We start from the raw sequence: 124,727 nt of genomic DNA, 5'->3' as shown, positions 1-124,727 counted from the left end.
AATCAGCGCTGACGTCACTGTCCCCACCTTCGGACAAATCAAGCATCATGAGGCCGTCAGAGAACAGCCGCAGCCCTGGCTTCCTGTTCATGTTCAATATGTCCAAAGGAGCAGTGAAGCTGCCGCTGATTGGGTGCAGGGCTCGTGTGATGTGACAACATCACATAAGCCTCGGGACAGTGAGTCTCAAGACCACTGAAGTGGAGACGGCACGCCAGCGGAGTATGAGTGGTTTTATTTTAATGAGGCCAAACATGAGGAATGAGCTCACTGAGAAAAAAAAAATATATATACCGTATTTTTTGGACTATAAGACACACCTAGGTTTTACAGGAAATTAGGGAAAAAAAATTGAAGCAAAAAATGTGGCTAATTCTGTACTTAATATCCCCTATCCTGGTATATATGGTCCCCTCATCCCTATTCTGATACACATGGCTGTTGTGAGCTCATTTTCTCGTTCACCTTTGATGTCCGATGAACTCCCTCTGCTGGTGAAAGGAGGTGGTGAAACTGATTTGGATGGGAGAAACCTGTCACCTGAACAGGTGGATTGCGATTGGACATCCGGAATCTCTGAGTGGATATAAGCCAGCCGACGCCCTGTAGGGTGCTGGTGATTTCTCTGCTCTGAGCTCTGGCCTCCAGTTCAGTTCCTGTCTTCTAAAGCTAAGTTTTGCTCTGTTATTGTTCCATGAGATTTTGTCTGATTTGCTTAGTTTTGTGTTCTGCCAGCCCCGGCTGGGGCTCTGCTGAATTTCCATTTTTGTCCCTGATCCGTTAAATCTCTTTTGCTCTGTCTTCAGAATATATCGGAGTGCTGATATAGGGATTTTGAAGTCTAGTGACTTCAGGGCCGTTTTTCCTATCAGACATGTTGAGACATTTTTGGTAGCGTTTTTGCGGATTGCAGCCAGCATCTTTTCTGTCCTTTCCTATCTAGTTAGTTGGGCCCCATCATTTGCTCTGCCTGTCTTTCTGTCTGTGTTTTCATCTGTTTTCACTGACAATACATGTTGGGGGCTGTCTATTGCTTTGGGGTCTGCTCTGGGGCAGTTTAGATTTCCCCTTTCTTTCTTTAGGCTTATTTAGTTCTCCAGCTATGAAGAGGCGTCTAGGACCACCGTAGGAACGCTCCACAGCTACTGTTAGTTGTTGTGAATAGGCTCAGGGGTCTGCAATCCGCTAGCTACCAACCTCTCCGGTTTTCTGGACTTAGCTTGCAGTTTTGTTATTTCCTCCTCCGGTGACTCATTCATAACACATGGCCCCCTCATCCCTACCTTGGTATACATAGATCCCTCATCCCTATCCTAGTATGCATGGCCCCATCCTTATCCTGGTATGCAGAGCTCCCATTTTGTCATAGTATGCATGGTCCTCATCCTTATCCTGGTATGCAGGGCCCCCATCTTGTCCTAGTATGCAGGGTCCCATCCCTATTCTGGCATGATTGGCCCCATCCCGCTCCTGGTATGCAGTGCCCCATCTCATCGTAGTATGCATGGCCCCCATCCTTATCCTGGTATGCAGGGCACCATCACTATTCGGGTATGACTGGCCCCCCATTCCAGTCCTGGAATGCATAGCTCAATCCTTATAATTGGCCCCCATCCTGGTATCCATGGCCCCATCACAAAACATTAAAAAAAAGCATTACACTTACCTACCCGGCACTCCCTTGCTGATTCCTGCTCTGATACCAGCAACTGCTTTATGCTTGTAAGCAGCACATGGCAGGGACATAATGCGTGCTCACAAGCAGAGCACAGCTGCCAGAGTACTCGCCGTTAAAACTATATCAACATTATGAACATAAAAAAGGCTTCTCCCCTATGTGACGTCTCTAATGTTTATTAACAGTTGATTTCCAAGTAAAATATTTCCCACATTAAGAAAATGAAAAAGGCTTCTCCTCTGTGTGACTGCTCTGATGTCTAACAAGAAGCGCTTTCCGGTTAAGATATTTCCCACAATCTGAACAGGAAAAAGGCTTCTCCCCTGTGTGAGTTCTATGGTGAGTAACAAGCAGTGATTTATGTGCAAAACCTTTCCCACATTTAGAACAGGAAAAAGGCTTCTCTCCTGTGTGAGTTCTTTGGTGTTCATTAAGATTCCCTTTCCGGTTAAAACATTTCCCACATTCTGAACAGGAAAAAGGCTTCTCTCCTGTGTGAGTTCTTTGGTGTATATCAAGATTCCATTTCTGTTTAAAACATTTCCCACATTCTGAACAGGAAAAAGACTTCTTTGCTTTAGGAGCAGTTTGTTTTTTATTGCCTGTTTTGTGACTTGGATTTTCCTTAGTAGTCGGTAAAGAATCAGAAGATGGGACCTGTTTCATAGGATCAGATGACAGATCTTTGCTGTGAATAGATGATGGTATATCTGGAGTAATAGCAATCACTTCAGTTGTATCTTGTAGGATCTCAAGATCATCAGATTTAAAAGTTGAAGATGTCAGCTGTCCCTCTGATCTCCTGATGCAGTCATCTGCTAAGATAAAAAACAATTATTTTTAATAAAATATCCTTGAGTTTTATATCTTTGAACGTTTCTACTTAAACTGTCCATAAAAATGGCAAGCTATGTAAAAACCTTTAATTAATTACCAAGACAATGACAGTTCACAGTCTAATAGAAAACCTTGTTGGATGAGCCAGTAGTGTGCGGTGTTCAACTGTTTGTTCATTCTGCCTCCCAAATATCAAATAAAAAGAAAGCAATCAATGTTATGTAGGCGAAAATAATACCAATTCTCATCTCACAAAAAACAAGTCCCCACTCAGGTCCATCATCTGTCAGTGGAAAAACAGAGGTTCCCGCACTATTAGTGGCTCAAAGGCTGTTGAAAAGCAACAAGGTTTCCATAAACCAATCCGGCAAAATCCGCTCTCACTTCGGAGTCTTGCAGTGTGCGCAAACAACATTTAGCATCCCTGTATTTAGCAATATTATAGTGAGAACCCACTTAATTTGCGGTGTGTCCTGGAGCACAATCTGGGCACTATGTGCTGGGTAATAAAATGGCAAATGTGTAATTTTCACTCTCCAACATCCACTAAGTGTTAATTTCCAGAAAGTGTCTGTGGAGTCAAAATATTCACTCCTCCTACACACGTGGTCTAAATTGTTGGTACCCCTTGTTTAATGACAGAAAAACCCACAATGGTCACAGAAATAACTTTAATCTGACAAAAGTAGAAATAAATCAAAAATCTATGGAAATGAGCAAATGAAAGTCAGACATTGCTTTTCAGCCATGCTTCCACAGAATTTTTAAACAATTAAAACTCATGAAATAGGCCTTAACTTAATCGGTTCATGACCGCCAATGGTAGATAAACGCCGGCGCTAGCAGGGCTTTGTGCAGCGCAGTCGTTTGTCTATGGTCGGCAGTTTTGTGCTCATCGGGACCCCACGTACCTTATAACTAGGGGATTCCACCCCAAAATGCTTCCTGTGACCCCCTACTTCATTGAGACCTGATCGGTACAGGTCCTTATGACATCAGCATGACACCAGCCAATGAGACAAATCACTAGGAAAGTTTGTTGTAGCAGCGAACTTTCGCGGGTGATCTGTCTCATAAAACCGCTGCTTCTCCTCAGATCTCCTGTCAGTGAGATATTAGAGGAGAAACAGTGTTACAAGTGCTGCTGCCAACAGCTGTGTCAGTCAGCGATTGTGCTATAAAGTAAAAAAAAAATAAGGCAGGTTAGGGTTAGTGCTATAGTTAGGATTAGTGTTAGGTTAAAGTTAATGTTTATTCTTAAGTTAGGGTTAGGCTAAAGAATTAGGCTTTTCTCAATGGTCTCCCCGATAATTTGGTCACGTCAGACACGTAGTTTTCTATTTATGGGAAAAAATAAAAACGAATAAAATGGCCGGTCAGTATTCTAGTGCAGAGGAGGCTTATGCACTTTTATGTTCTGATAGCGAAGAAAGTGCAGTGTCAGATGATGATGTGGATTTCGAGGGCTTTAGTAGCAGCGACAGTGATAGCTCAGAAATGAGCAGTGATTCTGGTCCATCCTCACACACAAGGACCAGTACAACAAGAAGGACAAATAGCGCTTCTGGAGAAATGTCTCCAACTCAGGGAACAATGCCCAGTACTAGCGCTGTCCCTAGTGCTCGGTAATTGGCGCACACCAATGTCCAAGGGGCTTTGCCTCTTGCTGTAGCATTTCCCAGATGGGAGGCTTCGGATTCGGCTACTCCATTCATCCCTAATTTTAATGCCATTCCTGGTATAAATGTGGAGGTGGAAAATTTTGGACCAATTATTTTTTTTAATTTGCTTATGACAGATAGCTTGCTAGAGCATATTGTCCTACAGATTTATATGTGTCCCAATTCATCAGCCAGAATCCACGATCCTATTATGCTAGGTCACATTTATGGAACCAACTAATGTCCTAGAAATGAAAACATTTTTAGGACTTACATTCTCTATGGGGCTTGTTAAAAAACGAGCATTCGGTCCTATTTGTCCAACCGGCCTGTTCAAGCCACCCCTATGTTTTCTGCCGTTCTTCCTAGGACCCGTTATGAGATGCTCATGAGATTTTGGCATTTTAACGACAATAGTCAATGCCTGCCCAGAAATGCCCCAGAACATGACAGACTATTCAAAGTCAGACCCATCATCGAAGACTTGACAGAAAAGTTCTTAAAGCTCTATACCCCAACAGAAAACATTTCCATTGATGAGTCCCTTGTAAAATTCAAGGGAAGACTGCACCTCAAGCAATTTATTCCTTCTAAGAGGGCAAGGTTCGGAATAAAGCTCTATAAAATGTGTGAGAGTTCAACTGGAAACACATCAGCTTTTCACATTTATGAGGGGAAAGACAGCGAACTAAACCCACCAGGATGTGCTACTTATCTGGGGACATCTGGAAAATGGTTTTGAGCCTTTTTTTTACAAAACGGCTACAATCTGTATGTTGACAACTACTACACCAGCATACCTCTATTTAAAACTCTGGTTGAACATAACATAGGGGCTTGTGGGACCATTCACAAAAACCATCAGGGGTTTCCACAATCATTGGTCAAAGAAAATTTCCAAAAGGGGCAGTCAGGGGCTTTACACAATGGAGAGCTGCTTGCCCTTAAGTATAAGGATAAAAAAGATATTTTTATCCTGAGCTCGATCCACACAAGGGCCACTGCAGACCAACAGGGATCCACTACTCCAAAACCTGTGTCTGTCATTGACTACAGCAAATATATGGGGGTGTGGACCTTTCAGATCAGGTTCTGCAGCCATACCAGGTATCAAGAAAATCATAGATCTGGTATAACAAGTTAGTCATGTATTTGTTTCAGGTGGCCACATATAATTCTTTTGTGTTATACAAAAAAGCCGGAAATGCAGATACCGTATATACTCGAGTATAAGCCGACCCGAGTATAAGCCGACCCCCCTAATTTTGCCACAAAAAACTGGGAAAACTTATTGACTCGAGTATAAGCCTAGGGTGGGAAATGCTCCATAGATTATTCCCCCATATACTGCCCCCATTAGAAGCTCCATATTGTTCCCCCATATGCTGCCCCCATTAGAAGCTCCATATTGTTCCCCCATATACTGCCCCCATTAGAAGCTCCATATTGTTCCCCCATATGCTGCCCCCATTAGAAGCTCCATATTGTTCCCCCATATACTGCCCCCATTAGAAGCTCCATATTGTTCCCCCATATACTGCCCCCATTAGAAGCTCCATATTGTTCCCCCATATACTGCCCCCATTAGAAGCTCCATAGATTATTCCCCCATATGCTGCCCCCATTAGAAGCTCCTTAAGATTATTTCCCCATGTGCTGCCGCTGCTGCAGCATGTAATAATAAAAAAATGACATACTCACCTCTCCGTTGCTGGGTGTCAGATACTCCACCTGTCCTGCGTCCATGGCTGCTCACCACTATCTGCCACGTCATCAGTCAGTGACGTTCAGACTGCAGGGGGCGCGGCGCACACTAACCACGTCACCGTGCCCTCTGCTGTCTGAAGTCACTGACCGATGACAGACAGCAGCAAGCAGCCATGGACGCAGGACAAGTGAGTATCGCTATACTTACCCGTCCTGACGCTGTGTCTTGAGCCCCCAGCTTCTCCGCGCTCTTTCTTCCTGCCTTCAGCGGTCACGTGGTGCCGCTCATTAAAACTCATGATATGCGCATATTCATGAGTTTTAATGAGCGGCACCACGTGACCGCTGAAGGCAGGAAGAGAGAGCACGGGGAGAAGCTGGGGGCTCAAGACACAGCGTCAGGATGGGTAAGTATGACCTGACACCCCCGCCCTCCCCTCCCCCTCTGACCCCCCGGTGTATATGACTCGAATATAAGCCGAGAGGGGGACTTTCAGCCCAAAAAAACGGGCTGAAAATCTCGGCTTATATTCGAGTATATACGGTACTTTCCTTCATTATCAGGAAAAGGTCACTGAAAATCTTATTTTTGATAATTTTGTCCCCGCCAATCCTTTAGAATGTGAAGATGTCAGAAGACTCACTGAGCGACATTTTATTGCACTCATCCCAGTAACTGAGACAAGAAAGAACCCCCAGAGAAGATGTCGTGTATGTTCCTAGAGAGGAATGAGGCATGATCCCCGCTATTATTACCCACAATGCCCATCACTGCCAGCCTTATGCCTCCATGACGGCTTTACAATCTTCCACACAGAACCACGTTTTTGAACTGTTTTGACATTCAAGCATTTGGTTTATTTAGTGACAGACACATTTCAGTAGAGCTGACTTAACAATTTCCGGGGTTAGGTGGGGGGAGGTCTCCAGAGACACAAGCTGGGCACAATATATTGGGCACTACAATGACGTTTTTGCAATTTTTGCGCTGAAACTTCCACTACGTGTTTCTGGAAATCATCCATGTAGTGAAAATGGTCACTATATCCATATATGAATTCCCAGAGGGGTGTCATTTCCAAAATGGGGTCACTTCAGGGGGGATTCTGTTGTTCTGGCACTTAGTGGCTCTCCAAAGTGCCACAACAGCAGAATCCCCCCTGAAGTGACCCCATTTTGGAAATGACTCCCCTCTGTGAATTCATCTCTGGGTGTAGTGACCATTTACCTATCTACCTATTTCCAATGTAATATCTGGGGTTAAAACAACATTTTAGTGATAAAAATGTACCATATTTTTAGGACTATAAGACACACTTTTTTGCCAAAAATTTTTGTGGGGAAATGGGGATGCGTCTTATAGTAGGAATATACTTACAAATGTTGTGGAGCGGCGCTCTGTGCTGCGTGGAGGGCTCCACCAGAATTTTGTCAAAGTCCAGAGACCCACGCAGTTCCATTGCTGTGATGCGGTGGTCTCCAGAAAAATGGCCGCTGTGAACGGCACATGCTCAGATTCAGATCTCGCCCCGAGATCTCGTTGCCGAGATCTAAATCTGAGCATGTGCCGCCCCCAGCTGCCATTCTCCCGGAGGCCATCACATCAATGGAGCTGCAGGGGCCTAAGGTTTTGACAAAATGGCTGCAAAGCCCCCCACGCAGCACAGAGTGCCGCTGCCCCAGCACAGAGCGCTGCCGCCGCCACAGGTGCAGCGCTGCCGACCCAGCGCAGAGCACTTCCACCCAAGCACAGAGCACCGCTGCCACACCAGCCTGGAATGGGAGTTTCCGGAGGCCACCGCACCAGCCTGGACCACCGGTAAGCTGAATTTGGACTGTAAGACGGACCCCCATTTTGCACATTTTTCCGCCCCTATTTTCCTTTTGAAAATTTGGGGTGCGTCTTATAGTCCAAAAAATACAGTATTTTTTTTTTCTTCACTGCCCAATGGTATAATTTTCTATGGAACAGCGGTGGTGTCAGTATGCTCACTGCACCACTAGAAGAATTCATTCAGGGAATATTTGGTAAAATGCAGTCACTTTTGGGGCTTATGCTGTCCTGGCACCTCAGGGGCTCTGACAATGTGACATGTCACCCACAAACAATTCCAGCAGAATCTGCTCTCCAATACGGCGCTCCTTCCCTTCCAAGCTCTGCCATGCGCCCAAACAGTGGTTTACCCCCACATATGGGGTATCGGCGTGCTCAGGAGAAATTGCACAACAAACTGTATGGAGCAATTTCTCTCGTTCCCCTTATGAAAATGCAAAATATGGAGCTAAAAAGATTTGTGAAAAATCTTTTTTTTTTTTTTATTTGCATGGCGCCATGTTATAAACTTCTGTGAAGCACCTGTGGGTTCAAGGTGCTCAATACACATCTGCATAAGTTCCCTAAGGGGTCTAGTTTCCAAAATGGTGTCACTTGTTGGGGGTTTCCACTGTTTAGGCACATCAGGGGCTCTCCAAACGTGACATGGCAACCGCTAATTATTCCAGCATATTTTACATTCAAAAAGTCAAATGTCGCCCTTTCCCTTCCGAGCCCTGCCGTGCGCCCAAACAGTAGATTTCCCCCACATATGGGGTATCGGAACGCTCAGGAGAAATTGCAAAACAAAATGTATAGTCCATTTTCTCCTGTTACCCTGGCGAAAGTGAAAAAAAAAAATAGGTCTAATGGAAAATTTTTGTGAAAGAAAAGTAAATATTTATTTTTTCCTTCCATATTCCATTCATTCCTGTGAAGCACCTGAAGGGTTAATAATCTTCTTGAATGTGGTTTTGAGCCCCTTGAGGGGCGCAGTTGTTACAATGGGGTCACTTTTGGTTATTTTCGGTCATATTGACCCCACAAACTCACTTCAAATGTGAGGTGGTCCCTAAAAAAATGGTTTTGTAAATTTTGTTGTAAAAATGAGAAATCGCTGGTCAACTTTTAACCCTTAAACTTCCTAACAAAAAAAATTGGTATAGTTAATATAGATGCTACTGTGCAGGCGCCACCATCACCGGTGACATTTTGCTGGATGTAATTTCTTTCTAAGCCTCACAATAGCCACAATATTATAGGCATTATCAACAATAATATCAATGCTATTATATGCATTATGTAATAATGGGGGCAGGTCAGTGAGGGGTCAGCGACCTGTCATAAGCCAATACAGATGAATATGTAATCAGAGCACCACATAAAGCCCCGCCCACAGCCCCACCCACAGCCCCGCCCTAGAGCACGAGAATCTCATTAACTGAAAACTACAAATACAGATTCCACAACAGTAAACCAGAGTTGCCCTCACTTATGGTGGACCATTGGAGCTACTATGGATCCTGAGCAGAAGATCAGAGAAAATAATATTGCTCCCCATATCAGGAGAGATTGTGCAGTAATCTGAATTCCTTAGGATCAAAAACAATGTAATTGGTTGTAAGTTCTATAGAAAAGGGCTTTCACTGCCCAAAGTCATTGAACAGTTTTGGGTGGAGGAGAATGTTGTGATCTAGAGGAAAAATGGTGATCATGGTAATACGGCCGGACTACACCACCGATAAAGCAGCCACAGCCGGTGACTGAGAGGAATCTGTGACTTCTCTGCATTCAGTGGTTACTACTCACCTGGGTAGTCATATGTGGGAATCTCCTCTTTACACCACTCATCACCCCTCACATATGTCTCTGTAGTATTAATATGGGTCAGATCTTCACCCTGAAACAATTATTGAAAATGTCACAGACAGATGGAGAAGTCCCATCTATGATCAGCTCTAATCCTGCCATCTCCACCGTTCTCATTACACAAGTATAAAACACATAATACTGGTGGATAAAACAAGACTGAGCACAAGACCTTCACAGCCGTCTACACATCATAGGGGAGATCTCCTGACACCTTCTCTCATCTACCTGATGATCCTGAGGAGCACTGGGATCTTCTTGGTTACAGTCCTGTGGAAGAAGAGGACGGGGACATCTCTCTGGTGTTGTCCTCTTACTGGATAGATCTGGAGGAAACACACACAGGGACTGAATTCATTCTCTACATACAGATAATTATAGGCCGTGTGTATTTAGTCCTGTCTATTACCTGGAGATGTGAGGGGCTGGGGAACCTCCATTATGACGTTCTTGTACAGATCTCTGTGTCCTTCTAAATACTCCCACTCCTCCATGGAGAAATAGACAGCGACATCCTGACACCTTATAGGAACCTGACACATACAATGATACCGTCATCCCCCCGATCCCATCATAGTGTTACTGTATAATGTCCCAGCATTCCCAGCAGTGTCACCTCTCCAGTCAGCAGCTCAATCATCTTGTAGAGGAGTTCTAGGATCTTCTGGTCATTGATGTCCTCATGGGTCAGGGGGTGAGGTGGAGGCCCCGTGATTGGGCTCAGGGGTCTTCCCCATCCCTCAGACACAGGGTCCTGACAGTGATCACTAGAGGTCTTCTTCACCACTGTGTAATCCTGGTTATGGAGAGACACATTAATAAATCTCACTCCAGACATCTCCAGAGTCCTCACCTCTCCAGTTCTGTCCATCTGTTATTCCCATAGATAAGAATGATGTTATGTGACATCATCAGAATCTCTCACCTCTCCAGTGAGACGGAAGAGGATCTCTAGGGTGAGGTGTAACATCCTCTCCGCCATCTTGTCTCTGTCCATATCCATCCTTGATGGGTAAATCAGGAAAATTCTCTTCTGTAGAAGATCTTCACTGAGAGGATCCGATATTGTAGAGACCTGAATGAGAAGAAGATGATCCGATGTAACATCATAAGAATTCTGTGTAATAATACAATTACTGGAGATAATAAGGGAAACATATGAGGAGATTTATTATCTTACAGGGTTTAGTTTTCCTCCCTGACATCTACTAATAAAACCTATATATTTAGGCCACAGACAACAAGCAGTTTCCTCCTCGGAGTCGGCAGCTGAACACGTTCCTCATAGACTCATCTTCCATAACGCTAATTCTCGTCTCATTACCGACACTGGAATCGGCATTAGCAATACTGCAGGAGATATTCATTACACGCGACATGAGAAATAACTCCTTCATGATGAGGACGACATCTTCATCTTCTACTGCGGCTCTAGAGACAGATGTGGCCAGAGTCGGTCACTGCCTCCATCCCCACCGGCCGTCTATATGAAGGTTTCCCGTCTTCCCCGCACTGGAATCTTCTATCTATATGTAATATATGGGTACAACCCCAAGAACACAGTACCAACCGTGAAGCCTAGTGGGGGAAACATCATACTTTGGGGGGGCTTTTTTGTAAAGGGGACAGGACAACTGCAACGTATTGAAGGAAGGATGGATGGGGTCATGTATCGGGAGATTTTGGCCAACAACCTCCTTCTCTCACTAACAGCATTGAAGATGGGTGGAGGCTGGGTCTTCGAACAGAACAACGACCCGAAACACAGAGACAGGGAAACTAAAGAAAGAATAACACAGGGACCGAAAGGGTTAATAGGACTCACAGGAGGAACCGACCCAGAAAGCAGAAGATCCAGGAGGGTCTGCCACATATATGACTGCTCTGTGCACAGGACCTGTGATGAGGTCACAGGAGGGGAGGAGTCAGGGGTCACATGATCAGCGGCCTCAGTGTGTGCAGGACTCTGCTGTGCTGGTTGTCATGGTGCTGGATGAGGGGAAGTTTCTGTGTGGGGTCAGGAGGGGCTTACAGGGTAGATGTAGCAGAGCCGTGTGTGTACGAGGTGTACGGAGCGGGGCCGCGTGTGTACGAGGTGTACGGAGCGGAGCCGCGTGTGTACGAGGTGTACGGAGCGGAGTTGCGTGTGTACGAGGTGTACGGAGCGGAGCCAAATGTGTACGAGGTGTACGGAGCGGAGCCGTGTGTGTACAAGGTGTACGGACCGGAGCCGTGTGTCTGCGAGGTGTACGGAGCGGAGCCGCGTGTGTACGAGGTGTACGGAGCGGAGCCGCGTGTGTACGAGGTGTACGGAGCGGAGCCGCGTGTGTACGAGGTGTACGGAGCGGAGCCGTGTGTGTACGAGGTGTACGGAGCGGAGCCGTGTGTGTACGAGGTGTACGGAGCTTCGGTCTCAGACCCCTGTGTATACTGTATACACCTGTATACCCCCAGCTTTGGTCACAGACCCCCTGTGTACGCTGTATAGACTTGTATACCCCCAGCTTCGGGCATAGACCCCTCCGTGTATGCTGTATACACCTGTATACCCCCAGCTTCGGTCGCAGACCCCTGTGTACTCTGTATACACCCGTATACCCCCAGCTTCTGTCACAGACCCCCCTGTGTACGCTGTATACACCCGTATACCCACAGCTTCGGTCACAGACCCTGCATCTCTCACACTGTAGAACTGACGCCGGACACACACGGTAAAACTGCGGTCGTCGGTCTCTCATCTCTCGCACTTATACTGATAACATAAGATGGAGTCAGACGAACCCTCCTACAAAACGTGAGAACAAAGTCATTACTACAGGACTGTGTGAGAAAGGGATTTATTCTACAAGAAACACTGGGGCCACAAATGAGAATAACATAATGTCGTTCATCTTCTCTTTCACCATAGATATTGACAGTGAGGGCGACTTCCACTTTGCCGCAATGTGGATTTTAGTGGCCATACATAAGTAGTTTACTAGCTTCTGAAAGCTTTCTGGAAGCCGGGAAGGCCTGGTTCCCAGTAAAAGGGTAGAAGGTTCCAGATCAACCGATCCACCATTCATTTGTGCTATCAGATGCTTCACCTTCTCCCAAAGCCCAGAAACCACCGTACAAGACCACCAAATATGTCTCATGTCACCAGATATTCCACAGCCCCTAAAACAGTCTCCCGAGATTTTAGGAAAAATGCTGTGAATTTTTTCCGGTACATAATAGACTCTGTGCAATAGTTTTAAGGAGGTCTCCACAAGGGAAGTCTGGTGACTACCTCTTGATAGGGTGTCACAGCTACGATACCATTCATCAATTGACTGTTCAAACCCCCAGATCCTCCTCCCACTGTAACATATACTTCAATTTTTTATCATCTTGTGGGGAGTTTCTAGCACAGTAGATCAATGAGATCGTTCCCCTGCCCAAAGGGTCATTTAGACATTTATTTTCAAAACTCGTTGCCCTGAGAGTAGTACCGCTCGGGAGGATCTGCTTTGCAAAGTGGGAGATCTGGTTCAATCGCATTACCTCCCTAACTGGAGGGTCAAATATTTGAACAAATTCCTGTCTGTCAAGTAAGATATTAAATGAGGAACACAAATGTTTAAGTATATGAATACCTTTCAGCTTCCACCAAGAAAACATTTGTGGCTCAAGGCCTGGCGGGAACATGGGGTTTTGTAATATAGCTGTCAGGGGAGAAGGGCTTGATTGTAAGTTATATTTAAACCGGACTTTCCTCCAAAGAAGCAACGAGTGGACTGTAAAAGGAGCCACATTCATTAACCCCCGTGGAAGTCGGTCTGTGGTCCACATTAGGCCTGATAAAGAGAATGGTTTAGAGAGAAATGATTCCAGAATAACCCATCTCGGACTATTGGGATATGAACACGCACTTATTAATGGAGCAATCTGTGCCGACTTGTAATAAAGTGTAAAATTAGGGAGGGATAAACCCCCTTCTTTTCTGTGACGGAACATACGTTTTTGCACAATTCTGGGTTGTTTTCCTAGCCAGAGAAACTTAGACATCATAGAGTGTAAATGAGGGAACGTTCTGGCTGGTACCATAATTGGGAGGGACCTAAATAGATATAAGAAGTGAGGCAGTGACACCATTTTTAATACATGTATTCTGCCGAGCCAGGGTAACTTTGAGGAAGCCCATCTATCCAGGTCCCTCTGGAAGTTTTGGATCAGTGGAGTGTAATTCCACCTAAACAGAGGTGACCTGTTGGCTGTTAAGTTTATACCCAGATATGTTAGATAATGTTCTTTGTGTATAAACCCAAAATGGGAGGCTATATTAGTTTGCTCTTAGGAAAATTTACAAATAATGCTTCGGATTTATCAATGTTAATCTTCAACCCTGAGATCTTCTCAAATTTGTGAAGGAGGGAAAACAAGTGAGGGAGTGTAGTGTGGGGACTTATTAATGTTAGCAGGAGATCATCCGCAAAGAGGCTGACTTTATATTGGTCTCCCATATTCTCAGGGCCCAGGATATTCTGATCTCTCCTTATTGCTTCCACAATGGGTTCCATTGCAAGTGCAAAAAGATCCGGAGATAGAGGACAGCCCTGCCTGGTACCCTCTGAATATTAATTGGAGGGGGGTGTGGTGACGGGAGTTTTACATAAGCGATAGGGCTATCATATAACAATTGGAGGCACTTTATAAGTTTAGGGGAGAATCCGACTTCCGATAGAACCGTAAAGAGATATGTCCAGGACGCCGAATCGAAAGCCCTCTCAGTATCTAATGCAAGCAGGAGAAGTCGCTTTCGTTGTAGGTTAGTTGTATGAATAATATTTAATGCTCTCCTAATATTATCTGGGGCCTGTCGCGCTGGTATAAAACCAACCTGATCCCGATGGATGAGGTGAGGGAGGATTGATCCTGTTAGTCACAATGGATGTAAAGATTTTGAAGTCAATGTATAAGAGGGATATAGGTCTATAATTTGTTGTGAGATGATCTTTCTTAGGATTAGGGATTACGGTTACATGCGCCACGTAGAGCTCAGGGGGCAGCTGTGAGCCATTTAGTAGTGAATTACAGAGGTTTTTATATGTGGTGTCAGCACATCGCTGCATTTTTTATAATATATTGCTGTAAGACCATCCGGCCCCGGGGCCTTTCCTCTTTTTAGTTTTTGATTGTTGAAACTATTTCCTCCTCAGAGATGTGTAAATGGAGTTGTTGTGCCGCGGACTCAGTCAGGTTAGGTAGATGTAGTGTGTGAAGGAATGACTCCAGTAGTGAGGGGGGGGTGATTGTGGGGGCGAATACAAACTCTGGGGGTATTCATTATAAGTGCTATACATGACATCGGGGTGGGCTGAGGTCTGACCCTTAGGGTCTTTTATAGAGGAGATTATATGCAGTGACTCTCTCATTCTGAGCTTACGAGCGGCATCTTATTAGGCTTATTGGCATGGTGATAAAACGCGGCTTTACTCCAAGTTAGCGCCTCTCCGTTCTGGTGGTGAGAATGGCGTCTAATTGTCATTTCATATCTTGTATTTGTGTAGATAAGTATAGGGGTGAAGAGCGCTGATTGGCCAATTCTCACTCCTGCAGTTTCTCCTCCAGTCTGGGCTGTAATTCAGACCTTTCTTTTTCCTGTCGGCCGATAACTTAATCACAGAACCGGGAATAGATTTTCTGTGCGCGAGTCACATTGCTCCAAGTGAGGCCTCCTCCGCTGTGTGAGTTTAGGGGAAATTTGTTATATCTTCTCTTATAGCGGTTACATTAGAGATTTGGGCATTTTAGCTCCTGGTGTGGAGTCGATAGCACAATCATATGCCGCCATATAGTAGACGGCCGGTAACTGGTGAGAATTCCCTCATGTGTGGGGTCTATTTCCCTCCAGAGATATCACACGTTACATTCCACACATAACACTGTGTAGAGAAGGCGGCGCGGGGTAATTGTGCCAGTAGTGAGGGGCAAATAATGGCGGGAATGTCACTGACTGAGGAGAAGGCTCCATGGAGCGTCTTCACTCCGGAGATCATGTGACCCCTGACTCCTCCCCTCCTGTGACCTCATCACAGGTCCTGTGCACAGAGCAGCCATATATGTGGAGGGCGGCTCTGCAGGTTAGTGATGGGCAGTCCGGCTCTTCTGGCTCCTTTCCCCACTTTTCTCCCTCCTGTCCCTTCACTATAAAGCCTGGGCCTCATTATACAGCTGTACAGGGGTCTAGTGAAGGCTTTTTACCCTTTCCTCAGACTGTAGCTCCTGGGAACAGGCCCTCACTCCTGTCCCTTCACTATAAAGCCTGGGCCTCATTATACAGCTGTACAGGGGTCTAGTGAAGGCTTTTTAGCCCTTTCCTCAGTCTGTAGCTCCTGGGAACAGGCCCTCACTCCTGTCCCTTCACTATAAAGCCTGGGCCTCATTATACAGCTGTACAGGGGTCTAGTGAAGGCTTTTTAGCTCTTTCCTCAGACTGTAGCTCCTGGGAACAGGCCCTCACTCCTGTCCCTTCTCTATAAAGCCTGGGCCTCATTATACAGCTGTACAGGGGTCTAGTGAAGGCTTTTTAGCCCTTTCCTCAGTCTGTAGCTCCTGGGAACAGGCCCTCACTCCTGTCCCTTCACTATAAAGCCTGGGCCTCATTATACAGCTGTACAGGGGTCTAGTGAAGGCTTTTTAGCCCTTTCCTCAGACTGTAGCTCCTGGGATCAGGCTCTCACTCCTGTCCCTTCACTATAAAGCCTGGGCCTCATTATACAGCTGTACAGGGGTCTAGTGAAGGCTTTTTAGCTCTTTCCTCAGACTGTAGCTCCTGGGCACAGGCCCTCACTCCTGTCCCTTCACTATGAAGCCTGGGCCTCATTATACAGCTGTACAGGGGTCTAGTGAAGGCTTTTTAGCCCTTTCCTCAGACTGTAGCTCCTGGGAACAGGCCCTCACTCCTGTCCCTTCACTATAAAGCCTGGGCCTCATTATACAGCTGTACAGGGGTCTAGTGAAGGCTTTTTAGCCCTTTCCTCAGACTGTAGCTCCTGGGCACAGGCCCTCACTCCTGTCCCTTCTCTATAAAGCCTGGGCCTCATTATACAGCACAATTTGGGAATCAAAATTTTTTTTAGTTAGGAAATTATAAGGGTTAAAAGTTGACCAACGATTTCTCATTTTTACAACACCATTTTAATTTTACGGCCCACATCACATTTGAAGCCACTCTGAGGGGTCTATATGATAGAAAATACCCAAAAGTGACACCATTCTAAAAACTGCACCCCTCAAGGTGCTCAAAACCACATTCAAGAAGTTTATTAACCCTTCAGGTGCGTCACAGGAATTTATTGAATATTTAAAAAAAAAAAGAACATTTAACTTTTTTTCACAAAAAAAATACTTCAGGTCCATTTTTTTTATTTTACCAAAGGTAACAGGAGAAATTGGACTGCAAAAGTTATTGTGCAATTTGTCCTGAGTGCGCTGATACCTGATATGTGGGAAGGAACCAGTGTTTCGACGCATGGCAGAGCTCAGAAGGGAAGGAGCGCCATTTGACTTTTACAGTGCAAAATTGGCTGGAATTGAGATCGGACGTCATGTCACGTTTGGAGAGCCCCTGATGTACCTAAACAGAGGAAACCCCCCACAAGTGACCCCATTTTGGAAACTACACCCGCCAAGAAGCGTATCTATGTGGTGAGCACTTTGAACCCCCAAGGGCTTCACTGAAGTTTATAAAGTACAGCCGTACAATTAATCATATTTTTTCCACAAAAATGATCTTTTTACCCCAATTTTTATTTTCCCAAGAGCAACAGGACCCTAAAAGTTATTGTGCAATTTGTCTTGAGTACGCTGATACCCCATATGTGGGGGTAAACCACTATTTGGGCGCATGGCAGAGCTCGGAAGGGAAGCAGCGCCATTTGACCTTTTTGGCTAGAATTGAGATCGGACGCCATGTTGCATTTGGAGAGCACCTGATGTACCAAAACAGTGGAAACCCCCCTATTCTAACTCCAATCCTAACCCCAACACACCCCTAACCCTAATCTCAGCCCTAACCCTAGCCCTAATGGGAAAATGGAAATATTTTTCTTTTATTTTATTATTTTTCCCTTACTAAGGGGGTGATAACGGGGGGTTTGATTTACTATTTATGGCGGTTTTTATGTTTGGCGGCTGTCACACGCTTAAAGACGCTTTTTATTGTAGAAATTGTTTATGAATCACCACATATTGAGAGCTATAATTTTTCCATATTTTGACACACCGAGTCATGTGAGGTCTTATGTTTTGCGGGACAAGTTGACGTTTTTATTGGTACCATTTTCGGGCACGTGACATTTTTTGATCGCTTTTTATTCCGATTTTTGGGACACAGAATTAACAAAAACCAACGTTTCATGTATTTTTTTTGGGGGGTGCGTTTGCACCGTTCCGCGTGCTGTAAAATTGATAAAGCGGTTTTATTCTTCGGGTCAGTACGGTTACAGCGATACCTCATTTATCTCTTTTTTTATGTTTTGGCGCTTTTATGCACTGAAAACAATTTTATATAAAAAATAATTATTCTGTGAGCTATAACTTTTTAATTTTTTTGCGGATGATGCTGTATGGCAGCTCGTTTTTTGCGGGACAAGATGACGTTTTCAGCGGTACCATGGTTATTTATATCCGTCTTTTTGATCGCGCGTTATTGCACTTTTTGTTCGGCGGTATGATGATAAAGCATTATTTTTTGCTTCATTTGTTATTTTTATTTAAGAGGTTCAACAAAGAGGTTAATTAGTGGGACAGTTTTATAGGGCGGATCGTTACGGATGCAGCGTTACCAAATATGTGTACTTTTATTTTTTTTTTTTTCAAAAAATGAATTTATTAGGGAATATATGTATATATATTTTTTAAATTTATTTAGTGATTTTTTTATAAATTATTTTTAAACTTTTTTTTTTTTTTTTACTTTATTACTTTGTCCCAGGGGGGACATAAATGTCATGTGACAGATCGCTGATCTGTCACATCACAGATCGTTGTGAGAGATCAGCAATCTGTCACAGGCAGTGCTGCAGTCTTCCTCATGCTGGTGCTTTGCAGGCATGAGGAAGCCGCCTCCCTGCAGGCCCCCGAAGGTCCCCGCCGCCATTTTGGATTCGGGGACCTGCAGGGAAGGAGCCCCACGCAGCAGTGCTGCACATCGCGCTGCTGTGGGGGTCTCAGGGAAGCACGGAGGGAGCCTCCTCCCTGCCGATGCTTCCCTAAACCCCCGATAAACTGCGATCGTGTTTGATCGCAGTGTGCCCGGAGTTAACGTGTCGGGGCAGTTCGTGACCGCCCCTGACACATAGTGTTGGGTGTCAGCTGTGATAATCAGCTGACACCCGGCCTCGATCAGCTGCGTTCCCCCCGTGAGTGCAGCTGATCGCGCTAGACGTACTATCCCGTCCTTGGGACTTAGGTCCCAGGTCACATGGACGGAATAGTACGTCTAATGTAGGAAAGGTGTTAATATCGGCTTTTTCTGGAGTTTTTCTTGTAATATGGGAAAGCCTCAGGCCAGAAATAAACCCCATAAATCACTGTACATGGAGACTTTGGGATCAGATCATTACTGTCCGTTGTGTTTGTGGAAACTAAAATTTTTTTCTAAAAGCCTCAAACTTCTGTGTGTGACTCAGAGCTGAGATCTAACGTGAGAGAAGATTCCAGTGCGGGGAAGACGGGAAACCTTCATATAGACGGCCGGTGGGGATGGAGGCAGTGACCGACTCTGGTCAAATCTGTCTCTAGAGCCGCAGTAGTAGATGAAGATGTCGTCCTCATCATGAAGGAGTTATTTCTCATGTCGCGTGTAATGAATATCTCCTGCAGTATTGCTAATGCCGATTCCAGTGTCGGGAATGAGACGAGAATTAGCGTTATGGAAGATGAGTCTATGAGGAACGTGTTCAGCTGCCGACTCCGAGGAGGAAACTGCTTGTTGTCTGTGGCCTAAATATATAGGTTTTATTAGTAGATGTCAGGGGAGAAAACTAAACCCTGTAAGATAATAAATCTCCTCATATGTTTCCCTTATTATCTCCAGTAAGTGTATTATTACACAGGATTCTTATGGTGTTACATCGGATCATCTTCTCATTCAGGTCTCTACAATATCGGATCCTCTCAGTGAAGATCTTCTACAGAAGAGAATTTTCCTGATTTACCCATCAAGGATGGATATGGACAGAGACAAGATGGCGGAGAGGATGTTACATCTCACCCTAGAGATCCTCTTCCATCTCACTGGAGAGGTGAGAGATTCTGATGACGTCACATTACATCATTCTTATCTATGGGAATAATAGATGGACAGAACTGGAGAGGTGACGACTCTGGAAATGTCTGTAGTGAGATTTATTAATGTCTCTCCATAACCAGGATTACACAGTGGTGAAGAAGACCTCTAGTGATCGCTGTCAGGACCCTGTGTCTGAGGGATGTGGAAGACCCCTGAGCCCAATCACGGGGCCTCCACCTCACCCCCTGATCCATGAGGACATCAATGACCAGAAGATCCTAGAACTCATCTACAAGATGATTGAGCTGCTGACTGGAGAGGTGACACTGCTGGGAATGCTGGGACATTATACAGTAACACTATGAAGGGATCGGGGGATGACGGTATCATTGTATGTGTCAGGTTCCTATAAGGTGTCAGGATGTCGCTGTCTATTTCTCCATGGAGCAGTGGGAGTATTTAGAAGGACACAGAGATCTCTACAAGGACATCATAATGGAGGTTCCCCAGCCCCTCACATCACCAGGTAATAGACAGGACTAAATACACACGGCCTATAATTATCTGTATGTAGAGAATGAATTCAGTCCCTGTATGTGTTTCCTCCAGATCTATCCAGTAAGAGGACAACACCAGAGAGATGTCCCCGTCCTCTTCTTCCACAGGACTGTAACCAAGAAGATCCCAGTGCTCCTCAGGATCCTCAGGTAGATGGAGAGAAGGTGTCAGGAGATCTCCCCTATGATGTGTAGACGGCTGTGAAGGTCTTGTGCTCAGTCTTGTTTTATCCACCAGTATTATGTGTTTTATACTTGTGTAATGAGAACGGTGGAGATGGCAGGATTAGAGCTGATCATAGATGGGGCTTCTCCATCTGTCTGTGACTTTTACAATATTTGTTTCAGGGTGAAGATCTGACCCATATTAATACTACAGAGACATATGTGAGGGGTGATGAGTGGTGTAAAGAGGAGATTCCCACATATGACTACCCAGGTGAGTAGTAACCACTGAATGCAGAGAAGTCACAGATTCCTCTCAGTCACCGGCTGTGGCTGCTTTATCGGTGGTGTAGTCCGGCCATATTACCATGATCACCATTTTGCCTCTAGACCACAACATTCTCCTCCAACCAAAACTGTTCAAATGACTTTGGGCATTGAAAGCCCTTTTCTATAGAACTTACAGCCAATTACATTGTTTTTGATCCTAAGGAATTCAGATTACTGCACAGTCTCTCCTGAAATGGGGAGCAATATTATTTTCTCTAATCTTCTGGTCAGGATCCATAGTAGCTCCAATGGTCCACCATAAATGAGGGCAACTCTGGTTTACTGTTGTGTAATCTGTATTTGTAGTTTTCAGTTAATGAGATTCTCGTGCTCTGGGGCGGGGCTGTGGGTGGGGCTGTGGGTGGGGCTGCGGGTGGGGCTGTGGGTGGGGCTGTGGGTGGGGCTGTGGGCGGGGCTTTATGTGGTGCTCTGATTACATATTCCTCTGTATTGGCTTATGACAGGTCGCTGACCCCTCACTGACCTGCCCCCATTATTACATAATGCATATAATAGCATTGATATTATTGTTGATAATGCCTATAATATTGTGGCTATTGTGAGGCTTAGAAAAAAATTACATCCAGCACAATGTCACCGGTGATGGCGGCGCCTGCGCAGCAGCATCTATATCAACTATATCAAATTTTATTGTTAGGAAGTTATAAGGGTTAAAAGTTGACCAGCGATTTCTCATTTTTACAACAAAATTTACAAAACCATTTTTTAGGGACCACGTCACATTTGAAGTGAGTTTGGGGGTCAATATGACAGAAAATACACAAAAGTGACACCATTCTAAAGAGTGCACCCGTCAAGGAGCTCAAAACCACATTCAAGAAGTTTATTAACCCTTCAGGTGCTTCACAGGAATGAATGGAATGTGGAAGGAAAAAATAAACATTTACTTTTCTTTCACAAAAATTTTCACTTAGACCTAATTATTTTTTACTTTCGCCAGGGTAACAGGAGAAAATGGACGATACATTTTGTTTTGCAATTTCTCCTGAGCATGCCAATACCCCATATGTGGGGGAAATCTGTTGTTAGGGCACGGCAGGGCTCGGAAGGGAAGGAGCGCCATTTGACTTTTTGAATGTAAAATATGCTGGAATAATTAGCGCTTGCCATGTCGTGTTTGTCGAGCCCCTGATGTGCCTAAACAGTAGAAACTCCCAAAAAGGGACCCCATTTTTTAAACTAGACCCCTTAGGGAACTTATCCAGATGTATATTGAGCACCTTGAACCCACAGGTGCTTCACAGACGTTTATAACATGACGCCATGCAAATAAAAAAAAAAATAAGATTTTTCACAAATCTTTTTAGCTCCATATTTTGCATTTTCATAAGGGTAACAGGAGAAATTGCTCCATACAATTTGTTGTGCAATTTCTCCTAAGCTCGCCGATACCCCATATGTGGGAGAATACTACTGCTTGGGCGCATGGCAGAACTTGGAAGGGAAGGAGCGCCATATTGGAGAGCAGATTTTGCTGGAATTGTTTGTGGGTGACATGTCACGTTGTCAGAGCCCCTGAGGTGCCAGAACAGCATAAGCCCCAAAAGTGACCGCATTTTACCAAATACTTCCCTGAATGAATTCTTCTAGTTGTGTAGTGAGCATACTGACACCACAGCTGTTCCATAGACAATTATACCATTAGGCAGTGAAGAAGAAATAATTACATTTTTACAATTAAAATGTTGTTTTAACCCCAGATTTTACATTGGAAAATAGGTAGATAGGTAAATGGTCACTACACCCAGAGATGAATTCCCTCCTGAAGTGACCCCATTTTGGAAATGACACCCCTCTGGGAATTCATCTATGGATATAGTCACCATTTTCACTACATGGATGATTTCCAGAAACTCGTAGAAGTTTCAGAGAAAAAATTGCAAAAATGTCATTGTAGTGCCCAATATATCGTGCCCAGCTTGTGTCTGTGAGGCTGGAAGGACTCCAAGGGTGAACCCACAGGACCGCGACGACGAACCTACCCCCGGGTGAGCAGGCCAGGTGTACCACCCCCTATACAGGGAGCGTTTGGGGCAGGCCCGGAGGAGACTATTGCCGCGGAAGCTGATACCTTGGGGACAACTGGAGGAGTAGACCGTCAGTCACCGGGATGAAATGCAGACAGGACCGTCCGAAGGACACAGGAAGAACGGCTGCAGGGCTAAATAGAGAGGATGACCGGGGCACAGGAGCAGGCAGGGACAGACAGAAGAGGCACACACGGGAGGAGGCAGGAACGAACTGGACCGGCCGGCTCTGGAAGAAAATGCAAAGGCGGTGAGAGTTCAGCTAGTGAAGCAAGGCGATATGCTAAGGCAAGGCTGGGTGCTAGGCAGGATTTAGGTGGACCCGAGAGTCTGTCATGGAATACCATAGACGATCAGGCAGCGATCCAGAGGAGAGGCTGCCTTTTATAGGGACATGAGTTCCGGGTCGGATCAGCAGGGTCATGGGGGCGGAGAGAGAACCGGCTAGCCAGTGCTGAGACCCGGGGTGTGAGCTGCACGTGCGCCCCGGGCAGAGCAGTCAGGCTGACTGCGGCGCAAGAGGCTGGAGTGCCGGCGGGCGCGCGCCCGCTGCAGGGGCGTGCTGGAACGGCGGGCACGCCCGGAGGCCACGGGCAGCGTGGAGCCAGAGGAGGACGCGTCAGGAGCCGAGCGCGCGGTGGAGGCGGCGAGCGTGGGACCAGCGGGAGCGGGAGCGGTAAGCGTGACAGTACCCCCCTCTTACGCCCCCTCCTCTTAAGGTCGGAAAGGAACTTAGCTAAAATTTGAGGGGCTTGAATGTTCTCCCGGGGCTCCCAAGATCTTTCCTCTGGACCAAAACCCTTCCAGTCAATTAAGAAAAGGGTTTTACCTCTGGACCTTTTCATGGCAAGAATTTCCTTAACCTCAAAAATATCCTGAGCGGAGACGGGCGTGGGGGCACGGCCAGCAGAAGCATGGAACTGATTGAGTACGACCGGTTTCAAGAGGGACACATGGAACGAGTTAGGAATCCGTAGCGAAGCGGGGAGTCTTAACTTGTAGGCAACATCATTGATACGGGCTAAAATCTCAAAAGGACCGATGTACCGCGGGCCCAGTTTATAAGAGGGAATTTTGAGACGGACAAATTTTGAGGATAGCCAAACTTTATCCCCAGGATGGTACAACGGAGAATCTAGGCGTCTTTTGTCGGCATGTCTCTTGAATCTGTCACGTGCTCGTTCAAGTGCGGTTTTGGTCTCCTGCCAGACCCTGGAGAACTCCTCGGTCAGAAGATCGGCCGCCGGCACACCCGAGGCCGGGAGTACCGGCAGAGGTACACCAGGATGTTGCCCATAGACAATAAAGAAGGGTGATTTGGTGGAGGATTCGCTGGGATGGTTGTTGTAAGCGAACTCAGCCCAAGGGAGCAAGCTGGACCAATCGTTCTGGTGGGCGTTGGAAAAATGTCGGAGATACGTCACGAGAGTTTGGTTCGTACGCTCCGTTTGACCATTAGATTGAGGATGGTAAGCGGAGGAAAAGTCCAGCGTTACTTCCATCATCTTGCATAGGGCCCTCCAGAATCGCGAGGTAAACTGAACCCCTCTGTCCGAGACAATGTGCTTGGGGAAGCCATGGATCCGGAAGATATGAGATATGAAAATTCTCGCCAGTTCGAGAGCGGAAGGTAATCCTGGTAGAGGGGTGAAGTGGGCCATCTTAGAGAAGCGGTCCACGACCACAAAAATGACGGTGTGGCCCGAGGACTGAGGCAGATCCGTAATAAAATCCATCGCAATGTGTTGCCACGGGGCCGAGGGAACCGGAAGTGGGTGCAAGAGACCAGAGGGTCGCTGCCGGGGAACCTTGTTCTTGGCACAAGACAGGCAAGAGGCGATGAAACTTCGGACATCTTGAGGCAGGGAGGGCCACCAATAAAAGCGAGAGATGAGGGAGAGCATTTTCTTGAGACCGACGTGGCCGGCTAACTTGGTGGCATGACCCCAATGTAGAACTCGCCTCCTGTCGTTGTCTTGGACAAAAGTCTTGCCGGGAGGTAAGGAAGTCAGGTTAACAGGAGCGACTACGATAAGCTTGCTAGGCTCCACTATGTGTGAAGGCTCCTCCTCTTTATCAGAGACCAGAAAGGATCGGGATAAGGCATCCGCTTTGAGGTTCTTATCACCAGGACGAAAATGGAGCTCAAAATCGAACCGGGTAAAGAATAGCGCCCATCTGGCCTGCCGAGGGTTAAGCCTATGTGCAGACTGAATATATGCTAGATTCTTGTGGTCAGTGAAGATCTGGAGTGGGTGTACGGCTCCTTCCAGAAGATATCGCCACTCCTCCAAGGCTAGCTTAATGGCGAGCAGTTCTCTGTCTCCGATGGTATAGTTTCTCTCTGAAGGGGAGAACGTCTTTTAGAAAAAGCCGCAGGTGACCAACCGTCCGGAAGGAGATCTCTGAGAGAGAACCGCACCGGCTCTGGTGGCAGAGGCATCCACCTCGAGTGTGAATGGCTTGTTAGCCTCTGGACGGTGTAGCACGGGAGCTGTGGCAAAGGCTTGCCTCAAGGTTCGGAAGCCGTTCTCGGCTTCGGTAGACCAGTGGTGAGGATCGGCTCCCTTATGGATCAAAGCGGAGATTGGAGCGGTCAGAGCGGAAAAGTGTGGAATAAACTGCCGGTAATAGTTGGCAAATCCCAGGAACCGCTGGATTGCCTTGATTCCCTGGGGACGCGGCCAATTGAGTACGGCGGTCACTTTTCCAGGGTCCATGCACAAGCCAGAGTTGGAAATGATGTAACCCAAGAACAGCAGTGACGACTGTTCGAAGGCGCATTTTTCAAGCTTGGCATAGAGATGATGTTTTCTCAGACGAAGTAGGACTTGGCGTACATCTTTTCTGTGCGTAGACAGATCCGGGGAAAACACCAGGATGTCGTCAAAGTAAACCACCACGCAGACATAGAGAAGGTCTCGGAATATGTCATTAACAAATTCTTGGAACACTGCGGGGGCATTGCACAAGTCGAAGGGCATAACCAGGTACTCATAGTGGCCGTCTCGGGTGTTGAAGGCGGTCTTCCATTCATCGCCAGAGCGGATCCGGACCAGATTGTAGGCCCCCGAAGATCTAATTTCGTGAAGATCCTTGCACCCCGTAGACGGTCAAATAGCTCCGGAATAAGAGGAAGGGGGTATTTGTTCTTAATGGTGATATCATTGAGACATCTATAGTCTATACAGGGACGAAAGGACCCATCCTTCTTCTTGACAAAAAAGAATCCGGCTCCCGCGGGTGAGGGCGACTTGCGAATAAAGCCTTTGGCCAGATTTTCCTGGACGTATTCAGACATAGCCTGAGTCTCGGAAGGGGACAGCGGGTAGATTCGACCACGAGGCGGTGTGGAACCGGAGACAAGGTCGATGGGGCAGTCATATGGACGATGTTGAGGCAGGGTCTCTGCTTCCTTCTTGTCAAAGACGTCCAAAAAGGCCCAATAGGCGGAAGGTAGCTCGGTAGATGTCAACCTAGAACGTGAGGAATCTTGCGGCTGTACGGTGAGCAGACACTTATTTTGGCAAGGTTGGCCCCACCGCAGGATGTCTCCAGAATGCCAGTCCAGGATAGGTTTGTGTGTTCTTAGCCAGGGAAGGCCCAAAAGAATGGTATGGGATAAAGAAGGCAGCACGTAAAATACTATCTTCTCCCGGTGCAAGGCTCCGACCTGAAGTTCCACTTCTTCTTCAGTGACCTGAGTAACGGACTCCCAGAGGGGTTGGCCGTCGACCGACGCAATCTGCCGAGGGGTCTCCAGGGATCTGACAGGAATCCGAAGTCTCCTAACCGCCTCAAGTTGGATGAAGTTACCGGCTGCCCCAGAATCAATATAGGCCCATTCAGAAAAACGCTTAGTACCTAGATGCAAAAGGACAGAAAGAGTCAAGGGTAGAGAGGAGTCACAATTACCTAGGGAGGCCTCTCTTACCTGTCCTAGGTGGAGGCGTTTCCCAGACGAATGGGGCAAGAACGAAGAAAGTGAGACGCACTCCCACAATAGAAACAGAGCCTCTGTTCGACCCTTTCTCTCCGACGCTCCTCTACCGGTTTGAGGCGATCCACTTGCATGGGTTCCGGTACCGGGACCGAGGAAGCTGACATTGGGCGGGAACGGGGTGGACTATGGGCAGCCAGTGGAGCGCGAGAAGGCCTTCTCTCTCTGGCGAGCTCTCGAGATCGTTCCTGAAAGCGTAGGTCGATGCGGGTGGCCAAAGAGATCAGGTCCTCCAGAGAGGTGGGAGTATCACGACCCGCCAACTCATCCTTGATTCGACCTGAGAGACCCCACCAAAAGGCTCCCACCAAGGCCTCATTGTTCCAGCCCAACTCTGAGGACAGGGTGCGAAACTGAATGGCGTACTGACCTACCGAGAGCGCGCCCTGGTGCAGATTGAACAGAGATTCTGTGGAAGAGGCCAGGCGGCCCGGCTCATCAAACACCTTACGAAAGGTGTCCAGGAAAGAGGAGAGTTGAGCAACTAATGGGTCATCTCGTTCCCAGAGGGGGTTAACCCAAGCTAGGGCCTCTCCTTCTAAATGGGACACAATAAACGCCACCTTGGCTCGATCGGTGGGATACTGGTGTGGCAGCAATTCAAAGTGTAGCTGGCACTGATTTAAAAACCCTCTACACATTTTGGGGTCGCCACTGTATCGCGGGGGTTTAGCCAAACGAGGAGATGGGAGCGGAACCGCAGGCTGTGCCGGGGCTGCGGCCGCGGTCTGGAGGGCAAGCAGGCGGTTATCCACCGAGGCCATGTAATTCAGGATGTGAGCCTGAGTGTCACGCTGCTGGGAAAGCTCCTGTTGGAGACCGGCGATCTGGCTGGCACTCCCTGGATCCGAGGCCTGCAACGACGAGAGGCGGGACTCCATTGTCTTGAGGAAGGGCATGATCCTCCCGTAGGAACAAAAGTTCCTTCTGGGTCGGGGTACCAGCGGGGTCCATGGCCTGATCGTTCTGTGAGGCTGGAAGGACTCCAAGGGTGAACCCACAGGACCGCGACGACGAACCTACCCCCGGGCGAGCGGGCCAGGTGTACCACCCCCTATACAGGGAGCGTTTGGGGCAGGCCCGGAGGAGACTATCGCCGCGGAAGCTGATACCTTGGGGACAACTGGAGGAGTAGACCGTCAGTCACCGGGATGAAATGCAGACAGGACCGTCCGAAGGACACAGGAAGAACGGCTGCAGGGCTAAATGGAGAGGATGACCGGGGCACAGGAGCAGGCAGGGACAGACAGAAGAGGCACACACGGGAGGAGGCAGGAACGGACTGGACCAGCCGGCTCTGGAAGAAAATGCAAAGGCGGTGAGAGTTCAGCTAGTGAAGCAAGGCGGTATGCTAAAGCAAGGCTGGGTGCTAGGCAGGATTTAGGTGGACCCGAGAGTCTGTCATGGAATACCATAGACGATCAGGCAGCGATCCAGAGGAGAGGCTGCCTTTTATAGGGATATGAGTTCCGAGTCGGATCAGCAGGGTCATGGGGGCGGAGAGAGAACCGGCTAGCCAGTGCTGAGACCCGGGGTGTGAGCTGCGCATGCGCCCCGGGCAGAGCAGTCAGGCTGACTGCGGCGCAAGAGGCTGGAGTGCCGGTGGGTGCGCGCCCGCTGCAGGGGCGCGCTGGAACGGCGGGCGCGCTCGGAGGCCACGGGCAGCGTGGAGCCAGAGGAGGACGCGGCAGGAGCCGAGCGCGCGGTGGAGGCGGCGAGCGTGGGACCAGCGGGAGCGGGAGCGTAAGCGTGACAGTGTCTCTGGAGACCTCCCCCCACCTACCCCCGGAAATTGTTAAGTCAGCTCTACTCAAATGTGTCTGTCACTAAATAAACCAAATGCTTGAATGTCAAGACAGTTCAAAAACGTGGTTCTGTGTGGAAGATTGTAAAGCCGTCATGGAGGCATAAGGCTGGCAGTGATGGGCATTGTGGGTAATAATAGCGGGGATCATGCCTCATTCCTCTCTAGGAACATACACGACATCTTCTCTGGGGGTTCTTTCTTGGTTCAGTTACTGGGATGAGTGCAATAAAATGTCGCTCAGTGAGTCTTCTGACATCTTCAGATTCTAAAGGATTGGTGGGGACAAAATTTTCAAAAACAAGATTTTCAGTGACCTTTTCCTGATAATCAAGGAAAGTATCTGCATTTCCGGCTTTTTTGTATAACACAAAAGAATTATATGTGGCCACCTGAAACAAATACATGACTAAATTTTTATACCAGATATATGATTTTCTTGATACCTGGTATGGCTGTAGAATCTGATCTGCAAGGTCCACACCCCATATATTTGTTGTAGTCAATGTCAGACACAGGTTTTGGAGTAGTGGATCCCCGTTGGTCTGCAGTGGCCCTTGTGGCATCTGTGTGGATCGAGCGCAGGATAAACATATCTTTTTTATCCTTATACTTAAGGACAAGCAGCTCTCCATTGTGTAAAGCCCCTGACTGCACCTTTCAGAACTTTTTGCTGACCAATGATTGTGGAGACCTCTGACGGTTTTTGTGAATGGTCCCACAAGCCCCTATGTTATGTTCAACCAGACTTTTAAATAGAGGTATGCTGGTGTAGTAGTTGTCAACATACAGATTGTAGCCTTTTTGTAAAATTGGAGTTATCAGCTCCCAAACCATTTTTCCAGATGTCCCCAGATAAGTAGGGCCTCCTGGTGGGTTTAGTTGGCTGTCTTTCCCCTCATAAATGTGAAAAGCTGATGTGTATCCGATTGAACTCTCACACATTTTATAGAGCTTTATTCCGAACCTTGCCCTCTTAGAAGGAATAAATTGCTTGAGGTGCAGTCTTCCTTTCAATTTTACAAGGGACTCATCAATGGAAATGTTTTCTGTTGGGGTGTAGAGCTTTAAGAACAAGAACTTTTCTGTAAAGTCTTCGATGATCGGTCTGATTTTGAATAGTCTGTCATGTTCTGGGACATTTCTGGGCAGGCATTGACTATTGTCATTAAAATGCCAAAATCTCATAAGCATTTGATAACGGGTCCTAGGAAGAACGGCAGAAAACATAGCGGTTGCTTGAACAGGGCGGTTGGACCAATAGGACTGAATGCTCATTTTTTTAACAAGCCCCATAGCGACTGTAAGTCCTAAAAATTTTTTCAATTCTAGGACATTAGTTGGTGTCCATAAATTTGACCTAGCATAATAGGATCGTGGATTCTGGCTGATGAATTGGGACACATATAAATTTGTAGGACAATATGCTCTAGCAAGCTATCTGTCAGAAACAAATTAAAAAAAATAATTGGTCCCAAATTTTCCACCTCCACATTTATACCAGGAATGGCATTAAAATTAGGGATGAATGGAGTAGCCGAATCCGAAGCCTCCCATCTGGGAAATGCTACATCAAGAGGCAAAGCCCCTTGGACATTGGTGTGCGCCAATTCTCGAGCACTAGGGACAGCGCTAGTACTGGGCATTGTTCCCTGAGTTGGAGACATTTCTCCAGAAGCGCTATTTGTCCTTCTTGTTGTACTGGTCCTTGTGTGTGAGGATGGACCAGAATCACTGCTCATTTCTGAGCTATCACTGTCGCTGCTACTAAAGCCCTCGAAATCCACATCGCCATCTGACACTGCACTTTCTTCGCTGTCAGAACATAAAAGTGTATAAGCCTCCTCTGCACTATAGTACTGACGGGACATTTTATTCATTTTTATTTTTTTACCGGAAATTGAAAACTACGACGTGACCAAATAATTGGGGAAACATTTGAGAAAAGCCTAATTCTTTAGCCTAATCCTAACTTTAGGATAAACCCTAACTTTAGCCCCAACACTAACCCTATCTATAGCACTAACCCTAACCTGCCTTATCTGTTTTTTACTTTATACCACAATCGCTGACTGACACAGCTGTTCCCAGCAGCTCTTGTAACACTGTTTCTCCTCTAATCTCTCACTGACAGGAGATCTGAGGAGAAACAGCGTTTTTATGGGGCAGATCACCCGGGAAAGTTGATTGCTGCAGCAAACTTTCCTAGTGATTTGTTTCATTGGCTGGTGTGACGCTGATGTCATCAGGACCTGAACAAATCAGATCTCAATGAGGTCAAGGGTCACAGGAAGCGTTGTGCGGTTGAATCCCCTAGTTATAAGGTATGTGGGGTCCCGATGAGCACAAAACCGCCAACCGTAGACAAACGTCCGCGCTGCACAAAGCCCTGCTAGCGCCGACGTTTATCTAACGTTGGTGGTCACGAAGCGGTTAAGTTAAGGGTACAATCATTTCTATCCAGGCCTATTTCATGAGTTTTATTTTTTTTTTAATTCTGTGGAAACCTGGTTGAAAAGCAATGTCTGACTTTCATTTGCTCATTTTCATAGATTTTTTTATTTATTATTGCTTTTGTCAGATTCTTATTTCTGTGACCATTGTGGGTTTTTCTGTCATTAAACGAGGGGCACCAACAATTTTAACCACGTGTGTAGGAGGAATGAATATTTTGACGCCACGGCCACTTCCCGGAAATTAACACTTAGTGGATGTTGGAGAGTGAAAATTACACATTTGCCATTTTCTTACCCAGCACATAGTGCCCAGATTGTGCTCCAGGAGACACACACCACAAATTAAGTGGATTCTTCTCACTATAATATTGCTAAATACAGGGATCCTAGATGTTGTTTGCGCACACTGCAAGACTCCGAAGTGAGAGCGGATTTTGCTGGATTGATTTATAGAAACTCTGTTACTTTTCAGCAGCCTTTGAGCCACTAATAGTGTGGGAACCTCTGTTTTTCCACTGACAGATGATGGACCTGAGTGGGGACTTGTTTTTTGTGAGATGAGAATTGGTATTATTTTCACCTACATAACATTGATTGTTCATTCTGCCTCCCAAATATTGAATAAAAAGAAACCAAACAGTTGAACACCGCACACTACTCGTTCATCCAACAAGGTTTTCTATTAGACTGTGAACTGTCATTGTCTTGGTAAATAATTAAAGTTTTTTACATAGCTTGCCATTTTTATGGACAGTTTAAGTAGAAATGTTCAAAAATATAAAACTCAAGGATATTTTATTAAAAATAATTTTTTTTTTTTATCTTAGCAGATGAATGTACCAGGAGATCAGAGGGACAGCTGACATCTTCAAGTTTTAAATCTGATGATCTTGAGATCCTACAAGATACAACTGAAGTGATTGCTATTACTCCAGATATACCATCATCCATTCGCAGCAAAGATCTGTCATCTGATCCTATGAAACAGGTCCCATCTTCTGATTCATTACTGACTAATAAGGAAAATCAAAGTCACAAAAGAGGCATTACAAAACAAACTGCTCCTTTAGCAAAGAAGCTTTTTTCATGTTCAGAATGTGGGAAATGTTTTGCATGTAAATCATTGCTTGTTGCTCACCATAGAACTCACACAGGGGAGAAGCCTTTTTCCTGTTCAGAATGTGGGAAATGTTTTAATCAGAAATCGGTTCTTGATAGACACCAGAGAGCTCACACAGGAGAGAAGCCTTTTTCCTGTTCAGAATGTGGGAAATGTTTTAATCAGAAATCGGTTCTTGATAGACACCAGAGAATTCACACAGGAGAGAAGCCTTTTTCCTGTTCAGAATGTGGGAAATATTTTACACATAAATCAGATTTTGTTACACACCATAGAACGCACACAGGAGAGAAGCCTTTTTCCTGTTCAGAATGTGGGAAATGTTTTACACATAAATCAGATTTTGTTACACACCATAGAACGCACACAGGAGAGAAGCCTTTTTCATGTTCAGAATGTGGGAAATGTTTTCACAAAAAATCACTTTTTCTTATTCACCAAAGAACTCACACAGGAGAGAAGCCTTTTTCCTGTTCAGAATGTGGGAAATGTTTTAACCAGAAATGGCATCTTCTTAGTCACCAGAGAACTCACACGGGGGAGAAGCCATTTTCCTGTTCAAAATGTGGGAAATGTTTTAACCAGAAAGGGAATCTTGATATACACCAAAGAACTCACACAGGAGAGAAGCCTTTTTCCTGTTCAAAATGTGGGAAATGTTTTGCACATAAATCACTGCTTGTTACTCACCATAGAACTCACACAGGAGAGAAGCCTTTTTCCTGTTCAGATTGTGGGAAATATTTTATCCGGAAAGAGAATCTTGTTAGACATCAGAGCAGTCACACAGGGGAGAAGCCTTTTTCCTGTTCAGAATGTGGGAAATGTTTTGCACGTAAATCACTGCTTGTTACTCACCATAGAACTCACACAGGGGAGAAGCCTTTTTCCTGTTCAGATTGTGGGAAATATTTTAACCGGAAAGGGAATCTTGTTAGACATCAGAGCAGTCACACAGAGGAGAAGCCTTTTTCCTGTTCAGAATGTGGGAAATGTTTTGCACGTAAATCACTGCTTGTTACTCACCATAGAACTCACACAGGGGAGAAGCCTTTTTCCTGTTCAGATTGTGGGAAATATTTTAACCGGAAAGGGAATCTTGTTAGACATCAGAGCAGTCACACAGAGGAGAAGCCTTTTTCATTTTCTTAATGTGGGAAATATTTTACTTGGAAATCAACTGTTAATAAACATCAGAGATGTCACATAGGGGAGAAGCCTTTTTTATGTTCATAATGTTGATATAGTTTTAACGGCGAGTACTCCGGCAGCTGTGCTCTGCTTGTGAGCAATGCATTATGTCCCTGCCATGTGCTGCTTACAAGCATGAACCAGTTGCTGGTATCAGAGCAGGATTCAGCAAGGGAGCGCCGGGTAGGTAAGTGTAATGCTTTTTTTTTTTAATGTTTTGTGATGGGGCCATGGATACCAGGATGGGGGCCAATTATAAGGATTGGGCTATGCATACCAGGACTGGAATGGGGGGCCAGTCATACCCGAATAGTGATGGTGCCCTGCATACTAGGAAGAGATGGGGGCCCTGCATACCAGGATAAGGATGGGGGCCATGCATACTACGATGAGATGGGGCACTGCATACCAGGAGCGGGATGGGGCCAATCATGCCACAATAGGATGGGACCCTGCATACTAGGATAAGGATGGGGCCATGCATACTACGATGAGATGGGGCACGGCATACCATGAGTGGGATGGGGCCAATCATGCCACAATAGGATGGGACCCTGCATACTAGGATAAGGATGGGGCCATGCATACTATGATAGGGATGAGGGATCTATGTATACCAGGGTAGGGATGAGGGGGCCATGTGTATCAGAATAGGGATGAGGGGACCATATATACCAGGATAAGGGATATTAAGTACAGAATTAACCACATTTTTTGCTTCAAATTTTTTTTCCTAATTTCCTCTAAACCTAGGTGTGTCTTATAGTCCAAAAAACACGGTTTATATATATTTTTTTCTCAGTGAACTCATTCCTTATGTTTGGCCTCATTAAAATAAAAACACTCATAGTCCGCTGGCGTGCCGGCTCCAATTCAGTGGTGTTGAGACTCACTGTCCCGGGGCTTATGTGAGGTTCTCACATCACACGAGCCCTGCACCCAATCAGCGTCAGCTTCACTGCTCCTTCCTTCGGACATATTGAACATGAACAGGAGGCCAGGGCTGCGGCTGCTCTCTGACGGCTTCATGATGCTTGATTTGTCCGAAGGTGGGGACAGTGACGTCAGCGCTGATTGGGCACACTGCTCACATCACATAACAACCTCAAGACACCCAAGAAAGCAGGTACCGAAAACCTTTTTAAACATCAAAAATCCCACACAGGGAAAAGTCATTATTATACCTAGAGTGTGAGAAATGAATGACACGAAAATCGTATTTTGTTGACCTTCAAAAATAACTCAGACGAGGAGAACCTATATATATTATTCACAAATTGTACAAAAGCATGATGCACGTGGCGTGTGTTCAAGGATGGAATATTATATGGGAGTTTTATAAGATAAATTCAAGGTGAGAATATTATATGGGAGTTTTATAGGATAAATTCAAGGTGAGAATATTATATGGGAGTTTTATAGGATAAATTCAAGGTGAGAATATTATATGGGAGTTTTATAGGATAAATTCAAGGCGAGAATATTATATGGGAGTTTTATAGAATAAATTCAAGGTGAGAATATTATATGGGAGTTTTATAGAATAAACCATATACCAACAGAAAATAAACGACCCAAAACAAACATTTATCATTAAAAATAACTCCTCTTCATTAGGTAAAGTATGAAAGAATTGCTCCATATTCCGATACCCGTCGCATCTTCATTTTTCATGATCTTGGGTTGGGTGAAGGCTTATATTTTGTGGGCCGAGCTGACGTTTTTAATGATACCATTTTGGTGCAGATATGATCTTCTGATCGCCTGTTATTGTATTTTAATGCAATAGTGTGGCGACCAAAAAACTTAATTCTGGCATTGTTTTACGTTTTTTCTCATTACGCCGTTTAGTGATCGCGTTAATTCTTTTTTTATGTTGATAGATCGGGTGATTCTGAATGCAGCAATACCAAATATGTATTTTTTTATTGTTTTATTTTAAATGGGGCAAAAGGGGGAATTTGAACTTTTATATTTTTTTTAATTTTTTTAATATTTTTAAAAACTTTTTTTTTACTTTTGGCATTGTGAAGACATACAGCATTGTTCCTTAATTAACCAGACGACTATTTTTTAGCAAACGAAGAATAATAGAATGTTATCTGTATGTTGGCTTTAAATTTAAGTGTTGATTTCTAGTTGGTCAAGAAAACAGACTTTTGTTTGTGTAAGCCGGTAATATTGACTTTTATTGTGCGCTTATCCTTGATCACTAGTGATGTTTGCTGATATGCTAATTATGCGTTATGTTATGGAGCCAGTTTGTTGACTTCTAAAGCAGAGAGGGAAAAACTATGCAAATAGTTTAAATAATCAAGTAATGCTACTTGTTCTCATCTCCATTCTTACCCTTTATGTAAATACTGAATGAGGGACACTTGTTAAGTGTACAAATAGGTTACAGGCCTCTGTATAAAGAGACAGAGAGAGAAACAGCTAGAGAGATTCTGCCAAGACATCTATACATCCCAAAAGGACCAGAGACAGGACGGCAGCCATTTACATCATGGCTCCATCACGAAGGTCACGGATCTTTCATTCTATAGGAAACAACCTAGGGGTTTTCAGCCTTGGTTGGAAGAATACAGATCTGCTCCATTGACCATCGCTGAACCATGGATACGTTTGGGGAAGCCAGGTTGTGATTCTCGGATCAAGTGGCTTTGCACCTTGTATGGACTCAATGGACTGTCATCTTCCTACACTTGTTGTTACCCCATCTCTGTGTGCGTGCCACAGGTGGAGTAGTTGACAGCTGACATGTGCCGGAAAAGATGTGGGCTCAGTGATGGAGCCCACATCAAAGGAAGGGAGTCCGACATTGGAATACATTTATGCCAAATGTCGGAAAGGGATTAAAGGGGATTGTTTTTACAGAGACAGAAGTGGTAATCAATCATGTATACATACAGATAATTACAAAAATACACAGCTTCTAATGGTAAATAGTATAGAGTTAAGACAAAAAAATATAATTTGTGTAAACCATGTGTAGCTATAAAAATGCAGGCAAATGTCAAATGTTGTAACTCCACAAATAATTAAGAGTGGTGTAAGGTATGAAAGTGTGGTGTACTTAATTATTTGTACCAACTGGGGGTCTGTATGTGGGAGAGACATAGCAAAAACTTAGAACAAGGATGAATTCTCACAACTACACAATAAGAGAAAAAAGAATAGATCTACGTGTGGCAAAACATTTTTGTAGCCCTGATCACAGCACCATGGACATGAAATTACTTGTATTAAAAAGGTAACTTCAAATCTCAGAGAAACAGAAGGATCTGGGAATATAAACTCATGACAGCCTTTGACACTCTCAATGCAGGAATGAATGTGTCGCAGGGATTCATGTCTTTTTATATCAATTAAGGAATTTTCTCAGACCTAGTGGGGCATCACAACACAGAACCAGACCCCTATCAGGGGACAATAAAACTTTCACACTCCTAATCTATGAACTGTTCCAATATTTATGACCACCACTGTTTATCCCTCTCCCATAATGATAGTTCTACTTCACGTCATTTGTCTTACCTATTGCATTATGTCTGTGCTATGTGATTCTTCAGATTTTGTATTATTCTATGCCTGAAGAGACCTGAATTGTCTGGAAAGCTTGCAATGTGTTACCATCTTTTCAGTTAGCCATTAACCCCTTTACCCCAAGGGTGGTTTGCACGTTAATGCCCGGGCCAATTTTTACAATTCTGACCACTGTCCCTTTATGAGATAATAACTCTGGAACGCTTCCATGGATCCTGGTGATTCTGACATTGTTTTCTCATGACATATTTTACTTCATGTTAGTGGTAAAATTTCTTTGACATGACTTGCATTTATTTGTAAAAAAATGGAAATTTGGTGGAAAATTTTGCAATTTTCCAATTTTGAATTTTCATGCCCATTAATCACACAGATATGTCACACAAAAGACTTAATAACATTTCCCACATGTCTACTTTACATCAACACAATTTTGGAACCAAAATTTTTTTGTTAGGAAGTTATAAAAGTTAGAAGTTGACCAGCCATTTCTCATTTCTACAACACCATTTTTTTTTTTAGGGACCACATCAAATTTGAAGTCACTTTGAGGGGTCTATATGATAGAAAATACCCAAAAGTGATACCATTTTGAGAGCTGCATCCCTCAAGGTGCTCAAAACCACATGTCAGAAGTTTATTAACCCTTCTGGTGCTTCACAGGAATTTTTGGAATGTTTAAAAAAAAAAAAAATGAACATTTAACTTTTTTTTATAAAAACATTGCTTCAGATCCAATTATTTTTTTCCCCAAGGCTAACAGGAGATTTTGGACTGCAAAAGTTATTGTGCAATTTGTTCTGAGTACGCTGATATCTGATATGTGGGGGTAAACCACTGTTTGGGCGCATGGTAGAGCTTGGAAGGGAAGGAGCGCCGTTTGACTTTTTCAACACAAAATTGGCTGGAATTGAGATTGGACGCCATGTTGCGTTTGGATAGCCCCTGATGTGCATAAACAGTGGAAACCCCCACAAGTGACCCCTTTTTGGAAAATACACACCCCAAGGAACTTATCTAGATGTGTGATATGAACTTTGAACCCCCAGGTATTTCACTAAAGTTTATAGCGTCTGGGCGTAAAAATATGAAAATCATTTTTTCCACAAACATGATTTTTAGTCCCCAATATTTTATTTTCCCAAGGGTAACAGTAGAAATTGGACCTCAAAAGTTGTTGTCCAATTTGTCCTGAGTACACTGATGCACCATATGTGGCAGAAAACTACTGTATGGGTGCACATTGGGGCTCGGAAGGGAAGTAGTGACGTTTTAGAATGCAGACTTTGATGGAATGGTCTGCCGGTGTCATGTCGCATTTGGAGAGTCCCTGATGTGCCTAAACAGTGGAAACCTCCCACAAGTGACCCCATTTTGGAAACTAGACCCCCCCAGGGAACTTATCTAAATGTGTGGTGTGCACTTTGAACCTCAAGTGCTTCACAGAAGTTTATAACGTAGAGCCATAAAAGTAAAAAATATTTTTTTCCACAAAAATGATATTTTCTAAGCCAATTTTTTATTTTCTCAAGGGAAACAGAAGAAATTGGACCCCAAGAGTTATTGTGCTAATTGTCCTGAGTGCGCTGATACCCCATATGTTGGGGTAAGCCACTGTTTAGGTGCATGGCAGAGCTCAAAATGGAAGGAGCGCCACATTTTACTGTTATGGTTTGAAGGTGCCATGACACACTGGGAGAGCCCATGAAGTGCCAGAACAGTAGAACCCCCTATAAGTGACCCCATTTTATGAATTACACCTCTCAATGAATTCATCTAGGGTTTGCAGTGATCATATAGACATCATAGGTGTGTCACAGAATTTTATACCATTGGGCAGCCATGCGGAGAGACTCGGGAGGAACGGAGCACTATTTGCCTATTCAAGTGAATGGGTCTGTGCACATGTCAGTGTGTTTCCACGGACCGTTTGTCCATGAGCAAAACACGCTGATGTCGATTTTTAATGTCAGCGTGGGCCACAAAACAGCCAGCATACGTGCACACATAAAACACATGGATGTCATTCATGTGACACGCATCAGCACCGGGGAAGAAGCGTTACAGTAAGCGCTGTTCCCCAGCTCCAGGTGCTGAACACGACTCTCATCATTCTCCCCTGCTTGTGCCGATCGCCGCCACAGTACCAGTACCAGAAATATCAGGACACGTGAATGAGGTGTTATAGCGGGTTTTTACGCTTGGCAGCTGTCACACACTAAAAGATGCTTTTCATTGTAAAAATAGTTTTTGCATCACCACATTTTGAGAGCTATAATTTTTTTACATTTTTTGATCGCTTTGTATTCTGATTTTTGGACGCAGAATGAACAAAAACCATCAATTCATGAATTTCTTTTGGGGGGGCATTTATACCGTTCCAGGTGTGGTAACATTGATAAAGCAGTTTTATTCTTTGCGTCAGTACAATTACAGCAATACCTCATTTATATCATTTTTTTATGTTTATACAATAAAAACTATTTTATATAAAAAATTATTATTTTTTTATCGCTTTTTCTTAGAGCTATAACTTTTTTATTTTTCCACTGATGACACTGTATGGGGGCTTTTTTTTTGCGGGACAAGATGTTTTCAGCGGTACCATGTTTATTTATTGATCACGTGTTTTTCCACTTTTTGCTTGGCTGTATGATGACAAAGCGTTGTTTTTTGCCTTTGCTTTTATGGTGTTCACTAAAGGGGTTACCTAGTGGAACAGTTTTATAGGGCAGGTCGTTATGGACGTGGCAATACCAAATATGTGTACTTTTACTGTTTAGATTTTTTTAATTCAAATATTTAATGTTAATAAAAAAGTCAATATTTATTCTATTATTTTTTATTTTTTTTTTTTATATTTTTACAATTAGTTACATGTTTTTTTATTTCATTCTATCTTTTACACTTTGTCCCACTATGGGACAGTCATTTTTTGCAGGCTGATCGCTTTTATGGCAGGCAGATGAAGCAGCATCCCAATGTTATAGAACAGGGGTGGGGAATCTTCTTTCTTCCAATGGCCATTTGGATATTTATACCATCCTTCGGGGGCCGTACAAACTCCGCCCACAAAGTACATCCTGACTCTGGCACTGGTTTCATGACTCAATCTTTTATTGTATGCCCTTCAATGTTCAGTAGTGAACACTGCGTGTGTGTGCTAACAGAGCAAGAAGAAATTAATGAGCTTCTGGCAATCAAAATACAACTCCCTGCCCAAGAATGCAGTCCCTGAGAATCTGCTCGGGGGCCTGATAAAAGGTCATTGAGGGCCGTAAATGGCCCTGGAGCTTGAGGTTACCCACCCCTGCTATAGAAGCTGTCAGCGCTACACTTAGTGCCGTGACACTGAGAGACCGCCTGACTTGCACTGCGCAAGACCAGGAAGTTTCTTAGCCCCGGATCGTGACAACATCGGGTTACCATGGCAGTGATCACGACCTTGCGTCATGTTGTGGGGTCTCCGATCCAAAGGCAGAGGGACTGTCAGCCCTCTGCCTGCTCCTGGAATGCTGTGATCGTGTTCGATTGCAGTATTTCAGGGGTTAAAATGCCGGGAGCGGTCTGTGACTGCTCCTGGCACTTAGTGCTGGGTGTCAGCTGTGAGAATCAGCTGACACCTGGCCGCGATCGGCCGCACACCACTCGTGTGTGCGGGCGATCGCCGAGACATACTATTCCGTCAATGGTCAAATTGGCCCAGGTAACATGGACGGAATAGTACGTCTGATGTCAGAAAGGGCTTAAACACTATACCACCCTGTTTTGAATGGGTCACCGACGAGAAAAAAGCAAAACAAGGTAAGTCACAGAAAACCAGAGAGGTTGGTAACTATGCAGATTGCAGATCCCTGATCCTACCACACAACTAGCAGCAGCCGTGGAGTGTACCTACGATGTTCCTAGACGCCCGTCACGGCCGGAGGACTAAATAAGCCTGAAGCATGAAAAGGGGAAAACTAACTGCCCCAGAGCAGACCCCAAAGGAATAGATAGCCCCCACACATGTATTGATGGTGAAAAAAGATGAAGGCACAAACACAGGCAGGAAAATAGGTTGAGCAAACGATGGGACCCAAACTAACTAGAGAGGAAAGGAAAGACACTGTCTCAAACCTGCAAAAAACCCTACAAAAATAATGTCCAACACTTCTGATAGCAAAATTAACCCTGAAGTCACTAGACTTCTCCCACTATATCAGCACTCTGAAATATTCTGAGACAGAGCAAAAAGAGACCAAACTAGTAAGGGACAAAAAGCAAATTGGCAAAATACTGATAAATAAGAGTGGAAATTAAGCACAGCCCCCAGCAGGGGCTGGCTGACCACACAAAATAACTGAATAGACCAACAAAATCAAGTGTGAACATTAGCAGAAAAACAGCTTTAGATGACTGGAACAGAGCTGAAAACCAAGACCTGACAAGCCAGAAGGAATCACCAGCAACTGAATAGGGCATCAGCTGTCTTAAATCCAATCTGAGACTCCTGAGATCCAATCATCATCCTCATTCTCAGGTGGCAGATCACCAATCAAATCAGCCTCACTACCTCCTGTTACCACCAGAGGGAGTCTGGAAGGAGAACTCACAACTGGTGAACCAGAGAATGAACTCACAACAGTAGACCCCTTGAGGAGGGGTCACCGAAGCCTCATCCACGCCACCAGGCCGATCAGGATGGGCCCGGTGAAAAGCACGAACCAATCTATTGGCATGAATATCGGAGGCAGAGACCCAAGAATTATCCTCCTGACCATAACCCTTCCATTTGACCAAATACTGGAGTCTCCGTCTAACCAAACGAGAATCCCATATTTTCTCTACCTCATATTCCACATTGCCTTCAACCAACACAGGGTCAGGAGGTGCTGCCATAGGAACCACTGGCTCAACAAACCTCTTCAACAGAAATTTGTGAAATACGTTATGGATCTTGAACATAACTGGAAGAGCCAATCGAAACGAAACAGGATTAAGAATTTCCAAACTCTTATAAGGACCAATAAATCTTGGCTTAAATTTAGGAGATGCAACCTTCATAGGAATATTCTTAGACGAAAACCAAACCATATCACCCACTTTAAACTGGGGACCAATGGTCCTATGCCGGTTGGAAAATCGCTGGGCCTTTTCCTGAGAGAGTGACAACTTATCCACCACTTGGTCCCATATCTGATGCATTCTCTTAACCACAGTGTCCACACCTGGGCAGGACGAAGATTCCACTTGCCCTGAAGAGAATCGAGGATGAAACCCAAAATTACAGAAAAAGCGTGACATCAAAGTGGCAGAACTAGCTCTATTGTTCAGTGCGAATTCGGCCAAGGGCAAAAATTAGACCCAATCATCCTGATCAGCAGATATAAAGCATCTCAAATAAGACTCCAAGGTCTGGTTTGTTCTCTCAGTCTGTCCATTGGTCTGGGGATGAAATGCGGAGGATAAGGATAACTGAATTCTCAGATAGGAACAAAAGGCTTTCCAGAATCTGGAAACAAACTGGACTCCTCTGTCGGACACAAAGTTCTCAGGAATCCCATGTAACCGAACCACCTGTTGTAAAAACAAGGGCACCAACTCAGCGGAAGATGGCAACTTTGGGAGTGGTACAAGATGGACCATCTTCGAAAATCTATCACAAATCACCCAGATAACAGTCATTGTCTGAGAGACAGGAAGATCAGAAATACAACCCATTGAGATATGGGTCCATGGCCTCTTGGGCACCGGCAAGGGCATCAGCAACCCACTAGAATAAGAACAGGGTTTAGACCGAGAACAAGTCCCACAGGACTGTACAAAATTCCTGACGTCACGAGATAAGGCAGGCCACCAAAAGGACCGACTCACCAAATCTATGGTACCAAAAATACCTGGATGACCAGCCAATCCGGAGCAATGAATTTCAGACATCACTCTCTTTCTCCACTGGTCAGGAACATGCAATTTTCCCATAGGGCAACACTCAGGTTTATCCTCCTGAAATTCCTCCAGGGCACGTCTCAAATCGGGTGAAATGGCAGAAAGAACTACCCCCTCACCTAGGATGGTAACGGGCTTGGTCACATTAAGAGAATCAGCAAAGAAACTCCTAGAAAGGGCATCTGCCTTAACATTCTTAGTGCCCGGAAGAAAAGAGACCACAAAATTAAAACGCGTGAAAAACAAGGCCCATCTAGCCTGTCTAGGATTCAAGCTTTTGGCCGACTCCAGATAAATTAAAATCTTGTGATTGGTGAGGACCACAACTTGATGTCTAGCTCCATCCAACCAATGTCTCCACTCCTCAAATGCCCACTTCATGGCCAACAATTCCCGATTCCCCACGTCATAGTTGCGTTCAGATGGGGAGAACTTTCGAGAAAAGAAGGTACAGGGATTCATCTTAGAAGTCACAGGGTCTTTTTGGGACAAAACAGCTCCTGCACCAATCTCAGAAGCATCTACCTCCACCTGAAATGGAAGTGAGACATCAGGTTGTCGTAAAACTGGAGCTGAAGTAAATCTCTGCTTAAGCTCCTGAAATGCTGAGATAGCCTCAGGAGACCAATTCAGCACATCAGCTCCCTTCTTGGTCAGATCAGTCAGTGGTTTGACAAAACCAGAAAAATTACCTGTAAATTTACGATAGAAATTAGCAAAACCCAAAAACTTCTGGAGGGCCTTCAAAGAAGTAGGCTGAACCCAATCATAAATGGCCTGTACCTTGGCCGGGTCCATTACAATAGTCGATGGAGATAAGATAAATCCCAAAAATGAAATCCTCTGTACACCAAAGAGGCATTTCGATCCCTTAACAAACAGGGAATTCTCCCTCAAAATCCGGAACACAGTCCGGACGTGTGCCACATGAGAATCCCAATCACTAGAAAAGATCAAAATATCATCCAGATAGATGATCAAAAACTTATCCACAAAGTCACGGAAAATATCATTCATAAAGGACTGGAAGACAGAAGGGGCATTAGAGAGCCCAAAAGGCATCACCAGGTACTCAAAATGTCCCTCCGGAGTATTAAACGCCGTCTTCAAATCATCCCCGTGCATGATGTGAATAAGATTATATGCCCCCCTGAGGTCAAGCTTAGTAAACCAGCAGGCACTCTTAACTCTGGAGAATAAATCAGACATCAGAGGTAACGGGTACTGATATTTAACCATCATCTTGTTAAGGGAACGATAATCAATACACGGTCTTATTGAACCATCTTTCTTGGCCACAAAAAAAAAACCAGCACCTAAAGGTGACGAGGATGGTCTAATATCACCCTTCTCCAATGACTCCTTAATATAGGATCGCATAGCATCATGTTCGGGTACTGAGAAGTTGAAAAGCCGACCCTTGGGAAATTTACACCCAGGCATCAACTCAATTGCACAGTCATAACTCCTATGAGGAGGCAAAGACGCAGACTTACTCTCACTAAATACATCAGAAAAATCAGCCAGATAATCAGGAATATCATGAGACTGAGGAGAGGTGGAGAAAACAGGAGCGTCTCTAAGAACACACTGACAACCCCAACTCACCACAGACCCAGATTTCCAATCCAAAACTGGATTATGAGTTTGCAACCAAGGAAAACCCAGAACAATGGTATCATGCAAATTATGCAGCACCAAAAATTTACAATTTTCTTGGTGGTCTGGGGCAACTCGCATTGTCACCTGGGTCCAAAACTGAGGTTTATTCTCTGCCAAAGGAGTAGCATCAAAACCCCTCAAAGGAATTGGCGTCCGCAGAGGCGTCATGGAAAAACCACAACGTTTAGCAAAGTTCAAATCCATCAGATTCAATGCTGCTCCTGAATCCACAAAAGACTTCGTGGAAAACGTGGATAAGGAGCAGATCAGAGTAATTGCCAAAAGGAACTTAGGTTGTATACTGCCCACAGCAAATGTGTGTGCAAAACGTTTCTCTCGTTTTGGGCAGACAGAAATAATATGAGAGGCTTCTCCACAGAAAAAACACAGCTTATTACGCCTTCTAAACTCCTGACGTTGCGCCCTAGACAAAACCCCATCACATTGCATAGGTTCAGACGTTTGTTCAAAAGATGGCAGCGCCTCCCGTGTAGTTTTACGTTCACGTAAACGCTGATCAACTTGAATGGCTAATGACATAGAATCATCCAGACCAGGGGGAATAGGAAATCCCACCATAACATCTTTTACAGTCTCTGATAAACCCTTCTGAAAGAGAGCTGCCAATGCACCATCATTCCATGTAGTAAGGACCGCCCACTTTTGGAATTTTTGACAGTATAACTCTGCAGAATCCTGACCCTGGTTTAATGCCAACAGGGTTCTCTCAGCTTGATCAACAGCATTAGGTTCATCATACAACAACCCCAAGGCTTGAAAAAATGCATCCACATTAGTCAGAATAGGATTTTCAGGTGTCAGAGAAAAAGCCCAATCCTGGGGATCGCCGCGCAGCAAGGAGATGACAATTTTAACCTACTGCACAGAGCTCCCCGATGAGTTAGGCTTCAAGGCCAGAAATAATTTACAATTATTCTTAAAATTCAAAAATTTAGACCGATCCCCAGAAAACACATCAGGAGTAGGGATCTTAGGTTCAGCAGCATGTGACTGAATGAGGTAGATGGAAATTCCCTGCACTTCAGCAGCCAGCTGCTCCACACGATCAGACAATTGCTTAATCTCCATTAGGAAAAAGAAAAAAAAATCCTCCTACGGCCCCAGAGAAAAAAAAGGAAAAAATATTTAAAAAAAAATTCTGACACTTTTTTTTAACAACTTTTTCCTGCTTTTGAGTACCGTAGAATCTGCGGTATGGCTGGTGATTCTGTTATGAATGGGTCACCGAGGAGAAAAAAGCAAAACAAGCTAAGCCACAGAAAACCAGAAAGGTTGGTAACTATGCAGATTTCAGATCCCTGATCCTACCACACAACTAGCAGCAGCCGTGGAGCGTACCTACGATGTTCCTAGACGCCCGTCACGGCCGGAGGACTAAATAAGCCTGAAGCATGTAAAGGGGAAAACTAACTGCCCCAGAGCAGACCCCAAAGGAATAGATAGCCCCCACACATGTATTGACGGTGAAACAAGATGAAAGCACAAACACAGGCAGGAAAATAGGTTGAGCAAGCGATGGGGCCCAAACTAACTAGAGAGGAAAGGAAAGGAAAGACACTGCAAAAAACCCTACAAAAATAATGTCCAACACTTCTGATAGCAAAATTAACCCTGAAGTCACTAGACTTCTCCCACTATATCAGCACTCTCAAATATTCTGAGACAGAGCAAAAAGAGACCAAACTAGTACGGGACAAAAAGCAAATTGGCAAAATACTGATAAATAAGAGTGGAAATTCGGCACAGCCCTCAGCAGGGGCTGGCTGACCACACAAAAAACTGAATAAACCAACAAAATCAAGTGTGAACATTAGCAGAAAAACTTAGCTTAGATGACAGGAACAGAGCTGAAAACCAAGAGCTGACAAGCCAGAAGGAATCACCAGCAACTGAATAGGGCGTCGGCTGTATTAAATCCAATCTGAGACTCCTGAGATCCAATCGTCATCCTCATTCTCAGGTGGCAGATCTCCAGCGATCAAATCATCCTCACTACCTCCTGTTACCACCAGAGGGAGTCTGGAAGGAGAACTCACAACTGGTGAACCAGAGAATGAACTCACAACACCACCCCTCTTATTTATTGTATTACGCTGCCTTTGAAACTAAATAATTACGGCATGATGAAAATCAGCTTAAAGTTTCATGGAGCAATGTCTACCTTTCCCTCTTACCCCCCTTAGTTCGTATGATCCCTATTTTTTGTGCTTCAGTTTTCCTTGGTTTTTCCTTTTCTCTAGGAGCCAAGTCATATGTGATGCCCCTATCACCGACTCTATGGTCTCTGCGCTGACTGTAGGACTTATAGCTGTTTAACATTTAATAAAAATTCATTGGTTAAAATGAAGCTGTCCGGTTGAGTTATGAAACGAGCCGTGTCCTCCTGATTCTCTCCTTCTGAATTCAGGTCTGACAATGACAATTTTACTTGTCCCTTGTTTCTACGACATCTACAAGTTTTCCTTTTACCACTACATGTTATTGATACATAAAAGTTTCAGGACTCGGAAACATTATTTCTGCAAATATAAAGATGCGTGATATTTTGTTAGGCCAATTGTCTGATACTTAGAGGAAGCTTAGCAGCAATTCCAATATCTAAGGCTGGTTTCACATTTGCGTTTTTTAGCGCTGGAAAAAAACGCTAACCTGCGCATGCGTTTTTTCCCCTATATTTAACATGGGTGCGCATACCTGCGCGCTGCCATGCGCATGTATGCGATTTTCATGCGCTGCGTTTTTTTGGGGTATGCGTTGGTATTTTCCAGACGCAGCATGTTGCATTTTTTGGCCCTGCAAAAAAGCGCATGCGCACATATGCGCACGTTTTGCGCTAAAAATGGCCATTATAGCCTATGGGTGCGCATATGTGCGCATTGGCATGCTTATGTATGCGTTTTTTTGCACAAGCGTTTTTTTTTTTAAACCATGGAATTTAGGGGTTTGGGTTAGAGTTAGGGTTAGTTAAAGGGGTTTAGGGTTAGGGTTAGGGTCAGGGTCAGGGTTAGGGTTGGGGTTAGGGTCAGGGTTAGGGTTAAGTATGGTTTGGTTAAGGGTTAGGGTCAGGGTTAGGGTTAGGGTTAGGGTTAGGGTCAGGGTTATGGTTAAGTATGGTTTGGTTAAGGGTTAGGGTCAGGGTTAGGGTTAGGGTTAGGGTCAGGGTTAGGGTTAAGTATGGTTTGGTTAAGGGTTAGGGTCAGGGTTAGGGTTAGGGTCAGGGTTATGGTTAAGTATGGTTTGGTTAAGGGTTAGGGTCAGGGTTAGGGTCAGGGTTAGGGTTAGGGTTAGTTAGGGTTAGGGTTAGGGTCAGGGTTAGGGTTAGTTAGGGTTAGGGTTAGGGTTAGGGTCAGGGTTAGGGTTAGGGTTAGGGTTAGTTAGGGTTAGGGTTAGGGTCAGGGTTAGGGTTAGGGTTAGTTAGGGTTTAGGGTTTGGGTTAGGGTTAAGTATGGTTTGGTTAAGGGTTAGGGTCAGGGTTAGGGTTAGTTAGGGTTAGGGTTAGGGTTAGTTAGGGTTAGGGTTAGGGTTAGGGTTAGGGTCAGGGTCAGGGTTAGGGTTAGTAAAGTCTTGGTTTGGGTTAGTGTGAGGGGCCACCTAATGTTGGAAAAAAACGCAAACGCGGTAAAAACGCACTAAAAACGCTTACAAACGCATAAAAACGCTGCGTTTTTTTCATGCATGCTCATAAAAATGCTTGAAAAAAACGCAGCAGTTGTATGCTTTTGTATGCGTTTTTTTAATGCGTTTTTTTGCGGGAAAAACGCGCTGCAAAAAAAAGCAAGTGTGAAACTAGCCTTAGACATATCTAAACACTATTACGGATTACACACAGTCACAGAAATTGCATTATAAGCTGTGGCCCTCATTCAGTGACAGCTCTTTTTGCTTGTCTCTTGTACTCCTGCACCGGGTCATCTCCTACAATGGTCCAACGTTATCTACAAGCATTGATGGATTCCATTGTCCTTGATCTCTTTTTTCCATAGATGCAATATCTTGGTGAAATCTCTCACCGTGCTCATCGCTCACGACTTCACAGTTTGGTTGAAAAATGTCGATGCGAATGTAAGAAATGAATCTTTAAGGACATGTACAGCCAAGATCCTGACACAGTGCGGAAAATAAGTATTTGATACGCTGCCGGTTTGCAAGTTTTCCCTCCTACAAAGAATGGAGAAGTCTGTAATATTTATCACAGGTACACTTCAACGGTGACAGAAAATCTAAAAATAAAAAATAGAAAATCACATTGTATGATTTTAAAATAATGAAATTGCATGTTATTGCATGAAATAAGTGTATGATCACCGACCAACCACCAAGAATTCAGACTCTCACAGACCTGTTAGTTTTTCTTTAAAAAGCCCTTCTACTCTGCTGTTACCTGTATTAATTGCAACCGGTTTGAAATTGTTGCCTATATAAAAGACACCTTTCAAGATAATCAGTCACACGCCAACCTCTCCACCATGGCCAAGACCAAAGAGCTGTCTAAGGACACCAGGGACAAAATTGTAGACCTGCACAAGGCTGGGGTGGGCTGTAGCACAATAGGCAAGCAGCTTGGTGAAAAGGCAACAATTGTTGACAAAATTATTAGAAAATGGAAGAAAAACAAGTTGACTGTCAGTCTTCTTCGGTCTGGGGCTACATGCAAGATCTCGTCTCGTGGGGTAAGGAAGATTCTGAGAAAGGTCAGAAAGCCCAGAACTACATGGTAAGACTGGGTCAATGACCTGAAGAGAGCTGGGATCACAGGACTGGGCCTGCTCAGGAAGTGTGCATAGCTAATCAGCTACCTAGCGTTCACTGGTGGATACAGACTGACCTGCAGGTAGCTGCCAGGTACCACTCCTGGGCAGAACCCAATATTGCAGCTGCAGACCCCAGGGGTCAGGTTCGCTGACACTGAATAGGGATAGGTTTCTGTTCAGACTAGTAAGTTCTGGTACCTCTACAGAATGGTTACTGACACTGATTAGGGCAAGGTTAAGACACTCTGGTCGATGATACTGGAACAGGGTTTGGCCAAACAGACCAGATGACAATGTTCAGGCACTGGCCACTCATGGACAAGCTTCAAGCAATGGCCGCTCTGGGAATGAGGTTAAGGCCCTGGCCTTTCTGGATCCAGGTGACTACGGATACAGGACTTGCCACACCGGAATGAGTTTCAGACACTGGCTGCTCTGGGACCAGGGGATGACGGATTCAGGACTGGCCACACTGGGGCAAGGAATACAGGTTTAGGACACTGGCCAAACCAGGACCAGGGGACCTCATAACTCACTAGTAGTACACCTTACTGACTAATGATTCTACACGTCGCATGGCGAATCCCTAAGGGAGAGGGAGTCTTTTATATAGGATGACTCCCAGCAATTAGCTGGAAGCCATCTTCCAGGCGTAGTAATTATACTAAATATCTCTGAGCAACAAGCTAAGAGTATTTAGTATATACTTGCTCTGCCCCTTTAGTGCGCGCATGTGTGTACTAGGTGCACCGCTGGGAGCTGCGGGGCTCACACAACCAGGAAGCAGGAGAACGCTGGGGATTGTGCCGAGGGTCTGAGGCAGTGAGTAAGCTGGCGTCCCACCATGCAGGGGTGCCGGTAATAGAGCTACAAGCACACTATGCCATCATGGATTAACATCTTCCAGGGCACGCAAGGTCCTGCTACTCACACCAGCATATGTCAAGGCCCATTAGAAGTTTGCCAATGGCCATCTGGATGTTAGGAATCTGGTTTCTACCATGCCTATGCAGGAATCCAGATTCTCACATTTATCTCCAGAGGCTAAGTCCTTTGTGCCATCTTCTGAGCATGCTCACGAGACGAGCTCCCACTGGAGTTCAGGAGTCAGGTGCTCAGGTCCTGCTCCGGATCCTATTGGCTCCTTTTGGAGACCTGGAGATTTCTGGCAGGTTCCGTACGCTATAAAAAGTGCGCATGGCCGTTCCGCCATGCGCTAGTATTTTCATACGGCTGCTGTATGTATGGTGATGGATGCTTGGACTGGTGACTGACTTATTAAGAACCCCTTCCCTCTGATAATACGTCTGTGTGAGTGTTTGGGCATCAGTCAGTATTAGCGCCAGCACCAGCGCACTCCAGTTTCATCTTTGCCAGCAGCTAGCGTCCTGCATCGCGCTTGCAGCATAGCGGTGCTTTCTCTGCGGCTAAGTTCACGCCGCGCTGCGGTTGCAGCCTGTCGGGCGTTCGCAGTTGCGACGTTCCGCATCCTATTTTTACGGTAGGTCTAGAAGGAGTAGTCCTGGTGTTTAAGGATACTTCCGTGACCTTTAATACCGTATCTGCATCACTGGAAGTCTGTGACCCTGTACAGACTCAGCGTTATTTATGCTTTTGTTTGCAGCTCTGTGCATATAACAGTCTGCTTCAGTGCACTGGGTACCGTTAAAACCCAGTGCACATTACCGCCTTAGTGCTCTGCCTCTTTTAGCAGCGGTTATTCCATCCACCGCATGGTGGACCCTGAGTGACGAAGGCAATTTATTTATTTTTTATTTAGTGTCTTCCTTCACTCATAACAATGGATGATCCAGAGGAGGCAAGCGAGAATGTCACTTGGTCAGATAAGACCAAAATAGAACTTTTTGCTATCATCACCACCTGCCATGTTTGGAGGAAGAAGAAAGATGAGTGCAAATCCAAGAACACAATCCCAACCATGAAGCACGGTGGGCGGAAACATCATACTTTAGGGGTGTCTTTCTGCAAAACAGACAAGATGACTTCACCATATTTAAGGGAGGATGGATGGGTCAAGGATCGCGAGATTTTAGCCAAAAACCTCCTTCCCTCAGTTGGAACATAGAAAATGGGTCGTGGCTGGGTCCTCCAGCATGGCAATGACCCAAGACCCAAAACACACAGCAAGAGGAACTAAGAAGCATTTCAAGGTCCTGGAGTGGCCTAGCCAGTCTCAAAACCTGAACCCAATAGAATATCTTTGGAGGGAGCTTAAAATCAATGTTGCCCAGCGACAGCTCTGAAACCTGAAGGATTAGGACAAGATCTGTATGGAAGAATGGGCCAAAATCCCTGCTGTAGTGTGTGCAAACTTGGTCAAGAACTACAGGAAACGTCTGACCTCTGTAATTACAAACAAAGGTTTCTGTACCAAATATTAAAACAGTTATCCACTACCCTAATTCGTTTAATTTTGTATTCACTAATCTTACTATTATGTGCCAGTAATGCCTCCATACTCTTATTATAGTAATATATACCTTTATAAGGCAGATAGCCTCACTTGGTGTCTGCCAGATGCAGCTCTGATGTTTATCAATCACTTCTTGTCCCCCGGCGTACTGCGCTCTAATACTACAAGCTCCGCTATGCGTTGCAGTGGCCTGTGAGCCAGCACTTAGCACGCCTTCTCCATTTTCCACACAAACTCCTCCCTGCCTCCTCACCATCACCATATATATACACACACACTGTATATATGTATATTAGACATATGCACACACATTTCCTATTCTTTGGCATGTTTGTCACACATGTATCAGATCACCAAACAAATGTAAATATTAGCCAAAGATAACACAAAATGCAGTTTTTTAACGAAGATCTTTATTATATAAGGAAAAAGAAATCCAAACCTCCAGGGCCCTGTGTGAAAAAGTGATTGCCTCTAAATCTTATAACTGGTTGGGCGACTCTTAGCAGCAACAACTGCAATCAAGCGCTTGCAATAACTGGCAGTGAGTTTCTGGAGGAATTTTGACTACTCATCTTAGTAGAATTTCCGAGCATGGACCGCCTTTTTAAGGTAATGACACAACAGCGTCTCAATTGCATAGCTCCCAACCATCCCAGATTCAGCTGGACTGTCATGTCACATCTCAGCTGTTCTCCCAACCTCTACACTCACTGGCCACTTTATTAGGTACACCATGCTAGTAAGGGGTTGGATCCCCTTTTGCCTTCAGAACTGCCTCAATTCTTCGTGGCAGAGATTCTGGAAGCATTCCTCAGAGATTTTGGACCATATTGACATGATGGCATCACACAGTTGGCGCAGATTTGTCGGCTGCACATCCCTGATGCGAATCTCCCGTTCCACCACATCCCAAAGATGCTCTATTGGATTGAGATCTGGTGACTGAGGAGGCCATTTGAGTACAGTGAACTCATTGTCATGTTCAAGAAACCAATCTGAGATGATTCGAGCTTTATGACATGGCGCATTATCCTGCTGAAAGTAGCCATCAGATGTTGGGTACATTGTGGTCATAAAGGGATGGACATGGTCAGCAACAATACTCAGGTAGGCTGTGGCGTTGCAACGATGCTCAATTGGTACCAAGGGGCCCAAAGAGTGCCAAGAAAAAATTCCCCACACCATGACACCACCACCACCAGCCTGAACCGTTGATACAAGGCAGGATGGATCCATGCTTTCATGTTGTTTACGCCAAATTCTGACCCTACCATCCGAATGTCGCAGCAGAAATCGAGACTCATCAGACCAGGCAACGTTTTTCCAATCTTCTACTGTCCAATTTCGATGAGCTTGTGCAAATTGTAGCCTCAGTTTCCTGTTCTTAGCTGAGAGGAGTGGTACCCGGTGTGGTCTTCTGCTGCTGTAGCCCATCTGCCTCAAAGTTCGACGCACTGTGCGTTCAGAGATGCTCTTCTGCCTACCTTGGTTGTAACGGGTGGCAATTTGAGTCACTGTTGCCTTTCTATCAGCTCGAACCAGTCTGCCCATTCTCCTCTGACCTCTGGCATCAACATGGCATTTCCGGCCACAGAACTGCCGCTCACTGGATTTTTTTTCTTTTTCGGACCATTCTCTGTAAACCCTAGAGATGGTTGTGCGTGAAAATCCCAGTAGATCAGCAGTTTCTGAAATACTCAGACCAGCCCTTCTGGCACCAACAATCATGCCACGTTCAAAGGCACTCAAATCACCTTTCTTCCCCATACTGATGCTCGGTTTGAACTGCAGGAGATTGTCTTGACCATGTCTACATGCCTAAATGCACTGAGTTGCCGCCATGTGATTGGCTGATTAGAAATTAAGTCTTAACACACAGTTGGACAGGTGTACCTAATAAAGTGGCCAGTGAGTGTATATTCCACTCTCCAACGTTTTCAATGCTCCTGTAGCTCCTCCTGCTTGGAGGAAGGAGTCGCTTCTCTCTGCTAAGTGCATAAATTAAATTATATATTAACTTCCTCTCCCTTCAGTGATTGGTCTCCCCAGGACTATGAGCTTCCATCTCAGTCTCCACAGGCTGCTGCTTTACCAGTGAGCCACAGCTCACAATGCTGGAGATGGGAGAATTTGGTCATATTGACCTCTATATTGCCGGCAATGAACTCAGAAGCAGAGTATACATATCCATAGCAATACATTGTGTATAAGAATGCTTTTTTTATGGTGCCTGTATACTGAGGGGAAGAAAAATATATATTTTTGTTCCTATAAAAGTATTTAAAATAATAAGCAATTACAAAAATGTATTTTTTAATGTTAGACTCGCAGATCCTGAACCCACAGCCTCAACATTACCGACAGGCACTGTAAGCTGCTGAGCCACAAGCTCCAATGAAGTGGCTGCAGGATTGTGTGCACTTGATCCATATTCCAGGCTCTGACTACAGGCAGATTATTCAGATAGAAATACACTGCTGTGTACAATGGTTGTTTCTGAATTCTAGAAGAGAATAAGAGATTTTTTCATCCTATAAAATTACTAATAATAATGAAAAACACCTGATAATGAAAAAAATATCATTTTTAATGTGTTTTTTTTAAAATAATAAGCATCACAAATCAGTGAATAACCCGGACATAGTTGTGCCAATATAACTGTAATGACCCGCAGAACACAGCGATCAGATTATTTACAGGAATCGGTAAATTACGGGAGAAACAAAATGTGTAATGCGGAGGACGTGTTCACACGTAGCGTAAATGCTGCGTTCTTTCTTCTGTAAATGTCTGACCCAGATGACGTAGTGACAATCCTCCCTGATTATTGCGCATTTGCTGCATTTCTTTTTTGCATTTTTCTCCATATTTGATGTTTTTAGCAGATATGAAGCCGCATTTAACACTTTTTTATTAGTACAGAAAAGCTTTGATTCTGCGCTTATAAATGTGACGGCGGTTTTCTCTTCATACATATTTTATCTTAATACGTTTTTTTCAGAAGAAGCCTATAATGGGAAAACGCATCAAAACCCCAGAGGTCCGCAGGGTCTTCAGACCACAGAGAGCGCAGATTTCATGAGAACTGCGGCGCTATCAGACTCCAACACTCAGTATCTTCCATGATGTAACAGTCAGGATTCCTCTAGATTCTCGTCTCTCTGCCTGGTTACAGCTGTTCTTCCTTTCTCCCCTTTTCTATCCTCGCCTTTCCCATTCCTTCTCTTCCCTTCCCGCCTCTTAAATGTTTTATATATAAGGTATTACATGTGTCCCGTAACCCCTATCCCGGCCTATCCGGTGCAGACCAATCTTTTTCATTTTCTTTCTATCCCTTTAATTTTTCCCTTTTCCCCATTTTCCTTAACCCCTTCACGACTAGTACGGTGCAGGTAGCTTCTCTCCCTTTGATGTCGGCTCAAGTGGTGAGCCCGCATCTTTCCCAGGTTTTGACTTTCTGACTATTAATAAAATCTGTGTATACCAGTGTCTGTTCACATTGGACCAAAGTACCGATGAAACAGGGAGTAAAGGTTCTAATCTTTTGACTATATATAAAATCTATGTATACTAGTGCTTGCTCATATTGGTATAATAGGGTCTATAGGTTTTGACCTTTCAACTATATACAAAACCTGTGCATATTAGTGCCTGTTCACATTGGTCCATAATACCGATATAATAGGGTCCATAGGTTTTGACCGTTGATTAGATATAAAACCTGTGTATACCAGCGCCAGTTCACATTGGACCAAAATATCGGTATAATTTGAAATCTTGTGGATTAGATATATAAAATCTGGGTTCATGAGTGCCTGTTCACATTGGACCAAAACATCGGTACAATTTTATTGACATTGGCTATGCAATGTTTAACCTTTTTATGACATCTGGGTTTTGTGTGTTAGGCCGGGGTCACACTAACCGACGCAAAATACGGTCAGTATTTTACATGCGTAATACGGATGAATGACCCCTAAACAGTGCTCCGTATGTCATCCGTAAGCAAGGTGTGGTCGCGTATTTTGCGCATGTAAGCATCCGTATGTAATCCGTATGGCGAGATTTTCTCGCAGGCTTGCAAAATGGACATGTAATGGAGCCCTATGACAGGGTTTATAACATAAACCAAAGAATAGATATAGACACACAGAATGCATATACATGTATATATATATGTATTCTATGTGTCTATATCTATTCTTTTCTTTCTTTATTAAACCTGTCAGTGTGAGTTTACTGTATCGCGCACCGAATTGCCGGCTTTTCTAAAAGACACCGGGTGCGTATTTCTCGCAGGTCACATGTGTGGTCCGTGTGTAATCCGTATTTTTTGCGCACCCATAGACTTGCATTGGTGTACTACGGCCGTAGTACGCTGACAGTCCCAGCATGCTGCGATTGGCACGGAGCGTAGAATACGGATGAGAAATATACGGCTGGTGCGAGGGACCCCATAGAGAATCATTGGTCCGTGTCTAATGCGTGCTTTTAGCGCCTCTCACTCGCCCGTATTCCTCGCCAATGTGACCCCGGCCTTATCGTTCCACTATTTCAACACCGGTATATTGACACCTTTTTTTTTTTTCTTTGTGGTCATTAGATGTGTAGCTGTGTCGTAAATGCAGACGCAGCAGAGAGATCTCTAAGTCTCTGGAATGAGCTGTGAATAGCGGTTATCCTGCGTAAGCGCAATCAGTCAGACAGTCTTAGATCTTATACCGTGCCAGTCACTTTCGGGGTACGTACGCTGGCACCTGCGCTCTGGATGGAATTCAGCCCTGACAGGGGTTATACAATGCAATCATTGGCCGCCTATGTGTCCTACAGCCTCTTTGGTAGGTGTTAGCGCAGCTGCGCTCGATTACTAATCTAATTGATGTGTAAAAGACACAACTAACAGTCAGTACCCCTGATGAAGCCACAACTGGTGGCGGCACGCGGCGGGGCTCTGGACGCTCAGGCTCCACGCCACCTCTGACTCGTAATTTTTATATGATTAATTTAAAGCTGAGCTCAGTATTCTTTGCAGGCGGCTATTGTTAGCCTGTGCTATCTAATTTCAGCATGCCTGATGAATCGTGACAATTTGAGTTATCTTAGGGAAGTATGCATACCTCTTAGGATGTTGCTAATATCATTGTATTAGGGGGCTACTAAAGCCGGATAGTGTTTTTGGGCTTGTTAGCACGTTTTTTACAGGCGTATTATATTCTCTGCTACCTGGTTCAAATCAATTATCTGTATGCACAATACATGCTGTCTTACTGCTGTTTAACTCCTTTGTGACCACTTGTATTTATGGTATGTGCTTCATTCATTCTTATGAACTAGTCTTTGTACATAGCCTTTATATTGTGGTCTGCTGTCTATATACACACTTGGTTCTCTATTGAGTTACTGAATGTGGAGCCATGAGGGTCTGGCTCTATTTTGAGCCTAGATTTTCATGTCACACGTGTGACCAATTTTAATGTTTTTAATGATTGGGTGTTTTGGTTTGTGTGTCTAAATAAAGATTGTTACAATTTTTGCTAAATCCTATGTTGGGTGATCCCCAGTGTGTGGCCTGGGAGAGATCTGATCATCACCTGTATGTAGCAGAGCCGACCGAGTTATGGCCGCTTCTAGTCTCCCATGGAAACTAATGAAGCAGGCCAAAAGTTACAAAAAAAGTTTTTAAAAATATTAAAAAAATATAAAAGTTCAAATTCCCCCCCCCCCCCTTTCGCCCTATTCAAAATAGAACAATAGAAAAATCAAACATACTTAAATTTGGTATTGCCGAGTTCAGAATCGCCCGATCTATCAATAAAAAAAGGAATAACCCGATCAGTTGACGGCGTAGTGAGAAAAAGAGTCAAAATGCCAGAATTAAGGTTTTTTGGTCGCCGCGAAATTGAATTAAAATGCAATAACGGATGATCAAAAGATCGTATCTGCACCAACATGGGATCAATAAAAACATCAGCTGGGCGCACAAACAATAAGCCCTCACCCAACCCAAGATCATGAAAATGGCGCAATGTTTTTTCCCAAAAAATTTTGGATTTTTTTTCACCACTTAAATACAAAAGAACTGAGACCTGTTTGGTGTCTATGAACCTGTAATGACCTGGAGAATCATAATGGCAGGGCAGTCTTAGCATTTGGGGAATATGGTAGAAAGTAAATCCAAAAAAAGTTGTGGAGTTGCACTTTTTTTTGCAATGTCACCGCACTTGGAATTTTTTCCCCATTTTTGAGTACACGATATGGTGAAACCAATGATGTCGTTCCAAAGCACAACTTGTTCCGCAAAAAACAAGCCCTAACATGGCCATACTGACGGAAACATAAAAAAGTTATGGCTGTGGGAAGAAGGGGGGCGAAAAACAGAAACGCAAAAATGAAAAAGGGCAAGGTCTGTAAGGGGTTAAAAAAAAACCCTATTTTTCCTTCCCCATTCTCCCCTTTATTCTGCCTCTCTCTTTCATGACTTTACATTTCTCTTTTTTGCTGTTGTTTGGTTCTTGTCTGTATTACTGGGTATTTATAATCGGTCTCTCCCCTTTTTCTTTACCCCATTTATGTAAATAAATCCTTAATAAAAACTACTTTACCATAAAAGGCACCCGCTGTGCACCCAAGGCACGCGGCTGATCTGTGCCGATTTGGGGCTTTTCTCTCTCTAATAAAATCGCAGGTAAAAAACTGCAGAAACTTTATTAAGTGCAGAATCAAAGCTTTTCTGTCCTCTAAAAAGCGCAATAAAACCGCGGCTTCACATCTGCACCAAGAACGCATCAAATAAGGGGGAGAAGATCGTTATTGTAGATGGTGCGGATCCTGCAGAAAACAAAAAACACCGTATTTCTGCAATGTGTGAACACGGCCTTACAGACACAAATAAGCCGGGTGTCGTATAGTGACGCTACATAATGAGGAGAACGTTCTGGAGGCTCCGACTGTGAATGACGGCACAAAAAATAATCCCCAGGTCCCACGCACGCAGGACCAGAGACCCAGGAATCCACCTGCTCATCTCTAGTCCCAACTGTCCCGGATACAGCAGACAGTCCCGGATTTGGGTCTACGCCCTGCAGTCTCAGGCGTCTGCTGAATTTCCCTCACTACCAGTGTCCCTCTGACAACTCCTCCTGCCGGGGGAGAAAGCAGTGGTAAATGGCCGTGGATTAGGGTGAGGCCAAAATTTGCAGCAATGCGCGCTGCATGCTCTGTGCCTCTTTTTGTGTTTCAAAAGTTGTGAGGTGTGCACAGTTACTTGGTGTAACACTGGTGGATGTGGACCCACTGCACCATCAACCAGGCTCCGTACACCTCGTACACACCTGGCTCTGCTCCGTACACCTCGTACACACCCGGATCTGCTCCGTACACCTCGTACACACTCGGCTCTGCTCCGTACACCTCGTACTCAAAAGACTCCGCTCCGTACACCTCGTACTCAAAAGACTCCGCTCCGTACACCTCGTACACACCCGGCTCCGCTCCGTACACACGCGGCTCCGCTCCGTACACACGCGGCTCCGCTCCGTACACCTCATACACACGCGGCTCCGCTCCGTACACCTCGTACACACACGGCTCTGCTCCGTACACCTCGTACTCAAAAGACTCCGCTCCGTACACCTCGAACACACACGGCTCCGCTCCGTACACCTTGTACACACACGGCTCTGCTCCGTACACCTCGTACACACACGGCTCCGCTCCGTACACCTTGTACACACACGGCTCCGCTCCGTACACCTCGTACACACACGGCTCCGCTCCGTACACCTTGTACACACACGGCTCCGCTCCGCACACCTTGTACACACACTGCTCTGCTCCGTACACCTCGTACTCAAAAGACTCCGCTCCGTACACCTCGTACACACACGGCTCCGTACACCTCGTACACACACGGCTCCGCTCCGTACACCTTGTTCACACGGCTCCGCTCTGTACACCTCGTACATACACGGCTCCGCTCCGCACACCTTGTACACACACGGCTCTGCTCCGTACACCTCGTACTCAAAAGACTCCGCTCCGTACACCTCGTACACACACGGCTCCGCTCCGTACACCTCGTACACACGCGGCTCCGCTCCGTACACCTTGTACACACACAGCTCCGCTCCGTACACCTTGTACACACACAGCTCCGCTCCGTACACCTCGTACACACACGGCTCCGCTCCGTATACCTCATATACACACGGCTCCGCTCCGTACACCTCGTACACACACGGCTCCGCTCCGTACACCTTGTACACACACGGCTCCGCTCCGTACACCTCGTACACACACGGCACCGCTCCGTACACTTCGTACACACACGGCTCCGCTCCGTACACCTCGTACACACACGGCTCCGCTCCGTACACCTTGTACACACACGGCTCTGCTACATCCACCCTGTAAACCCCTCCTGACCCCACACAGAAACTTCCCCTCATCCAGCACCATGACAACCAGCACAGCAGAGTCCTGCACACTGAGGCCCCTGATCATGTGACTCCTCCCCTCCTGTGACCTCATCACAGGTCCTGTGTGCACAGAGTGGTCATATATGTGGCAGATGCTCCTGGACCTTCTGCTTTCTGGGCTGGTTCCTCCTGTGAGTCCTATTAACCCTTTCGCCCCCTGTCTTCTCCTTTCTGACAGGACAATCTCTGAATTCGGACAGTGTGACAGGAATTTCAACAATGTGGAAGGAAGAAATGACAATTTTAGTGTTTCCCTCACAGAAATGTGACTTTTCCCCCCAATGTATCATTGTCCTAAAGGTGACAGGAGCGCTGAGGCCGCACAGTGCGCCGTGTCTCCTGAGTGCCGATACCCCACAGGCTCGGGAGGGAAGGGACGCCATTGTGGCTGGGATAGACGGCGGACGCCGTGTGACGTGTGAAGAACTCTGACACCAGAACAGCAGAGACCCCACAAGTGGCCCCATGTTACCCCCTCCACCTCTGGGGGGCTCCTCTAGGGGGCAGGGAGGATTATTAACCCTCAGGGGGTCACAGAATTGTGTAACATTGAGCGGAGGAATGAAATGTTCCCACTAAAATGTCGCTCCGTCCCCAAGTCTGTAATTATCACACGGGAGAAGAGGAGAAAACAGAAACCACTTGTTCCACAATTTCCCCTGAGCGCCGATACCCCATAAGGGGCCAGACACTCCTCAGGAGGGAAGGAGCGCCGTCTGACAGGGCCGAGTCTGCTCTTATGGTGTTAGGGGGTCACATTATCAGAGCCCCCAATAAGAGGCGCCATGTTACACCCGCCACCTCTCAATTACTCATCTTTCTCTCAGAATTTTGCACCATTGGGCGATGAGGAAAAAATAATTACATTTTACCACAAAAATAGTTTTCTCCCCAGAGCAGCCATAGAAGCTGTCAGTGCTGAGAGAGAGACTGGATTGTTACAGCTGCCTGAAGAAGGAGCCGCTGTGCTCTGCAAGCTGCAAACATACTATTATCTGGTTATAAAGGCGTCACTCCTAGAATACTTATATCATCATTGGGCAGAAAAGTCTTCACATCCATCTTGTAATATAGGAAAGTCTAAGGCCAGAAATAAACCCCATAAATCACTGTACATGGAGACTTTGGGGTCAGATCATTTCTGTCCGTTGTGTTTGTGGAAACTAAAAATCTTTTCTAAAAGCCTCAAACTTCTGTGTGTGACTCAGAGCTGAGATCTAACGTGAGAGAAGATTCCAGTGCGGGAAGATGGGAAACCTTCATATAGACGGCCGGTGGGGATGGAGGCAGTGACCGACTCTGGCCAAATCTGTCTCTAGAGCCGCAGTAGAAGATGGAGATGTCGTCCTCATCATGAAGGAGTTATTTCTCATGTCGCGTGTAATGAATATCTCCTGCAGTATTGCTAATGCCGATTCCAGTGTCGGTAATGAGACGAGAATTAGCGTTATGGAAGATGAGTCTATGAGGAACGTGTTCAGCTGCCGACTCCGAGGAGGAAACTGCTTGTTGTCTGTGGCCTAAATATATAGGTCTTACATAAGTTCCCTTCATCCAGCACAGCAGAGTCCTGCACACAGGGAGGCCCCTGATCATGTGACCCCTGACTCCTCCCCTCCTGTCACCTCATCACATGTCCTGTGCACATAGCAGCCATATATGTGGAGTGCGGCTCTGCAGGTTAGTGATGGGCAGTCCGGCTCTTCTGGCTCCTTTCCCCATTTTTCTCACTCCTGTCCCTTCACTATAAAGCCTGGGCCTCATTATACAGCTGTACGGGGGTCTAGTGAAGGCTTTTTAGCCCTTTCCTCAGTCTAGCTCCTGGGAACAGGCCCTCACTCCTGTCCCTTCACTATAAAGCCTGGACCTCATTATACAGCTGTACAGGGGTCTAGTGAAGGCTTTTTAGCCCTTTCCTCAGTCTGTAGCTCCTGGGCACAGGCCCTCACTCCAGTCCCTTCACTATAAAGCCTGGGCCTCATTATACAGCTGTACAGGGGTCTAGTGAAGGCTTTTTAGCCCTTTCCTCAGACTGTAGCTCCTGGGAACAGGCCCTCACTCCTGTCCCTTCACTATAAAGCCTGGGCCTCATTATACAGCTGTACAGGGGTCTAGTGAAGGCTTTTTAGCCCTTTCCTCAGTCTGTAGCTCCTGGGCACAGGCCCTCACTCCTGTCCCTTCACTATAAAGCCTGGGCCTCATTATACAGCTGTACAGGGGTCTAGTGAAGGCTTTTTAGCCCTTTCCTCAGTCTGTAGCTCCTGGGCACAGGCCCTCACTCCTGTCCCTTCACTATAAAGCCTGGGCCTCATTATACAGCTGTACGGGGGTCTAGTGAAGGCTTTTTAGCCCTTTCCTCAGTCTGTAGCTCCTGGGAACAGGCCCTCACTCCTGTCCCTTCACTATAAAGCCTGGGCCTCATTATACAGCTGTACAGGGGTCTAGTGAAGGCTTTTTAGCCCTTTCCTCAGTCTGTAGCTCCTGGGAACAGGCCCTCACTCCTGTCCCTTCACTATAAAGCCTGGGCCTCATTATACAGCTGTACAGGGGTCTAGTGAAGGCTTTTTAGCCCTTTCCTCAGTCTGTAGCTCCTGGGCACAGGCCCTCACTCCTGTCCCTTCACTATAAAGCCTGGGCCTCATTATACAGCTGTACGGGGGTCTAGTGAAGGCTTTTTAGCCCTTTCCTCAGACTGTAGCTCCTGGGAACAGGCCCTCACTCCTGTCCCTTCACTATAAAGCCTGGGCCTCATTATACAGCTGTACGGGGGTCTAGTGAAGGCTTTTTAGCCCTTTCCTCAGTCTGTAGCTCCTGGGCACAGGCCCTCACTCCTGTCCCTTCACTATAAAGCCTGGGCCTCATTATACAGCTGTACAGGGGTCTAGTGAAGGCTTTTTAGCCCTTTCCTCAGTCTGTAGCTCCTGGGCACAGGCCCTCACTCCTGTCCCTTCACTATAAAGCCTGGGCCTCATTATACAGCTGTACGGGGGTCTAGTGAAGGCTTTTTAGCCCTTTCCTCAGTCTGTAGCTCCTGGGAACAGGCCCTCACTCCTGTCCCTTCACTATAAAGCCTGGGCCTCATTATACAGCTGTACGGGGGTCTAGTGAAGGCTTTTTAGCCCTTTCCTCAGTCTGTAGCTGCTGGGCACAGGCCCTCACTCCTGTCCCTTCACTATAAAGCCTGGGCCTCATTATACAGCTGTACAGGGGTCTAGTGAAGGCTTTTAAGCCCTTTCCTCAGTCTGTAGCTCCTGGGCACAGGCCCTCACTCCTGTCCCTTCACTATAAAGCCTGGGCCTCATTATACAGCTGTACGGGGGTCTAGTGAAGGCTTTTTATCCCTTTCCTCAGACTGTAGCTCCTGGGATCAGGCCCTCACTCCTGTCCCTTCACTATAAAGCCTGGGCCTCATTATACAGCTGCACAGGGGTCTAGTGAAGGCTTTTTAGCCCTTTCCTCAGACTGTAGCTCTTGGTAACAGACCCTCACTCCTGTCACTTCACTATAAAGCCTGGGCCTCATTATACAGCTGTACAGGGGTCTAGTGAAGGCTTTTTAGCCCTTTCCTCAGTCTCTAGCTCCTGGGCACAGGCCCTCACTCCTGTCCCTCCACTATAAAGCCTGGGCCTCATTATACAGCTTACAGGGTTCTAGTGAAGGCTTTTTAGCCCTTTCCTCAGTCTCTAGCTCCTGGGATCAGGCCCTCACTCCTGTCCCTTCACTATAAAGCCTGGGCCTCATTATACAGCCGTACAGGGGTCTAGTGAAGGCTTTTTAGCCCTTTCCTCAGACTAGCTCCTGGGCACAGGCCCTCACTCCTGTCCCTTCACTATAAAGCCTGGGCCTCATTATACGGCTGTACAGGGGTCTAGTGAAGGCTTTTTAGCCCTTTCCTCAGACTGTAGCTCCTGGAAACAGGCCCTCACTCCTGTCCCTTCACTATAAAGCCTGGGCCTCATTATACAGCTGTACAGGGGTCTAGTGAAGGCTTTTTAGCCCTTTCCTCAGACTGTAGCTCCTGGGAACAGGCCCTCACTCCTGTCCCTTCACTATAAAGCCTGGGCCTCATTATACGGCTGTACAGGGGTCTAGTGAAGGCTTTTTAGCCCTTTCCTCAGTCTCTAGCTCCTGGGCACAGGCCCTCACTCCTGTCCCTTCACTATAAAGCCTGGGTCTCATTATACAGCTGTACAGGGGTCTAGTGAAGGCTTTTTAGCCCTTTCCTCAGACTGTAGCTCCTGGGATCAGGCCTTCACTCCTGTCCCTTCACTATAAAGCCTTGGTCTCATTATACAGCTGTACAGGGGTCTAGTGAAGGCTTCATAGCCCTTTCCTCAGACTGTAGCTCCTGGGATCAGGCCTTCACTCCTGTCCCTTCACTATAAAGCCTTGGCCTCATTATACAGCTTCTACAGGGGTCTAGTGAAGGCTTTTTAGCCCTTTCCTCAGACTGTAGCTCCTGGGATCAGGCCTTCACTCCTGTCCCTTCACTATAAAGCCTTGGCCTCATTATACAGCTGTACAGGGGTCTAGTGAAGGCTTTTTAGCCCTTTCCTCAGACTGTAACTCCTGGGAACAGGCCCTCTCTCCCGTACCTTCACTATAAAGTGTGGGGTGCAGCACGCAAGCATCCCATAAGCAAAGCATCACAGAAGCTAAGCATCCAGCAAAACGGCAGTTATACATGGCAGTTAGTCAGGGCAGGAGTCAGGTAACCCACACTTTGCTCTCCCCTTTAACCATGTGCTTTATTTTTATCTTCCTGTGTTCCCTTGCCATCCACATTCATCACCCTATCCCCCCTCCATCATGACTCGTACACATCAGCCCCTCTATACTTCCCTTTCCCATGTACAGCTCACATGTGCTCCTCACCTTCCTGAGAAACCTCAGCCCATCTTGCCCAAACACATCGCAGAAAAAAACTACTTACAATTCCAACAACTATTTGCTCTTTATCTTCCTACTCCTACTGATTTCAGGGGACATCTCCCCCAACCCTGGTCCACCATCCCCCAACCTCAACCCCTACCACATATCGAAACCATAATAATCTTATTAACATTACTTGCACTCCCTCATCTCCATCTTTTAATTGTGCCCTCTGGAATCCACGGTCTGCTTGTAACAAGCTTCCTTTCCTACACAACTACTTTTTGAACAACTCTCTTAATCTGTTGGCCCTCACTGAAACCTGGATTCAGGATTCTGACACTGTCTCTCCTGCTGCCATTTCCTACGGTGGCTTACAATTCTCTCACTCCCCGAGACCCACAAACAGACATGGTGGTGGAGTCAGCATACTCCTGTCCCCACAATGCACTTTCCAGGTCATCCCCCCCGTTCCATCACTCATTCCCTTTTGAGGTCCACACCATCAGGCTCTTCCGTCCCCTCTCCCTCCGGGTAGCGGTCATATACCGGCCCCCAGGCTCACCCACCCACTTCCTTGACCACTTTTCAGCCGGGCTGCCGCACTTCATGTCCTCAGAACTTCCAACCCTCATCCTAGGAGACTTCAACATCCCCATTAACAGCCCTACTTCCACATCTGCATCCCAGCTTCTATCACTAACCACCTCTCTAGGCCTCTCGCAGCTTTCAACCTCTGAGACACACAAGGACAGTAACACCCTTGATCTGGTCTTTGTCCGGCTCTGCTCAATCTCCCACCTAAATAACTCACCGCTTCCACTCTCTGACCACAACATTCTCTCCTTCACACTCACAAATCCTCGCCCACCCCAGCTCACTCCTACCTCCCACACAGTCAGAAATCTACAAGCCATTAACCCTCAGACACTTTCAGATTCCCTACACTCATCACTGTCCCCTATCTCCTCTTTTTCCTGTCCTAATCTGGCTGTTCATCACTACAATGACACGCTTAGAAGCACCCTTGACCAAGTAGCTCCCCTCACCCTCAGAACCTCCAAACACTGAGTAAAACAGCCCTGGCTCACATCACAAACTCATCTTCTCCAGCGATGCTCTAGGAGTGCTGAACGCCTATGGAGAAAAACCCTCACACCAGAAGACTTCATCCACTTCAAATTTATGTTAAGAACCTATAACGCTGCCCTTCACCTCGCCAAACAGACCTACTTCACCACCCTGATCTCCTCACTAGTCAACAACCCCAAGAAACTTTTTGACACTTTTCACTCCCTCCTCAGGCCAAAAGCACAAGCCCCTATCACAGACATTTGTGCTGATGACCTGGCCTCCCACTTTACAGAAAAAATAGATAATATCCGTCAGGAAATCTGCTCCCAACCACCAAGTCCTGTGACTCCCATCCCTTCCTGCATCTTCCCTGGCTCACTTTCCACATTTGATCCCATCACAGAAGAAGAAGTCTCCAGACTCCTCTCTTCTTCTCGTCCGACTACATGCACTACCGACCCCATGCCCTCACATCTCCTCCAGTCTCTCTCTCCAGTCGTCACAACCCACCTAACTACAATCTTTAATCTCTCCCTCTCCTCGGGCATTTTCCCATCCTCCTTCAAACACGCCATTGTTACTCCATTACTAAAGAAACCTGCTCTTGACCCATCCTGCACAAACAACTACAGACCAGTCTCCAATCTCCCCTTCATCTCTAAACTTTTGGAGCGCCTAGTTTACTCTCGCCTTACCCGTTACCTCTCCACTCACTCCCTTCTAGACCCTTCACAGTCCGGCTTCCGCCCCCTACATTCGACTGAAACTGCACTTATCAAAGTGACCAATGACCTTCTGACAGAAAAACGTAACGGTGACCACTCTCTGCTCATTCTTCTCGATCTATCTGCAGCTTTCGACACTGTTGACCACCATCTCCTACTCTCTAGGCTCCAGTCACTAGGCATTAAGGACACTGCACTCTCCTGGTTCTCTTCTTATCTCTCTGACCACTCCTTCAGTGTTTTGTTCTCTGGCTCCACGTCATCTCCTCTTCCTCTTGCTGTCGGGGTACCTCAGGGCTCAGTCCTTGGCCCCCTTCTTTTCTCTCTCTACACGGCCCCAATTGGATAGACCATCAGCAGATTTGGCTTTCAGTACCATCTTTATGCTGATGACACACAACTATGTACGTATTCCCCCGACCTTACCCCCTCTGTACTACAGAACGCCAGTGACTGTCTGTCCGCAGTCTCCAACGTCATGTCCACTCTCTATCTGAAACTCAACCTCTCTAAAACTGAACTTCTTCTGCTCCCGCCGTCTACTAACCTCCCTTAAATCTGACATTTCCCTCTCCTTGGGTAGAACCACAATAACAACCCTGCAGAAGGCGCGCTGTCTGGGTGTTATGTTTGACACCAATCTCTACTTCACATCCCATGTACAATCTCTTGGCCGCTCTTGCCGCTTACACCTAAAGAACATCTCTAGAATTCGCCCTTTTCTCACCATGGAAACAACAAAAACCCTCACTGTAGCATTGATCCACTCCCGCCTGGATTACTGCAATGCTCTATTAATTGTCCTCCCCGTCACTCGACTATCCCCTCTCCAGTCCATAATGCAGCAGCCAGTGTCATCCATCTGGCTAAGCGGTACTCGGACGTGTCCGCTCTTCGTCAGTCATTACACTGGCTGCCCATTCATTATAGGATCCGATTCAAAGTACTTGTTCTCACCCACAAAGCTCTCCATGGTGCGGCACCCCCCTACATCTCCTCCCTCATTTCTTTCTATCGGCCTAGCCAATCGCTGCGCTCTGCAAACGACTTTCGACTAACCTCTGCACTAATCCGTACCTCCCACTCCCGACTCCAAGACTTCTCCCGTGCTGCTCCTATACTCTGGAATGCTCTACCCCAAGAAATTAGGACTAACCACAGTTTTAGGCGCTCCTTCAAAACACATTTGTTCAGAGTGGCTTATCACGTTCGCTAATCAAAGTCATTCTATGTGTAAGTGTGTGTGTGTAGCCCATTCACTATCTTCATCCATCCTTCACTCCGTCAAGATGGCTGGACCATCATTGTAAATATACAATTGTAAATTCACACCTGTACTTTGTATCTCCCCCACCTCATTGTAGATTGTAAGCTCTCACGAGCAGGGTCATCTTATTTCGTCCTATTTTGCTTTAATTATTGTATTGTTGTTGTTACTTATGACTTGTGTTTTGAAACTGTTAAACTGTAAAGCGCTGCAGAATATGTTGGCGCTATATAAATAAAGATTATTATTATTATTGAAGATTACAGTGCGGGGAAGCCGGGAAACCTTCATATAGACGGCCGGTGGGGATGGAGGCAGTGACCGACTCTGGCCACATCTGTCTCTAGAGCCGCAGTAGAAGATGAAGATGTCGTCCTCATCATGAAGGAGTTATTTCTCATGTCGCGTGTAATGAATATCTCCTGCAGTATTGCTGATGCCGATTCCAGTGTCGGTAATGAGACGAGAATTAGCGTTATGGAAGATGAGTCTATGAGGAACGTGTTCAGCTGCCGACTCCGAGGAGGAAACTGCTTGTTGTCTGGGGCCTAAATATATAGGTTTTATTAGTAGATGTCAGGGAAGAAAACTAAACCCTGTAAGATAATAAATCTCCTCATATGTTTCCCTTATTATCTCCAGTAATTGTATTATTACACAGGATTCTTATGATGTTACATCGGATCATCTTCTTCTCATTCAGGTCTCTACAATATCGGATCCTCTCAGTGAAGATCTTCTACAGAAGAGAATTTTCCTGATTTACCCATCAAGGATGGATATGGACAGAGACAAGATGGCGGAGAGGATATTGCACCTCACCCTAGAGATCCTCTTCCGTCTCACTGGAGAGGTGAGAGATTCTGATGACGTCACATTACATCATTCTTATCTACGGGAATAACAGGAGGACAGAACTGGAGAGGTGAGGACTCTGGAAATGTCTGTAGTGAGATTTATTAATGTGTCTCTCCATAACCAGGATTACACAGTGGTGAAGAAGACCTCTAGTGATTGCTGTCAGGACCCTGTGTCTGAGGGATGGTGAAAACCCCTGAGCCCAATCACGGGGCCTCCACCTCACCCCCTGATCCATGAGGACATCAATGACCAGAAGATCCTAGAACTCATCTACAAGATGATTGAGCTGCTGACTGGAGAGGTGACACTGCTGGGAATGCTGGGACATTATACAGTAACACTATGAAGGGATCGGGGGGATGACGGTATCATTGTATGTGTCAGGTTCCTATAAGGTGTCAGGATGTCGCTGTCTATTTCTCCATGGAGGAGTGGGAGTATTTAGAAGGACACAGAGATCTGTACAAGGACATCATAATGGAGGTTCCCCAGCCCCTCACATCACCAGGTAATAGACAGGACTAATTACACACGGCCTATAGTTATCTGTATGTAGAGAATGAATTCAGTCCCTGTATGTGTTTCCTCCAGATCTGTCCAGTGAGAGGACAACACCAGAGAGATGTCCCCGTCCTCTTCTTCCACAGGACTGTAACCAAGAAGATCCCAGTGCTCCTCAGGATCATCAGGTAGATGGAGAGAAGGTGTCAGGAGATCTCCCCTATGATGTGTAGACGGCTGTGAAGGTCTTGTGCTCAGTCTTGTTTTATCCCCCAGTATTATATGTTTTATACTTGTGTAATGAGAACGGTGGAGATGGCAGGATTAGAGCTGATCATAGATGGGACTTCCCCATCTGTCGGTGACTTTTACAATATTTGTTTCAGGGTGAAGATCTGACCCATATTAATACTACAGAGACATATGTGAGGGGTGATGAGCGGTGTAATGAGGAGATTCCCACATATGACTACCCAGGTGAGTAGTAACCACTGAATGCAGAGAAGTCACAGATTCCTCTCAGTCACCGGCTGTGGCTACTTTATCGGTGGTGTAGTCCGGCCGTATTACCATGATCACCATTTTGCCTCTAGACCACAACATTCTCCTCCACCCTAAACTGTTCAAATGACTTTGGGCAGTGAAAGCCCTTTTCTATAGAACTTACAACCTATTACATTGTTTTTGATCCTAAGGAATTTAGATTACTGCACAATCTCTCCTGAAATGGGGAGCAATATTATTTTCTTTGTGCAGTGGATGATTTTGCAAACTCCCCTCTCCCGCTCTCTGACCACAATCTTCTTTCATTCTCTATCAAGAACTGCCAGGCCGCTCAGGTCACCCCCACTGTCCATACTTATAGAGACATACAGGCCATTAACACCCAGAAACTTATGAAGAACTTGCATTCTTCATTGGCCCCTATCTCCTCCCTCTCCTGTCCTGATTCTGCATTGAAGCATTACAATGAAACACTTCAAACTGCCCTGAATGAATTTGCACCTCCTATAAATAGAACACCACAACACAGATGGCGACAACCCTGGCACACGGTGCAAACACGTTTCCTGCAGCGGCTCCAGGTGCGCCGAACGTCTGTGGAGAAAATCCAATCTACACGAAGATTTCATCCATTATAAGTTTATGCTTAGAACATACAACACTGCCCTTCACCTCTCCAAACAAACCTATTTCAACACCCTCATCACCTCACTGTCCAATAACCCGAAACGTCTCTTTGACACTTATCATTCTATACTCAACCCAAGAGTACAGGCCCCAACCACGGAGCTCTGAGCTGACGATCTGGCCAATTACTTCAAAGAAAAAATTGACCAGATTCGACAGGAAATTATCTCCCAATCACCTCATACCATGCACTGTCCTCCCTCCCCCACTGCATCTAGCTCACTCTCTGATTTTGAACCAGTAACAGAAGAAGAAGTAAGCAGGCTCCTTGAATCTTCTCGCCCAACCTTTTGCATCAGTGACCCATTTCCGTCACATCTCCTCCAGTCCCTTTCCCCTGCTTTCACCCCTCACCTAACTAAAATATTTAACCTCTCTCTCTCTTCTGGTATCTTTCCCTCCTCATTTAAGCATGCCATCATACATCCACTACTTAAAAAACCATCTCTCGACCAAAACTGTGCCGCTAACTATAGCCCTGTCTCTAATCTTCCCTTCATCTCTAAACTCCTGGAACGCCTGGTCCACTCCTGTCTTATCCGCTATCTCTCTGATAACTCTCTTCTCGACCCTCTCCAATCCGGTTTCCGCTCTTTACACTTTACTGAAACTGCCCTCACTAAAGTCTCTAATGATCTACTAACAGCTAAACCAAATGGTCATTACTCCATGCTAATTCTCTTGGATCTCTCTGCAGCATTCGACACTGTGGATCATCAGCTACTCCTCCTCACTATGCTCCGTTCCATTGGCCTCAAGGAAACTGTTCTTTCCTGGTTCTCCTCCTATCTCTCTGACCGCTCCTTTACTGTATCTTTTGCCAGTTCCTCCTCCTCTCATCTTCCCCTTGCAGTTGGGGTTCCTCAAGGATCGGTTCTAGGCCCCCTCCTCTTCTCCTTGTACACTGCCCCTATTGGTCAAACAATCAGTAGATTTGGGTTCCAGTACCATCTCTATGCTGATGACACCCAATTATACGCTTCTTCTCCTGACATCACGCCAGCCTTTCTAGAAAACACCGGCGATTGTCTAAACGCTGTGTCTAATATCATGTCCTCACTATATCTGAAACTGAACCTGTCAAAAACTGAACTCCTGGTGTTTCCTCCCTCTACTAATGTACCTATACCCGACATTGCTATTTCTGTGGGTGGCTCCACTATTACTCCCCAGCAACAGGCCCGCTGTCTTGGGGTCATACTTGATTCTGAGCTTTCCTATGCCCCCCACATTCAATCACTGGCTCGCTCTTGTCATCTGCACCTCAAAAACATTTCTAGAATTCGACCTTTTCTTACTTTTGACTCTGCAAAAACTCTTACTGTTTCTCTTATTCATTCTCGTCTCGACTATTGTAACTCTCTTCTAATCGGTCTCCCTCTTACCAAACTCTCCCCTCTCCAATCTGTCTTGAATGCTGCAGCCAGGATCATATTCCTCCCCAATCATTACACCGATGCCTCTACCTTGTGCCAGTCATTACATTGGCTACCCATCCACTCCAGAATCCAGTACAAACTTATTACCCTCACCCACAAAGCTCTCCATGGCTCAGCACCACCCTACATCTCCTCCCTTGTTTCAGTTTACCACCCTACCCGCGTCCTCCGTTCTGCTGATGACCTGAGGTTAGCATCCTCAATAGTCAGAACCTCCCACTCCCGTCTCCAAGACTTTACACGTGCTGCGCCAGTTCTTTAGAATGCACTTCCCAGGTCAATACGATTAGTCCCCAATCCTCACAATTTTAAGCGTGCCCTGAAAACGCATTTATTCAGACTGGCCTATCGCCTCAACACATTAACCTAATCTATCCCTGGGTGGCACAGCCAAAAGTTTTACCATAACCAGGTTCCCGGCATCATGTTCCCACATGCTTTATGCATCCATTAGCCCTCTGTGTCTGTACTGTTACACACTTAACATTATGGCTGGTCCATACAATCAGGGCAACTGTTACCACCCACCTCTCGTGTCTCCCTCTTTCCTCATAGACTGTAAGCTTGCGAGCAGGGCCCTCATTCCTCTTGGTATCTGTTATAATCTATGTGATTATTGTTATGCTGTAATGTCTATTGTCTGTACAAATCCCCTCTGAAATGTAAAGTGCTGCGGAATATGTCGGCGCTATAGAAATAAAATTTATTATTATTATTTTCTCTGATCTTCTGGTCAGGATTCATAATAGCTCCAATGGTCCACCATAAATGAGGGCAACTCTGGTTTACTGTTGTTTAATCTGTATTTGTAGTTTTCCTTAATGAGATTCTCGTGCTCTGGGGCGGGACTGTGGGTGGGGCTGTGGGCGGGGCTTTATGTGGTGCTCTGATTACATATTCATCTGTATTGGCTTATGACAGGTCGCTGATCCCTCACTGACCTGCCCCCCATTATTACATAATGCATATAATAGCATTGATGTTATTGTTGATAATGCCTATAATATTGTGGATATTGTGAGACTTAGAAAAAAATTACATCCAGCAAAATGTCACCGGTGATGGCGGCGCCATTTGACTTTTTGAATGTAAAATATGCTGGAATAATTAGCGGTTGCCATGTCGCGTTTGGAGAGCCCCTGATCTGCCTAAACAGTGGAAACCACCAACAAGTGACTCCAGTTGGAAACTAGACCCCTTAGGGAACTTATCCAGATGTGTATTGAGCACCTTGAATCTACAGGTGCTTTATAGAAGTTTATAGCGTAGAGCCATGGAAATAAAAAAAAATAAAATTTTTCCTAAATCTTTTTAGCTCGATATGTATTTTAGTTTGTCCTGAGTACGCTGACACCCCATATGTGGGGGTAATCCACTGTTTGGGCGCATGGCAGAGCTTGGAAGGGAAGGAGCGCTATATTGGAGAGCAGATTTTGCTGGAATTGTTTGTGGGTGACATGTCACATTGTCAGAGCCCCTGAGGTGCCAGAACAGCATAAGCCCCAAAAGTGACTGCATTTTACCCAATACTTCCCTGAATGAATTCTTCTAGTGGTGCAGTGAGCATACTGACACCACAGCTGTTCCACAGAAAATTATACCATTGGCCAGTGAAGAAAAAATAATTACATTTTTACCACTAAAATGTTGTTTTAACCCCAGATTTTACATTGGAAAATAGGTAGATAGGTAAATGGTCATCATAGGTAAATCTATGGGTGTACATAGATGAATTCCCAGAGGGGTGTCATTTCCAAAATGGGGTCACAGGAGGGCACATTGGTGTACTTGTGATCATGGGTAAGTGACAATATTTAGATGTGGATGGGCAAACTGATCTGTTTAATGCTTCAGACAATATTTATTATATTTTGTATGGGTATTTTGCCTGGGATTTATCATGTTGTACTATATTGTTGCTTTGTATATTTTATAACCCTTAGTCGCAAGATCTCCATGCGTACTTCTGTTTTGGCCTTAGTATTCCTCCTTTTCCTTTTTACTGTATAAGCCTTAATATTGGTATGTATATTTCCTTGTATTTTCAAAACTGTTTGAATTTATAAATCAATGTTTTTTTTATTGGATGGTGTTCTCTGCGCCGTTCTTCCTGTGTATATTATTCTAATGGGAGCATTTCCATTTTCTAATTGTTGTTAGGCTTTATGCCCTATTTTTTGGACTGAAGTTATTTCTTCAGTGTTTATCATAGTTAATTTATGCTTATTTTGACTATTTTTTGTTTTCACGAACTTATCTATGAATATAGTGACCATTTTCACTACATGGATGATTTCCAGAAACACGTAGTGGAAGTTTTAGAGCAGAAATTGCAAAAATGTCATTGTAGTGCCCAATATATTGTGCCCAGCTTGTGTCTCTGGAGACCTCCCCCACCTACCCCCGGAAATTGTTAAGTCAGCTCTACTCAGATGTGTCTGTCACTAAATAAACCAAATGCTTGAATGTCAAAACAGTTCAAAAACGTGGTTCTGTGTGGAAGATTGTAAAGCCGTCATGGAGGCATAAGGCTGGCAGTGATGGGCATTGTGGGTAATAATAGCGGGGATCATGCCTCATTCCTCTCTAGGAACATACACGACATCTTCTCTGGGGCTTCTTTCTTGTTCAGTTACTGGGATGAGGGCAATAAAATGTCGCTCAGTGAGTCTTCTCACATCTTCACATTCTAAAGGATTGTCGGGGATTGAATTTTCAAAAACAAGATTTTCAGTGACCTTTTCCTGATAATCAAGGAAAGTATCTGCATTTCCGGCTTTTTTGTATAACACAAAAGAATTCTATGTGGCCACCTGAAACAAATACATGACTAACTTTTTATACCAGATATATGATTTTCTTGATACCTGGTATGGCTGTAGAACCTGATCTGCAAGGTCCACACCCCCATATATTTGTTGTAGTCAATGACAGACACAGGTTTTGGAGTAGTGGATCCCTGTTGGTCTGCAGTGGCCCTTGTGGCATCTGTGTGGATCGAGCTCAGGATAAAAATATTTTATTTATCCTTAATATTAAGGGCAAGCAGCTCTCCATTGGATAAAGCCCCTGACTGCCCCTTTCGGAAATTTTCTTTGACCAATGATTGTGGAAACCCCTGATGGTTTTTGTGAATGGTCCCACAAGCCCCTATGTTATGTTCAACCAGAGTTTTAAATAGAGGTATGCTGGTGTAGTAGTTGTCAACATACAGATTGTAGCCTTTTTGTTAAAAAAAGGCTCAAAACCATTTTGCAGATGTCCCCAGATAAGTAGGGCCTCCTGGTGGGTTTAGTTTGCGGTCTTTCCCCTCATAAATGTGAAAAGCTGATGTGTATCTGGTTGAACTCTCGCACATTTTGTAGAGCTTTATTCCGAACCTTGCCCTCGTAGAAGGAATAAATTGCTTGAGGTGCATTCTTCCTTTGAATTTTACAAGGGGCTCATCAATGGAAATGTTTTCTGTTGGGGTGTAGAGCTTTAAGAACTTTTCTGTCAAGTCTTTGATGATGGGTCTGATTTTGAATAGTCTGTCATGTTCTGGGACATTTCTGGGCAGGCATTGACTATTGCCGTTAAAATGCCAAAATCTCATGAGCATTTCATAACGGTTCCTAGGAAGAACGGCAGAAAACATAGGGGTTGCTTGAACAGGGCTTTTTTAACAAGACCCATAGCGAATGTAAGTCCTAAAAAAAATTTCATTTCTAGTTGGTGTCCATAAATTTGACGAAGGAATTGGGACGCATATAAATTTGTAGGACAATATGCTCTAGCAAGCTATCTGTCATTAACAAATTAAAAAAATATTTGGTCCAAAATTTTCTCCTCCACATTTATACCAGGAAAGGCATTAAAATTAGGGATGAATGGAGTAGCCGAATCCGAAGCCTCCCATCTGGGAAATGCTACATCAAGAGGCAAAGCCCCTTGGACTTTGGTGTGTGCCAATTCACGAGCACTAGGGACAGAGCTAGTACTGGGCATTGTTCCCTGAGGTGGAGACATTTCTCCAGAAGCGCTATTTGTCCTTCTTGTTGTACTGGTCCTTGTGTGTGAGGATGGACCAGAATCACTGCTCATTTCTGAGCTATCACTGTCGCTGCTACTAAAGCCCTCGAAATCCACATCGCCATCTGACACTGCACTTTCTTCACTGTCAGAACATAAAAGTGCATAAGCCTCCTCTGCACTATAAGACTGACGGGCCATTTTATTCGTTTTTATTTTTTTTTTCGTAAATAGAAAACTACGACATGACGTGACCAAATTATTGGGGAGACAATTGAGAAAAGCCTAATTCTTTACCCTATCCCTAACTTTAGAATAAACCCTAACAGTAACCTTAACAGTAACTATAACCCTAACAGTAACCCTAACTTTAGTCCCAACACTAACCCTAACTATAGCACTAACCCTAACCTGCCTTATCTGTTTTTTACTTTATAGCACAATCGCTGACTGACACAGCTGGCAGCAGCACTTGTAAGGCTACTTTCACACTAGCGTTTCCTGGAGCTGTGGAGTGATGCACACGGCCGCCCCTCCTCCGGTCAGCTCCGCCTATGGACGCATGACGCTGCATGCGACCTGCGTATCCTGTCTTTAGCATTGGGTACGCAAGCCGTGCGCAGGTATTTGCCGGCGCAGGCGTCCTTTTGACAGTGCGCCGAGCGCACCAAAATGCGACACGGTTAAAGTTTTTTGCATAGCTTGCCGTTTTTATGGACAATTTACAGATGTTTACAGATGTTGTCCACTACTTTTTAGTAACCCCCCATTGTATCCCCCCGGGGCCCATAATGATTTTTGTAATTACCTTGCATTGCCAATTCTGCCTGTGAGCGGCGCCATGTGACCGCCAGGCTACAGCCGCTGCTAACATGGACTATGGAAATTGATGTGACATCATCAGCAGGCGTGACCCAGTATCAACACACTGCTGTCACTCATCAAGAGTCACAGCAGTGTGTGGGCGGTGCTGCACCACACATCACAGCCCCGTCACTCTGCAGCGTCTGTCTCCTCACCCATCAAGAGTGACGGGGCTGTGTAGGGGTTGGAAAGGCTGTCTGCCAGCTGTGCGAGGGATGGACAGGCCATGCAGGGGTCTGCGGGCTGCTGCGCGGGGGGGCCGTGCAGGGGTCTGCAGCCTGTCTGCCGGCTGAGCGGGGGGTGGGCGGGCTGTGCGGGGGTATGCAGGCTGTCTGCTCGGCTTTACGGGGGGTGGAAGGGTCGTGCGGGGGTCTGTGGGCTGCTGTGCGGGGGGTGGTGGGCGGGCTGTGCTGGGGTCTGCAGACTGTCTGCTGGCTGTACGGGAGGTGGAGGGGCCGTGCGGGGTCTGCGGCCTGTCTGCCGACTGAGCGGGGGGTGGGCGGGCTGTGCGGGGGTATGCAGGCTGTCTGCTCGGCTTTGCGGGGGGTGGAAGGGTCGTGCGGGGCTCTGTGGGCTGCTGTGCGGGGGGTGGTGGGCGGGCTGTGCCAGGGTCTGCAGGCTGTGCAGGGGGTGGACGGGCTGTGTGGGTGTTGCCAGGGCTGTGCGGGGGAGTCTGCGTGCTGTGCTGGCGGTGCCGAGGCTGTGCGGGGGAGTCTGACCACCATGGAGGAGTTCACCATGGAGGAGTTCACCGACCTCACACAGAGACATGCAAAACAGAGGCATCCAGAGCAGAGACATACAGGGCAGAGATATGGAGGAGATAAAGACTCTACTCAACACAGTGTGCAGGAAACTAATGTGTCCACGGAAACAACATAATTAATAAATCAGTCAGAGATCCGGTGTGTCCTACACAGCCATACTCATTACAAGGTATATACACCCAAGATATATAGAAAAATGACTTCACTTACAATCAGCAGCTGGATTATTCAGGGTCTCAACACCTCGGCCTTTGGATGTAAAACAAATGATCCTGACTTTATACAAAGACTGAGAAATATAGACATTCAGATCCTCCTGGAAACATGGACAAGGGCTGAAAACGAATCTCTGGTGCCCATCGGATACAAGGAAATCTCTGCCCCTGCCCTGAAAAATAAAAACACCAAACAGGGCCGGAGCTCAGGAGGAATACTGATCTGGTACAAAGAGGAGTTCCACCAGTACATCAAACCAGTGAAGAGAGGAGGCAGCCACATATGGATCAGGATCAGCAGCTCCATCCTCACCTCTCAGTCTGATGTCCACCTCTGCGCCACCTATATACCACCACCAGAGTCACCCTGCTTCAATCCAGACTGGTTCGAGATCTTACAAACAGAAGCCGCCCACTATCAAGCCCTGGGCAAAGTTCTCATCTTTGGAGACCTCAATGCAAGAACAGGGAGAGAAAACGACTTCCTGACCACGGATGGGAACATCTACTTATTTGGAGCAGAGAATGACGGCCAAGACTCAGTACTCACAGAGAGAAACAGCTATGACAGTACAGTCAACAAAAGTGGTAAAAAGCTCCTGCACATATGCAGAAGTTTAGGACTTCATATTCTTAACGGATGAACCAAAGGAGACTCCGTAGGGAGGTGTACACTAAACTCCCATGTAGGGAGAAGTGTAGTAGATTATGCCATTACAGATATGAACCTGGCAAATATCAGCGCTTTCATAGTCTCCCCACAAACGCACCTGTCAGACCACAGCCAACTTCTTCTGTACTTGAAATCTACAGAGAAACCATCCACTCAAAAGCCACAGCAGAGCGGCCTCTTCACCCGCTCTCCATCCTATAAATGGCACAAAATGTCGGCATTAAAGTATAAAGAGGCTCCCAGCAGACCTGAAATACAGCGGATGCTCCACAACTTCTACAACTATGAATATCAGCCTAACCCAAAGGGAGTGAGTCAAGCTGCAAAAGACCTCAACAATATATTCTATGCAATGGCCAGACTGTCCGACCTTAAAAAAGTCAACTACAAGAGACCAAAAGAAAAACAGATCAATGGATGGTTTGACAGAGAATGTAAAGCCGTACGGAAGACCCTGAGAACAGCCTCAAACAAGAAACTCAGAGACCCCAACCACCCGGGTCTGAGGGAAGCCTATGAAACCATACAAAGGCAGTACAAAACCATCCTCAGGAGGAAGGAGCAAAGTTACATCTCTACCAAGCTTAACCAACTCCAAGATGCCCTCCAAGACAACTCCTTCTGGGAACTATGGAACCACATGGGCACAAAAGACAAGAAAAACAACATCCATATCCAAAATGGCAACATTTGGCTCCAGAACTTCAGAGACCTCTATAAAGACATTCCAAAGGAAGAACTAAGCCAAGAACAGGAAAGCATAATAGCAAAACTAAAAGCAATGGAGGAAAAAGTAAAAAATTTCCAAAACCCCGTGGATGCACCTATTACATTACAGGAAGTAGCAGAGAGAATTTCTTCCATAAGATGTAGAAAAGCCGGTGGCCTGGATGGAATCCCACCAGAAATGCTGAAGTACAGCCCACCAGAAATACAGGCTGCAATGGTTAAACTCTTCAATATTGTGCTAAGTGTTGGCTACTTCCCTCGTACCTGGAATCAAGGCCTCATCACACCCATCCACAAGAATGGGCACAGGTATGACCCAGCCAACTACAGAGGCATATGTGTTAACAGCAACCTGGGAAAACTATTCAACAGCATCCTGAACAAGAGGATCCTCAGTTTCCTCACCGAGCACAACGTCCTCAGCAAGAGCCAAGCAGGGTTCATGCCAAACCACCGCACTACCGACCACATCTACACCCTGCACAGCCTCATTCAGAGCCACGTGCACAATACAAAGAATGGGAAGATATACGCCTGTTTCGTGGACTTTAAAAAGGCCTTTGATTCGGTGTGGCACTCAGGCTCATTCCTGAAACTGCTGGAGAGCGGAATAGGAGGAAAGACCTATGATGTTATCAAAAACTCCTACACCGAGAACCTCTGCAGTGTGAGTGTGAACGGTATAAGATCGGCCTATTTCCAGCAGAGCCGGGGAGTCAGACAAGGCTGCAGCATAAGCCCAATGCTCTTCAACATTTACATCAACGAGCTGGCCACCGCTCTGGAATCTTCCACATCACCAGGTCTCACCCTCCACGATGCGCAGGTGAAATTCCTGCTGTACGCAGATGACCTGCTGCTTCTGTCACCAACCGAGAAAGGCCTCCAAGACAACCTGAAAATCTTAGAGAAATTCAGCTCCACCTGGGCTTTACCGGTCAACCTAAAGAAAACCAACATCATGGTGTTCCAGAAGAGAAAGAGAAAATCAGACTAGCACCCTTCATTTGTCCTCAACAACTGCGCCCTTACAGGAACGGACAAATATACCTACCTGGGCCAAGAGATTCACCGGTCAGGGAGCTTCAAACAAGCCATACAGACCCTGAAAGACAAGGCCAGCAAAACCTTCTATGCCATCCGAAGGAAACTCTACCATCTGAAGCCACCAGTGAGGGTCTGGTTAAAAAATCTTCGACTCTATCATCGCCCCAATCCTCCTGTATGGCAGCGAAGTCTGGGGCCCTCACACCTACCCAGACTGGTCAAGGTGGGATTCCAGCCCAACAGAAATATTCCACCTGGAATTCTGCAAGCACCTTCTCCAAGTCCATCGGAGCACCTCCAACAGTGCTTGCCGGGCCGAGCTGGGCAGATTCCCTCTACACCTAACAGTTCTAAAGAGGACATTCTCATTCCGGGCTCACCTACAAAGGAGCAATCCAAGCTCCCATCACCATAAAGCCCTGACACATGTAGGTGAAACAGAAAAACCAGGACCCTCGGAACAGCCCACCCAAACCCAACCTGACAAAAGCCAGAATCAGGAAGATAGTAGAAGAAGGCCAGGAGAGGTACATAAGTGACTGGAAGAACGACATCATCAGCTCACAGAAACTGACCATGTACCTTAGTCTACAGAGAGACTACACACTGGCCCCATACCTGGAGAAACTCCCGGACCTCAGAGACCGCAAGATCCTGAGCCGGTATAGACTCAGTGCCCACAGTCTGGCCATCGAGGTCGGCCGACACAGGCAGAGCTACAAGCCCAGGGAGGAAAGACTGTGCCAACACTGTGACCAGGAGGCCCTGGAGGATGAGACCCACTTCCTGCTACACTGCTCCAAATACTCAGCAGTGAGGGACACTCACTTCAGGAGACTCTCACATCTCTTCCCGGATTTCATCACCATGAAGGAGGAAGAGAAAACATATATCCTGCTGGGGGAAGAAGAGAGAACAGTGGAGATAGCAGCGCAATATGTGAGCGCATGCCATAGGCTGCGAGAAAGAGAACTATGATATGCCATGGACTTCTATAGCCCCCATCCTGGATCTGCCCCATGCCCCCCATTCACCTTCCCTATGCCATGGACTTCTATAGCCCCACTTTGGATCTGCCTCCATCCATCTTCCCTATGCCATGGACTTCTATAGCCCCACCCTGGATCTGCCCCCATCCACCTTCCCTATGCCATGGACTTCTATAGCCCCATCCTGGATCTGCCCCCACCCACCTTTCCTACAACCCCTACCCAACATCCCTACAGTCCCTATCCCTATTCCCTTTTGTACACTTGCTTTGGCAAAACTAATGTGTATTTAGTCCTGCCAATAAATCTTCTTTGAATCTTGAAAAAAGTCTGCATGCTGTGCTGTGCTGGCGGTGCCGGGGCTGTGCGGGGGTGTGTGTGTGTGTGTGTGTGTATGCAGGCATGCATCATCCAATGGGACTACAAGTCCCATCAGGTGATGCTTGCTACACTGTCAGTGAGTGACACATTAGCCAATGATGGGACAGAAGTAGTCCCATCATCTAGGCTAATGTGTTGAATGTAAAAAAAAAACAACACATACTGAACATACAACATATAGAATATATATATAACATACAACACATAACACAGAGTATATACTTACCAATCACCTAATTCCCCGAAGCCATCGATCTCCTGTAATAAAAATAAAATAATAAAGCAACCTCTACTCACCTTTCCGCTGTAGTCCAGATAATAATGAGGGTCCCATGACGATCTCCCGTGTAGAGCAGCCGCATCAGCTGATGCGACCGCTCTCCAGGGTCCCCAGGAATGAAATGATAGGCGGAGGTAATCCTCCGCTGTGTATCCCTCCGCCGCCGGGAAAGTGGTCCCGTAACCCGAACCCTAATTCTCTCGCAGCATTGGTGGAAAGTGAGAGCCTGAAATCAGGTAACCTCAGTGATGCACTGCAGGAGCCATTGTCTCCTGTCAGTTCATCACTGGGAGGCCCTATAGAGCAGTCACATCACCTGATGTCACTGTTCTATAGGGGAGATCGTCGTGGGACACTCATTATTAATTGGACTGTGTCAGACAGGGAATATACGGTTTATTTTTTTACTTTTTATTAGAGGAGACCGAGGGTGTCGCTTGGATCTGGGCGTGCAATAAAAATATGATATCCGTGTTGTGTTTTATTTCATTAAAATACTTTATTCTTATGTGTGTGTTTTTTTAACCCTTTATTACTATAAGATTAATAATGGATAGGCTGACGTCACTCCATTGTTAACCGGGCTTAATGTCATTTTCCAACAGCAAGGTGACATTAACCCCTTATTACCACATATCCCACTGCAACACGGGAGTGGGAAGAGGGGCTAAGTGCCAGAATTGGCGCATCTTATATATGCGCCATTTCTGGGGCGGCTGCGGGCTGGTAATTGTAGCTGGGGGGTCCAATATCCATGGCCCCTTCCTAGGCTATGAATATCAGCCTGCAGCATAAAATATAGGGGGACCCCCACGTCATTTTTTTGGAGGTCCCCTATTTTAATAGCCAGTAAAGGCTATGAAGACAGCTGCTGGCTTATATTCATAGCCTGGGAAAGGGCCATGGGTATTGTCCCATTCCCAGGCAAAAAATATTGGCCCCCGGAAGTCGGCTTTCCTACTCTTGTGCAGAAAATTACGCGGGAGCCCACGCCATTTTTTTTTTACTTTTTAAAATGAAACATTGTTCATTAATAAACATGGATATGGAAATATCTATAGATATCTATGGAAAAATCTATGGAAAGATCTATGGAAATATATATGGAAATAAAATATCTATGGAAAAATCTATATATAGATCCATATATCTATCCCATATCTATCTATCTATCTATCTATCTTTCTATCTTTCTATCTATCCCATATCTATCTATCTATCAATCTATTATCTATCTATCTATCCCATATCTATCTATCTATGTTTGTAATGTAGTGTGGGTTGGACAAGTGTAAATGAGGAGGTTGGACAGAAATGGCAACACAAATCTTTTTTTTTGTTAAATAACATCTTTATTTAGGTTACAAAAACGCAGACAAATCCGCATGTAAAAACCGCATGACAAACGCATCAATAACGCACCTGCATTTTCTGCCAACAGCTGCGGATTCTGTGTGGAATAATCCGCCCTGGAATCCGCCCGGTGTGCACACAGCCTTATAGCTCTCAGCACTATAACGGTGTGTACATGGGGACTTATTATTAAGAACGTCTGTGTCTGTGCGCGCTCCTGTGTATGTGCGCTCATGATGCTTGCAATGTGTTTTATGTGAACACGTGGCGGATTGTGCTGAGGATTTTTCTGTGTGGATTTTGCTATATCCGCAGAAACAATGACCGGCGTTTTACCTGCGGATTTATAGCGGATTTTATGCGGCTTTCACCTGCGGATTCTTATAATGGAGCAGGTGTAAGACGCTGCGGAATCCGCACAAAGAATTGACATGCTGCAGAAATGAACCCTCAGCGTTTATGCTGCGGATTTTTCTGCACCATGTGCACAGCGGTTTTTGTTTTACATTGACTATAATGGTACTGTACAATGCAGGAGAATCTGCTGCGGATCCACAGTAGAATCCGCAACGTGTTCACAGACCCTTACAATAAGATGCTTCAGATTGAAGAGAGGGGAGGGAGGGGTTTGGGTGTGTTTTGGAGTGGGTGTGCTCGGTGCTGGCTTACAGGCCAGTGCAATGCATCATGGAACTTGTAGTATTAGAGCACAGTAAATCGGGAGAAAGGAAGTTGTCGATTAACCCGATGAGAGCTGGAGCCAGCACTGAAATTGTGCTGCTAGAGCATGATAAAAGGTAATATTGCTAAAATAAACACAGTGGATCTTTTTAGTGGCACATAATAGCAAGATTTATGAAAAAAAAAAGTTTTAGTAGTGGACAACTTCTTTAAGTAGAAATGTTCAAAAATATAAAACTCAATGATATTTTATGAAAGAAAATTGTTTTTTGTCTTGGTAGATGACTGTACCAGGAGATCAGAGGGACAGCTGACATCTTCAATTTTTAAATCTGATGATCTTGAGATCCTACAAGATACAACTGAAGTGATTGCTATTACTCCAGATATATCATCATCCATTCACAGCAAAGATCTGTCATCTGATCCTATGAAACAGGTCCCATCTTCTGATTCATTACTGACTACTAGGGAAAATCAAAGTCACAAAAGAGGCATTAAAAAACAAACTGCTCCTAAAGCAAAGAAGCCATTTTCCTGTTCAGAATGTGGGAAATGTTTTAACCAGAAATCAACTTTTGTTAAACACCAGAGAACTCACACAGGGGAAAAGACTTTTTCCTGTTCAGAATGTGGGAAATGTTTTGCAGATAAATCAAATTGTGTTATTCACCATAGAACTCACACAGGGGAGAAGCCTTTTTCCTGTTCAGAATGTGGGAAATGTTTTGCACGTAAATCAATTCTTGTTACTCACCAGAGAACTCACACAGGGGAGAAGCCTTTTTCCTGTTCAGAATGTGGGAAATGTTTTAACCCGAAATCACTTTTTGTTAACCACCATAGAACTCACACAGGGGAGAAGCCTTTTTCCTGTTCAGAATGTGGGAAATGTTTTGCACGTAAATCAATGCTTGTTACTCACCAGAGAACTCACACAGGGGAGAAGCCTTTTTCCTGTTCAGAATGTGGGAAATGTTTTAACAAGAAATCACTTTTTGTTAACCACCATAGAACTCACACAGGGGAGAAGCCTTTTTCCTGTTCAGAATGTGGGAAATGTTTTAACAAGAAATCACTTTTTGTTAACCACCAGAGAACTCACACAGGGGAAAAGCATTTTTCATGTTCAGAATGTGGGCAATGTTTTGCACGTAAATCAATGCTTGTTATTCACCAGAGAACTCACACAGGGGAGAAGCCTTTTTCCTGTTCAGAATGTGGGAAATGTTTTAACCAGAAATCAAGTTTTGTAAAACACCAGAGAACTCACACAGGGGAGAAGACTTTTTCCTGTTCAGAATGTGGGAAATGTTTTGCACGTAAATCAGTGCTTGTTACTCACCATAGAACACACACAGGGGAGAAGCCTTTTTCCTGTTCAGAATGTGGGAAATGTTTTAACCAGAAATCACATTTGGTTAATCACCAGAGAACTCACACAGGGGAGAAGCCTTTTTCATGTTCAGATTGTGGGAAATGTTTTAACCAGGAAGGAAATCTTGTTAAGCACCAAATAACTCACACGGGGAGAAGACTTTTTGATGTTCAGAATGTGGGAAATATTTTATCCAGAAAGGGGATCTTGTTAAGCACCAAAGAACTCACACAGGAGAGAAGCCTTTTTGATGCTTAGAATGTCGAAATGTTCTACTCAGAATTCAAGTCTTGTTACACATGAGAGAATTCACACAGCAGAGAAGCCATATTCATGTTCAGCATGTGGAAATTGTTTTAAATGGAAAATAGATCTTGATCGCCATCAATGAGTGCACATGGGGAGTAGCCTTTTCTCCTGTTTAGAATGTGGGAAATGTTTTAACCGGAAAGCGATTTTTGTTAGACATCAGAGACCTCACACAGACGAGAAGCCTTTCTCATTTTCTTAATGTGGGAAATATTTTACTTGGAAATCAACTGTTAATAAACATCAGAGACGTCACATAGGGGAGAAGCCTTTTTTATGTTCATAATGTTTGAATATTTTTAACCAAAATAGAATCTTCTTAAATGGGTTGTCTCTTGTGATTCCTCATTTTTGCTGAAAAAAGGATAAAAGTAAACTTTATTAATTCCAAATGTAAAACTGTACCCATAATTCACCCTCTGAAGGTTAGTCAGTAGGTGACTAATAGAAAAAACATGTACTCAAAGTTCAGTGGGTGAGATGACGTATACACACTCACTGTCCAAGCCTCTCATTTCTACAGGTTTCATCGTCCTCACCAAAGGCGACTCATCAGGAGAGTATTTAATGTTGACCTATATTCAAATGAGACTAGACAAAAAAAGCTAAAATCATGTAATCCGAAACAGTCAGAAAACTAGCCACATTTTGGCAGATCCCAGACCTCAAACTATATACTGTGTAAGTTTATAAGCCCCTCCAGTGTCAGGAATAGATAGTATGTGAAAGTACAGTATAATTCTTGTGTTTTTTTTTTTCCTATAGGGACTGCCCTAGTTTGGTATAATAATCGTAATAATAATCTTTATTTTTATATAGTGCTAACATATTCCGCAGTGCTTTACAGCTTGCACACATTATCATCGCTGTCCCCGATGGGGCACACAATCTACGTTTTCTATCAGTATGTCTTTGGAATGTGGGAGGAAAAAGGAGTACCCAGAGGAAACCCACGCAAACACGGGGAGAACATACAAACTCCTTGCAGATGTTGTCCTTGGTGGGATTGTAACAGCTGTTAATTAGTAGTGCAGACAAATTGTCCTAGACTAAACTTAGTCTTCAGACGGCCCAATATGTACCACTCAGGGAAAACTTACCTGCTCCAAACATCATTAGCAGCTTCTAACTAATGGCCGTGCTGCGGTCTGTCAGGGAATGAGTGCAATATCGTTATAGAGACTAGGGATATGTGCAGTCATAATGTCTGGGAGATCTGTGCCATTATTTAGTATGAATATGGAAATTATCTCTGAAAGGTAAGTGTTCCCTGAGCGGTATATACGGTATTTTCACATACTATTTATTCCTGACACTGGAGGGGCTTATAAACTTACAAACTATATAGTTTGAGGTCTGGGATCTGCCAATATGGGGCTAGTTTTCTGACTGTTTCGGTTAACATGATACATGCAGGGCTGCCATCTGGGCATTACTGCCCTAACTGGTGTATGGGGCCCGGAGGGCAGAGGGGGCCCGCATCGGGCCTGGTCTCCTCTGCTCACCGGGCCCCTATCGGCAACTAAACCGGGCCCTCGGCGCTGCGGCAGTTAAACGCTATTGACATGCGGGCCCGGCGGCCCGCATGTCAATAGTTGGCAGCCACCAGCCAATCAGAGGCTGGCAGCTGACGTCAGCCACAGCGCGCACCTCGCCGGCGTCTGACGTTAGTGTCAGTCGCCGGCTAGAGCGTGCTGCAGCGTGGAGGCAGTGTGCGCGTCGGCCGCCACTGGAACGCGGCCATGTAAGGAGAAATCGTTTTTTTTTCTGACAGCGTCGATCCGGGGGGCAGAATGCTGAACTGGGGCAGAATGGTGAACATGGGGCAGAATGCTTAATATGGGGCAGAATGCTGGACTGGGGCAGAATGGTTAACATGGGGCAGAATGCTGGACTGGGGCAGAATAGTAAACATGGGGCAGAATGCTGGACTGGGGCAGAATGCTTAACATGGGGCAGAATGCTGGAGACTGGGGCAGAATGCTTAACATGAGACAGAATGGACTGGGGCAGAATGCTGGATTGGGGCAGAATACTGGGTGCTGGGGCAGAATGCTGGAGACTGGGGCAGAATGCTGGATATGGGGCAGAATGCTGGACATGGGGCAGAATGCTGGACATGGGGCAGAATGCTGTACTGGGGCAGAATGCTGAAGACGGGCAGAATGCTGGACTGGGGCAGAATGCTGAACATGGGGCAGAATGCCGGACTGGGGCATAATGCTGGACATGGGGCAGAATGCTGGATATGGGGCAGAATGCTGGACATGGGGGCAGAATGCTGTAGACTGGGGCAGAATGCTGGACATGGGGAAAAATGCTGAACATGGGGCAGAATGCTGGACTGTGGCAGAGTGATGGAGACTGAGTGATGGAGAGTGATGGAGAGTGATGGAGACTTTTAGAATTTTGGATAACTAGAGGTGGAAGACCTGTGAAGACTCAGACGTCAAGGTTAGATTTCAGAAAGGCAGATTTTAAGGGATTCAGAAAGAGAATTGGAGGGATCCAATGGCTGGATATCCTTAAAGACAAAAATGTCCAGGAAGGATGGGAAATCTTGAAAAATGAAATTCTCAAAGCACAGTTGTTAACAATTCCGAAAAGAGGGAAGAATAGGAAGCATTTAAGGAAACCAGGATGGATGAACACAGAACTTAAGCACATGCTAAAAAGGAAGAAAAAAATGTTTATAAAATGGAAAGAGGGAGGCATATCTAAAGAAGAATATAATGCTGTCTGCAGAACCTGCAGGGCACAAATCAGATTAGCTAAAGCTGAAAATGAACTGAGGCTTGCAAGAGATGTCAAAAGCAATAATAAAGGATTTTGGGGATATGTCAAAAGTAAAAGAAAAGTCAAAGATGCTATAGGATTTTTACAGGATGAAAATGATGAAATGGTAAGACAGGATGTTGAGAAGGCTGAACTTTTAAATTCCTATTTTGCATCTGTTTTCTCTCAGAAAGGAAATGCAACATCAACTATTCTTCACTGTCCTATTAAGGGAATAGAAGAATCCAGGATATCTATAAACAGAAAGATAGTGAGGAAACACTTAGCTAACCTAAATGAATTCAAGTCTCCAGGTCCAGATGAATTACACCCCAGAGTACTGAAGGAGATAGCAGAAGAAATTTTTGAACCCCTCTCCATAATCTTTGAAAATTCTTGGAGAACAGGAGAAGTGCCAGAAGACTGGAGAAGAGCAAATGTTGTTCCTATCTTCAAAAAGGGGAAGAAGGTGGACCCAGGCAACTATAGGCCGGTGAGTCTGACTTCTATACCAGGAAAGATCTTTGAACAAATTATTAAACAACATGTATGTCAATACCTGGATAAGAATGAAGTGATTAAACAGAGTCAGCATGGGTTTGTAACTAATAAGTCATGTCAGACTAACTTAATTTCCTTCTATGATGGTATCACTGATTGGGTGGATCAAGGAAATGCTGTAGATATAGTATATCTTGACTTCAGCAAAGCATTTGACAAAGTCTCTCATACAATCCTTATTGAAAAAATGACTAAGTATGGAATGGACAAGGCAACTATTAGGTGGATTCATAACTGGCTTAGTGATCGGACCCAAAGAGTGGTCGTAAATGGCTGCACATCCAGTTGGAAGAATGTCTCAAGTGGGGTACCACAGGGCTCTGTCCTGGGCCCTGTATTGTTCAACATCTTTATCAACGATTTAGATGAAGGAATTGAGGGTAAACTGATTAAATTTGCTGATGACACAAAGCTAGGAGGGATAGCTAATACTAGAGAAGAGAGAGAGAGGATTCAAAAAGATTTAAATAAACTGGAGAAGTGGGCAGCAACTAACAGAATGGTTTTTAACAGGGAGAAATGCAAAGTACTACATCTGGGCAATAAAAATGAAAAAAGCATATATAGAATGGGAGGAATAGGGCTAAGTGACAGCACATGTGAAAAAGACTTGGGTATACTAATAGATCACAGACTGAATATGAGTCAACAGTGTGATGCAGCAGCAAAAAAGGCAAATGCAATTCTAGGATGTATTAACAGAAGCATACAGTCTAGATCACGTGAAGTCATTATTTCCCTCTACTCCTCTTTGGTCAGACCTCATCTGGAATATTGTGTCCAGTTTTGGGCACCACATTTTAAAAAAGACATCAACAAACTGGAGCAAGTTCAGAAAAGAGCGACCAGAATGGTGACTGGTCTGCAAACCCTGTCTTATGAGGAAAGGTTGCAGGATTTGGGAATGTTTAGTTTGCAAAAGAGAAGACTGAGAGGAGACTTAATAGCGGTCTACAAATATCTAAAGGGCTGTCACATTGTAGAAGGATCAACTTTATTCTCATTTGCACAAGGAAAGACTAGAAGCAATGGGATGAAACTGAATGGGAGGAGACACAGATTAGATATTAGAAAAAACTTTTTGACAGTTAGAGTGATCAATGAGTGGAACAGGCTGCCACGAGAAGTGGTGAGTTCTCCTTCAATGGAAGTCTTCAAACAGAGGCTGGACAGACATCTGACTGGGATGATTTAGCGAATCCTGCTTTGAGCAGGGGGTTGGACCAGATGGCCCAGGAGGTCCCTTCCAACTCTATGATTCTATGATTCTATGATTCTATGATTCTATGACTGGGGCAGAATGCTGAACATGGGGCAGAATGCTGGACATGGGGCAGAATGCTGGAGACTGGGGCAGAATGCTGGAGACTGGGGCAGAATGGAGATACGGGGCATGATTGGAGACAGATGAGGCCGGGTTGGAGACAGGTACGCACAGGATCATGGGGCAGGATGGATACGATAGAGATCATATGGGGAAGAATGGACACTCATGAGGGCGGGATGGGAGAACATATGGCTAAAGCCAGGAATGAGACACACGGGGGTCAGGATGGGGGATATTATTACCATAGGGGTAAATTAAGGGATATTATTACTGCAGTGATGTATTTAATTTTTTGAGTATGCTGTTTTAAATGGGGGCGGTCCTGTTACTGTGCAGAACGACACTGTCGCCTTTTTTTATTCATGTGGTGTAATATAGTAGTTGGGAAAAATTAAGTAATGTGTTCTGCAAGCGGAGCTCTAGATAACTGTTATTTCCTGCAGAGACGAGTGCTGGCTGAAAGAAGTGATGGCGATCTGTGCTGGATGAAAGAAAAGCAAGGATGAAGGACTTCACCTAGAGACATCACTGGTGAGTTAGTGTGATACCTGTACACTGACACTATACATTGTATACTATATGCAGACGTCCTGTGTATGATATAGAAGAGTTAATGGTTTGCTTTTATATCCCTTTAATTACCTTTAAGACTTCAAATGCCTTTTGCCTATTATTGCTATGTGTTATTCTATTAGTATAGACTATTAGTCTCTGTCTTCAAGGAAACTATACTTGTTATCATATTTGTTCTCAACAACATGTTCTGGGTACATTGTAAACAGGGTACGACCCTGAGGTGATTGTGGGGGACAAATGAGCTCCATAGAGTCACATATTGTTGTAAATGGTATAAAAATATTGCCTTTTGCTGCATTACGTCAGATAAAGTGATTTGACCACTGCGTGTGTGTTGAGTCTCTTTGTCTCCAAGCGCTTGTGAACAGAAGGGCGAAACCTCGTAATCCGGCCTCACTGGTCATCTGGCAAGATCTGACGCTTGGTCAGAAAAAAAAGCAGCTACGACAGTTTGACGCCCAACAGGGACCGTGTGGAAACCAGCCTATTCGGAATCCATATGTGGGAGTTTCCTGGGAGGTTGAAAATTCAGAATCCAGGCTGCAGCAGGTGAGAACTTTTATTCTTACACTGATTTTGCATTTGCAACCTCTCTAAGGATCTCTACATATCTCTGGGTAAGACTGTACAAACACGGTTCAAAAAGAACCCACATCACCAGTGAGCGGTGAGTATGTCCGTATGAGAGTTGAATAATAGAGTAATAAGATAATTGTCATCTGTATTATCTGTCAATCTGTTCTGGCAATATACTAATATACTAACTGGTCGTGTACTGGTGTACTGTGTAGCACAAAGCCTGGGATAGACTCTGTGCAGCGTCTATTTTGGATTTTCAGTAAATCATATGAGGCTGTATTTTGTATAGGGCTGTGGTTTTTGGTTGCTCGGGTTTTCATTGATTCTTATTGTGAAGTTGGCTTTGGTGTTCTCAGAGTGTCAGTGGACAATGCACCAGGTTAAGGTGTCAAATCCAAAGTGCAGGATACGCAGGCTGTGTGAATCCTTGTATATATGTCTATGAGAACCTCCGAATGAAAGGAGAGATGAATAATTGAGATAAGGGATTTTTGTTATCTTCTCTTTGTAAAATCAAATGACCGTATGAATGAATCATCACACATCATTTTGTGTCAAGAGATTTGTGACCTTTCTAGTTGTGGGGGAATCCCGGACAGATGCGTTATAGATATTTCAAATCTACATCTGAGACTGAATGAAATGAGTAATGATATAGCTCGTGTTATATGTGGCATTACATTGTAAAGTTTCCTGAATGCATTTGGCCATAAAAGGGCAAGACGTGGTTACTCACATTATACAGTTATCTGCTCTTACAGTGAAATCCCGTGATTTTGAGTTTTTCTTGTAGAAATTGATTTTGATTAAGTCTAAAGAGCTATGGCATTCTGTTAGTTGAAGGACACTACATTCTGATGGGAGGGGGAAGGATGGCACTGCGCACTTTCTCTTCTCCCCTTCTCTCGCTCCTCTTGTCTTATCTCTGCTGAGTGTCTAATGAGAGGATTCACAGAGCTGCGCTCAGATTCTTTGTGGTTCTGAAAGGCTCGCTATAAGATTTGTGCATTTTAAAGCAACTGTACTTAATTGAAGTGGAAAGAAATTGTGGAAGTTGAAAGTAAAATATGGTGCCTAATTTAGAAGGAAATTGTAAGTGATTGTTTGGACATTAATGTGTTTGAACCAGCTTCTAGTTGTGTGATTGATTTGTATAGCAAATTGTGTATCAACAAAGGAGGTAGCCGACTGTATGGCTGATAAAGTAGGTCAGAGGCCTATCACACCTGGGCCTTCTTACTTTAGTCAGTGTTTTTTTTTTGTTGTGGGTGAGAGAGGGCATGGAGCCCTCTGGATATACCTTGGCAGGCTCACTCTGACTTGCTATGTGTGGGCTGTAAGACAGAGGTCCAGACACACAGAAGGGCATTTCAGAAGAAAGATGAGCTGTCTAAATTAAAGTAGCGTTCCCACAATCCATGGAGCTGGGCTGGAAGGAAAAAGGCCTATTCCTATTCTAGCCAGCTGATCTAACGGGTGAGAGGCAGAGAGCCTTCTCGTTACATCCTGTAGGTCTACCGGGTGAGAGGCAAGGAGCCTTCCCGCTACACCTTGGCAGGCTCGCTCTGACTTGCTACGTGTGGCCGCCCATAGATAAGGTTAGGCACACTAGAAGGTCATTTCAGATTAAAGGTGAGCTGTCGGTAGAAAAAGGTTGAAGCCATGGCAACTTTTTCTGTGTACAGTCAGTGCCCCCAATGGGATCCAAGACAGCTATGCAAATTGTAAAAGACAGAGAAGAAAGGAAGTAGTGAAACCAGTGGGACAAATATTGAAAAAGGCAAAAATACCAGAGTGTGAATGCTTGGATGTACAATAAGGCACAGACAAGGGAAGAAAATAGCAAGTGAATGAATGATGCTTGAGAATGTGTAGCAGTATGGAAGGTGTATTATGAATGTTTTGATTGACAAAGTTTAACCAGAGACCCAGACAAAACAGATGGGCTTGTAAACACTGTGATCAGACTCCGACAAACCCAGACTGAATAGCTACTTGTGTGACCAAATTGCACTAAGTCCTATCCAGACAAGATCATATGTAGTGACATAATAGTGTGGGTAGTGGGAACATTGACCTTTGAGGAGTAAGCTGACAGTAGAGATCAGACGACAGCCACATCAGGACATAGAAGGGCGACTAGAATAAGAAAGATGCAGGTGTATTATCCCTGGAGTTCCTCTGACCAGCTAGCTTTGTTGAAGCAGTTGCCTGATCCTGAAAACCAACCATTCCTGTTTTACAGACACATAAAGGAAATAGAGCAGACATATAAGTGTACCTGGGCAGACCTAGAGAGGTTGGTGAGTTTAAAGGCAGGTGACGCACTAGGGCATATAATTAAGACACACACAGATGTGACAAAGGATCAAGCTCTGGGGATGGATGATAAATCTGCACGGTCTGGGGAGACGTACTTTGAATCACTAAAACAATGGGCTACAGTGGAACAATCAGAGCAGTCCGTTCTCCTGACTGACGTGACACAGCAAAAAGGAGAGTGTAGAGATGTACTTTGGATGGTTACAGCTCAAATGGGCAGACATGGGGTGCATTTGCATAAACCCACTTGATGTTAGAATACTGGTGAATGCATACATTGACGGTATGAACAAAGACGAGACGCAGTACAGACGCCAGACCTGAATGGAGATATGTAGATCCGAAAGACCTCCTTATAAGGTAGCTAAAAAAGTTGAGCAAACAAGGATGGTAAGACGACCTGTCATGTATGCTGGAGCACAAGGAAAACAGTGGAGACATAGTAAGGTACCAAGGGACCTAGAAATAGTGAGGTGCTGGAATTGTGGTACTTACAAAACTTAATGTTAGTGACAATACCCCTATGAAATTACTGTCATGATTAAATTGAAAGAAGGAAACACTCCTTGTTTAAATCAATACCCCTTGAGCCTAGCCAAATCAATGGCCCCAGCAGAGATATTAGAGAGTATGTTAAGGCAGGGGTTCTAGTGCAAAGATCTTCCCCCTTCGACACCCTTTGTATCCCATTAGGTAAAAAGGACTCAAGGGTTTGCTGACACAGAAAGGTTCATGACCTAAGGGCTATTAATGATACAGTGAGTGTGACCGCAATCGTCCCTAACACACACACGTCTGTCACAGATCCCAGTAATGTCAAAATGTTTCACAGTCATGGATTTAGCGGGTGCATTTTTCTCTGTACCCCTGCACCCTGACTGTCAGCATCTTTTTCCTTTACTCATAAAGGTAAACAATATTGTTGGACTGTCCTCCCACAAAGGGGGAAAGAAATCCTCTGCCATCTATTCAGCAGCAATGGCAGGGATCCTTGAGTAGTGGCAATCACCTCATCTGCTGATTGTACTTTTACAGTACGTGGATGACCTTTTGCTGTTCTGCCTGGACCAGAGGTCCTGCAGGGAAGCTACGGTTTCCTTGCTATGTTTTTTTATTTATCAGGAAAGGGTTGCAGGGTCTCACGTGACAAATTACAGTATTACAAACAAAAGGTGACATTTGTTGGGACATTGTATTGCCGAAGGTACCAGACACCTGACAGGAAACAGGCAATTCAAAATCTCCCTCTACCCAGGTCACATCAGCATCTACGCACCTTCCTAGGTTTAGTGACCTACAGTAGGCCTTGGATAAGGCCTGCTTCACAAATGTTGCAACCACTTTATGACTGCTTGTCATCAGACCCGGGACCTCACACAAAATACAATTGATTCCTTCCATTCTCTCAAACTGCTCATTGTGTCAGCCCCGGCCTTAGACATTCCAAATTATGACCAGCCATTTTTCTTGTTTTGCACAGAGCAGGGAGGACATGCTACCGCAGTACTGACACAACAACATGGAGGGAAACAGAGACCAATAGCTTACTACTCAGCACAATTAGACCCAGTGATCAGAGGTCACCTACGTGTGTCCATGCGGTAGGAGCAGCCGCACTACTACTAGGAAAGGCATGTGAGATCACAATGACGTTTCCTTTGACAATCTATTCCCCACATGACATCCATTCCATACTCGTACAAGTTCAACCAAAACATCTGTCTATGGCCAGGCAGCTCCGACTTGAGTGTGCTCTACTAATTCCTGAGTATGTCACCCTCAAAAGATGTAATGTTCTGAATCCAGCCACCCTCCTGCCTGTGGATTCAGAAAAGGGGGAATTGGTGACCGTATTAGCAAGTGAGGAAGGATACTTGAACATGACTGCATAGAACTGATGAGTCAGGAGACAGTGGGTTTTGCACACGTTCATGAAAAAAAAAAACCCGTTCCTAGTGCAGATTTTGAGTTATTTGTAGATGGTTCCAGTTACCACCAGGATGGACGATTCTACACTAGATATGCAGTAGTATCCTCACATGAGGTAATCCGAGCTGAACCACTCCCTCAAATGTCAGCGCAGGAGGCAGAGTTGAAGGCACTCACTGAGGCGTGTAGAGCCGCTGCAGGTTAAGTCGCTAATATTTACACTGATTTGAATTATGCATGGGGAATAGCCCATGATTATGGCCCTATCTGGAGAAGCAGAGCATTTCTTACATCAGCCGGTAAGCCCATTAAAAATGCAGAGCTGGGGAAACAATTGATGGAGGCATTGATGTTACCAGTCCAGGTTGGCATTGTCAAGGTGAAAGCACACACACAAGAGGTGACTCCGTGGAGGTAGAGGGCAACAGAAGGGCGAATGAGGCTGCTAACGTAGCACAAGGCGGCCTAGAGAGAGCAGTGTACGGTGGAGGAGAGTCAGCGTATTCCAGCCACATTTGGGTCTAGATGTCCTGAAATCCCTCCAGCAAAAGGCTGCCCAAACAGAGAAGGTACACCGGGGGAGACTGGGAGCTGAGCTGGATTCAAATGGAGTATGGGAGAATAAGGATAAATTGTGCCTACCGAAGTCCCTGTTCCCATTCATGGCGCAAGCAGCACATGGCCCCACTCGCACCTCAAAAAGTCACATGTGTGCCATGGTAGATGCCTTATGGATCACTCCTGGTTTCAGTTACGCAGCCGCGAAACTTGTTCAATCATGCCTCATCGGTGCACAGCACAACCCAGGTAAAACAGTAAAAGTCCCTAAGAAAGCGACACCTGGGCCTTTCTACCCATTTCAGAGACGGCAGATTGACGACATACAGCTACCAAGGTAGGAGTGTATGCAAATGTCCTAGTATGTGTAGATCTCTTCTCTGGTTGGCTGGAAGCCTATCCGGTAAAATGTGCAAATGCTAAAACAACTGCAGACAAACTGATGAAAGAACTGATCTGCAGGTATGGTGTCCCAGAAACCATAGAAAGCGATAGGGGTACACACTTCATGGGAGAAATAATGAGGGAAGTCATACAGGCCCTGGGTGTACAGCAAGCAATTCATACACCATACTTCATACAAGGTAGTGGGAAAGTGGAAAGACTAAATGGGACACTTAAACTGAAAATTCAAAAGGCCATGGCAGACACAGGAAAGAGCTGTGTAGAGTGCTTGCCTCTTGCACTCTTTTCAGACACACTCCAAATAGAAAGACAGGCTTGTCTCCTTTTGAAGTCCTGTTTGGTAGTGCACCAAAGACAGGTCTGTACTTCCCACAGGTGCTACAAATGCAACACGGTTCTATGACAGCCTATGTCCAGGCCTTACAGGAAAGACTTAATGTGGTGCATAAACATGTGTTCTCATCCATTCCAGATCCTAACGCCAGTGCAGATGTGCATCAGCTGAATCCAGGTGATTGGGTGGTTATATGCAGACACGTGAGAAGGAGCCTGGACCAAGATTTGACGGCCCCTTCCAAGTCCAGCTGACCACATCCACCTCAGTAAAACATGAGAGAAAACCCTCCTGGATCCACGCCAATCACTGCAAGAAGGTCCTGTCAACTGCAGAATGACTGTAGTCCTCATCACCTTGCTGGCAGTGACAGGGTTACTGCACTCTACAGAGACACAGGATAAACTCTTAAATGCTGACTGGGACAACAAACTCATTCGGCATCATGCCCTTCTTATAAAGGACATGGAAGGACAGAAACCGAAGGACTGTTGGATCTGTACACACAGCCCTGTATCTGCGAGGACCATGCCGTACTTATCCTTACCTCTGGAGCCATGGGAGGTATTAACCCCACACTGCATACACCATGAGACTTGGACTCAATCTAGGTTTTGGGGAAAAGATGTGCCCCGTGATATATCTGCCTCATTGGCTATAATCGGATGGGCCGCTAATCCCTGGTTTCAGCTTAATATAACGCGGCCTAAGGTACAAATGTGGTGGCGGGAATATGATTCAGATGTCGGAAATATGGTCGCCAGGAGGAGGACTGAGATCCCTCACTCAGACCCTATTCCCAATGATGGATGGTGGTTCAGTCTTCAACACACTGGAGCAGACACCTGTGGTGAGGACAATAATTGCTTCCGCATATACACTCGCGATCAAACACAGGTTAATAAGACGGTGTACCAGGATGGTGTTGAAGGCTGTAAAGCATCTACGGGTAAAATAATGAGGAAAGAAAGGGGTAAATGTACATCTGGTATAAGGGGAAAACAAATGAATAATACTTGGTGTGCCCATAAGCCTATGTCAGGACTTTTGAGTTTATACTAATGTTTACAGACCCCTGGTCATGTTTGTGTTCTCCCTGACGGAGTATTCTTGGTTTGCGGACCTCATGCCTACAGGTGGGTAGCCTGGACATAAGAGGGGTCTGCCCTCTTGCTAAACTGACACCAGCCACTTTCATAGTTCCTCATAGTAAAATAGACACGGCAGCAGTTCCAATTCACACCTCGTATAGAAGGGCTGCAGATAAGCCAAATGGTAGGCCGCATCTAGTAGAAATGGGGATAACAAATAAAATATTCAGTAGTATGCTAATATACCCTTCATAACCCAAATGTGGGATAAATTAGTGGAAGCTACCGACTACCTGGACGATCAGATATTCCAGATTCTTGAAGTTCTTAATGAAACTAATACAATACAGAGACAATTAATCATAGTTACTAACCAGCATTCTATAGTACTAGATTACCTGACAGCAAAAGAAGGAGGAATGTGTCAGATAATTGGTCCCACCTGTTGTAATTATATCGACCCTGCTGGCAATCTCCAGATCAGGGCCAGTATGGACAAAATAGGTGAACTCAGAGACAAATGGTTAAAGCAACACAGTGCAAACAGAGATTCCTGGTGGGGTAACACATTCTCTTTCCTAAATCCAGCAAATTGGTTTAATAGCTTAGCAGGATTGATTTTTTTTGGCATTTTGCACACTTGTATGCAAATGTTGTTTTGCTTATTGTTTTATGTAGCCGTAAAAGCGCTAATATATGTATTACTTAAGCTACTGAATAATGTATGTGTGGGAAAAAAAAGAATCTAAGGCTGAACCTTCTGTAGTGTATCATAGATCCCAGGTGGCCATTGCTGATGGGGAAGGTGAGTGTCCACACTGAGGGTGGATGGGCGAAGCAGGTAGGAAGCCCCCTTATGGGTACTAGACCCATGAGACAGTAGCTCCTTTGTGGACATCAGCTGACCCTGTGCAAAGGTTATACCATTTACAAAAGGGGGAAATTGATATAGAAGAGTTAATGGTTTGCTTTTATATCCCTTTAAATGCCTTTAAGACTTCAATTGCCTTTTGCCTTATTATTGCTAGAATTATTCTTATGTAGACTAGTAGTCTCTGTCTTCAAGGAAACTATACTTGTTATCATATTTGTTCTCAACAACGTGTTCTGGGTATATTGTAAACAAGGTACGTACGACACTGAGGTGATGGTGGGGGCCAATTGAGCTCCATAGAGTCACATATTGTTGTAAATGGTATAAAAACATGTCTTGTATTTCATTACGTCAGATAAAGTGATTTAGCCACGACCAGTGTGTGTGTCACTTTGTCTCCAAGCGCTTGTGAACAGAAAGGGCGAAAAACCTCACGATTCAGACTCACTGGTGATCTGGACAGCTGACGCTTGGTCAGAACAAAAGCAGCTACGACACAGGTAACTAAGCCTCTCACGGACCTCACTTGTAAAGGGGCAGATGTCAGAAACTGGTCCTCGTTAGCTAAACAGTCCTTTCTAACACTAAAAAAACTGTTTCTCATCTGCTCTTATCCTGGTCCAACCAGATCCTTCCAAACCATTTGTGGTCAAGGTGGATACTTCCGAGGTGGGGGTGGGGGGAGTCTTGTCGCAAGGACCAGCTTCTCTGACTAATCTCAGGTCCTGTGCCTATTTTCCTAAGAAATTTTCTCCGGTGGAGAAAAATTATGACGTAGGCAACAGAGAGCTTCTGGCTATTAAATTTGCATTTGAGGAATGGAGGCATTTTTTGGAGGGAGTGGCTCACCCTATTACGGTTATCACTGACCATAAAAATTTAGCATACATCAAATCTGCTAAAAGACTGACTCCCAGGCAAGCCCGATGGTCACTTTTTTTTTCTAGATTTCAGTTTTCCATTACCTTTCGGCCAGGGTCTAAGAGCGTTAAGGCTGATGCCTTATCGCATAGTTTTGAGCCATTATCCACCATTCTTCAACGCAGTCTCGTGGTTGCTGAGGTGTCGAAATTGGAGCAAAAGATTGTGGGGTCTCAATCTTTGTCTCCAAGCTCCAAACCTGTTGACAAATTGTTTGTCCCGCATCACTTCCGCAACAAACTCTCGTGGGAGTTCCATGATTCGATGTTAAGTGCACACCCTGATATAGCCGCCACACGGGAAGCAGTGGCAAGGGTCTTTTGGTGGCCTTTAATGGCTTCTGATATCAAAAAACATGTTGCAGCATGTAAAATATGTGCCCGTTCTAAGAGCTCGTGTTGCTGGCCGGCCGGGGAATTGGTGCCTTTGCCAGTCCCAGCGAGGCCATGGACTCACTTTTTCATGGACCTCATCACCAATCTTCCATCATCCTGTGGTAAAACTGTAATTTGGGTAGTGGTGGACAGGTTTTCTAAGTTGGCACATTTTGTACCCATGGCAAGTTTACCTTCAGCAGAGATGCTCTCTAGACATTTCCTGTCCCAGGTGGTATGCTTACACGGGGTCCCCACTAATATTGTGTCAGACAGAAAGACTGAGTTTGTGTCTAAGTTCTGGTGGGCCTTTTGCAGAAAATTAGGGATATCTCTGTCTTTTTCCTCAGCGTAACACCCAGAAACCAACGGACAAACTGAACGCACCAACCAGTCGCTTGAACAAATTCTTCGGTGCCTGACTTCTACCCTGCAAAGCGACTGGTCTGATGCCTTACCATTAGCAGAATTCGCCTTCAACAACCGTGTAAACCAATCTACCGGTAGGACACCATTTTTTTTATTAATTATGGGATGAACCCTCATTTTGGGGAATTTTTTCGAATAGATTCTGGTTGTCCGGGGGCAGAGGACGGGGTCAATCGTCTCAAGGATCTTTGGACAAAGGTCTGATTAAATATTTCTAAGGCTCAGGAAAGATATAAACATTTGCGGATAGGAAAAGGGACTGGGCTCAGATGCTGCTTTGTGGGGATAAGGTGTGGCTGTCCACACAAAATATATAATCTTCGATTGCCCACTGCTAAACTGGGGCCTAAATTTATTGGTCCCTATGAGGTCATCGAAGTAGTGAACCTGGTAACCTACCGCCTCGGTCTTCCTCCCTCCTTAAAACTCCATAATGTTTTTCATAGGTCTTTATTTAAACCCTTGGGAGTGGGGAGGGAGGATACTCAAGCTGCTCCTCCTCCAGTCTTGGTTGAGGGACATATGGAGTTCGAGGTACAACATATTGTGGATTCCAGGAGAGTTTAGGGGTCTTTGCAGTATTTGGTACATTGGAGGGGGTATGGTCCGGAAGATCGGTCATTGGTACCAGCCAGATCGGTACATGCTGACCATCTGGTTCGTGCATTCCATGCCCGGCATCCTGGGAAGCCTGGGGGTCCAGAGGCCCCCCGTTAAGAGGGGGTTACTGTCATGATCTGCTTAGTTTGTGGGATTGGGCAGTTCAGAAGTTAATCTGAATGACCTCACTCTGGGATGCTGGGAGGCTTCTTATAGCCTCATTGTGGGGTCATTCCTCGTCGCTTATACTTTGACCCTTGGCCGAGTGTGTGTGACCCTGTTGTGCCTGTGCTACTTTATGCTTGTCTGGTTCTGATCTGGTTCTGTCCCCATTAAGAGTTCTGCCTGCCCCTCCTGTACTGCGCTGCCATCTCTGTGTATGACCTCCTGGCTGCATCCTGACTATTCTCTGCTCACCCCTCCTGTACTGCACTGCTAGTTCTGTGTATGATTCCTTGCCTACAATCTGACTATTCTCTGCTTGCCCCACCTATACCACGCCGCCCTCTCTGTGTATGACCTAGTTTGTCCGACCTGAGTTCACTCTCCTCAGTCACTGCCACATACCCCTGGGTCTGCGGTCTCTCAGCGATGCTCTATGGTAGCCCAGCCCCCTCCTGTGACACGCGGTCACATGATCACAGATCCTTCTGCTTCCTGCTACCCTCAGTGTTCCCTCTCACCGCGGTGCTCAGGTCCTGTCTGCCTGAGCTTCCCCCGCAGCATCTGACCCCGGGCCCTCCCACAGTGTGGGTGAGTCACCCTGCTTAGCCATGGCAGTTCGCCGGTGCTGACAGGATCCAGATAATTTGCTTCCGGAGCCGCGCATTAACTTTCGGAGGTATTCACTGCACTCGGCAGTCTTCGGCTTTCTCCGGCAGTGTTCGTGTGTTGACGTCAGGGTTCACCCTAGTTCATGGCTTGGGCCATGAGCTAGGGTGAACCCTGACATCACCACGCGAAAACTGCCGACGCCTACCGAAAATTGCCGAGCAGTGGAGAGAATAACCCGGAAGTTAATGAGCGGCCCCTGAAGTAGATGCGGCCAGGAGACAGTGAGATGGGAGGACGCATCGCTGGACCAGTAAGTATAATTATAATGTTTATTATTAATTTTATGCTTTGTTTTACAGCCACCCCGCCCCATCCCATATCTGTAAAGTCCAAGTTCGGGGTTCGGACGCAAGTTCATGTCATTTCTTGCCCCGAGCACGAACTTTACAAAAAAATTCGGGTGAACCCACCGATCCCCATCATCGGGGGAGACGCCCATCACTACTGGTCACAATTAGAGACAAAATGGATCTGTAAATTAAATACCTTACATCCAAATGGTCTAAATGAATTAACCCCTTTAGTGAACTCCTTAAAAAATAAAAATAAAAAACAAAGCAAAAAATAATGATTTATTATCATACCGCCGAACAAACAGTGGAATAATGCGCAATCAAAAAGACGGATATAAATAACCACGGTACCGCTGAAAACATCATCTTGTCCCGCAAAAAACGAGCCGCCACACAGCGTTATCAGTGAAAAAATAAAGTTATTGCTCGCAGAATAAAGCGATGCAAAAATAATTATTTTCTACATAAAATTGTTTTCATTGCATAAAAGCGCCAAAACATAAAAAAGACATAAATGAGGTACCACTGTAATAGTACTGACCCAAAGAATAAAACTGCCTTACCAATTTTACCACACGCAGAATAGTGTAAACGCACCCCCCCAAAAGAAATTCTTGAAATGCTGGTTTTTGTTCATTCTGCGTCCCAAAAATCGGAATAAAAAGCGATCAAAACAGTCACGTGCCCGAAAATGGTACCAATAAAAACGTCAACTCATCCCACAGAAAATAAGACCTCATATAACTCTGTGGGTCAAAATACGGAAAAATTATAGCTCTCAATATGTGGTGATGCAAAAACTATTTTTACAATAAAAAGCATCTTTTAGCGTGTGACAGCCGCCAAACATAAAAACCGCCATAAATAGTAAATCAAACCCCCCGTTATCACCCCCTTAGTTAGGGAAAAATAATAAAATTAAAAAAAGTATTTATTTCCATTTTCCCATTAGGGTTAGGGCTAGGGTTAGGGCTGAGATTAGGGTTAGGGGTGTGATGGGGTTAGGGTTGGAGTTAGAATTGGGGGTTTCCACTGTTTGGGCACATCAGGGGCTCTCCAAATGCAACATGGCGTCTGATCTCAATTCCAGCCAATTCTGCGTTGAAAAAGTCAAATGGTGCTCCTTCCCTTCCAAGCTCTGCCATGCGCCCAAACAGTGGTTTACCCTCACATATGGGGTATCAGCCTACTCAGGACAAATTTCAAAACAACCTTTGGGGTCCAATTTCTCCTGTTACCCTTGGGAAAATAAAAAAATTTGGGACTAAAAGATCATGTTTGTGGAAAAAATATGATTTTTTATTTTCACGCCCGGGCATTATAAACGTCTGTGAAGCACTGGGGGGTTCAAAGTGCTCACTACACATCTAGTTAAGTTCCTTATGGGGTCTAGTTTCCAAAATGGGGTCACTTGTGGGGGGTTTCCACTGATTAGGTACATCAGGAGCTCTTCAAAGGCAACATGACACCAGCAGACCATTCCATCAAAGTCTGCATTCCAAAACGTCACTACTTCCCTTCTGAGCCCTGACGTGTGTCCATACAGTAGTTTTCTCCCACATATGGGGCATCAGCATACTCAGGACAAATTGGACAACAACTTTTGGGGTCAAATTTCTCCTCTTACCCTTGGGAAAATAAAAAAAATTGGGGATTAAAAGATAATGTTTGTGGAAAAAATATGATTTTTTCATTTTCTCGCCCGGGCATTATAAGCTTCTATGAAGCACTGGGGGGTTCAAAGTGCTCACCACACATCTAGATAAGTTCCTTAGGGGGTCTAGTTTCCAAAATGGTGTAATTTGTGGGGGTTTCCACTGTTTTGGTACATCAGGGGTTTTCCAGACTCGTCTCAACCAAAAAGTCGTCACGGAAGGTACCGTGAAGACTCAAGAAGTGAAAAACAATAATGTTGATAAAAATATAATTTTTATTAATTATCAATTAAAAATAACATAATTGTATTAAAAAGACAGGACTAGTTGGTCTCCAACATAGGGGGTAAGGATAGCCAGCAAGGAGAGTGTATGATATCTCCACAGTGTGCAAATTATCTATTTCAAATATATCCAAAAATCCAAAAAGAGTCCCTCCAAAGCAAAAGAAATACAGTATATTTAAGGCCTGTATTCCAACGGCAGTTACAAAAACTTGCAAAAATAAAGCGCTATAAGCACTAAAGGAAAGATTGGCCTATTCAGTATGAAAGATGGCTAGGGAAGGAATGGCACTTCAGGGAGATATATCCAAAAAAGCAGGGCACAGCAAAAAAAGGTTCCATAAATGGATAAGGTGCAAGGCAATTTTAAAGAAAGATTTTTACCTGTGGCTGGCCACTGGAAGAAAGAAAGCCAATGGTAAGGCTAAATGCTGGAAAACCTTTTCCCCACCGCCGCCCGACAGCAATGTTTCGCATGAGTTGCTTCTTCCCGGGGCGTTCTGACAGGTAGTGGTGTTCCTGAATCCTTTATAGTTACCATGGGCCCATGTGAACGATCACGTGACCAAAGTTATATACATTAGCTTCCGGTAAAATACCGGATAGGGAATAGGACCTGTGAATAGCGCACGCGGCTAGTTCCGCCCCCTTAGGCAAAAGGGACTTCCCAGGACCGCGCTCTGTGACCCGCAGTGGAACGCATTGCGGTCACATATGCGAGCGCTCCCGGAAGTCAGAGCAGGCCGCCAAACCAGGCGCGTGCGCATAGGTCACCAAATAAACAATGGGCCAGTGTAAGCAGCATCTATATGGATAGTGATCATAATATAGAGATAAGAGACTTCTCTGCAGGGATTGATACATGGGAATGGGAGGATCATAGTAAATCAAATAGATCAATTGATGCTCACATAGTATAAGGGCTATGAAAAAAGAAATACAGGAATGCTGTATACTAAGGGGATGGTGATGGTGCAAAAATGGTGATAAAAAATATATAGAAGTAGAATAAAAAAGGGGTGAATCATAGCAAGGGGGGGAGGAGAAGCATAAATCTAGAATCTAAAAATCATTTTAAAAGCCTATACGAGGTGACGGCTAAAATAATATATTTATGGCAATAAACAATAAATAATAAAAGGAACTCCGTGGACAATAGTGAAGGGAAATGTGTATGAATAGATGAGGGCTGTACTTATTAACGCAAAAGGTGAGAGCATTGGTAATCCTTATACAAAGGGGGGAGGAGAGGGGGAAGGGGGAAAAAAAAAAAAAGGGGAAAAGAAATATACCTTAAGACATAAAACATATAATACAAAAATCATTTTAAATTAATGAACATTAATATTATCTGTGAGTATTCATAAGTCCCAAAAGCATGATTAAAGTGAATTCTTGATCCATTTCTTCTTCTATACGTTTTTTCAATCCAGAAAGAATGTCAAACAGTCGTGCGATCAAAAGATAGAAATTTTCCATCATGTGCTGATTGTGAGCCACAGGGTAACTTCAATAACATTAATATACCTGGAAGAATTAAATTTAAAAAAATTGGAGCCAGGGAAAGAAATTTTTTTTAATAAAATATAAATAAAAAACGTAAAAACCACAGTATATAATACAACGAACACCTAAAACAACCTGACTCAAGATGTGCAGTTAGAGGAAGAAATTGAAAGCAAAATTTTCATTGAGACCGTAAGGGGTAATGGTCCCTAAACGGTAAATCCATTTGCTTTCAAGTTGTGCTAAAGTTTTACTCAAATCCCCTCCTCGTATGCCCAGTTCAATTTGATCAATAGCTTTAAATAGAAGACCCTTGGAATTGCAATTATGGTGAGATTTGAAATGGCGTGGAAGAGTTTTTAGAAGGGAATTATCCTCAATGGTTTGGGCTTTTTGAATATCGCGAACATGTTCACGTATACGAATTTTGAATTCCCGAGTGGTTAACCCTATGTAAATAAGGTTACAGGGACATGTTGCACGGTATATGATGCCCTGAGATGAACAAGTTAAATGTTTGCGGATTTCAAAGGTCCTAGATCCATTATGGTTGCTAAATAGCTGTGCTTTTTTTGTGTTGATACACGCTTTACAAATGCCACAGGGGAAAAAAATGGATCAAGAATTCACTTTAATCATGCTTTTGGGACTTATGAATACTCACAGATAATATTAATGTTCATTAATTTAAAATGATTTTTGTATTATATGTTTTATGTCTTAAGGTATATTTCTTTTCCCCCTTTTTTTTTTTTCCCCCTTCCCCCTCTCCTCCCCCCTTTGTATAAGGATTACCAATGCTCTCACCTTTTGCGTTAATAAGTACAGCCCTCATCTATTCATACACATTTCCCTTCACTATTGTCCACGGAGTTCCTTTTATTATTTATTGTTTATTGCCATAAATATATTATTTTAGCCGTCACCTTGTATAGGCTTTTAAAATGATTTTTAGATTCTAGATTTATGCTTCTCCTCCCCCCCTTGCTATGATTCACCCCTTTTTTATTCTACTTCTATATATTTTTTATCACCATTTTTGCACCATCACCATCCCCTTAGTATACAGCATTCCTGTATTTCTTTTTTCATAGCCCTTATACTATGTGAGCATCAATTGATCTATTTGATTTACTATGATCCTCCCATTCCCATGTATCAATCCCTGCAGAGAAGTCTCTTTTCTCTATATTATGATCACTATCCATATAGATGCTGCTTACACTGGCCCATTGTTTATTTGGTGACCTATGCGCACGCGCCTGGTTTGGCGGCCTGCTCTGACTTCCGGGAGCGCTCGCATATGTGACCGCAATGCGTTCCACTGCGGGTCACAGAGCGCGGTCCTGGGAAGTCCCTTTTGCCTAAGGGGGCGGAACTAGCCGCGTGCGCTATTCACAGGTCCTATTCCCTATCCGGTATTTTACCGGAAGCTAATGTATATAACTTTGGTCACGTGATCGTTCACATGGGCCCATGGTAACTATAAAGGATTCAGGAACACCACTACCTGTCAGAACGCCCCGGGAAGAAGCAACTCATGCGAAACAGTGCTGTCGGGCGGCGGTGGGGAAAAGGTTTTCCAGCATTTAGCCTTACCATTGGCTTTCTTTCTTCCAGTGGCCAGCCACAGGTAAAAATCTTTCTTTAAAATTGCCTTGCACCTTATCCATTTATGGAACCTTTTTTTGCTGTGCCCTGCTTTTTTGGATATATCTCCCTGAAGTGCCATTCCTTCCCTAGCCATCTTTCATACTGAATAGGCCAATCTTTCCTTTAGTGCTTATAGCGCTTTATTTTTGCAAGTTTTTGTAACTGCCGTTGGTATACAGGCCTTAAATATACTGTATTTCTTTTGCTTTGGAGGGACTCTTTTTGGATTTTTGGATATATTTGAAATAGATAATTTGCACACTGTGGAGATATCATACACTCTCCTTGCTGGCTATCCTTACCCCCTATGTTGGAGACCAACTAGTCCTGTCTTTTTAATACAATTATGTTATTTTTAATTGATAATTAATAAAAATTATATTTTTATCAACATTATTGTTTTTCACTTCTTGAGTCTTCACGGTACCTTCCGTGACGACTTTTTGGTTGAGACGAGTCTGGAAAACCCCTGATGTACCAAAACAGTGGAAACCCCCACAAATTACACCATTTTGGAAACTAGACCCCCTAAGGAACTTATCTAGATTTCTGGAGAGCACTTTGAACCCCCCAGTGCTTCATAGAAGCTTATAATGCCCGGGCGTGAAAATGAAAAAATCATATTTTTTCCACAAACATTATCTTTTAATCCCCAATTTTTTTTATTTTCCCAAGGGTAAGAGGAGAAATTTGACCCCAAAAGTTGTTGTCCAATTTGTCCTGAGTATGCTGATGCCCCATATGTGGGAGAAAACTACTGTATGGGCACACGTCGGGGCTCAGAAGGGAAGTAGTGACGTTTTGGAATGCAGACTTTGATGGAATGGTCTGCTGGTGTCATGTTGCCTTTGAAGAGCTCCTGATGTACCTAATCAGTGGAAACCCCCCACAAGTGACCCCATTTTGGAAACTAGACCCCATAAGGAACTTAACTAGATGTGTAGTGAGCACTTTGAACCCCCCAGTGCTTCACAGACGTTTATAATGCCCGGACGTGAAAATAAAAAATCATATTTTTTCCACAAACATGATCTTTTAGTCCCCAATTTTTTTATTTTCCCAAGGGTAACAGGAGAAATTGGACCCCAAAGGTTGTTTTGAAATTTGTCCTGAGTAGGCTGATACCCCATATGTGGGGGTAAACCACTGTTTGGGCGCATGGCAGAGCTTGGAAGGGAAGGAGCACCATTTGACTTTTTCAACGCAGAATTGGCTGGAATTGAGATCAGACGCCATGTTGCGTTTGGAGAGCCCCTGATGTGCCCAAACAGTGGAAACCCCCAATTCTAACTCCAACCCTAACCCCATCACACCCCTAACCCTAATCTCAGCCCTAACCCAAGCCCTAACCCTAGCCCTAACCCTAACCCTAGCCCTAACCCTAGCCCTAACCCTAGCGGGAAAATGGAAATAAATACTTTTTTTAATTTTATTATTTTTCCCTAACTAAGGCGGTGATAACGGGGGGTTTGATTTACTATTTATGGCGGTTTTTATGTTTGGCGGCTGTCACACGCTAAAAGATGCTTTTTATTGTAAAAATAGTTTTTGCATCACCAAATATTGAGAGCTATAATTTTTCCGTATTTTGACCCACAGAGTTATATGAGGTCTTATTTTCTGTGGGATGAGTTGACGTTTCTATTGGTACCATTTTCGGGCACGTGACTGTTTTGATCGCTTTTTATTCCGATTTTTGGGATGCAGAATGAACAAAAACCAGCATTTCAAGAATTTCTTTTGGGGGATGCATTTACACCATTCTGCGTGTGGTAAAATTGGTATGGCAGTTTTATTCTTTGGGTCAGTACTATTACAGTAGTACCTCATTTATGTCTTTTTTATGTTTTGGCGCTTTTATGCAATGAAAACAATTTTATGTAAAAAATAATTATTTTTGCATCGCTTTATTCTGCGAGCAATAACTTTATTTTTTCACTGATAACGCTGTGTGGCGGCTCGTTTTTTGCGGGACAAGATGATGTTTTCAGAGGTACCGTGGTTATTTATATCCGTCTTTTTGATTGCGCATTATTCCACTGTTTGTTCGGCGGTATGATAATAAATCATTATTTTTTGCTTTGTTTTTTATTTTTATTTTTTAAGGAGTTCACTAAATGGGTTAATTCATTTAGACCATTTGGATGTAAGGTATTTAATTTACAGATCCATTTAGTCTCTAATTGTGACCAGTAGTGATGGGCGTATCCCCCGATGATGGGGATCGGTGGGTTCACCCGAATTTTTTTGTAAAGTTCGTGCTCGGGGCAAGAAATGACATGAACTTGCGTCCGAACCCCGAACTTGGACTTTACAGATATGGGATGGGGCGGGGTGGCTGTAAAACAAAGCATAAAATTAATAATAAACATTATAATTATACTTACTGGTCCAGCCATGCGTCCTCCCATCTCACTGTCTCCTGGCCGCATCTACTTCAGGGGCCGCTCATTAACTTCCGGGTTATTCTCTCCACTGCTCGGCAATTTTCGGTAGGCGTCGGCAGTTTTCGCGTGGTGATGTCAGGGTTCACCCTAGCTCATGGCCCAAGCAATGAACTAGGGTGAACCCTGACGTCAACGCACGAACAATGCCGGAAAAAGCCGAAGACTGCCGAGTGCAGTGAATACCTCCGAAAGTTAATGCGCGGCTCCGGAAGCAAATTATCTGGATCCTGTCAGCACCGGCGAACTGCCATGGCTAAGCAGGGTGACTCACCCACACTGTGGGAGGGCCCGGGGTCAGATGCTGTGGGGGAAGCTCAGGCAGACAGGACCTGAGCACCGCGGTGAGAGGGAACACTGAGGGTAGCAGGAAGCAGAAGGATCTGTGATCATGTGACCGCGTGTCACAGGAGGGGGCGGGGCTACCATAGAGCATCGCTGAGAGACCGCAGACCCAGGGGTATGTGGCAGTGACTGAGGAGAGTGAACTCAGGTCAGACAAACTAGGTCATACATGGAGAGGGCGGCGTGGTATAGGTGGGGCAAGCAGAGAATAGTCAGATTGTAGGCAAGGAATCATACACAGAACTAGCAGTGCAGTACAGGAGGGGCGAGCAGAGAATAGTCAGGATGCAGCCAGGAGGTCATACACAGAGATGGCAGCGCAGTACAGGAGGGGCAGGCAGAACTCTTAATGGGGACAGAACCAGATCAGAACCAGACAAGCATAAAGTAGCACAGGCACAACAGGGTCACACACACTCGGCCAAGGGTCAAAGTATAAGCGATGAGGAATGACCCCACAATGAGGCTATAAGAAGCCTCCCAGCATCCCAGAGTGAGGTCATTCAGATTAACTTCTGAACTGCCCAATCCCACAAACTAAGCAGATCATGACAGTAACCCCCTCTTAACGGGGGGCCTCTGGACCCCCAGGCTTCCCAGGATGCCGGGCATGGAATGCACGAACCAGATGGTCAGCATGTACCGATCTGGCTGGTACCAATGACCGATCTTCCGGACCATACCCCCTCCAATGTACCAAATACTGCAAAGACCCCTAAACTCTCCTGGAATCCACAATATGTTGTACCTCGAACTCCATATGTCCCTCAACCAAGACTGGAGGAGGAGCAGCTTGAGTATCCTCCCTCCCCACTCCCAAGGGTTTAAGTAAAGACCTATGAAAAACATTATGGAGTTTTAAGGAGGGAGGAAGACCGAGGCGGTAGGTTACCAGGTTCACTACTTCGATGACCTCATAGGTCCCAATAAATTTAGGCCCCAGTTTAGCAGTGGGCAATCGAAGATTATATATTTTGTGTGGACAGCCACACCTTATCCCCACAAAGCAGCATCTGAGCCCAGTCCCTTTTCCTATCCGCAAATGTTTATATCTTTCCTGAGCCTTAGAAATATTTAATCAGACCTTTGTCCAAAGATCCTTGAGACGATTGACCCCGTCCTCTGCCCCCGGACAACCAGAATCTATTCGAAAAAATTCCCCAAAATGAGGGTTCATCCCATAATTAATAAAAAAAATGGTGTCCTACCGGTAGATTGGTTTACACGGTTGTTGAAGGCGAATTCTGCTAATGGTAAGGCATCAGACCAGTCGCTTTGCAGGGTAGAAGTCAGGCACCGAAGAATTTGTTCAAGCGACTGGTTGGTGCGTTCAGTTTGTCCGTTGGTTTCTGGGTGTTACTCTGAGGAAAAAGACAGAGATATCCCTAATTTTCTGCAGAAGGCCCACCAGAACTTAGACACAAACTCAGTCTTTCTGTCTGACACAATATTAGTGGGGACCCCGTGTAAGCATACCACCTGGGACAGGAAATGTCTAGAGAGCATCTCTGCTGAAGGTAAACTTGCCATGGGTACAAAATGTGCCAACTTAGAAAACCTGTCCACCACTACCCAAATTACAGTTTTACCACAGGATGATGGAAGATTGGTGATGAGGTCCATGAAAAAGTGAGTCCATGGCCTCGCTGGGACTGGCAAAGGCACCAATTCCCCGGCCGGCCAGCAACACGAGCTCTTAGAACGGGCACATATTTTACATGCTGCAACATGTTTTTTGATATCAGAAGCCATTAAAGGCCACCAAAAGACCCTTGCCACTGCTTCCCGTGTGGCGGCTATATCAGGGTGTGCACTTAACATCGAATCATGGAACTCCCACGAGAGTTTGTTGCGGAAGTGATGCGGGACAAACAATTTCTCAACAGGTTTGGAGCTTGGAGACAAAGATTGAGACCCCACAATCTTTCGCTCCAATTTCGACACCTCAGCAACCACGAGACTGCGTTGAAGAATGGTGGATAATGGCTCAAAACTATGCGATAAGGCATCAGCCTTAACGCTCTTAGACCCTGGCCAAAAGGTAATGGAAAACTGAAATCTAGAAAAAAAAGTGACCATCGGGCTTGCCTGGGAGTCAGTCTTTTAGCAGATTTGATGTATGCTAAATTTTTATGGTCAGTGATAACCGTAATAGGGTGAGCCACTCCCTCCAAAAAATGCCTCCATTCCTCAAATGCAAATTTAATAGCCAGAAGCTCTCTGTTGCCTACTTCATAATTTTTCTCCACCGGAGAAAATTTCTTAGGAAAATAGGCACGGGACCTGAGATTAGTCAGAGAAGCTGGTCCTTGCGACAAGACTCCCCCCACCCCCACCTCGGAAGTATCCACCTTGACCACAAATGGTTTGGAAGGATCTGGTTGGACCAGGATAAGAGCAGATGAGAAACAGTTTTTTTAGTGTTAGAAAGGACTGTTTAGCTAACGAGGACCAGTTTCTGACATCTGCCCCTTTACAAGTGAGGTCCGTGAGAGGCTTAGTTACCTGTGTCGTAGCTGCTTTTGTTCTGACCAAGCGTCAGCTGTCCAGATCACCAGTGAGTCCGAATCGTGAGGTTTTTCGCCCTTTCTGTTCACAAGCGCTTGGAGACAAAGTGACACACACACTGGTCGTGGCTAAATCACTTTATCTGACGTAATGAAATATAAGACATGTTTTTATACCATTTACAACAATATGTGACTCTATGGAGCTCATTTGGCCCCCACCATCACCTCAGTGTCGTACGTACCTTGCTTACAATATACCCAGAACATGTTGTTGAGAATAAATATGATAAGTATAGTTTCCTTGAAGACAGAGACTACTAGTCTACATAAGAATAATTCTAGCAATAATAAGGCAAAAGGCAATTGAAGTCTTAAAGGCATTTAAAGGGATATAAAAGCAAACCATTAACTCTTCTATATCAATTTCCCCCTTTTGTAAATGGTATAACCTTTGCACAGGGTCAGCTGATGTCCACAAAGGAGCTACTGTCTCATGGGTCTAGTACCCATAAGGGGGCTTCCCACCTGCTTCGCCCATCCACCCTCAGTGTGGACACTCACCTTCCCCATCAGCAATGGCCACCTGGGGTCTATGGTACACTACAGAAGGTTCAGCCTTAGATTTTTTTTTTCCCACACATACATTATTCAGTAGCTTAAGTAATACATATATTAGCGCTTTTACGGCTACATAAAACAATAAGCAAAACAACATTTGCATACAAGTGTGCAAAATGCCAAAAAAATCCATCCTGCAAGGCCATTAAACCAATTTGCTGGATTTAGGAAAGAGAATGTGTTACCCCACCAGGAATCTCTGTTTGCACTGTGTTGCTTTAACCATTTGTCTCTGAGTTCACCTATTTTGTCTATACTGGCCCTGATCTGGAGATTGCCAGCAGGGTCGATATAATTACAACAGGTGGGACCAATTATCTGACACATTCCTCCTTCTTTTGCTGTCAGGTAATCTAGTACTATAGAATGCTGGTTAGTAACTACGATTAATTGTCTCTGTATTGTATTAGTCTCATTAAAAACTTCAAGAATCTGGAATATCTGATCGTCCAGGTAGTCGGTAGCTTCCACTAATTTATCCCACAGTTGTGTTATGAAGGGGTATATTAGCATACTACTGAATATTTTGTTATCCCCATCTCTACTAGATGCGGCCTACCATTTGGCTGGGGCTTATTGTCTGCAGCCCTTCTATACAAAGTGTGAATTGGGACTGCTGCTGTGTCTATTTTACTATGAGGGACTATGAAAGTGGCTGGTGTCAGTTTAGCAAGAGGGCAGACCCCTCTTATGTCCAGGCTACCCACCTGTAGGCATGAGGTCCGCAAACCAAGAATACTCCGTCAGGGAGAACACAAACGTGACCAGGGGTCTGTAAACATTAGTATAAACTCAAAAGTCCTGACATAGGCTTATGGGCGCACCAAGTATTATTCATTTGTTTTCCACTTATACCAGATGTACATTTACCCCTTTCTTTCATTATTTTACCCATAGATGCTTTACAGCCTTCAACACCATCCTGGTACACCGCCTTATTAACCTGTGTTTGATCGCGAGTGTATATGCGGAATCAATTATTGTCCTCACCACAGGTGTCTGCTCCAGTGTGTTGAAGACTGAACCACAGTCCATCATTGGGAATAGGGTCTGAGTGAGGGATTTCGGTCCTCCTCCTGGCGACCATATCTCCGAAATCTGAGTCATATTCCCGCCACTACATTTGTACCTTAGGCCGCGTTATATTAAGCTGAAACCAGGGATTAGCGGCCCATCCGATTATAGCCAATGAGGCAGATATATCACGGGGCACATCTTTTCCCCAAAACCTAGATTGAGTCCAAGTCTCATGGTGTATGCAGTGTGGGGTTAATACCTCCCATGGCTCCAGAGGTAAGGCTAAGTATGGCATGGTCCTCGCAGATACAGGGCTGTGTGTACAGATCCAACAGTCCTTCGGTTTCTGTCCTTCCATGTCCTTTATAAGAAGAGCATGATGCCGAATAAGTTTGTTGTCCCAGTCAGCATTTAAGAGTTTATCCTGTGTCTCTGTAGAGTGCAGTAACCCTGTCACTGCCAGCAAGGTGATGAGGACTACAGTCATTCTGCAGTTGACAGGACCTTCTTGCAGTGACTGGTGTGGATCCAGGAGGGTTTTCTCTCATGTTTTACTGAGGTGGATGTGGTCAGCTGGACTTGGAAGGGGCCGTCAAATCTTGGTCCAGGCTCCTTCTCACGTGTCTGCATATAACCACCCAATCACCTGGATTCAGCTGATGCACATCTGCACTGGCGTTAGGATCTGGAATGGATGAGAACACATGTTTATGCACCACATTAAGTCTTTCCTGTAAGGCCTGGACATAGGCTGTCATAGAACCGTGTTGCATTTGTAGCACCTGTGGGAAGTACAGACCTGTCTTTGGTGCACTACCAAACAGGACTTCAAAAGGAGACAAGCCTGTCTTTCTATTTGGAGTGTGTCTGAAAAGAGTGCAAGAGGCAAGCACTCTACACAGCTCTTTCCTGTGTCTGCCATGGCCTTTTGAATTTTCAGTTTAAGTGTCCCATTTAGTCTTTCCACTTTCCCACTACCTTGTATGAAGTATGGTGTATGAATTGCTTGCTGTACACCCAGGGCCTGTATGACTTCCCTCATTATTTCTCCCATGAAGTGTGTACCCCTATCGCTTTCTATGGTTTCTGGGACACCATACCTGCAGATCAGTTCTTTCATCAGTTTGTCTGCAGTTGTTTTAGCATTTGCACATTTTACCGGATAGGCTTCCAGCCAACCAGAGAAGAGATCTACACATACTAGGACATTTGCATACACTCCTACCTTGGTAGCTGTATGTAGTCAATCTGCAGTCTCTGAAATGGGTAGAAAGGCCCAGGTGTCGCTTTCTTAGGGACTTTTACTGTTTTACCTGGGTTGTGCTGTGCACCGATGAGGCATGATTGAACAAGTTTCGCGGCTGCGTAACTGAAACCAGGAGTGATCCATAAGGCATCTACCATGGCACACATGTGACTTTTTGAGGTGTGAGTGGGGCCATGCGCTGCTTGCGCCATGAATGGGAACAGGGACTTCGGTAGGCACAATTTATCCTTCTTCTCCCATACTCCGTTTGAGTTCAGCTCAGCTCCCAGTCTCCCCCGGTGTACCTTCTCTGTTTGGGCAGCCTTTTGCTGGAGGGATTTCAGGACATCTAGACCCAAATGTGGCTGGAATACGCTGACTCTCCTCCACCGTACACTGCTCTCTCTTTGCCGCCTTGTGCTACTTTAGCAGCCTCATTCGCCCTTCTGTTGCCCTCTACCTCCACGGAGTCACCTCTTGTGTGTGTGCTTTCACCTTGACAATGCCAACCTGGACTGGTAACATTAATGCCTCCATCAATTGTTTCCCCAGCTCTGCATTTTTAATGGGCTTACCGGCTGATGTAAGAAATGCTCTGCTTCTCCAGATAGGGCCATAATCATGGGCTATTCCCCATGCATAATTCAAATCAGTGTAAATATTAGCGACTTAACCTGCAGCGGCTCTACACGCCTCAGTGAGTGCCTTCAACTCTGCCTCCTGCGCTGACATTTGAGGGAGTGGTTCAGCTCGGATTACCTCATGTGAGGATACTACTGCATATCTAGTGTAGAATCGTCCATCCCGGTGGTAACTGGAACCATCTACAAATAACTCAAAATCTGCACTAGGAACGGGTTTTTTTTTTTCATGAACGTGTGCAAAACCCACTGTCTCCTGACTCATCAGTTCTATGCAGTCATGTTCAAGTATTCTTCCTCACTTGCTAATACGGTCACCAATTCCCCCTTTTCTGAATCCACAGGCAGGAGGGTGGCTGGATTCAGAACATTACATCTTTTGAGGGTGACATACTCAGGAATTAGTAGAGCACACTCAAGTCGGAGCTGCCTGGCCATAGACAGATGTTTTGGTTGAACTTGTAGGAGTATGGAATGGATGTCATGTGGGGAATAGATTGTCAAAGGAAACGTCATTGTGATCTCACATGCCTTTCCTAGTAGTAGTGCGGCTGCTCCTACCGCATGGACACACGTAGGTGACCTCTGATCACTGGGTCTAATTGTGCTGAGTAGTAAGCTATTGGTCTCTGTTTCCCTCCATGTTGTTGTGTCAGTACTGCGGTAGCATGTCCTCCCTGCTCTGTGCAAAACAAGAAAAATGGCTGGTCATAATTTGGAATGTCTAAGGCCGGGGCTGACACAATGAGCAGTTTGAGAGAATGGAAGGAATCAATTGTATTTTGTGTGAGGTCCCGGGTCTGATGACAAGCAGTCATAAAGTGGTTGCAACATTTGTGAAGCAGGCCTTATCCAAGGCCTACTGTAGGTCACTAAACCTAGGAAGGTGCATAGATGCTGATGTGACCTGGGTAGAGGGAGATTTTGAATTGCCTGTTTCCTGTCAGGTGTCTGGTACCTTCGGCAATACAATGTCCCAACAAATGTCACCTTTTGTTTGTAATACTGTAATTTGTCACGTGAGACCCTGCAACCCTTTCCTGATAAATAAAAAAACATAGCAAGGAAACCGTAGCTTCCCTGCAGGACCTCTGGTCCAGGCAGAACAGCAAAAGGTCATCCACGTACTGTAAAAGTACAATCAGCAGATGAGGTGATTGCCACTACTCAAGGATCCCTGCCATTGCTGCTGAATAGATGGCAGAGGATTTCTTTCCCCCTTTGTGGGAGGACTGTCCAACAATATTGTTTACCTTTATGAGTAAAGGAAAAAGATGCTGACAGTCAGGGTGCAGGGGTACAGAGAAAAATGCACCCGCTAAATCCATGACTGTGAAACATTTTGACATTACTGGGATCTGTGACAGACGTGTGTGTGTTAGGGACGATTGCGGTCACACTCACTGTATCATTAATAGCCCTTAGGTCATGAACCTTTCTGTAAGTGTCAGCAAACCCTTGAGTCCTTTTTACCTAATGGGATACAAAGGGTGTCGAAGGGGGAAGATCTTTGCACTAGAACCCCTGCCTTAACATACTCTCTAATATCTCTGCTGGGGCCATTGATTTGGCTAGGCTCAAGGGGTATTGCTTTAAACAAGGAGTGTTTCCTTCTTTCAATTTAATCATGACAGTAATTTCATAGGGGTATTGTCACTAACATTAAGTTTTGTAAGTACCACAATTCCAGCACCTCACTATTTCTAGGTCCCTTGGTACCTTACTATGTCTCCACTGTTTTCCTTGTGCTCCAGCATACATGACAGGTCGTCTTACCATCCTTGTTTGCTCAACTTTTTTAGCTACCTTATAAGGAGGTCTTTCGGATCTACATATCTCCATTCAGGTCTGGCGTCTGTACTGCGTCTCGTCTTTGTTCATACCGTCAATGTATGCATTCACCAGTATTCTAACATCAAGTGGGTTTATGCAAATGCACCCCATGTCTGCCCATTTGAGCTGTAACCGTCCAAAGTACATCTCTACACTCTCCTTTTTGCTGTGTCACGTCAGTCAGGAGAACGGACTGCTCTGATTGTTCCACTGTAGCCCATTGTTTTAGTGATTCACAGTACGTCTCCCCAGACCGTGCAGATTTATCATCCATCCCCAGAGCTTGATCCTTTGTCACATCTGTGTGTGTCTTAATTATATGCCCTAGTGCGTCACCTGCCTTTAAACTCACCAACCTCTCTAGGTCTGCCCAGGTACACTTATATGTCTGCTCTATTTCCTTTATGTGTCTGTAAAACAGGAATGGTTGGTTTTCAGGATCAGGCAACTGCTTCAACAAAGCTAGCTGGTCAGAGGAACTCCAGGGATAATACACCTGCATCTTTCTTATTCTAGTCGCCCTTCTATGTCCTGATGTGGCTGTCGTCTGATCTCTACTGTCAGCTTACTCCTCAAAGGTCAATGTTCCCACTACCCACACTATTATGTCACTACATATGATCTTGTCTGGATAGGACTTAGTGCAATTTGGTCACACAAGTAGCTATTCAGTCTGGGTTTGTCGGAGTCTGATCACAGTGTTTACAAGCCCATCTGTTTTGTCTGGGTCTCTGGTTAAACTTTGTCAATCAAAACATTCATAATACACCTTCCATACTGCTACACATTCTCAAGCATCATTCATTCACTTGCTATTTTCTTCCCTTGTCTGTGCCTTATTGTACATCCAAGCATTCACACTCTGGTATTTTTGCCTTTTTCAATATTTGTCCCACTTGTTTCACTACTTCCTTTCTTCTCTGTCTTTTACAATTTGCATAGCTGTCTTGGATCCCATTGGGGGCACTGACTGTACACAGAAAAAGTTGCCATGGCTTCAACCTTTTTCTACCGACAGCTCACCTTTAATCTGAAATGACCTTCTAGTGTGCCTAACCTTATCTATGGGCGGCCACACGTAGCAAGTCAGAGCGAGCCTGCCAAGGTGTAGCGGGAAGGCTCCTTGCCTCTCACCCGGTAGACCTACAGGATGTAACGAGAAGGCTCTCTGCCTCTCACCCGTTAGATCAGCTGGCTAGAATAGGAAAAGGCCTTTTTCCTTCCAGCCCAGCTCCATGGATTGTGGGAACGCTACTTTAACTTAGACAGCTCATCTTTCTTCTGAAATGCCCTTCTGTGTGTCTGGACCTCTGTCTTACAGCCCACACATAGCAAGTCAGAGTGAGCCTGCCAAGGTATATCCAGAGGGCTCCATGCCCTCTCTCACCCACAACAAAAAAAAAACACTGACTAAAGTAAGAAGGCCCAGGTGTGATAGGCCTCTGACCTACTTTATCAGCCATACAGTCGGCTACCTCCTTTGTTGATACACAATTTGCTATACAAATCAATCACACAACTAGAAGCTGGTTCAAACACATTAATGTCCAAACAATCACTTACAATTTCCTTCTAAATTAGGCACCATATTTTACTTTCAACTTCCACAATTTCTTTCCACTTCAATTAAGTACTGTTGCTTTAAAATGCACAAATCTTATAGCGAGCCTTTCAGAACCACAAAGAATCTGAGCGCAGCTCTGTGAATTCTCTCATTAGACACTCAGCAGAGATAAGACAAGAGGAGCGAGAGAAGGGGAGAAGAGAAAGTGCGCAGTGCCATCCTTCCCCCTCCCATCAGAATGTAGTGTCCTTCAACTAACAGAATGCCATAGCTCTTTAGACTTAATCAAAATCAATTTCTACAAGAAAAACTCAAAATCACGGGATTTCACTGTAAGAGCAGATAACTGTATAATGTGAGTAACCACGTCTTGCCCTTTTATGGCCAAATGCATTCAGGAAACTTTACAATGTAATGCCACATATAACACGAGCTATATCATTACTCATTTCATTCAGTCTCAGATGTAGATTTGAAATATCTATAACGCATCTGTCCGGGATTCCCCCACAACTAGAAAGGTCACAAATCTCTTGACACAAAATGATGTGTGATGATTCATTCATACGGTCATTTGATTTTACAAAGAGAAGATAACAAAAATCCCTTATCTCAATTATTCATCTCTCCTTTCATTCGGAGGTTCTCATAGACATATATACAAGGATTCACACAGCCTGCGTATCCTGCACTTTGGATTTGACACCTTAACCTGGTGCATTGTCCACTGACACTCTGAGAACACCAAAGCCAACTTCACAATAAGAATCAATGAAAACCCGAGCAACCAAAAACCACAGCCCTATACAAAATACAGCCTCATATGATTTACTGAAAATCCAAAATAGACGCTGCACAGAGTCTATCCCAGGCTTTGTGCTACACAGTACACCAGTACACGACCAGTTAGTATATTAGTATATTGCCAGAACAGATTGACAGATAATACAGATGACAATTATCTTATTACTCTATTATTCAACTCTCATACGGACATACTCACCGCTCACTGGTGATGTGGGTTCTTTTTGAACCGTGTTTGTACAGTCTTACCCAGAGATATGTAGAGATCCTTAGAGAGGTTGCAAATGCAAAATCAGTGTAAGAATAAAAGTTCTCACCTGCTGCAGCCTGGATTCTGAATTTTCAACCTCCCAGGAAACTCCCACATATGGATTCCGAATAGGCTGGTTTCCACACGGTCCCTGTTGGGCGTCAAACTGTCGTAGCTGCTTTTTTTTCTGACCAAGCGTCAGATCTTGCCAGATGACCAGTGAGGCCGGATTACGAGGTTTCGCCCTTCTGTTCACAAGCGCTTGGAGACAAAGAGACTCAACACACACGCAGTGGTCAAATCACTTTATCTGACGTAATGCAGCAAAAGGCAATATTTTTATACCATTTACAACAATATGTGACTCTATGGAGCTCATTTGTCCCCCACAATCACCTCAGGGTCGTACCCTGTTTACAATGTACCCAGAACATGTTGTTGAGAACAAATATGATAACAAGTATAGTTTCCTTGAAGACAGAGACTAATAGTCTATACTAATAGAATAACACATAGCAATAATAGGCAAAAGGCATTTGAAGTCTTAAAGGTAATTAAAGGGATATAAAAGCAAACCATTAACTCTTCTATATCATACACAGGACGTCTGCATATAGTATACAATGTATAGTGTCAGTGTACAGGTATCACACTAACTCACCAGTGATGTCTCTAGGTGAAGTCCTTCATCCTTGCTTTTCTTTCATCCAGCACAGATCGCCATCACTTCTTTCAGCCAGCACTCGTCTCTGCAGGAAATAACAGTTATCTAGAGCTCCGCTTGCAGAACACATTACTTAATTTTTCCCAACTACTATATTACACCACATGAATAAAAAAAGGCGACAGTGTCGTTCTGCACAGTAACAGGACCGCCCCCATTTAAAACAGCATACTCAAAAAATTAAATACATCACTGCAGTAATAATATCCCTTAATTTACCCCTATGGTAATAATATCCCCCATCCTGACCCCCGTGTGTCTCATTCCTGGCTTTATCCATATGTTCTCCCATCCCGCCCTCATGAGTGTCCATTCTTCCCCATATGATCTCTATCGTATCCATCCTGCCCCATGATCCTGTGCGTACCTGTCTCCAACCCGGCCTCATCTGTCTCCAATCATGCCCCGTATCTCCATTCTGCCCCAGTCTCCAGCATTCTGCCCCAGTCTCCAGCATTCTGCCCCATGTCCAGCATTCTGCCCCATGTTCAGCATTCTGCCCCAGTCATAGAATCATAGAATCATAGAATCATAGAGTTGGAAGGGACCTCCTGGGCCATCTGGTCCAACCCCCTGCTCAAAGCAGGATTCGCTAAATCATCCCAGTCAGATGTCTGTCCAGCCTCTGTTTGAAGACTTCCATTGAAGGAGAACTCACCACTTCTCGTGGCAGCCTGTTCCACTCATTGATCACTCTAACTGTCAAAAAGTTTTTTCTAATATCTAATCTGTGTCTCCTCCCATTCAGTTTCATCCCATTGCTTCTAGTCTTTCCTTGTGCAAATGAGAATAAAGTTGATCCTTCTACAATGTGACAGCCCTTTAGATATTTGTAGACCGCTATTAAGTCTCCTCTCAGTCTTCTCTTTTGCAAACTAAACATTCCCAAATCCTGCAACCTTTCCTCATAAGACAGGGTTTGCAGACCAGTCACCATTCTGGTCGCTCTTTTCTGAACTTGCTCCAGTTTGTTGATGTCTTTTTTAAAATGTGGTGCCCAAAACTGGACACAATATTCCAGATGAGGTCTGACCAAAGAGGAGTAGAGGGAAATAATGACTTCACGTGATCTAGACTGTATGCTTCTGTTAATACATCCTAGAATTGCATTTGCCTTTTTTGCTGCTGCATCACACTGTTGACTCATATTCAGTCTGTGATCTATTAGTATACCCAAGTCTTTTTCACATGTGCTGTCACTTAGCCCTATTCCTCCCATTCTATATATGCTTTTTTCATTTTTATTGCCCAGATGTAGTACTTTGCATTTCTCCCTGTTAAAAACCATTCTGTTAGTTGCTGCCCACTTCTCCAGTTTATTTAAATCTTTTTGAATCCTCTCTCTCTCTTCTCTAGTATTAGCTATCCCTCCTAGCTTTGTGTCATCAGCAAATTTAATCAGTTTACCCTCAATTCCTTCATCTAAATCGTTGATAAAGATGTTGAACAATACAGGGCCCAGGACAGAGCCCTGTGGTACCCCACTTGAGACATTCTTCCAACTGGATGTGCAGCCATTTACGACCACTCTTTGGGTCCGATCACTAAGCCAGTTATGAATCCACCTAATAGTTGCCTTGTCCATTCCATACTTAGTCATTTTTTCAATAAGGATTGTATGAGAGACTTTGTCAAATGCTTTGCTGAAGTCAAGATATACTATATCTACAGCATTTCCTTGATCCACCCAATCAGTGATACCATCATAGAAGGAAATTAAGTTAGTCTGACATGACTTATTAGTTACAAACCCATGCTGACTCTGTTTAATCACTTCATTCTTATCCAGGTATTGACATACATGTTGTTTAATAATTTGTTCAAAGATCTTTCCTGGTATAGAAGTCAGACTCACCGGCCTATAGTTGCCTGGGTCCACCTTCTTCCCCTTTTTGAAGATAGGAACAACATTTGCTCTTCTCCAGTCTTCTGGCACTTCTCCTGTTCTCCAAGAATTTTCAAAGATTATGGAGAGGGGTTCAAAAATTTCTTCTGCTATCTCCTTCAGTACTCTGGGGTGTAATTCATCTGGACCTGGAGACTTGAATTCATTTAGGTTAGCTAAGTGTTTCCTCACTATCTTTCTGTTTATAGATATCCTGGATTCTTCTATTCCCTTAATAGGACAGTGAAGAATAGTTGATGTTGCATTTCCTTTCTGAGAGAAAACAGATGCAAAATAGGAATTTAAAAGTTCAGCCTTCTCAACATCCTGTCTTACCATTTCATCATTTTCATCCTGTAAAAATCCTATAGCATCTTTGACTTTTCTTTTACTTTTGACATATCCCCAAAATCCTTTATTATTGCTTTTGGCATCTCTTGCAAGCCTCAGTTCATTTTCAGCTTTAGCTAATCTGATTTGTGCCCTGCAGGTTCTGCAGACAGCATTATATTCTTCTTTAGATATGCCTCCCTCTTTCCATTTTATAAACATTTTTTTCTTCCTTTTTAGCATGTGCTTAAGTTCTGTGTTCATCCATCCTGGTTTCCTTAAATGCTTCCTATTCTTCCCTCTTTTCGGAATTGTTAACAACTGTGCTTTGAGAATTTCATTTTTCAAGATTTCCCATCCTTCCTGGACATTTTTGTCTTTAAGGATATCCAGCCATTGGATCCCTCCAATTCTCTTTCTGAATCCCTTAAAATCTGCCTTTCTGAAATCTAACCTTGACGTCTGAGTCTTCACAGGTCTTCCACCTCTAGTTATCCAAAATTCTAAAAGTCTCCATCACTCTCCATCACTCAGTCTCCATCACTCTGCCACAGTCCAGCATTCTGCCCCATGTTCAGCATTTTTCCCCATGTCCAGCATTCTGCCCCAGTCTACAGCATTCTGCCCCCATGTCCAGCATTCTGCCCCATATCCAGCATTCTGCCCCATGTCCAGCATTATGCCCCAGTCCGGCATTCTGCCCCATGTTCAGC

At 44.9% G+C, this 124,727-nt stretch overlaps 1 protein-coding gene and 1 long non-coding RNA gene across 2 annotated transcripts; both read left to right on the top strand.

The window, feature by feature from the left end:
- Positions 1-26,471: 26,471 nt before the first annotated feature.
- On the top strand, positions 26,472-86,249 carry LOC141073962 (uncharacterized). The gene is given in 3 exon segments (XM_073561492.1): positions 26,472-26,499; positions 32,014-33,521; positions 84,538-86,249. Coding segments are annotated over 3 exon segments (2,871 nt in total). The 3' UTR covers positions 85,873-86,249.
- LOC141073992 (uncharacterized) lies at positions 56,769-69,408 on the top strand. The gene is made up of 3 exons (XR_012227108.1): positions 56,769-56,823; positions 68,958-69,107; positions 69,237-69,408. It is a non-coding gene; the product is annotated as an uncharacterized lncRNA (long non-coding RNA).
- Positions 86,250-124,727: the final 38,478 nt, after the last annotated feature.

Source organism: Dendrobates tinctorius, unplaced genomic scaffold, assembly GCF_039654945.1.
Source record: "Dendrobates tinctorius isolate UK_male_01 unplaced genomic scaffold, ASM3965494v1 ptg000321l, whole genome shotgun sequence".
NCBI classification, from domain to species: Eukaryota; Metazoa; Chordata; class Amphibia; order Anura; family Dendrobatidae; genus Dendrobates; species Dendrobates tinctorius.
This window is presented reverse-complemented; position numbering and strand designations above follow the sequence as displayed.